This window comes from Electrophorus electricus, chromosome 17, assembly GCF_041902795.1.
Source record: "Electrophorus electricus isolate QZ-2024a chromosome 17, ASM4190279v1, whole genome shotgun sequence".
NCBI classification, from domain to species: Eukaryota; Metazoa; Chordata; class Actinopteri; order Gymnotiformes; family Gymnotidae; genus Electrophorus; species Electrophorus electricus.
In genome coordinates this window covers 20,768,960-20,911,993 of record NC_137513.1, presented here as the reverse complement: position 1 = coordinate 20,911,993, position 143,034 = coordinate 20,768,960, and the positions used below count along the sequence as shown (strand labels likewise).

Genomic DNA, 143,034 nt, shown 5'->3' with positions numbered 1-143,034 from the left:
CTTCCTGTGTTGTAGACTGGTCCAGAGGACAGCTCGTACTGGCCATCCCATCACCTTTTAGAGACATCGAGACCCCTTCAAATACAACATCCCCTGGATCTATCCAGCAGAGGAGGGGCCTCCTTAATTTAGGGGTCGGCTTTAATACCTACTCAGATGTTTTTGAGGACATAGCAAACCTACCTGTCATTCCAGATTGTGACTGCGACACTCACAGTGATGAAGAACAGATTATTTGAAAATGTATTTAGTACAATTATGTGGTTATATCAGATTATGAAGATTTGCATGCATAGAGTTTCTAATAAAGGTTAAATAAACATTTTACACTCTCTAGTTTGGAGTTAAAGGAAGATTACATGAGAGACTTTAAAAGGTTAATTGTGTTTGTCAAGGTTGTGTCAACATTTTCCACTAAATTCTCATCATGGCAGTTTTGGTCCGTTGGAGAAATCTGAGCAGATCAGATATTTTGATGTTCATTGCTGGTGGTCTAGTGCTATCTGCTGGCAGTGCTCTGAAAGTACATTTGGCGTCGAAAGAATTGTCACAGGATTCATCAAAAGTTATGCATTCTGCAAAACTATAGTTGTATATATGCTGAATGATTTGACTTATTTGCCATAAGCATGTGAGCTTTTCAGATAATGACCCATTTTTATAAAGTCATTATAGTACAAGTTAATTTTAATCTATAATCTTTAAAATATGTTTTCAGTGTCTAGAAGAGAATCTCCTGTTCATGACTTATTTCCTTTACATTTTAATAACTTTAGAACCAAAAATATGCCTAGGTGCTATATAGGCATAGAGTTTTTAGAAAATAAATCGTTAAGAATTTCCTGTAAATAAAATCTCTATATGACCTATTTTGGAGTTAAAATTATGAGAGACTTAAAAGGTGAATAGTATTGGTCAGATTGTGTGAAAATTTTCCTCAGGATTCTCATTATGCAAGTTTTTGTCATTTGGAGAAGTCTGAGCAGGTCAAAGATATTTTGATGCTCATTGCTGGTGGTGTAGTGCCATCTGCTGGCAGTGCTCTAAAAATATATGTGCCTTTGGAGGATGTTGAAATGCTGTTGTTTTATTTTTATTTTTAATCTTTTACAAATTGTACTATTTTTTAAAAATAGTTTGAACTGTCAAGGTAATATTGTACAGGAAGTAGCTGCTTGATACTCAGCCTTAATTTTTATATGGTGTAATTATGTAAAATGACCCTTACAATGTACAAAAAAAAACAACAACAAAAAAACATGCAGAGAAAAAAAAAATCTAACAATGTTAAATGCTTCATTCCCTCTACTGCTTCCCTGTAATGGTTCAGATTTAAAACACTGCTCACTTATAAAGCCATAACTGGACCAGCTGCCACATACCTAAAAGTACTAATGAATAGTTCTGCTCCACTCTGCCTTTGAGTCTCTAGTAGTGCAGCCATCATCCCTCAAAACTCAAAGAAGATGTACATCATGAGTCTTCTCTATCTTGGCCACCAGGTGGTGGAATTAACTTTTACTGGCTTTCCATACAGCTGAGTTACAGGCTGTGTTTAAATGAAGGCTGAAGATGTATCTGTTCACTGAGTCACTAAGCTTTTACAAACACCCCTTTACTGTCTTCCACTTTAGCCAGGGCGTTAATCTGTTAGTATTCTTAACATTGACCTATCTATTCTCAAAGGAGGAAATATATTTAACAGCAACTACAAAGCACTTCTGTAAGTTGATCTGGACAAGGGCATCGACTGACTGCTGTACGCGTATCAATTATCTTCAAAAGATGAATCTAAAAGTTGTAAACATTACAAAAATGTAAATGTATATATATGGTGAAAGGTTTGTTTTGCTTGCCAGAAAGATGTGACATTTTCAGATCATGACCCACTGGCCAATGGCCCAAGTTAATTCTAATGTTATTTGAATGTAATAATTATAAATATAGTTAATTGATAGTGTTTAAAAATGTGTTGTCTAAAAAATGATTTGTTCAGGACACATTTGATATAAGTTTTAATAACTTCAGAGCCAAAACGTTTGTCTAGATTAATAAAATATTTTCTGCAAATATCCAATAGAAAAACACTTAAAACACGAAGTATGAATTAGCAACAAAAGTAGCTTTCTTTATAGTTAGCTACTAATTTAAAAATAACTTTCTTTATAGTTAGTTACTAATTTAAAAGGAACTTGTACCCATTTCCAAACTTAGAATACCAATTTACTTACTTTTACACTTTTATGCCTCTTTACAATATAACATCAATGGTATTAAACAATAAGATTTTAACATGAAAAAAAAGAAATTAATATAGCACTCACATATATAGTTTGAAATAGCAAATTTAAAGATGTAAGATATAACTGATCATTTACTACAAATTATCCTGCTCCATCAATCAATCAAACAAAGAAACAAACAAAAAAACACATGAGAGAGACAGACAGAGAGAGGGATAAAGAGAGAGAGAGTGAGCACAGGAACAGATGAACAGTTAACAGATTTGCAGTATTGTCTGCAGGTCATGATTTTTTACAACACGTATGGCTTCAATAATAGTTAGGCCAAAATGTACAAATGTGTTGAAAACAAGCACTGGGACACTGGTATAGCCCTACTAAACATATACTTTCTATTTGTTCCTGTAGAAAGTACATATCATTTTTATGTTACTGTAGGGTTCAACATGGCTTCAGTCCTTAATATTAAAAATGATTGATCATTAATTTATATCACTTAAATACTGTTTATTAAATGAATATATCTCTCACACAATATAAAATAGCATGTACAAATTTACAGATTTACTATTCACATGTTACTGATCAGTGATTATGTGCCCTCAAACTATTAAACAAGCAACCAGAAAAACATGCTACTTTAAAACAATATTCCCTGTGTTTATGTAACAGGCCCATCTACTCACAGCTGTCTTTTCTTAATTTTTTTATTAGTGTGTCTTTAATATCTTTTGTCTTAAAGCAGTATATGAATGGATTGATAAGAGCAGGGAACAGACTGTATATCATTGTCATCATAATGCGGATGTCTGTTCCAAAATCAAAGCCGATAATATATGCCAAATATGTAAAGCTTCTAGGTAGATAGTACAGGCAAATTATGAACAACTGAGGAGTACATGTTAGAAAGACTTTGTGTCTTCCCTCTTTACTTGGGATTTTCATCACTGAAATAATAATTGCCACATATGAATACATAATAAAAAATAAGGGACCCCATAGTACTGTCATAGCAATTGAAGTAGAAATGGTTTTTATGGTTGTTGTGTCTGCACAAGCCAGTCTGATTATTGAGAAATGATCACAGTAGCACTGAGCTATGATGTTTGGTCCACAATAAATCACACTAAGGGCCTGGCCAACAATTACACTTAGCTGTATGAGGTTAGCTATCCAAACCAGTAAGCAAAGTATGGCAATAGTGGAGTTATTAATTAGTGCTGTGTATCTGAGTGGTTTGCATATAGCAATCAATCTGTCAAGGGCCATTAATGCCATAAAAAATGAACTGCAAGCTCCTAGATAATGGACAAAATACATTTGTGTAAAACAAACTTTAAATGGCATGATATTATTTGACAACCAGTACTTAGAAATAATTCTTGGAAGAATTGCAGTCCCAAATCCTAAGTCTACTGCTGCAAGATTACAGAAGATAATGTACGTTGCCTTTTGAAGACTTCTTTCACATGCTACAAATACAATAATGAAAACATTCCCAGCTGCCAGTATCAGATATGTAATGAAAAAACAAACTGCTACCAGTGAATAATACTGAGCAGAGAGTCCCGGAAAGCCTTGGAGGACAAACTCATGGATGTTGATTGTGCTGTTCATCTCACAAAAAAAGGAGCAACATGAATTTTACACTTCTACATATATTCTACACAGGATATCTTATTTTCGATAAATAGTGAATTAAATGAAATACTGTCCTCATTTACAGTACAATATAACCACGATTTGTGAGATATTGAAACATACCTTGGTTAAATTATGCTCTGTGCTCTGGTAGTGTTAGCCCTGCACCTACATGGTAGGGGGTAAGCCAGGCTGCAGCTTTAAAACATGTTTTTGGGAGGAACATTAAAACATTCTTTGACGTAGGCTTGCAAATAACTCTGTCATCCAAGCAATTCTTTAGAGAGTTCAGATGACACAAAGTAAACACTCTTGCTTTGTTTATGGATACCACAGTGGTTTTTCTTTTCATAGATATTGTTTTTGTAAACATTTGGGTGCTACCGCTCTTTCAATAGCTTGGCTGTGGTTTAGCAGCATTTAATACTTAGTGCAACTAAACTGTTTAACTTCCAGATGGGATGCTAAATCAACACAAGTGGGAGCTGAGCTAGACTTTATTATGCTGGATGCGTGTAGGCATAATTTCTCAGGCCCCTGCCAGAGTAAAAATCTAAATATAATTTCTGCCTTTATATATACATAAAGTACAGAGATGTTTTAAACGTACCCTCTTCAATGACAATGACAATATTAAATAATATTAATAACAGTAAACTTTATAATAATAATAATAATAATAACACACGATATGAAATCAATACGGAATTTAACTGGTAGCCATTGCAGAGCAGAGAGAATGGGAGCAAAGTGCTCAAATGTTTTGGTTTGATCGAGAACTCTGGATGCTGCATTCTGGACCAACCGGAGCTTATTTAGTGATTTACTGGAACAGTCATCTAGAAGAGCACTGCGGTAGTCCATCCGAGAGGTTATGAAAGCATGGATGAGTATCTTTAAGGGATAATATCATTCATCGTCTGGCAATATCGCGTAGGTGGAAAAAACTTCTGATGACATTACATATGTGTGCATCAAATGAGATATTGGAATCAAAGATTTTTACTTGCCATTTCTTGCCATCCAACATTTAACTCCCTTTACACATTCTTCTATTTTGTTAAGATTGGAAGGGTCATTTGGTTTATCTGATAATAAAGCTGGATATCATCAACATAGAAATGAAAGCTGATGCCATACTTGCAGATTATGGCACCGAGCGATAGCATGTAGAGGAAGACAATGGAAGGCCACGCACTAACCTTTGTGGGACACCATATTTAACCTTAGTAAGATTGGATGATTCCTTATTCAGAAAGATAAATTGAGAGGTTAATGCCTGCAATGTTATCATAGGCACAATACTTTCTCATAGGCCCCAGTTGTAGGCTGCTCCCGTGTGCCTTCTTTTTTGCATTTCCTCACCAGCATGTAATGTAATTACAATAATGGGGATTGGGAACTTTTGGTATTCAAGATGGCCATGGAGGAATGGAGACAATGTCTGCAAGGAGTCAAACACCAAATCCACTTTTCCATTTCAGTGGAGATTGAAACTGCCATCTGGAATGCACACCAGGCATGTAGTTTGTGTGCATGGGCTACCCATAGACAAGGTGTCAGTCTGAGGTTTGTCAACCAGTTTTGTGTGGCCTTTTACTGGCTGCTGGAGGCATCAAATCAGTGAAATGACTAGACAGAGAGGGTCCACTAACACCTCAATTGGACCCTACAATGTGTGGCCTTGAGGTTTGTGCGACCAGGCGGAGGCAAAATCACATCCACAAATTCATATTGCAAGTTGGCAATCTGTGCTTTCTGGGACAGAGATTAGGATTAAGGAACCAGAGTAGGATTAAAGTTTTCTTTTAGGAATCTCTGATCCAATTTATCTCTCCCAGGAACCACCATTGCCAGAGCAACAAGGATCATCTCCCTCCATGGTTTCAGGAGGATGATGTGGTCAATTTGGATACATTTTTCCTGATGTATCTGGATGCCCTGTAGTAGCCTGCTTGTCTCATTGATAATCTTCCTGTTTTATGATTTTGCTCACTATTTTGTAGTTAACCTGCTTTATCAATAACATGCTAAATAAATAAAATTTTATTTTGCCCGTGTCCTGCCTCATTTGTAAGAGTGGCACCAATATAATGAAGGTCAGTTAAAAATTTATGATGAAGTTGGTTATATGTGGCTAATTTGCTACTGTCATTGATAACATTAATGGCTGTACAACTCTGTTGTAATTACATTGTTGTAATTGTTTTCTATAACAAAATGAATAATATGTAATATGCAATTGTAACCCACCTAAGTTTCTCATGCTAGGGAAGAGTTACATTCAGTGATCGTGTCCCCACTGTTCAGTGAGCAAAGGTTTTGCTCACCATGTAGTCTTTTTTTTCCTCACACACACGCACACACACACATATGCAAGGGAGACTGTAGTTAAAAGGGACTGAATTTAAAACGTGCACGGAAGAAAGAATACGACTACCCGGGTAGCAACTTTTATTCCCTTTTTTGGACTGAATTGTATTTGTACAGTTACTGTTGTTGTCGCAATGCATTTATTAAATGCAGAATTACGCCTTCATTGTTTAAACACTCAACTGAACCTAGGAAAGGCCCAGTGAGATTTAGTCATCTTGGTTGATGTAACTTCCATCAGCACCACACTATGGTTACACAATGTAGATAGGTGGGTAGGTAGGTAGGTCGGTAGGTAGGTAGATAGATAGATAGATAGATAGATAGATAGATAGATAGATAGATAGATAGATAGATAGATAGATAGATAGATAGATAGATAGATAGATAGATAGATAGATAGAGACACTTGAATATTGTGTACTGTATATATGCAAGCAGTGAAGATAAATGCTGTCAACACACAGCATAAAAGTAAACCAAGGCAACTGTGAACTTTTGGCTCCAGTGAGAAACTATTCAGAAGAGAATGTCATTTGGTGGTTCTACAACTACAATCTGAAATATTTTAATTGAGGAGAATTATGTTGTTTGAAGAATGTTAAAAAAGAAAAATATAAACATATAGAAATTAAAGAGCTACAGCATAGTAAATCAAAACGTATTTGTTTCACAGTTCAGTAAATAATCCATACTCTTGAAATATTAAAGCACAACTTGTAAAACATTGCTTATGGAATAAATATTGGTAAATTGACAATATTAGTCTGTTTACATAAAATAAAGTCAGGGGGAAAGAACATGTACATACTGTATCAACTGAGCAGTGCGCTGAGCTTCAGGGAGCTTTCAGTTGATCATTGTGAATTTTTCTCAGCTTCATCATGACAGATTCTCGAATTTCCTTAGTTCGAAAGCAGAATATCATTGGATTAACAAGAGGGGGAAACAGACTATACCACATAATCACCATAATGCGATTAGCAAAGTTCATTTGAACCTTTACATCAGTAATATAGACAGCACATCGTGGCAGATAGTAAAGGCATATGATAAGAAGCTGAGGACTACACGTGGAGAATGTTTTGTACTTTGCTTGAACATTGGATATTTTTAAGACAGTTAAGATGATTGCTATGTAGGAGAATATAATGAAAGCAAGGGGTCCCAAAAGCACAATCATAGCTATACTAAAAGAAAAAAATGTAATACTCTTTAAATCACCACAGGCCAGTCTAGTTATTGAAGCTAGGTCACAAAAGCATTGTGTTATTATATTGGAGTCACAATAGGGCACAGCTATGGTCTGATGAACTACCACAGGCAACCACACCACTGGAATTACCCAGAACACTGCACATGCAATTGCACTGGACTGATTTGTAATAATCGCAGGGTATCTGAGGGGGTTACATATACTAATAAATCGATCAGCAGCCATTAATAGCAAAGTGAGAGATGTCACAGTCCCAAGATAATGAATAAAAAACAAAGCAAGCATGGAATGACAGAGTTTCATCTTTTAACAGGTACTTTGCAATTATTTTAGGCATTGTGACTGTTCCAAAAATAAAGTCTACTGCAGCGAGATTACAAAAGATCAGGTAGCATGGTTTCTGAAGGCTCTTTTCATAAGACACAAATGCAATAATGAAAATGTTCCCCCCTGAAAGTGTGAGATAAATGAAGAGAAGAAGGGTTCCAACTGCTGCGTAATATTCTGGAAGAACTCCTGGAAATCCAAGGAGGAAGAATTCTGTAATTGTTGTGGAATTGGCATGTCGGTCCATGACTTTGACAGTGTTCCAAAACCACTTAATAAAACATTCACCAACTCACTGCAAGTTTAAAAAGGAAACAGTTAGGTCTAGGTTGTGTATTTTGATATAATAAACATACTGCTAAAAAAGCTGAATTTAAAAATGAGCTGTAACATGATTTAAGAATAATAATACAGTTGTAAGGATACAATAAGTTATATTTTCCAAAACATTTTGTAAATACCATTGCAATAACTATGTATTTAGTGCTAAAATGAATCAGTGTATAATTATGGTTTCTTGCCTCCATGTATGTTTAATAGTAGTTGCAGAAATGTATTCTGAAGAAAATTCTTAAGTCTACATTGACAGAACCCAACTGAAAAGAGGTCATCGCTGCATTACTTTATAAACATTTTTCCAAAACACTCGAGGCCTTTTTCTGCTTGAGGTAATAATATATGCTCTAGAGTCACATTGCCCTACTACACCAAACCAAATACCAAATCTTAGCATGCCTCAGGAGAACACTGGAGATCGGCCTCTTTGGAATATTGCTTACACCTGACTCTAATTATCCTCTTCATTTTTAAGTAAAGCTGTAACCATTCCTCAGTCTGAAGTAGTGCTATTTCATTATGCATACTTAGCATTATCTTTGGATTGCCTTTTTAGTGTTGTCTACCTGGACTGTTTTTGGATTAAGATTCTTTGGTTTTGCCCTGTCTACAGGTCGCATGTTTAGTGTTACTCTGGTTTTGACTCATGCCTGTACCTGACTTCAACTTGGAAAACCTTACCTGTTTGTGCAGCCTCTGCATCACCTCTGACTACTGCCTGTTTTTGGATCACATCTTGCCTCTTTTCCTAAGTAAATTGCTATTCAATATCCTAATCTGCGAGTGTCCTTATTATCTTCACCCGTTACTGAATACTTCGCCTAAAATGCAGAAGGCAGATTCAGACAATTTACAAGAGGCTTCACAAGGTCAGTTGTTGGTACTACACCAACTGCTACTGGAGGGTTTTACCCATTCCCTTACCTCTGCTTCCAGGAACCAAGTTGGCCAGTCAGTAAACAAGCCAAGACCGACGGTGACCCTGAGAGGTGCAGAGGTTTTTTGCACCAGTGTTCCCTTTATTTCAGGAACTGAACAGGCAGTGATGATCAAGCCAAAATAGCCTTTATGGTATCTCACCTCACTGACAAAGCATTGGAATGGGCGACAGCAGTGTGGTCACATATTCAGACATTCAGTTATGATTAGTTCACTGCAGAACGTGGTACAGTCTTTGACCATGCTCATGAGGGCAGAGCCTACAGGGAGCTATTACCCAACTTCTGTCAGGGTAATTGCTCTTTTTCAGAATATGCTAGAGAGTTTCAACCCATTGCAGCAGGTAGCAAATGCCCAACAAGTCCTTTAGGAACTACTTGTAATTCTGAGCTCATGCAATGTGAGTACTTTCATCTTCATCCTACAGATAAGGAACATAGATGACATTATGGGCTTTGTTTTGACTGTGGAAGGGCTGAATAGACAACATCTTACAGGAATGCTGGCTGTTTAACGGGTTATGCGCCAACCCCTAGAAAAATTGCGAAGGCGTGGTCTCTAGTTCTTTCCTTTTGAAGATTTGTTTATACAGTCACAGCAATGTCTCTCTGTTTCCGGCCCTGATCAAATCTGGAGTAGAGGGAAATTTCATCCACTCATCCACTTCATCCACTGGAGTACAAGAACTCCAGATTTGTGTTGAACCCTTAGATGTTCCTATAGGCATCGCAGCCTTTGACAGAGGTCCTATGGGGAATGGCCACATAAAATTCCACACACTACCAGTTAAACTTGTTGCCAGTGCTCTACACATGGGACAACTTGCCTTTTTGTGCTAGATAAATCTCAACACTCTATAGTCTTGGTGATGCCTTGGCTAGAAAAACATAACCCTGTTATTCCCTGGGCTGAGCAACAGCTGTTATCCTGGTCGCCTTTCTGTTTCCAGAACTGCTTACAAAGACCTACTGTTGCACTTTGTTCCACCTCCATTTAGAGTCCAGAGATCGATAATCCATTAAGGATACCTCCAGAATACGAAGGTCTGCAAGTGGTGTACAGTAAACAAAGGGCTTCTGAGCTTCCACCTCATTGTTCTTATGATTGTTCATTGTAGCTTTTGGTAAATGCTTCATATCAAAAGGCCAGGACCTATCCCCTTACCCAGGAGGAAGAAAAAGCCATGGAAACATATGTGCAAGAAGCCTTAAGCCAGGGTTTTATTCATCGTTCTACATCACCCTTAACTTCTGGTTAGTTTTCATCAAAAAGAAGGACGGGAGTCCTGCTGCATGTTTAGTGTTACTCTGGTTTTGACTCATGCCTGTACCTAACTTCGATTTGGAAAACCTTACCTGTTTGTTCAGCCTCTGTATCACCTTTGACTACTGCCTGTTTTCGCATCACGTCTTGCCTCTTTCCCTAAGTAAATTGCTATTCAACATCCCAATCCCCTCATTTCATGGCCAGAAAACCAGATCATCAGATTGTCCTTCTTCTATCGGGCCCATTTGCCTTAGACCTGTGGCCCTGGCTCTCTGGTCCACCTCTATTGAAAGCCACAATGTCAACTCTACCACATCTATTCCTGAACCCTATTGTGGTTTGGCTGATGTATGTATAGGTATGAAGGCCACGCAGCTTCCTCACTATTGCAGTGCAGATTGCTCCATCTGGCTCCTCGATAACAGGATGTCCTTGGAGGAAGGAGTGATGGAACAATACATTTAGGAGACCTTTGGTCCAAGGGCCACTCCACCATACCTCCCTCAGTCTGCATCTTCTTTTTGTCAAAAAACCACAATGGCTGAGGTCATGCATAAACTACGGAGGCCTTATTACCCTTCTAGTGAAATACCTGCACACTGTACCTCTGGGCCAAGCAACTTTAGAGCAGCTTAGAGATGTGCTGTACTACACAAAGTTAGATCTACGGAGTGCCTACAATCTGATTAGGATCAGAGAAGGTGACTGTGAGTACCTGGTTCTCATGTATGACATAGCCAAAGTGGCTTCCATATTTTTGTTTCAAGACAATTTTCTCAATGATTTGCTCAATGAACAGGATCTTTAACAGTCACCTCTAAATTTTTCGTTAAGAGAGGCTTTACAACTGCAGTTTTTAGTGAGTTAAGAAAAATGCCTGACAAGAGTGAAGTATTTACGATCTAAAATATTTCACCTGCAATTGTGTGAAACCGTCTCTAAGAAGCTGCTTGATTCAGTGGGCGATTTGTGGACGATTCGAGGAAACCCATTGTATCAATTGAAATAGTTAATAGCACCAAAACTGGGAGCTTTTAGTTATTTGCAGACAATATAGCTATACTGGGGGAAGGGCTGTTCCCAAACATGGACTTTCATGCAATATTCAGTGATCATTTTTAAATTGTTACCTACAAATCCTGAGGAATGTCCTTATTCAATAAATATTAATTGAAATTTTAAAAAAATATTACTCTACAATTTGAAAGATTGCTGTAGAAATGTAAATATATAATGAAATCATTAATAATCTTGTAGAAATAATAGTAGTATTTTAGAATAGTTGTAGGCATGCTCTATATAGCAGAATCTTTGTTTTAGGTGTAGTGAAAAAATCAGATGTCCAGAGAAAACATCCACTATAGAAAAAGAGAGACAGAGAACTCTCCAAACCAATGCAATCTTTAAATTGTCTTTATTGTATCAGCCAGTCATAACTACTTTTGAAAAATGCACATGTAGCACTTGCTTAGCACTTCTTCAGGGCATGTAGCCCTGATCTATATTCACATTAGTCATTTAATTTAAATCAGTTTAAATTACTGGAGAAAGCTGAGAAAACAAATATTTGTATGTAATGGGATTTTTAATTCATATATGTGAACATATAAATAAATGTAATAAAATAAATGCTATTCCTACGACTACTGACTAGGCATAAATAAATAATGGTTAGACAGATACTGTCATAAAAAGCACGTGTACATACTGTACTGACTGAGCAGTGCGCTGAGCCTCAGGGAGCTTTTAGTTGATCATTGTGAATTTTTCTCAGCTTCATCATGACAGATTCTTGAATTTCCTTAGTTCGAAAGCAGAATATCATTGGATTAACAAGAGGGGGAAACAAACTATACCACATAATCACCATAATGTGATTAGCAATGTTCATTTGAACCTTTACATCAGTAATATAGACAGCACATTGTGGCAGATAGTAAAGGCATATGATAAGAAGCTGAGGACTGTGGAGATTGTTAGTCTAGAAGGACACCCAGGGGTCTCCCTGTCAGTGCATATTTTCAGGTTTCCAGCTCTGTCTCTAGTCACCTGCATTGATGACACCCTGTCTCCAGTCTCTGGTTTTGAGCACAGTGTGGAAAACATTGCTCTGCCTAGAAGATGCTACTCTGCGTGGAAGAGGCTACCCCTGTGTCCTGTTTCTGGCAGTTCCTGTGCCTTTCTGCCTCCTAGAGGGCGCCATTGCTGTACCACAGTTCACAATGCCTTCCAACTTCTTTCATGATGTTTCTGACTGCAACGTGCCCTGATTTCATGGGGCGTTGCCTCTGTCCTGCTTGCCTGTCCTCTGCCAGGCTGGTCCCTTGGTTTGTTCCCCAGATCTTTTTTTTGTTGTTGTTTTTTTACATTTTTCAGTATCATTTATTTATGTGGATGCTAACTTGCGTTCTCAATTGCAAATACACAAAACAGTGCGTGAATGTTACATTTACACTGGCCTGCAAATGACAATAGGACAATGGAGCATGTAGCTAAAAAATACAAAAACTACTTACAATGATATGAAGCTTAACGATATTAAAAAAACATAAAGCACTTATTAGCTATCAGTCTAAATAGCTAGCTGACTATAATACTTTTTATTTGACTTTTTATGAGCCTTAACTCACGCGTCAAATCAAGAGTCAGTTAAGGAAAAGTCACCAGAGAGTTAAGCAAAACTGAGCTGAAGTGTGACTTGAGTTCAAGTCGCTGACTCAAGTTGACATCTCTGCCCTGCTGCAGATGCATTCTCCCAATTAAAACCTTCACATTAAGGAGGGTGGAAAACTCCTCATCTCAAAAGAGCTACAAGAGCTGTGGGGATAACAATGAATAATAATATAATATTTAAACTCTACTTAGTATTTTTTAATGAAATAATTTGCAGCATGTTATATCAGATGTCATGTATTTATTTATCATTCCCTCAAAATTATTTCAGTTATTTTGTGCAGCTTGAATGTTGGGGTAATCACGTGAGTTTGTCATATTTTGCAGTAAAATTGCCGTAAATATATTTCAGTGTCAACAGAAAGATATGTCTCCTCTTGTTTTCTAGTTCTTTAATGTCATCAGAATTTGTGTATATGATGGACAATACCCTAAATTCAGCAGCAATCTACAATTGCAAAGTGGGCACATTTCATTGCGGCATGGATACCACACTGTTCTTCACTCAATTGCAGTGATGCTTATATTGCTTTGTTTTGGTACAACACCACATAGTGGAAGACAAAGGTGGTTTGAGTTCTAGCGTTAATATAGAATTTTTCACCTTAAATAAAGTTTTTTGGTTTTTTTCTGTTATGTGATCAATTAACATTAAATCAAAGCAATGGACCTCAGAATCTCAATCTTAAATGCAATCTCATCTATACATTGTATTTAACTGTGTTGACTGTAATGACCTCATTTCAGTGAAGTATGAATGCCTGAAGTAGAAAGCAATATAGTTATGAAATGATTGCTTTTTAAGGCGGATTGCATTCAATTCTGACACAAATTCAGTATTTCATTTTGCAAAGCCCTACATATTGTTTTTCAATAAAGAGGTCATATGAAATGAAAACAATACATTAGAGGTTTTGCTCTTCAATCTGGCATGTATTCCACATGTTGTTACTGAAAAGTAACGTCATGTGTGTTTTGTATTTCTTAAGATTCCACTTAGCGTAGCAGTCTTAACTGCATTTTCATTTGGCAAAATTGAGTGTCAGACTGCAATATTCTTACTTTTGTGTATAGAGGGAAGACACTCAGGACATTCTATATACAGAGTAGTGTAAATATTCACATAAGCACCAGTTAAGAGACAATTTTGATGTTATTTTTGTTGTGAAGTTTAAGGTTGTCAGCATTTTTTGTGCTTTCTAGACATCTTAATGAATTATAATTATATTAACATGGGGCAAGCATTAACCCTAAGATAACCCTACCCCTACCCTACTCCCTATACATGACTCACCCACATGACACCTTCTAGAAAAAAAAGAAAAAATCAATATACAGATTGATTTGACATGCACGTTATGTAATCCTTTAATTTTTCACATAACTGCAATGGATGGAAACCCAACTTCATTTGTACTTTTGTTTTCTACTTTTCAAAATGCACATAACATTGACAAATCATCTGAAGGGTAATCCATACATTCAAGTGAGCTTTCAGTCCACCTCTTTTTGCTAATTTTATAAATCTGGATTCAAATATCTAAGTGGAAGGGTCAGAAATTAGAGGACATGTGAACTCTGAGGCCTTCAAACTGTTAACACAAAATGCTGTAATTTGTCTTCTAAGTTTTATTTTTTTAAAGTGGAGAGTGAGGTACTGAAAACATTACTGTTTTTTAAGTCTAAAGGTGCTCTTATTTGATCACTGGTCTGAAGATGCTTTCAGTACTGACTGGATAAAAATAATTATTTAATCAAGATTTTTATGAATTACTAAAAAATGAACACATAATATATGTACACAGCTAATCATGTCCCAAAAACATTTTTTAGCCTAAAGCTTTCAGTTGATCACTTTCTGAATTTCAAGTTTTCTTAATTTCATCACAACAGCTTCTCGAATTTCCTTAGTTCGAAAGCAGAATATCATTGGATTGACAAGAGGGGGAAACAGACTATACCACATGCTTACCAAAATGCGAGTACTAATGTTCATTTGGACCTTAAGGTCAGTAATATAAGCAGCACATCGGGGCAAATAATAAATGCATGTAACAAGAAGCTGAGGGCTACACGTGGAGAATGTTTTGTACTTTGCTTGAACACTGGATATTTTTAAGACAGTTAAGATGATTGCTATGTAGGAGAATATGATGAACATAAGGAGGCCCAACAGCACAATCATTGCCACACAAATGGAAAATAGCATTACCTGCCTATAATCACTACAGGCTATCTTACCTATAGAATTTTGATCACAGAAACACTGTGCTATAACGTTGGAGACACAATAGTGTTCGGCTATGGTTTTTACTACTATCACTGTCATCAGTGGGATTGAAAACACCCAAATAATTACACAGGCAACTGATGCAGTATGGTTTGTAACAAGTGCAGGGTATCTGAGCAGGTTACAAATAGCGATAAATCGATCAGCAGCCATTAAGAGCAAAAGGAAAGAAGTGACAGTCCCAAGATAATGAATAAAAAACATTTGTACAAAGCAAGCATGGAATGACAGTTTCATATTTAAGCAAATATTTTGCAATTATTTTAGGCATTGTGGTGGTTCCAAAAGCAAAGTCCACTGCAGCAAGATTACAGAAGATCAGGTAGCATGGTTTTTGAAGGCTCTTTTCATAAGACACAAATGCAATAATGAAAATGTTTCCCACTACAAGTGTGAGATAAATGAAGAGGAGAAGGGTTCCAACTGCTGCGTAATATTCTGGAAGGAGTCCTGGAAATCCAAGGAGGAAGAATTCTGTAATTGTTGTGGAATTGGCATGTTGGTCCATGATTTTTATCAGTGTTCAAAATCTACCTGGTAATACACTTTAGGAAACAAATAATACACTGAAGTGTCTACTCTCTGCAATTTTAAAAGGGAGACAGAATATTAGGTTGAACACTAAACATACGTGTACTGATGTAATTATTAATTTAAAAACTGTGATCACTATTTTATAATACATGTTTTCTTTTTCTAAGAACATATTAATAAAATCATTCTAAATCTCTTTTGAGATGAGTCCTGTAATATATATTTTGGATCATTTTGAAGCTAAGTGCCTTGCCTTTATGTATGTATGTAGACATACAAAATTTCCAATTCCACACTGACAATATCCAACAGAGATTGATTCACCCACTTTATATGTGCTTTTCAATACACTTGAGTCCAACTAGTTGATGCAAAAATAAAATATGCTAATGTAATAATACTTGATGTCACATGTCCTGATCATTGTTTTTGTTTTTGTTGCTTGTCCTCATGTACCACCAATTAAACAGTTCTTTCTCAAAGAAACCAAAGCACATTTAAAGCAGCAAAGGACTAAAAAGCCTTCCATTCATATTATGGTTTTCAAAAAGTCTGCAACGTTACTAATAGTGAAAATGAAATCTACAATCAGTGTAATAACCAGATAAGCCACTATGGCATCTTCTTTTTTGTATCTTGTAAACCTGATATATATATATATATATATCTATATATATATGATCTTTCTCCAATTGAGTGGCTTAACAGTAGGGTTCAGCCCTCCTAAAGATAGCAAATGACCTGCTTTGTGCTGTAGGTCATTGTACAGCTCATTTACTCTCGTTAGAGCTTAGTGATGTAATTGATCAGGGCATTTCTATTGATCCTCTTGAGCACTTGCTGGGTCTCATTGGGGTAGTACTAAACTGGTTCAGATTCTAACCTTCCCACAGAGCAGTTGTAGTTTATGTCGGGAATTACTTCTCTCCTGCTACTAGCATCATGCATGCAGGACTGCTGGGGTCTATACGATGGACAATATGCTTCTCCATATATGTGCTTCAACTGGCCAGTATCAATGGACACAACATTCTATTCCATTTTTATGCACATGACACCCAGGTTTTTCACCTACTGATTTGTGCTCATTTGGGAGTCTTGATGAAATCAATCTCTGAATGGCAAATAATTTTCATCAGTTAAACGAAAATAGATAGGAGGTTATTCTCATTAGTCCTCTCAAATTCACTGTCAGTCAAGGTAAAAACCTTGGTATACTGTCAAATCAGGTGAAACCTCTGGTTAAGGACCTCAGTGTTTGACTCTGACTTCAATTTTGACCATTAATTCTGTTGTCTTGAATAGTATCTTTCGCCTTCTGTCAATAACAAAATGTAAACTATTTCAAACCAATCAGGATTTCAAAAAGGTCATACACACCCTTCTCATTTTGCTTAGATGAATGTAGTGGCTTCTACATAGGTGTTGATTAGAGCTCTTTGGCTCGTCTTCAGTCAGTACAGGATGCAGTAGTAATATTCCTCAGAGACACAAAGAAAAAGGATCAAATTACTCTGGATTATTTTATTCTCTCTGCATTGGCTCCCTGTACTTTATATGGTTCAGTTCCAGTTTCTTTTATTTGTTTTTAAGGCCCTAAATGGAGCTGCTCTGTCTTACATTATAGAACGTCTTCACCCTAATCCATATCTTACGATCAGCAGCTCCGAGCTGTTCCATGGTCTCAGCGGAAAGGAGACGGTAAAAAATATTAAGTTACCAGTAGAGATCTGCTCCCTACTAATATATGTTAAGTTGTCATAATTTACAGCATTGTAATGCCAAACACTTCCACCTGCCATCAAGGTGAGACCTGGTGTTCACATTAGTATCAATAAAACAACAACTGGTGTTGCAGTATGCCTAACAATTTTGCCTGTTTCAGTGTTTACCTTTGTTTAGATAAAGAGCAAAGAATAAAATCTGTGAAGTAATTTACCTTCTATTTTTAAGATGACCATGATTACAACTTTTACACTGTACTGAATTGGCCTACTGAAAAACTTTTGTTTCAGTAAAAATGGTTTCAGTTGATCGCTCATCTGAATATGCTTTCAGTACTGCTGCAAACCTCTGAGAACTAAGATGAAGAGTATTTAATCAGTGAACTTTCAGAAAACTTTCATGTGTATATAATGTATCTTCATTGTTGTCATATCCCAATTTTTTATCAGCCTGAAGAAACTTTTAATTGATGATTTGTCATGACCTTTCTTAACTTCATCATGAAAACATCTCGGATTTGTTTAGTTTGAAAGGAGAATATCACTGGATTGACAAGAGGTGGAAACTGACTATATAACATACAAATCATAATGCGAGCACTAATGTTCATTTGGACCTTTTGGTCAGTAATATAAGCAGCACACCGGGGCACATAATAAATGCCTATAATAAGGAGCTGAAGGCTACATGTGGAGAATGCTTTGTGCATTGCTTGAGCATTGGATATTTTTAAGACAGTTATGATGATTGCTATATAGGACAATATGATGAAAAAAAGAGGGAACAACAGGACAGACATAAATGTACAAAAGGCCAATAGCTTTGCATGCCTAAAATCACCACAGGCTATCTTAACTATAGAATTATGGTCACAAAAACACTGCTCTATTACATTGGAGTCACAGTAGTGCTCAGCTATTGTCTTTAGAACTAAAGCTGTCAGAAGTGGGATTGGAAGCACCCAGGTGAGTAGACATGCAATTGCTGTGGAATGGTTTGTAACAAGTGCAGGGTATCTGAGGGGGTTACATATGGCAATAAATCGATCAGTGGCCATTAAAAACATAATGAAAGATGTAACAGTACCACAATAATGGACAAAAAACATTTGTATAAAGCAAGCATGAAATGGCATTGTTTCATCTTTAAGCAAATATTTTGCAATTGTTTTAGGCATTGTGGTGGTTCCATAAGCAATGTCCACCAGAGCAAGAGAGCAGAAGATCAGGTAGCATGGTTTGTGAAGGCTCTTTTCATAAGACACAAATGCAATAATGAAAATGTTCCCTCCTATAATTGTGAGATACAGGAGGAGGAGAAGGGATCCAACTGCTGTGTAATATTCACGATGAACATCTGGGAATCCAAGGAGGAAGAATTCTGTAATTGCTGTGGAATTAGTATGTTGGTCCATGACTTGTCAGTACTTTAAATCCACCTGATAGACACTTGAAACACTGGAGTATCTATTCCCTGCAAATTGAAAAGGGAAACACAAGTTTACATTGTGAAGAAAGAAAACTAAACATGTAAGAAAACTAAACATGCTTATACTGAATAAAGTATTAACCCAAACATACAAACTGTAATTACTTTTTATAATACATCAAAAAAATAAATAAATTCCTAAGTCCACATCATTGTAAATCCATTTATTCTAAAAGTATGTGTCAAAAAAATATAGAACTAGGATCATTCAGAATCTAAGTACTTTCTTGCCTGTATATTCAACAGTATTTGTTGTCTCTTAGAAGTCTTAGGCATACAAAATTCTCACATCCACACTGACAATAACCCACTGAGAATGATTCCCCTACATATCAGTTTATATATGCTTTTCCAATACACCTGAGTCCACCTAGTTGATGTACTTGATGTCATATGCTCTGATGTTTACATCCAACTAAACACTGTGGCAGTATTTCGTCCTCAAGGACACTAAGAAATGCTTAAAATAATGTCACCTCATGGAAGACATTTAACCCTTTAAATGTCTTCCATGAGGTGACAAACAGTAAAAATGAGAACTACATGGCCAACATTATAACTAGATATAAAACGCAATTGGATCTTAAGTGAGTAAATCAGGGAGCATGTTTTTAAACGTGCTTTAACATATTATCTGCAAAACATTGAGGATGAATTGAGGGCAAAAGAGAAACACAATATAAGGCAAGCAATCAATTTTTTTTTCCTCTTCATTCTAAATCTTTATCAGACCTTGGGTAAACAATTATCAGACCTCAGTTTAATCCATGAACTGAGTAGCAGTTCCTAGGCATTAATGGTAGACCTGATGGCAGTGGGATAGGAGAAAGCATATTTGTTGTGTGATGTATGTTTTTTTCCTCTGGTGATTTGTCTTGGCATTTGTCTATTCCAAAGTTGTACTGTATTTTGTCTTATTGAAACTCTTATCTTTTCTTTGCCTACCCCTTTTCCTTGTTTTGTTGTTTATGTTACAATCTGATAGTTTTTCTGTTACAGACAGCCCTTGCCTTTTAACTGTGGATCATGTTCTGGATTATGATTATAGATTTGCCCTGAATAAATCCTGCTCTACTCAGCGTTTACGTTCACCCCTCAATCACGGCTCATTACAGAATGACAAGCGTTCTAAGGAGGCAGTGAGAAAGTAAGCCTTTGGTATGTGATTGTTCCATTGTGTTGAAACTTTGGATGTTTCTAGGAAGTCTGGACACCAAGCCGGAGACAGCAAATCCTCTGGCGCTGTAGGTACAAGGGCATCTCATCATTCCCAGGCTTCCAAGGAAGTTCCCCCATTCTTTAGCTATGATGATGATGAGATCCCAGGTAAGTGGCTTGGGTCTACGCATCTTGGTTCAAGTTACAGGGGGGAGCAACCTGTAGCTCAAGGCAAGGATAGACAAAAGTAACAACCAGAAAACCCATTCCAGGAGGGTTCTGTTTCTGTTTGTTCCTCCAGATTGAAGATGCATCCAGCTCCCAGCATGAAAGACACTGCCTGGTCTCCTGAAGCTGTGGCCAGTGGTGAGCCTGTTCCCATGGCTGTATCCTGCCCCACAGCACCCCTGTGACTCTAATGCACACCTCTAAATCTGCCAGACCCGCCAGCAGCTGTGTGCTCCAGACCTGCCATGATGTCACCACCTCATGGTTCCCACCCATCCTGTCCCCATCTGTGTATCCTGCGGCCTCTCCGTCTGCCTTCCTGTGTCTCCTGTGACCACTCCTTCAATCTGTTGCCCATTCCCTTTTGTTTTCCATCTCCTGTGCCTGGGTTGGTTAAGCTTCCTTTTGTTGGATCTGTCTCAGTTCCTGTTGTTGTGCCTGCTCTTGTTTCTTCCTCTGCCTCTGTTTCTGTTCCTGTGCCTGTCAGTTTTTCTTTTCCATTGCCTTTGTCCATGTTTGTTTCTGTTCCAGTGTCTGTGGTTTGGATTTGGTTGTTTCTGTTCTCGTGTCTGTGGTTTGGCCTTGGTTGCACGTTTTGTTGCTTCATCCTGTTTTGCCCTCTGTCGTCCCTCATTCAGAGTTGAAGGACTTCTTCCCCCTGTCTCCTGCTCCTGCTCTATGTCTTGCCTCATTGTCCTTGGCCCCAACTCCTGTATTGGTTTCCTCTGTTTCTGTCTTGTCTCCAGTCTTCGGTGCCTGTCCCTGTCTACTCTGGTGTTCCTTTGCTACTTTTGTTTTTTGAGCTACAGGGCCATGCATTGGGGGGGAGGGACTGTCATGCCTCTCTTCTGCTAGCATCACAATGACCTTGGCATCCTTGTCTCATGCTCTGTTGTTCTGGTTCCAGGTTTTGTTCCTTGTTTCATTTCCTCCTCCCATTTTCCTCATTTCCCTCTCATCAGTCTGTGTATTTAAACCCTGTATTGTATCTTTTAATTTGCTGGTCATTTGTCTTTCAATTTGTCTCTTCATAAATTGTACGTTTTGATATTCAAACGTGTATCTTTTCTTTGTTTACCCTGTTAATTTTGTTTTGTTCCCTGTTTTTTTTCAATGTTAGTGTTTCTATGAACTATGCTCTGGATTATGATTATCGATTTGCCCTGATTAATCTCACTCTACTCTGCATTTGTGTCTGCACCTCAATTTCTCCATGTTACAGTAATCTGATTTTACAGATGTTGAGGATTTGGCTAAAGAGATTTAGTTGCAGTAATAATGAGTGTAAAAAAAATAGGTGTACTGTTTTTAATACTTTTGGTACATGATTTCGCATCTACTAGACATTAGAATATCACTCTCAACTCACAGACATAATATCCAAGGAATGTTTATTGAGTAAGCATAGGTAGGAAAAACATGCATAACAATCATTGACTAGAATACTATTAATCACCAGGAGTATAAATTTCTTTAGAATAACCACCCTACCAGTACAGCTCGGCTTGAAATACCTTGCTTCAGGCCTCATGGATGATGAGCATCGAGACTATTTTTCATCCAGGCTCCAAGATGGTGGAATGAACTCCCACTTGCTGTCTGGACAGCAGAGTCCCTTGCAGTCTTCAAATGCAGACTGAAGACCCATCTATTTGCAGAATATTTAAAGAACAACTGACCCTGCACCCATATTGACTGACTAAATTAATACTTATTGTAGGGTACTGTTTATGTTGTTTAATAAACTCTGGCACTTTTCTAAGTCGCTCTGAATAAGAGCATCTGCTAAATGCCCTAAATGTAAATATAAATGTAACAGGCAGCCAAGCAAAATTTAATGCAAATACTTTGAGGTGGATGTGATAGCTAATTAGGATAATAGAAAAAACAAAAAACAAAAGAGAAAGGAGCATCCTCTGGGAATGACCAACTGGGTAACCTTCTTATTGACCAAACAAAACCAACAAAACGAAATTATTAATCAAACAAAATTTGTGATGCAAGACTACTAGGCTAATTGTGGTGCTGAGGAGATTGTATAACAGACAAGAGGAAAGAGGTAACGAGCCTAATTTGATTAACAATTAATTAAGTTATTATTGATACCACCTGGTAATGTAGACGGGAAATGCAAGTTTTTGTGACTCGCTGACGTTCGACCCTATCGAATCGTCTGCTGAAGCATGAGTTCCATTGAAGCTGTCTGGAGAGAGAGAGAGTCCCAAATGAAGAATCAATTTCCTTGGAGTGATGGCTCTGAAGGAGAATTTGCCACCAGAGTAGCTCATGAGAGTCCGTTTCCATGAAATCTTCCCAATGGCAGTGCACGAGCTATGAAATCCGATGACTGTATAAGGACCAGGATTCTTTGGATGGGGGATTGGGTCTTCAGTGCTGGCTTGAATGAGATCCATATAGACCTTTCTGAAGCAGGAGTGGGTTTGTTACCAGCAGTGTATTGGAATTCCAGTCTTCACTAGATGACTGTGCTCAATATAAGCCATGATGGGCAAATTCTGACGAATACACAATAATGATAAGAAATTAGCAAGCTACAAACAAAAAGAAACAAAAAATATCAAAATTTACATCTGGTAAAATGAGATAACCTGGATTTGAGTATTTCTAACTGTAATGTGACAAGGGAGGCCAGATGCTCGTGGATGTAGATAGATAGGTTTATTATGTTCTAACTTCGTTATGGGTGAACAAGCCAGGGTTGAAACCAGGAAAGCCAATATAGGGGTAATCCAAATCATGCAGGTAAACAGTCCAAGTCCAATAACCAGTGAGCAAAAACTAATCAGGCAAACAATACAAAAGGTGTAGGCAAAAATCAGTAGTCCGGAGAGCAAAAAACACAATTGAAACACAGGAAAGCAATCAAGAAAATAATGGTATGCACAGTCAGAACTAGTGGAAATACTTCACAGTATCCTAATGTGTGAGACAGGCTTAAATAACCAAGTACACAAGTGAAGTCAATATTCTGGTGATGATGATCTGATGTGAAGTTCAGGATTGGTGGAGTGCTGGGTTGGGTGATAAACTGCCTGCTGGGTGTTGTAGTGAGATGAGGAATCAGGTGATATGACACTAACTGCTTAGTAAGAAGTTATTGACTTTAGCAAATTAAAAATTAGAGCCTTTGTCTCTGCCAAAGTTTCATGGCAAAGTTCATTTTTTTTGTTTTAGTAAGTTTTCGCAGCTCACACCTTGCAACAGATTGAAGAGGGGGTTGAATTTGTCAGGTATATCTTGGAGGAAAAAAGGTTTTCAAGATTAGGGGAAAATAATTTAAGAGATACAGGAATACATAGGATCCACCACGAATCAACTATAAAGGAAATAAAGAAATATAGGAATACAGAAAAAAAAGAAAATCATATATTACTATCCATTTCTGCCTCCTGAACTTAGAATGAAGTATTGTAAACAAACCCTGGGAGGGGCAGAGAAATTTAATAATCAATTTATTATTTTCATAATTTCTAGAAACTATTACATTTAGAAACTACTCAATTTAATATACTGTCTAATTGGTTCATGTAGGATTTCTGGTAAACACAACTAGGAGTGAGTAACAATTTGTTTACAGTATGCAATATTATGTAAATTAATGAGGAACAAGTAATGAAGAAGTAATGAACAGTAGCAAGCTTCAGATTTTGCAGCTTAATATTAAAATAACCATACATTACTGGTTGATTGTCATTTGACATCATGGTAGATTAAATGGCAAGTTTTTACTTTGTGAATGTGTGGGCTGAGAAAAGTTACTTGCCTTGGTTGGGATTTGAGTCTAATATAACCAGGCTAGAAAGCTTTTAACCTTCCATTAGTGTATGACCCCCTCTGGGTTGAGGGTCAGAATCCAGGCCATCTTGATAGCTAGGCCATTTAAGGCTTTGTTTCTTGACCTCACAGCACCAGTGGGTCCTATGTCTAGTCTTTGGCCCGGGAATGGGAGAGAGCTCTCCTCTTTGTGTTTTATGAAAAATTATATAAATCTCAGTTTAACATAATACAATTCTATGAAACATATAAATAATTTCATACACATAGTTTATACAGATTCTAAATCACTATGTGATACAAATAGGAACTGGCTGGTCCGGAGGCGTGGCTGCGGCAATCAGCGGCGGGTCTGGGAGTTCCGGGGGTGTGGCTACTGAAACAGACAGGCCAGGCTTTCACACAGGGCACAGAATCAGGCTGGGCAGCCGGGAACAGGATCAGGATCAGACTGGATGGCCTCCTCACGCTGGAAACTGGATCAGGATCAGACTGGAATGGTGACCCTCACGCCGGGAACTGTACAAGATCAGACTGGATGGTGTCCCTCACACCGGGAACAGGAACAGACTGGGTGGCTTGCGAGATAGCCCCAGGTGCAGGTTGGGTGACCCTGGAGGAACACACAGATACAGAACCCTCTCGGCAGTTCTCAAAGTAGACACAGGCTATGGGGAGCTCGCATTTGCGCTTGAGCACACATGGATTGTCTGTGCATTCACTCCGCCTACTCACGCCTTGCGCTGCAGGCCATTCCCTCCTGCAGTGTTGGTCAAGACAGGGAGACTCTTGGCGCTTACCTGGGATCTTGTTGCCATCAAAATACATGGGATCCTGTTTTTTCTGAGAATGACGAAATGCCCGTGTACCCACAGTGCCAGGGGATTTGCTGTCTCTGGTTTGGTGGTGCTGAGACGTAACGAACCCGGACTGTATAGAAACAGCCGGGATTTCGTCGCAGCGGAACAACCACCTCCCAGAGTCTCGCTCTCTTGCTTTGTCCTTGTTTAGATGTTCATTCTGTAATGGTGAGCAGTAAGGAGGCAGATGCATGTGTGGAGAAGAGCAAGATTTCTTAGGGGCAAATCCAAAGTCTTTAGAGTAGTCTGGAATCTTTAGGGTAGTCTGGAGTCATAGAGCCAACATAGAGATAGAGAATACAGGGCAAACCAAAAACATACGAAGGCAAACAGGGGAATCAGGGTATAACAGAGGCTAAGAAACGAGAAAGCTACAATAAACATACAGACTAGGAGACACAGACTACAAACCTACAGGCATACAGATACAGGCTTGCAAAAACATACATCCATACAACCAAACAGTCAAACAATGAACAGCCAAGACAAAGGGAACCAGACAGGGTTTAAATACATGAACTTAACAAGACTAAAAACAAAGAACAGGTGAAAGTAATGACGGGTGTGGAAAACCAAACGAGGGGTGGAGAAAACGAAACTAAGGAATGGTACCAAAATAATCCACTTACACTTACAGACTTGTAGTCTGGCTGGGCTCTGCAGGACTCCACAGAGCCCGACCCTGGACCATATTCAGGGCCCCTCCAAAATCGTACAGTGGCCTCCTCTCCTGTTGTGGGCGCGTGGAGTGATGCCAGGATGATGGAAGGTCTCTCTGCAGGGTAGTAGGACTCTACAGAGTCTGATTCTGAGTACTAGACATTATTGTACCAGTTCCAGTAGCCCGACGTGGGTCCATAGAACTCTGCAGAGTCCCCACCCCGACCACACTCCCCAAATTCCCCAGTGGCACTCTCCCCTGCTGTGGGAGTCAGGAGTGTTCCCAGGAATAAGGAGGGCTTCCCTGCAAGGGCTGCTGGAGGTGTTTATGTCCCTTCTTACCCTTCCTTTTTTCCCCATTCCCAGGCATCCTTCGTTGGTCTGTGTTTCTGTGACGAGGAGGTTAAGCAGGATGCAGGAACGAGTCGCAGAAATAAGAACATATGTTTATTTTAAAACATATAAAACACAACATAGCACGCAGGATATTGGATTTAAACACCGACAACACAGACACATAAACGATAGACATTTATACACATACCAATGACACAATGAGGAGCAGGTGTGAGACATAAGGAGGGCGTGGCCACGTTGATGAATACACACACGAGGAGACATTCGGGGGAAGGGGACTGGGACAAGTACAATTTGAGCACATTAATTTGTCAGGTGTGTGTGGATATGTGAAAATGCATCACAGAATTTACCTTACATTTGTCTGATGTTACTGATAATATTAAACTTAGTGATAATAGCAGCAAAATATTTATTTAATTACATTTTCATTATGTTGCTATGAGGACATTCAATAATAGTAAAAAAAAGCCTTCATCATTTAATGACTTAATAATTTAATGATATTTAGACTGAAGCATGTACTCAGTTTGTATTGAAGTATGTACTCAGCATGTACTCAGTTGTATCATAGACAATTTCAAAGTCCTGTCCCCAGACAAGAGAAGGAAGTCTGCATACATTATATTGTCACTCTGACTGGCTGGTGCTACATTTATATATTGACAGCACATCTAGCCACCAATTAACATAATCTTGATTTATATTTATGGCATGCAGCAGACACTTTTATCCAAAGCAAATTTACAATTGTGACTGAGTACAATTGCGGGTTAAAGGCCTTGCTCAGGAGCCCAACATTGGTAGTGTGGTGGTGAGGCTTGACCAAGGAACCTTCTGATTACTAGTCTAATTGTCATGGTATGGCCCTGCCCCCTCCCCAAACATCTTGGTGCGTGTGTGTTCGTCCATGTTGCCACGCCCTCTTGTGTCATCCACCTGTTTCGCATTTTGTGTAATCATCTTTAGTGTCTATATGTCTCCTGTGTCATAATGTGTTTGTTGGTTTTTGAAAGGTGTTTAGTAAGGTGTACAGAGTGTGAGTGTTGTGTTTTATGTATCATTCGTGTGTGTAACAAACGTATGTTCAATCGTGCCTCTTCCCCACATCCTGTGTACCTCGAGGCGTTACACTAATACATTAAGTGTTGAGCCTCTGTAGTAGTGTACATACTTTCAGTTGATCACTGGACTGAAGATGCGTTCAGTACTGACTGTGCAATGATCAGAGAACTCAGAAGGAAAGTATATAACCAAGATTTTTATGAAATGTCCCTTGTGCAAATAAAGTATGTCCACTGCACTCATGTCCGAATGACTTTTTTAACCTGAAAAAGATTTCAGTTAATAATTGGTTATGATCTTTCTTAATTTCATTATGAAAACCTCACGGATTTCTTTAGTTTGAAAGCAGAATATCACTGGATTGACAAGTGGGGGAAACAGGCTATACCACATACATATCATAATGCGAGCACTGATGTTCATTTGAACCTTTATGTCAGTAATATAAGCGGCACACCGGGGCACATAGTAAATGCATATAACAAGAAGCTGAAGGCTACATGTGGAGAATGTTTTGTACATTGCTTGAACACTGGTTATTTTTAAAACCGTTACGATGATTGCTATGTAGGAGAATATGATGAAAGCGAGGGGACCCATCAGCACTGTCATAGCCACAGTAAAATTAAGCAGAATTACATGTTTAACATCACCACAGGCTATCTTAATTATAGAATTATGGTCACAAAAACACTGTGCTATTACGTTAGAGTCACAGTAGTGCTCAGCTATTGTTTTTAGAACTACGGTTGTCAGCAGTGGGATTGGAACCACCCAGGTGAGTAGACATGCAATTGCTGTGGAATGGTTTGTAACAAGTGCAGGGTATCTGAGGGGGTTACATATAGCGATTAATCGGTCAACGGCCATTAATAGCAAAGTGAAAGATGTGACAGACCCCAGATAATGGACAAAAAACATTTGTATAAAGCAAGCATGGAATGGCATTGTTTCATCTTTAAGCAAATATTTTGCAATGATTTTAGGCATTGTGGTGGTTCCAAAAGCAAAGTCCACTGCAGCAAGATTGCAGAAGATCAGGTAGCATGGTTTTTGAAGGCTCTTTTCATAAGACACAAATGCAATAATGAAAATGTTTCCCCCTACAAGTGTGAGATAAATGAAGAGGAGAAGGGTTCCAACTGCTGTGTAATATTCTGGAAGGAGTCCTGGAAATCCAAGGAGGAAGAATTCTGTAATTGTCGTGGAATTGGCATGTTGATCCATAACTTTTGTCAGTGCTTCAAATCCACCTGATAATACACCTGATGAAACAATTGAAACACTGGGGTGTTTACTCTCTGCAATATAAAGAGAAATAATATAAAGAGAAATAATATCTTCCAAGAATATTGAACATACACATACAGATGAAATTGCTAATTCAAGCATAAGAGCTAATTTATAATTACTATACATACATTATTAAATTATTATTTACAATACACAACTTTTATTTTTCAAAGCACAAATTAATCCATAGTATATGCCCAGTAATATAGAACTAAGAGTAGTCAGAAGTAATCAGATGCTAAGTATTGTCTTGCCTTTGTTTGTTCAACAGTATTTGTCATCTTTTAGAAGTCTTAGACATACAAAATTCTCAAAGCCAACCTCACAATACTCAACAAAAGATGACTCACATAAGCATCAGTTTATATATGGTTTTCCATTACACCTGAGTCCAGCTAGTTGATGTAATCTTAATATATGCTAATGCAGCAATACTTGATGTCATATGAGCTGATGTTTTTTTTTTTTTGTTTTGATTTTGTGGCTTGCCCTCATTTAAAATCAAGCATAGCAATAGTTTTTTCTTAAAGGACACTAAAGCATACATATCCAGCTATCTCCATGTCTTGGGGTGTCTGAAGTCACACTTGTGAAGACATATTAATACATCTTTTGGCTTGTCTTAAAAAATGAGTACTTGTCATTAAGGCATGTCGATAGACACACCTCTTAAGATGTCTTGTTTATAATAACCTCCCAAGATGTCTCAAAATCAAGTATGCATATCATTTAAATATTTATATAATATTCCTTTAAAGCATATACAATATAGCATTGATCAGAACAAGTTCTTCATACTGAACTTGTGGGTGGCTTGTTGGCATTTACTGCCTAAAAACATCTCTTTTGTGATAGAACATGGAAAGTTACATTTTGTTGCTCAAATATATAGGTATTTATTTCACTTATACAGCATATTTCTCCATAAATAACATGATATGTGACTGAACTCTCCAAATACATACTGGAATTGAAGGGTGTTTGTTGCTTTTTAATTTCAGAAATGTTTTAGCTGTTTTCCTAAAAACTAAAATGATATACAGTTGATTCAACTTCGCAGGCAATTGTTTAATTTTTGATTGAGATTAAGTAGCTGTTTTAAAGCATGAAAATGGCCTATGATCTGAACAAATCCTGAACATTAATAATCTAATCTGATTTCCTGTAATCTAATTATGGTAATAAAATCACAGTGATATTCCAGTTCATTTCAGCGCAGCCTCTGCACTGAGCGCTTTTTATGGCCTTTGGACTTCTTCCACAGTATTCAAGCTTATAAAATGTAAGCATAGATTTTTTAACTCTACACTGTGATCTGATCATATCACAGAGCACTTTTTAACAGGATGCATCAATTTAACTGCAATGCATATTATATATAGGATGTTTCATGTTTTGGACAGAGGTCTTTCTTCAGCTGTCCACGCGAAGTGCTTCTGAATGAGATTCCTAACTACATTTTATATTAATGGATGCAGCATTCAATGACATATCTGTTTGCAAAAATTAGGAAACTCAAAGAAAAATAACTAACTGAAAGGTTCAGAACTTGTCCAGTATGAATATTATATTTTAAATATCTTTAAAAAAAACTGCTTTATCCTATAAATATAGAAATACTTTCTTTGCACAGCTGATAAAAGACATCTGTCTGAAGCATCCTGTTTCTCTGGAAACCTGTGTACGTCGCTGCAGTTTTGAATATCTACTCCCCTTACTACAGTACACAGCAGTTACTCACATGGAATTTTCACACACACACACACACACTATATATATATATATATATATATATATATATATATATATATATATATATATATATATATATATATTAAAGATTTGTATGTTCATGATTCTTTTGGAAATTTCTTAGCAAAATTCTTTAACTTTGTTGTTCTCAAACTATAAATTATAGGAATGAACATAGGAGGTAGGAGGCTATAATACATAAAAATATAATACATAAGTTTATGGAAAGATTTTTTTTTGTTGCAAACAAAAGAACAAATATTCCATTCTGCATATATTCAGTCAGCAGGTGACTTATGCCTCAGACCTTGCTCTGTAACTTTATGTGGTCTGCCATTTCATGGATGAGTTGCCCTGGTTCCCAAAATCTTCCACTTTTCAATAATACCACTTTCAGTTAATTTTGGAATATCTAAGAGGGAAGAAATTTTACCAACTGGCTTGTAACGGTAGCATCCTGTTACAGTACCACGGTCAAATTTTGTGAGCTCTTTAGATTGACCCATTCTTTCACAAATGTTTGTAAAGTCTACGTGGCTACATGTTTTATTTTATACTACTGTTGCAATGAGCTTGAATGAAAAACACCTGAATTTAATGATTAAGATACTTTTGTCCATACAGTATGTTTCTGAGTGCAGATAATATTACTGGGATTGTGACAGGTGTGGATTGAGCTAAGATACCTTTTAACAGGGTATTGTTTATTTTAGGCAATGACCTTGCTGGTGGAGAAATGTTTACACTGCCAGACATTGTAAATGAACACACTGAATATTCTGCTCCCAATGAAGAATTACTCTGTTTCCTGCTTGTAGAGGTTTCTCATTTTATAATTAGCTCAAGAACACTGATTATATAGCCAACTAGGGATTAGACAGACACTTCAGCATGTCTTAAAACACATAATTTTGGCCTTCCAATAAGTCTGATTAAGTCTGATTTGTGTTGCATGTGTCTGCTTGTTGGAAAGGCAAACTAGGTCATTCCTTCTGCTCCTCTTTGTCCCATAGTTGCAATAAGAGAACTGTTTGAATGTCTTTGTGTTCCCATAGGAACTAAGGGTACCTTGTCCAAAGCTGTACTATACTGTTACGAATGGCCACCCTCCTGACGTCCCTGTTTCCATGTTTCCTTGTGTCTGTTTTCCTTTGGTTCCATTTTCTCCGTCCCTCATTTGGTTTTCCACACCTGTCCCTCATTTTTGGTCTTGTTAAGTTAATGTATTTAAACCCTGTCTTGCTACCTGTGTGTTTGTGGTTCATTGCATGTGAATGAATGGATGTGAGCTTTGTACTCTTAGTCTTCATGGTATGCCTAGCCTTGGTGTTTGTTAGTCTCAGAGTTCTTCCTCATGTCTGTTATAGAGCCTGTTTTCCCTGTTTGTGTTCGTGTGTTTTTGTTGATCATGTATCCCCATGCTCTCCATGTTGGCTCTATGACCCTGGACTGTAATACCAACTCTGATTTTGGATTTGCACACAATAAATCTTGCTCTTCTCTGCACGTGTCCGCTTTCTTACCGCTCAACATTACAACAACATACAAAAGTAATAATAATGAATAGAAATGTACGTCTTGCTGGATGACACATGCACTGACATATACAAACATCTGGTTGGTGTAATTATTTCTGTCTTGTCAAAACTACCACTTTAGAAAAGCTAAATGCATACAGCATACACTTACATTGTCATATATAAAATGGATGCTTAGGTTCTGCCCTGAATTTGTGAGATGAGATATAAATATAATTACATTTACTCAGGAATGATGCAGTAAAATCTCAAATTTGCCACAGCAGTTAAAAGTGCCTTTAATATCATAAGGAAAGAAAAGGATATTTAACATTATAGAAACTTTCATAACTCAGAACATATAGTACTTACATGTACTTTTTGTTTCATATATTGAAGAAATGTTGATTTGGCAAAACTCCTGCTTAAGGTTTCTTTCACTTCTTTTGTTCGTATACAGTAAATAAGTGGATTAACTAAAGGAGGCAGCAGGCTGTACAAGAGAATAACTAGTATTTGCATGTCTGCACTGAAGCTGACTCCAATATATGGGACCAAATAATTAAAAAACCTGGGAAAAAAGAAAAGGACAATTATGATCAGCTGAGAGCTGCAGGTGGACAGAGTCTTCAGCCGCCCATGAGTGGATGAGATTCGAAGAACGGCCAAAATAATAGCACCATATGAGAACAAAATGAAAGGCAACGGGAAAAGCAACACAATCATAGCAAAAACAAATGCTGGAAAACCATAAGGGGTTCTGTCAGTGCATGCAAGTTTTGTGATAGATACATGATCACAGTAGCAATTGATAATTGTGTTAGCACTACAGTAAGGAAGAGGATATGCCCTAATTACCATCATTAAAACACAAGACTGTGCCAACAACCAGGCTGTGGCACATAAGATAAAGATGGTTGAGTCTTTCACAATATTCGTATACTGGAGGGGACTGCAGACTGCCACATATCTATCGAATGCCATTACTCCCAGCACAAGTCCATTAACTAAAGCAAAATAATGCACAAAATACATTTGAATAAAGCAACCTAAAAATGAGATGCTTCCATCATTAAACCAATACCTTGCAATAATCTTTGGTAAAGTAGTGGTACTAAATAATACATCACACACAGAAAGATTCATAATTATAAAATACATGGGTTTTTGAAGACTCTTTTCTCTTGCAAGCAAGATTAGAAATAATCCATTCCCTGCCAAGATGCACACATAAACAAGAAACATAACTGTAGCTACAAGGCCATAGTAGTTAGGGTGAAGTCCAGGAAAACCTGCAATGATAAAATTCTTCACAGAGGTAATATTTCCTTCAGGCATGATGGTCAAGAGGGAAGAACAGTTGTTGAAGCCTGATGCACAGAAAGAATTAATTTAAAATAAATTAGGGACTTGTATATATTTTATAAAAATGCATATTATTTCAATTTGACAACTTTTGCATTCATATAATATAGATCATAAAACTGATTCCAAAAAGAAGAAATAAATGTTTCTATTTCACACACACAAAAATGTATTTCAATAAGGAAAATACCTCTGAACAGGAATAGCTCAAATCTAGACTAAAAAGGACTGTCAAGAAACAGGAGTCTGCAAAGACTAGGCTTAATTTGTGTCCAGGAAACTAGGCCTACCATTTTATAAGCAAGGATTTTGATGGTAAAATGTACCTCATTCTAAATAAATAAATAAATAAAGTTTGTTAATTAGGCAAATCACTTGAAATTTGAAAACAAATCACATCACATACCTCTCCAATCTAGTTCCTAACTGCAATGAACATGCTACAACACAATTATTTCCAACAACAGAGCCATTGTCTATTGAGCTTCAAGTCTTCCTTTAGTGGTAGCATGCGGTCTATATAACACCTCTTTATACCTATCAATGACGTCCTCTGTTGAAATCGTAGCGTGATACATATTCATGCTTTTACTTCAGGGAGGAATAGAGGATTTTGGGCACAATCTAGAAGACTAATAAGATTGTACATACTGACTTTTTTACAGATTAAGTGATTTAATTAAGTACAATACTTGTGCAAACTACAAATTATAGGCTTTAAAGATGCCCTGTAAGGCATTTTTCAGCATTTTGAATTGTTCTCTGATGTCTACATAGAAGGTATGTGCTTTTGGTCAGGGCAAAAAAATGCACAGGTGTGATTTTACATGCCTATTTGCAACTCTGTGATTTGGTCCTAGAATAATACATGATATGTATTTAAAATTTCTTTGGTGGGCTCATGTATGATCGATAAGCCCTGCTCTGATTGGCTGGTTTACAGCAAGGCATCGTGATGACTCACACAGAATCAACAGATCAAAATCAATCGTTTGCTAACTGTGAAAAATGATCCATGGAAAGTTTAGACATTCAGCCATATGGTTGAGCCTCCTTCAGACAGTATTATATAGATAGACGAAAATATTCTATTGCATGTGTTGCTGGTGTCTGTCTCTTCAAGATAACTGTTTCCAGGTGAGGCAACCAGGCTGGCACTTAGAACAGTAATGCTGATGGTTTCTTATCTGTTGGCTTTGTGGGTCACTGTTCATGGGCAGTGTGAGTCAGGGGAGGTCATGGCATCAACTACCACCATCGGAGAATCATGCATGAGCTAACCCAGAACAGCTGGCCACTCTTCCAGGTGCTAAAACCAATGCATCAGTGCAATTTGCCTGCACCTTAGTTCCTCTCAAGGTTTCTTTCTCATGCTTTCAGGGAGTTTTCCCTTGCCACTGTTGCCTTGGCATTCTCATTAGGGCCTTGACCTGGATTCTACATAAATATATTTATCATTACAGACTGCTGAAGACATTACAACACAGCATGTCAGAAACAATTCCAGGATCATGGATATGTTTGGTCACTTCCTGTAATAACTGAAATCGATCCTATTATCTAGTCAGTAACCCTACCCCATCAAGCAGCAACACAGTGCTTTGCATCTAAGATTCTTTTAATCAAATGCATTACTAATTAGAAGAGGTAACCCTAGCACAGTGAAATCATTTACTCCACCAATTTTGTATTATTTAAACTGTGTTGTAGCAGTCTTTGATATTTATTTTAGCTGGGATTTGAATACTCATTTCATCCCAGTTCTAACTGGGTGTCACGATTAGTCTCTCCCAGGTTCCATGTTCCATGTTTTCCCTGTCGTGTGTATTTTAGTTCCATGCCATAGTTTAGTTTTCTGTCATTTGATTTTCCACACCTGTCTCTCGTTTAGTTCATGTATTTAAACCCTGCATTGTGGTCTTGGCTGTTCATTGTTTATTTGTTTACATAGGCGTGTCTTTGAATCCGCGTGTTTATGTTTATTCGAATGGTTGCGTTTCTGTGTTTGGTGAATGTTATTGAAAGCCCATATATGTATGTATTAAGTTTGTAAACCGTGCCTTTGTGTTTATCCTAGAATTTGCGTTTCCTAGCCTTTGTTATAGCCTGCTTCCCCTGTTTGCCTTCGTGTGTTTTGTTCATTTGATAATATATCCTCCAAATAGGCTCTGTGACCTTGGACCGTTATAACAACTCTGATTTTGGATTTGCCTACAATAAATCTCGCTCTTCTCCGCACATGCGTCTGCCTCCTCACCACTCACCATTACACTGGGCAGCTGTAAAAATTTCCAAGTCTTGAGAAGCAATTCCAGGCCAAGTCTAAGAAGGCTGATGTGTCTTATTGGATCAAAATTTGATTCAGTACACTTATTTTGATTAGAAGATATTTTTTAAATTTAAAACATTTTTTAAAATTTTCATCTACAGTAACATTGAAATATCGATATATTAGCATATTGACATATTAGCACATTTAATAATAGAAATATTGAAAATATTTATGTGTAATGGAAATGTACACAAATGAAAACATATTACATGATTACATTATATTCCATATTTACTGACTGGACAAAATCTTATATATTAACAGTCAGAACAATAATTGCATATTAAAAAAAGAAAAATTCTAAAAAAAAAATAAAATACCTGCAAGTATATATCTTATGTCCACTGCAGTGGTGAACTGAAAGCATTTTATTTTCATCTTAATGGTGCTTTCAGTTGACTGAGACTAATTTTTCTTATTTTCATTATTAAAGATTCTCTAATTTGTTTGGTTTGGAAACAGAATATTATTGGATTGACAAGAGGGGGAAACAGACTATACCACATGCTCACTATAATGCGAATATCGACATTCATTTGAACTGTTAAATCGGTAACATAAGCAGTACACCTGGGCAGATAGTAAAGACATATGATAATAAGCTGGGGGCTACACGTGGGCTCTTTTCATAAGACACAAATGCAATAATGAAAATGTTTCCCCCTACAAGTGTGAGATAAATGAAGAGGAGAAGGGTTCCAACTGCTGTGTAATATTCTGGAAGGAGTCCTGGAAATCCAAGGAGGAAGAATTCTGTAATTGTCGTGGAATTTGTAAAGTGGTCCATGACTTTCAAAATGTTCCAAAACCACCTGTTAAAACACTCACTGCAATTTTAAAAGGGAAACGGAAGATTGTATCATGTTTTGATAATATAACTAATTATTACATTATTATAAAACATAGATATTACATAACCAATTAAACACAACTAAAGATTAAGTCAAATCGAAAAGCAAGTTCATATAATGCATATAAATCATATAATGCAATTGCAGAATTAATAATCTATTAAGGTTTGACTTCATGTAAAAAGCAAACTAGCCAACTGATTATAGCAAAAATATTTTTATTTTTTCTTTGTAAATACCACTTAAAACCCATTACATGTATTCCCCCATAATTAACATAAATTAGAAGTTATAGAAAGCAATGCTTCCTTGCCTCAGTGTATGCTAGAGAGTAGCTGTAAGTATGAAAGCTGTGGCCACACTAGTGGTACCCATGTGAGAACAACTCTAAAGCGTCAGTTTATAAATGCACATCGAAGACAAGAAAGGCCAACTATGCTTGATGTATGATCTGACGTGTGTCTTTGTTCCCTGCCCTCCTGTTTAGTCAACTAAACAAAAAGTGGTGGTGTTCCCTCAGGGGCACTCAGGAAGCAAAAAGATCAAATCTGTTGGTTTTCTAATACTTCTCTCAATAGCGATGACAAATAGTGAAAATGAGCTCAATATGGGCAGAAAAACAGCCAGCTGTGGAAAGCACTGAAGTAACCCTCCTCTTGTTGAATTTATACCAAAATAAACTGAGGCTAATTGAGGCCAAAAGAGAATGTATCACGACATTAAAAAATAATGCCTTATGTTTTCTACAATGATTCTGTAAAATTAGTAAATAAAATTGATTGTTGGAAATTTTGCATGTGTTAACACTATACTATGACCAAAATACATTTTTTGAGGTTACAGTGTCGCTGAAGCAGCGACAATATTGTCAGCATCTTGTTTGTTCTGGGATACCTTTGAGTTTTGATATTTTTCTAACATAATAAATAATATAATAAACATTCTAAGTAATATAATAAACATTATATCATACCACCTGTAAAAATTGCGCTGTATATTTTTTTACACACACAAAAAATATTTTGTGTCAGATAATTGCACCACAGCCCAATTTCAACTTCATTATAGTACTTTCAGTGTCAAAACCAAAAATGCCGAATTCAACATACTAGGTATTGATTGACCCATTGCAACGTCTCTCTTTTGGTTGTGCTTATGTAATTATGGATTCCCTTCCTTTGTCTTGGCCTGGTTTGCATTTCTGTGTTCTTCATTTATTTAGGTAATGTCTATTTGTGTTTCATCTGTGTTCAAGCAAAAGCTCCCATTGTTACTAATGTTAATCTATTAGGCTCCTTCATTCTTTGTTTTACTTCCATTTATAGTCACACGTATGAAACCTTGTTAGTGTTTTCTTGTTTGGCCTCCTTGTTTAGTTGTTATCCTGCAAACCATTATTCTCTTCTCTTTTGTGTTTTGTGTTTCTTATTAAACTCACTCCTTTTTATTCATTTCCTACTGTCATTTAGTCATGGCTTCATGTCATATATCGGACTCTGACTTTCTATACTTTCTCATACGAGGCGATTGTTCGCACTCAAGCTAACCTACATTATACCCTTACATCAAACCTATGCAAACTAACAAAGAGAATGCTCAAGAATAGGCTGAACTATTTCCATAATGTAGGGGCTTCTGTCTCCATGTCAAAGCAGATTTAGAAGAGGTTGTACTTTGAATACTGCCCCATGCCTGTCTGGCCCAAGTCAATAAGGCAGCACTTGTACAGAATTGTTTTGATATTGAAAATGTTTATGATATGGAAAATAAGGATAACAAGTGAAAGGACATTTTATATGTTTATCTTATTTTTATTCATGCTATTTTCATTTACATTGATATATACCCCAAAAAACTATAAAATGCCACATCCTGAGTTTGTGAACTATGCATTTGTCATTACTGGTACAGCCAGCATAGCTAGGACCCAAATTGTGATATTTATTGGACAACAGATTTATTCATCATCAATCTTTGCGCCACTAAATATGTTTATATGAATCTGTCACATACGTCCACTGACGCCTGTCTCCAATGCTTCCACTGGCTTCTCATGCCAACTGATACAGAGAGTGTGACCTGCTTCACCCCTGCAGGGTGAGGTCAAAATAAATATATAACAAAGCCATCAGTAATTACTGACAATAAGAAATATTAGCCCTAATCTACTCATATTCACTTGCTGTTGATATATTTCATTAGTCCTGAAGTGTCCTGTGATACCAACTGTGAAGACACATATTATTAGCAGAACAATCATTTGTTAAAATTCAGGGTTTGACAAAAAAATCCTAAAATTTAGACATAAAATATAAAGAAATATATAATTGCTCACTGATGAAGCAAATTGTTAAATTTTCCTGGGCTCTCCACACAAAAACATTATTCATTTTGCCCATTATATTCAGGCTATAGAGACATTTTCAGTGACATACTGAATGCAAATAATGTGTTTTGATTCAAATGATATTGCGTTCCATTGTAAAGTGGAGACAGGCTGGGGAGTATGTGATGTGTAAACAGTTTCCTAGAATATTAATGTCTCTGAGTGTATTGGAAATCTGGCTTACCAGTGTGCGTCTTGCTCTTATACATGAAAACATCTTACAACTTCCAGAGTTCTTGCAATATGTTTACAGTTATGCATCCTTGAATCATCAGTGTATAGCAGATACATGCAGGTTTGGCTTTAGAAATTGAATTAACATTGTTCTGGCTAAATGTTTGGTTAAGGCTTTTTTCACTTCTTTGGTCCTTATACAGTAGATGAATGGATTGATCATGGGTGGCACCAGGCTGTATAGTAGAATAACTAGTATTTGTATGTCAGAACTGAACATTAGACCAGTGAAGGAGGCAAAATAATTAAAACACCTGGGTAGAAAGAAGAGGGCAGTTATGATGAGCTGGGAACTGCAGGTCGACAGAGTCTTTATCCACCCTTGATTGGTTGAGATTCGAAGGTCAACCTTAACAATAGAGCCATAGGAAAACAAAATAAAAACCAAAGGTACAAGCAACACAAACATAGATGAAATTAAAGCTGCAAGGCCATAGGGCGTCCTGTCAGTGCAAGCAAGCCTTGTGATGGATACATGATCACAGTAGCAATGGATGATTGTGTTAGTACTACAGTAAGGAAGAGGATATGCTCTGATTACCATCACTAAGATACATGGCACTGCCAGCAACCAAGCTATGATACATAAAATAAAAACAGTGGAGTCTTTGACAATAATAGCATACCTGAGTGGATTGCAGACTGCTATGTATCTATCAAAGGCCATTATTCCTAGCACAAATGCAATAACTGAACCTGTATAGTGCACAAAATGCATCTGAATAAAGTAACCTAAGAATGAGATGCTGCCATCATTGAACCAATACTTTGTTATAATCTTTGGTATGGTGGTAGTGCTAAATAGTACATCACACACAGAAAGATTTATGATGATATAATACATGGGTTTTTGAAGACTTTTTTCCCATGCAAATAATGTAAGAAATGTTCCATTCCCTACCAAGATGCACATATAAACAATGAACATGACAGCAGATACAAGGCCGTAGTAGTTATGGTGAAGTCCAGGAAAACCTACAATTGTAAAATTCTTCAGAGTGGTGATGTTTCCTTCAGGCATGGTCAGGTGGAGGCACTGATTTGCTGAGAACTGATGCAAAATATTAATAATAATAATAATAATAATAACTTAAACAAGCAATAATGTTTGTGAGAAGAAGAACATAGACTTATTGAAGTTTGGACATTTTATAAAGGAGATCTTAGATATTGCAAAGATTGCAAGATATTGTTGGATATCGCAAATAGACAGTAGGTGTGTGTATTTTACAATTTAAATAAAAATATTGTATGAGGGGAAAAAAAAACCATTCCAAATAAACATTTGACAGGTGATTTTAAAATGTACACCCATTCAATTATAATCTTTGTCAGTAAAGCATATAACTTGGAGCTCTACCTTGCTTGTATAGTTTTCAGAAACATGCTGCATATTAAAACTTTAAAGGAACAAAAGGTGCCATTTGTTGGGTAGTTTCAACTCATCTTTTAGGTGCAGTCTACCCTCTTCTGGAAGACACTGTCGGCAAAAGTGAAATCATCAGTTATACCTACTCTGGACCTCCCCTATTATCATGTGACACATTACTGTTTGTGAGAGTTTTCAAAGCTCAGCTTAGGGCTTTAATGTCATAATCACTCATACCCTGACCAGCTCAAGGACCGGATACAGGTTAGTAAGTGCTGCAGGCATCACCCTTCATTGAGCAGCCCAGTATATTAATCAGTGATTGTTTGGACAGGACAGGGTTATTCCTAGCACACAGTCTGGCAGGATATACAAGGATGTTTGTTCCTGCCAGATCAAAGTAAAATACCCAGGAAGGTGTATTTTTTTTTTTTTTTTACTGACTACCAAGATAACCAGAATAATACTGAGGAAACACTAATTATAAGTAGCAGAGGTAATGAGTCCTTATATTCCACAGGTGAGCATAATTAGAATCTATGGCATTCAGTCTGTATTCTGTGGAGGATGACCTCTGGTTGTGAGAGACAAAAGAGTCTCAGCTGTTGGCATACTTGACAGAGAAGAGGCAGTTGGAGGCCTGGTGCAAGTAAAAAAAAAATCTATCTCTGAATGTCAGTAAGACAAAAGTGATGACTGTAGACATTAGCAGGACATTAGAAGTGCTTCACATCTCCCTGCACATAAGCAGTACTTACACACAGTCTCTCAAGATTCTTCAACATTTCCTTCTTAGTAAAAAAAGCTCAAAAGCATAATTAAGAGCATTCTGGCTTGTAGCATTACTGCTATGGCAACTGGTTCCTCTCAGACAAGAAACCACTGCATTGAATCATAAAGAATACTCCAGTGTTTGATTTGGTTGTCTTGCCATCAACATACTGAGCATCCAAATGCAAGTCCACTAGACTCATGAATACTTTCTTCCCACAGGCAGTAAGACTCCTGAACAGATCTGCCAAAAAGGCATTTGCAATTTTCAAACTCCTACCTCAGATCTACTCTTTTTCCACTCATAAATTTGCACCTAGTCCCTTTACATCTAAGATGGATCTTTGCTCATTTTAATCTGTACACATTGCCTGTGCCTCTGACAATGGTTAATCTGTTAAATGATTAAATTATACCAACTATCAGCACTCACTGTATAATACATAAAAAATAGCAATGCACCATCCCACTACCTATTGCCTTTTGAAGAACCCTTCTGAGATAGAGAAGTTGATCCAAGCCCAGGTTATTCATTAAGTTTATTTAGCAGACATTTACCAAGGAGACATCAACTAGTAGTGAATCTCACACTACCTGGTTGCCAACAATGAGAAAAGTTCTCATCTTTCATCTGGTGATATTAACCTACATTAATGTCACTATAATCACCAGTGTTAAACCAATTATAACAATACAATTATAACTACACATACATAAAATTTTATTAAATTGTATAACTACCAATGTGATTTGATTACCACACTCAACAAATCTTGCTGGTATGCCGGTATTACAACCCTGGCATCAGAGTACGAATTGTGGCAGAGGTCTTGTCAGGATTGCCTGGTGGAAGGTCTATCCATGAGTTGACTGTAGAGCATCACATTTGGTTTAAATATACTTAAATACATATGTTTCTTACACCATATTCTGATCAAAAATAGTGCCCTGTTATTCCACAGTGGATATACAGTAGACTGCAAATGGTGGACCTGTGATGATGGGCCACAAATGCTATTTACCCAGACCTTTGTTTGTATGAACCCATGGAGATAGCTGGCTATAATTACAATTTTAAAACCTAAAACAAATAGTTTTTCTGTTCTACCAATTGTTTTGATTTTAATTCTGTGATAAGTCAATTGTTTTTGACGTTAAATAGTAATTCACCATTCAGAATTCAGTGTGAAATGTCTAAGTGAAGAAGAGTGTAAAGAGTGTATAAGTCAAAGATGTTTTTTTCTGTGGATGCTAAATGAAAGCATCCTAAACGTTCATATCACTGAAAAGCTTTCCTAATATTTCAGCACTACTTCTTGTGGTGATGTAAATGCAAAGTATACACAGAACAAAAAATGCCCAAACATGCATATAAAAACTTATCAATGCATCAAATACTGAATGAAAGATTACAGCAATCTTCATGAAATCAATCAAATATATTAATCTATAAAAATCCTAATTTTATGGAATGGCCCTGAAACTCCTTTGTCTTAGCTAACCTTCTCATATGTTTATCACTAAATGCTTCTCTTTTCTTTTATTGTTTTAGTACCGCTTGTGCTAAATGTGTGTTCACTTTGTTTAAACTTAATACAGAAGTCAACACTAAACACCTGACCAGATGCTCTTCTCTGGCACCCAGCAGTGTCTTCCTGATGCATCTATTTGCTGCCTCCACTGGCTGAGCTATGCAGTGTGGCAGCAGACTCCCCACTGTCTACCCCAGGACTCTGGGTACCCCTCTACTGTCTACCCCAGCACTCTGGGTACCCCTCTACTGTCTACCCCAGCACTCTGGGTACCCCTCTACTGTCTACCCCAGGACTCTGGGTACCCCGCTACTGTCTACCCCAGAACTCAGACCCTTCAGCAGACATTTATGGTCTCCACAGCCCCATGTCCCAGAACTTGACTCACCTTGCCATCCCATTGTAGCATGGTGTCTTTGTACCTATTATACCTCTAAATCACATCTTCAGTCCATCTCAAACTGGACCAGAGTCAGCCTTAAAAACCAAGGTAAGGGAATCCCCTTCTCTACCTCTGAGGTAAATACCATCTGATGCATTGCTTAGGGCCACATGCCACAAGCAGCCCAGCCTGCCTGCTAGTTGCCATAGGTACATAATCCCAGCTCTTTACTCTCCCCCTTTATGGGTTGGTCTGTTCCCTGTTTACTCAACATATGCAACATTTCTATTATTTAAGCGCCTCATGTTTCTAAGACTGTTAAAGTTTGATCTGTTGTCCTTCATTGTCACAGATTGCTCTAAACGTGCATGCCCTTGGTATACTGCTTCTCCTGAGTACTACTATCTAGCACATGTTACAGCACTCGACTCCAACAACTCCAAGGCCTCACATCTGCTGTTGACACCTTGGGCCAAATTCATAATACATACTGCTAGATTTAACATGGTGTTAATGGCAAGTATGGCTGCAGTAATCCTACTATTGCAACTGCAATAGTAGGATTACACAGAAGAAGATGACTTGTTTGAGCAGAATCTCAGAATGCCACACAGTCAGAGACACTGTCATTAAATCAGTTTATAATGTTCTTTGTCCTTCCTATGAGTCACTTACTATAGTGGAACGTCAAAAACATGCCTTGTCTGACTAGCTGCACAGTAGAATGAATATATGACAAATTATGTATGCAAAAGAAAATGCAAAAAGGTGTTTTCTAGATGATTTAAAGGGTGAACTGGCAAAAATTAAAAGGATTTTTAGTCATCTTATTTATCCAAGTTCTTAAACAATCTTTTTCTGTACCCACTAAAGTTAGGTTCACCCTAAATAATTGAAAGAATGAACTTGGACCTCTGTATGTTCTAATTACAGACATTCACTCAACTGATCTATAGTGTGTCTACCTGTATAATAGTACATTAACAAATCATGGCATGGCCAAGTGTCACAGAACACTCCCCCCCCACGAGTCACGTGGTATGGCCTGCGGCGTGCAGGGGGTTTCACCATTGTTTGTAGCCACACCCTCCGTGATGGCACACACCTGTGCAGGGGTTGTTTGTCTGTCTATTTAAACCCCCACCTGTATGTGCCTCTTGGTTGGTCATTGTTACTGTTTCTGCTTCTGTTATTGTATATGTGTAGGCATTGTTACTGTTAGATGTCATTGTTCCTGGCAACACTGTTCGTCGTTATGTGTCAGTGCCACAAGTGTCATCAATGTTTTGTCTTATTAAACGTCTCACTAAATCAAGGAAGTCTGTGTGTCCTGTTCTGCGCCCTGTGGCACTCGGGCCGACGTTACACCAAGTCCCATGAATTCTGCAGTAAATGAACAACACAGTCTTATTTTACCATGGAATTGATTAGTCTGTCCATGATTGGCACTAAATAAAATGAAAAAAATTAATATAGGCCATCAGTGGAATTCTGACCCCCTCCACTGAACACAACAACTGAAGCATTGAAAGAGTTCAGTTGTTCTGTCTGTGGGCTAACTGGCTGACAAGGTTACAAATAATAAAATAATTGATAATTTTCTTCTTACAGTATAGGTGTTATCAAGAATCAATTGCATATAGTAGATATATGCACCTTTTGTTTAACAAATTGAAACAAAAATGAACTGGCTAAATTCTTGCTTAAGATTTTTTTCACTTCTTTGGTCCTTATACAGTAGATGAGTGGATTGATCATGGGTGGCAGCAGGCTGTATAACAGAATAACTAGTATTTGTATGTCAGGACTGAAGGTGATACCAATGTAAGGAGATAAATAATTAAAACACCTGGGTAGAAAGAAGAGGGCAATTATGATCAGCTGAGAGCTGCAGGTGGACAGAGTCTTCAGCCGTCCATGAGGAGTTGAGATTCGAAGGATGGCCAAAATAATAGCGCTATAGGAAAACAAAATAAAAGCCAAAGGGCAAAGCAACACAACCATCGCAAAAACAAATGCTGGAAAACCATAGGGGGTTCGGTCAGTGCATGCAAGTTTTGTGATAGATACATGATCACAGTAACAATTGATAATTGTGTTAGCACTACAGTAAGGAAGAGGGTATGTCCTAATTACCATCATTAAGACACATGGCTCAGCCAACAGCCAGGCTATTATACATAAAATAAAGATAGTGGAGTCTTTGACAATACTAGTATACCTGAGTGGATTGCAGACTGCTACATATCTATCAAATGCCATTATGCCTAGTACAAATGAGTTAACTGAACTTAAATAATGCACAAAATACATCTGAATAAAGCAGCCTAAAAACGAGATGCCTCCATCATTGAACCAATACCTAGCAATAATCTTTGGTAATGTGGTAGTGCTGAATAGTACATCACATACAACTAGATTTAAGATGATATAATACATTGGTTTTCTAAGACATTTTTCACTGGAAAATAATTTAAGAAATATTCCATTTCCTATCAAGATGCACATATAAACAAGGAACATAATGGCAGATACAATGCCGTAATAGTTGGTGTGAAGTCCAGGAAAACCTACAATTATAAAGTTCTTCACAGTGGTGATGTTTCCTTCAGACATGATGGTCAGATGACAGAAAGATTGACCTTGTACACAGAAAAAAACAAGCTCATGTTTATTCAAACTATACATTTTTATGAAGCAAACATTCTTTATGTATACTCAATATATAATGTAATTTTCTTATACTTAATTTTGGAAACTACAAAGTAATTTGTAAAATTTGAATGCTGAAAAACCTCATGAAATCTTACCTCTTTAGTTTTGTTCACAATGTAAGCAAACATGTTACTGCTGACAACATTCAGCAAACCATTTCTACTCTATATCTTTTGGATAGCTTCAGCAGTTTTTTATAGAGGCTGTAGTCTGTTTCCTTCCTTCTGACACTAACAGCCAAACTAAAATCATCCCTTTATAATCACTGTGGACTTTCCCTATTGACATTACCATGTGATACATATTCATGTTTGTAAACTTTAAATAAGTATTTCATGATAATTAAAGAAGGCATAAAGAAACAACACAGCCATGTAGAAAAGATGGGAATTTCCATAATTCCTAATAATGGGATATTACACATGGGAAACTTAGTGAGTGGTTTTAGGTGTGTTCCTTCTCCCAAACTTTATTTTTTCTTCAAAGAATTATCTATGGTAAGTAGCTGTTAATCAGGGAACTGAACATTAAAATGGATGAGAAACTCATTGGGCTCACTGGCTAAAGTCTGTGGTGACTCTTCTGTTACTCTTGCCAGCACAGCTGTGTCCAGATCTAGACCCCTGGCTCCAGACCGGGTCCAGGTTGCCAGATCTCATGGTCTGGAGGTGTTGTAAAGGAGCGTGCCTACACAATGGTGAATCAAGACCACTTGAAATGGGTGGGAGGGAGCAGGCTGGGGCCAGTGGCTATGTAAGAGGGGCCATGTGCTTGCAAGAGTGAGGAAACTCAGTCCCCATTTAGGAGGGCTGTGGAGGGGGTGGGCAAGGTTGTTGTCAAGGATGTTGCCCCCCCCACCGCCCCCACCCCGAACTACCATTTTGCTTAATTGACATCCCCAATGAGAAGCCTGAGAAGTAATGCCGTCTAAGGTGATTTATGACATGTACTGTTAATTGGAGGAGGAAGGTTAGCTAGGCCTTTATGTAATACTCGCTGTCTTAGGCCATGTGAGGAATGTCTTAACATGGATAATTGTATTATTTGAAAATCTTTGCATGGTGCCTGGTCAACATTATTCAATGGCCACTATACTGTGATTAGGCCCAATGAAATCATGAGTTTATTTTTTTCCCCATTTAGTTATGTATGTGCAAATCATTATGAACCTCTTGTCCCTCTTGCATTCAGTGCAGTCAATGGGCAATATTAGCATGGACAAATTCCCAGTCTCTTTCACCAGTGTGATTATCACCCCATTGGGATTGTGAGTGATTTTCTTCATTATTCCCCTTAGGTCAACTCTGATATTAATAAAAAAATATTCTAATCCCCAGTGCTCTGAATTAGGAATGTGTTTTCACTAAATAGCATACCCTTGTCACACATGCTATTAGGCTGGGAAAAACAGTGGAATTTTAATTATATACTGTTGCGATGGAATTCCAAATTCATAATTATCACTACAATGAGAGAAAAAAGTTTCAGTCTGAACTTTCAGTACAGCAAATTGGCAGTTCTCTGAATCCCTCTGGAAATATGATTTGCTTTGTGACTTTATGCCTCTCTGCTTGGTGTGAGACAGGGGACCAAACTAGAAATTTTAGCATGTAGGTTTCACTCTGTCAGTATCACAAACAGGTCCTAATTAGTCTGGTTCCCTGGAGTCCTCATTAGTACATGTTTATCTGTCATTATGATTCAATGCCTTTGAAACTACCTGGTACACAAAGAGACCTCTATACCTTCTCTTAGGAGAGAGCATAACATAACAAAACTCTCACAACACCCACAGACACACAAACACAAGCATAAACGCATGCAAGCGCACACACACACACACACACACACACACACACACACACACACACACACACACACACACACACACACACACACACACACACACACACACACAGAGTAATTCTGAAACAAATGTAAGATGAAACTTTTGTATTATAATAAGGTGTATTTGAAACGTGATCCTTCAAAATCAACTGACAGATTATTGATCAGGATTAATAAAAAGGCTAACAATGACAACAACAACAACAAAACCCCTAGAAAACAAGCAAACAAACTGAAAACTAGGTGTAGCTGCGGATTGTTTGTCTGGATTTTATAAGAGATGACACAAATAATAAACCATAAAAAATTATAAACTATTTTAGCTATCTCAGCAATCCTGCAACATTTAGAATAAAAAGACCAAGCTAATGTAAAACCTGAGGAACTGCTATGGTTAGTATTTGATTTGGTACGCTAAGGCCTACAACCACGCTGATCCCACCACTCTCCTGACCTTGATTGACTCAGAGTTAGTGAAGCATGCATCAATTAAAGAGGTTAATTCTGAACAATAATGTGTTTGCACATGTTGCACATTTCAGTCTCATCACTGCTCCCAAAGTGACCATTTATTCCACAGTTTGTGTACCAGCTCTAGACTCAATACTGACATGAGTCAGAAAAGGCTTTCATAACAATTACTATAGGAGATCAAAACCTGTTTACAAAAACTATTTGAAATGAAACCAACCACACACTGAATAAATATTTTCATGAGGACTAGTGCTGGGTTATTTCTCTAACACCAGGATAGTCTTTTTGCAGACTTACTGCTCTAACATGTTGTAGCTGTCATTGAAGGAAACCCTATGCAACTCTAAACAGTGTGAAAATTGCTAATAAAGGTACTACACTGAAAGTGCAGTTCAAATATTTCCACTACTCCTGGACTATTTTCTGTGACCCCAGAACAAGAATGACACATCATTAAGCATCCATTCCTCTGCTGCCTATTGGATGGAGGTGGCTGGCATAAGATGAGTAGAAGAATGTGAATGTAACTCTTCTCCCTTGATTCCTCATGTTTTCTTCTCCTGGTGTTGTGAAGTTTTATCAGGGTCAAGCTTTTTTCTTTTTTGTTGTTGTTAAAACATACACAAGTGATAAACCAATGAGCACATTCATAGATACATACTGCTCCCTATATAAACCCAACAGTTGTACTTTTTGGCAGATTTTGAGACCTGGGACTTTGGGGATGTGACAAACCAGAGCAAATTTGCAAATTTGTTTTAAAGAAATGCATACATTTCTTTTATTGCTTTCAATATTGGATGAATTGAAAGACATGGGCACTTTTTAGATTTTTTTGTGCATTACACTGCACTGGATCACATTATAGAGAGTAGAGAAGGGTAATTACATAGAAGTTGTAATTGTTATAGGGAAAAGAAACACAATGTCATTTCAAAATATTTCTACAGGAAGCATTACTGAATTTGTAATTGGAGGATTTGACACCGTGCAAAGACCTTTAGCTGTTGGTGTTGTGCTGCTGATAATGTACATTCTTGTTATGACTGCAAACTTTGCAAACATATATTTCATTATATTAGATAAACGTCTGCACCAGCCAATGTACCTTTTTATCTGCAATTTAGCATTTGTAGATATGCTTTACTGTACAAGTTCATGTCCAACTATGATAGGTGTTCTTGTAGTTGGCTGTAAAACCATATCCTATGTGCCTTGCATTTTTCAGATGTTTGTTTTCCATTTGTGTGGCATCATGGAGACGTTTGCTATTGCTGTTATGGCTTTTGATCGTTTTATTGCAATAGGAAGCCCTTTACGATATAGGTCTATACTAACCAATTTTCGTTGTGTTTTAATCACTGTTTTACTGTGGATGGTGGCTTGTGCTGTTTTGAGTATAATTCCTGTCACTATTCTTCCTTTACCATTATGTCAGTCAACTCTGAAATATGTCTTTTGTGACTATCCGGCTATTGTTAGGGCAAGTTGTGTGGATCCTAATCCATATTTCAACACAATATCTGTCATATCCTTCTTTATCATTTTTGTAACCTTTGGGTTCATCTGCTTTTCCTATCTAAAGATAGTTATTGTTGTTGTAAAAATGTCCTCAATGAGTGACAAGAAAAAAGTGTTCAATACTTGCTTTAGTCATTTGATAGTTATAGTCTGCTACTATGCTCCTAGATTTATACTTATTGTCTTGACCAGAATTGGTGTAGTTTTATCACTGGAAGAACGGCATGGGTTGGTGGTTGGGGCCATTCTTGGACCTTCTTTAGTAAATCCTTTTATATATTGTCTTAGGACCAAGGAGATCAGAAACAAAGTGTTGAGAATTCTTTCAAAAGTTGAACCAGCATTTTGAAGAAAGCAAACATATAAGATGTAGATTAAAGTGGTTTGTTTCTTCCTATATGTTTTAAGCTTATCAGCAAAACTTGGCTTCAAGCTTTGAGCAGCGAGGATCCTTGTTTGATACAATTAATTTGTTATAATTGGAATAAAATACATTTACTAACATAATTCATCAAACTAGTCAAACTTGCTTTCTCCAGGTGAAACAATTAATTTTATAGGACTGTGGGGCACAGGTTATTTGCATGGAAGTGTTATAAGGGTGTAAGAGGTGACTTTAAAATCAGTATGTTGATGTCTGTTTATATAGGAAAATTCATTGATGAAAATAATGATTACAATTATTGACAAGATTTCTGATCATGTCATCTGATTACAACATAAAACAATTATACAGGGACAGAATAATAATCAAAATGTATTTAGCATTTAAAACTATCCAAATGTTTTCAGCATTTATGTTGTATAATTTATGTTGAAACTTAATTGTGTCAAATCTAAAATGCTACATGTATGTAAAATATATGTGGTTTGGACATTTATGTGATGCAATACATCTAAACTTGTTTGTGAATAATAGGAGCAATTATGCTAGTGGTAGGAGTAGAAATGAAAACTCAAATAAATCAGCTGATTTTCTTCCTTTGAACGTTTTATATACTTAACCCTTAGTTACAAGACTACATGTAGAGAAAATTATTTGCTAATTAGATTAATAAGACACAGTCACTTTATGCTTAGTATAAAAATTATTTGTATAAACATTTATACATACAGGCACATATTAAAGGGAAAAAAACCCAAATAACAACACAAAGTCTCTTTTTAAGGTGTTAGGCAACCTTAAGTGTCCCGAATGGCTTAATTGTATCTTGACGTGGTTTTGGAAAGTTCTAAATAACACATTAGTCCAAAACCTCCCATGTGTTGAGATCTAGTGATACCAAAAGCTATAGCATATGAATTAAATATTTTTATAGCGATCAAAGCATTTAGTAACCCCCCTTGGCCTGTGAATGGTGATAGTCATCTTGGAAGAAATCAGTCCAATCAGGACCAAAGGTGTCCAGCACAGGGCAAAGCTTATCAGTCTAAATAACTGTGTATTGATATGCATTGATTTCCCTTGTCTAAGTTTTAAGGGAACTAGTTAATCCAAATAATTCCAGCAAATACACTGCCCATCCCCCAACAAGTACCTGTACTAAGAACATGGTGATTGATGACTCATCTGGTCATGCCATATCATATTTTTCCCACACATTTGTAGATTAGTGGCAATGTTACCACTGAGCTCCCAAAAGTGCATTCATTTCACAGACACTGTTATCAAATGTGAATTACATTTATGATATAATCCACCATGAACAAATGATGATAAAGGACCTTGCCCAGGGGCCCAACAGTGAGAACTCAGCAGTGATGGGGATTGAACTGGCCATCCTACAATTACAAGTCAATACCTTAACCACTAGGCTACCACTGCAACCCAGACACAAGCTCCTTACCTGTGCAGTTTTCAACAGTCTGCTTGTGCTGTCAAGGTCTGATCATGTGCTGTATTGACATTCTCAGTCACCTGAAGAAGTTACTCTTTTGTTTTATGTTACATATCACACAAATACATGAACACCTTATTTCTAATGTATTTGTCATAGATCTATATGCAAATATCTCTATATCTCTTTAGTTTGTTTCTATGTCAACACTAGTCATATGAGTAGTCCTTATGACTGAAGAATGAACCCTCTTTCAAAGTCACTTGAATCATTTGCGATACCTTCCTTGATTCTGATGCATGCCAATATATAAACTGTATGGTGCAGCACACCTTTCTGGAAACAAATGCACTCTTTGCCAACTTATTTATTCAAGTGTTTCTTTAAATTTTTCATGTGACTATATATTAAAATCACAATAACTGAAAGATACTTTAAAATGAGGACACTTATGAAAGAGGCAAATTCACAGCATTAAGCGCTTCCATGATCCATAAATATGAATATACAACAGTTAGTCCCAACCTTACAATCTGATTGGTTGAGAAGTGTTCTAACCATACTGATATGTATGATAACAGCACAGGTTTTTCACACCATCTTTTCTTTATTTTGTAGAATTGTTGTATAAAAGAAATATGATCTATAGCACTCAATATAGGCTCATGCCCAAACCAAATAACAGCTGTGAAGTTTTTCATGACAACACACGTCCTCCTGTGTTCTGTTGTTTAAATATTACAATTATGTAAAGGTATGGCAGAAAAAGGTATAATTTATTTGAAAGAAAGTGACAGTGTGTAATGGTTTGTTAGCTATTTTAGTCATTAGTTATGGGAAATAATATGAATAAAATGTAACTGAATTTAAATTTTGTAAATATATTTTATTCTTATGGCCAAGACTAAATCAAAAATGGGTGGCAAACCTAACAAAAAATCAAAAGAGTCATTTTTTAGTATAAATGTTAAATGTAATTGCATTAATTTGTATGTCATGGGAACACATACAATGTAGGGGCATTGTAAAAGTCACATGTCTGATTAACCAATGAGCTTCTTCATTAAACATTGCTGATCTGTATAAAGATGGACTCAACAGCTTTCTTCCAAATTAGATAAAGCATTAGGTCTACTGAAAGATAGATAGATTAAACACTGCACAGACACTTGTTCAGTAATTATTGCTTATTTGACATTAGAGTTTTATTGACTTTTAGAAAAGCATGTATTAATTTATTCAATTTTAATTACTAGAACATTGCTAGTGAAGGTAAAACATCATGTCATTTCAAAATATTTCTAGAAAAGCAATCACCGAATTTGTCTTTGGTGGGTTTGACACTGTGCAAAGTCCAGTGGCTGTTGGTGTTATTTTGCTCATACTGTATATTCTTGTTATAACTGCTAACATTGCAACAATTTGCTTAATTATTACAGATAAAAAAATGCACCAGCCAATGTACCTTTTCATCTGCAATTTGGCAATTGTAGACATGCTCTACTGTACAAGTTCATGTCCAACTATGATTTGTATTCTTGTCATTGGTTATAAAACCATATCTTATGTACCATGCATTATTCAGTCGTATATTTTCCATGTGAGCAGTACGATGGAGATGTTTGGTATTTCAGCCATGGCATTTGATCGTTATATTGCTATTGGAAGACCTTTACAATACCATTCTGTTCTAACAATTTGCCGTGGTTTTCTCATAACTGTCATACTGTGGACGGGGGCTTGTGCATTTATGGCACTGTTACCTGTTACTATTGTCCCTCTACCATTTTGTTACTCAGCTGTGAAGTACATGTTTTGTGACTTTGCAACTGTTGTCAGTGCAAGTTGTGCAGATCCCGAACCATATTTTAACAATGCATCCATTTTAATAACCACTCTCATTTTTGTAACATTTAGTTTCATTTGCTTGTCTTATCTAAAGATTTTTGTTGTTGTTATAAGAATGCCTTTAAAGAGGGACAAGAAAAAAGCATTAAATACTTGTATTAGTCATTTGATAGTCATAGTCTGTTATTATGCTCCCACGTATAGTTTTGACCAGGACTGGTGTAGTATTAACAATGGAACAGCGAATTGGATTGATGGTTGGGTCAATTACTGGACCTTCTTTAGTAAATCCTTTCATTTACTGTTTTAGAACCAAGGAGATCAGAAATAAAGTATTGAGAGTTCTCTCAAAAGTTGAAGCAGCTTTATAAAGAAACATAAGAACAACTGCATTTCAAGACCTTGAAAACACAGATGCAAAAAAGGTTTATGCTCCTCCAAGCTTTTCAACAAAACCTAACATCCAACAATGAGCAGCTAGGACCCTCATAGTCAATCCAGGCTGTGTGTCATATATTGAAATTAATGTAAAAACTTTTATTTCAGGGGAGTTGATCTTCAACACTTAAAAATGCAGTGTCAAATGTCAAATGTTATGCTCACTTATGGAGCAGATGTAAAATTTGTTTGTGTGTGTGAATATTTTAATTTCACAAAGACTTTAATAAATGTGAGCATTTTAAATTTACGAACCAAGAAACAAATGTAAATTTGAAGGAGCAGATGTAAATTTGTTTGTGTTTATGAACATTTTGTTTACACACACTTTAATGAATGAGAGCATTTTATGTTTACGAACACTTTCATGAACACTTTAATGAATGTGAGCATTTTATGTTTACAAACACTTTAATGAACACTTTAGTGAACACTTTAATAAATGTGAGCATGGAGAAATAGTTTATGAACAATGTACATGCAAATTCATTCTGCTCATGTTTCATGAATGAGAGCCATTCTTTGATTGTGCTACCATATGGTTATTGCTATAGCAATGGATATATTATTATATATATTATATATTATTATATACATTATTAATCACATTAATTACTGTGTACTTAGGTTTTTGTACATTATATTTCATTATACTGATTATTATCTGAACCTTTATGTTTCATGAGCTCATGTCTTTCAGGATCAATAGTGAGTGCAGTGTCAGATGAGGGAAAGAATGGACAATTAAAATTTTAATTGCATGGACAGTATGTCCACCTCTTCACCATCAGCCTTGACACAGGAACTGTGTACACTAGGGAGGCCCTTAGAAGAACAAGTGACATCACAGTCAATGTTCGTGTGCAAGATGGGGGAGCCTTCCCCAAAACAGACACCACCACCTTGACAGTGCGATTTCAGAATGCTTCAAACTTCCCCAGTGTTACAATGCATGTACATAAGTATTCACTCTATGAGGATACACAGCCTGGGACTCTGGTTGCTGTAGCTTCAGCAGAGACATACAGAACCAGACCTGTGTTTTTCTATCTGGCATCTGAAGACACTGGAGAAGTATTTGAGCTGCATCCAAGGACTGGTGACATGAATGTGAAAGGATCTTTGGATTTTGAGACCAACACAGAGTTCCATATTGTAGTTGAGGCTAGAGACTCAGGTCTCCCACCTTTTTCCAATTATGTGGAAATTTATTTGAATATCAGTGAAGTGAATGATAACCCACCTGTATTCACTCAAGAGGAGTATAGGTGCGAGGTGTCTGAGAACATTCCTGCAAGCTGGGTCTGTGACGTGTTAGATACAGATGCTGACTCTGCATTATACGGACAAGTACAATACATCATTTTGTCTGGGAACATTGATGGTACATTTATAACTGACAAAACTCATGGCACTCTTACAACAACAAAGAGCTTAGACAGAGAGGACATACCAGAGTACAGGCTTACTATTAAAGCCACAGATACAGATGACAGTGGCCATACTTCCACCGCAGTGGTCAGTGTAATTGTTTTGGACACAAATGACCATGTACCACACTTCTCACAGATTTTCTTCACAAGAATTCCAGAGGATGCACCTGTTGGCTTTTCGGTCCTTCAGATTACTGCTTTGGATGAAGACATTGGTAATAATGCGATCATTTCATATAACATTCTGCACCAAAATGAGTCGATTCCTTTTAATATTGATATTCCTTTGAATATTGATAAAAATAGTGGATATATAATATTGATGGGTGCATTGGATAGAGAGCAGCAAGAACATTATATTATCAGCGTAAATGCTAATGGTTCATCTTGGAGCATCAGCACAGATGTCACCATAGACATTACAGATATCAATGACAACAGACCAGTTTTTTCTCAGACAACATACTCTGTGATCAGCCCAGAGACAAAAGTTCAGGAAATTTTCCTCTTACAAGTTCAAGCCATGGACAGGGATCTTGGACAAAATGCACAAATCCTCTACTTCATAGACCCATCAAGTGAGAAGTTCATTGTAAATGCATCAACTGGAGACATTTCAACAAAACAGCCAATCACTCTCTATGAGTCTGAAACTCAGATCTTTAATATCACTGTTGTAGCAGTTGACTGTGGCACTCCCCCTTTCAACAGCTCAGTCAATGTCATAGTGATGTTTGTTCTGTACAATCATTTTCCACCCACTTTTTTACCCTTCAGGACTCTTTTGTCAGTCCCTTTTACCTTGCCTGTAGGAATAGAGCTTCTCACATTAACAGCAGTAGATGAAGATTTTCCAGCAAAGACTAACAATGTTGAATACTTCATCAGTGGAGGAAATGCATCACGTTACTTTGGGATAGAAACCCACAGTGGGAGGGTGTGGTTAAACAGAACTTTGAGGCAAAGTTTCAACAGTAGCTTAAGTCTTATAGTTACAGCAAAAGACAAAGGCATACCTCCTCTTTCATCCCAGACTGACATTTATTTTGAAGTAACACTGGAAAATTGATTTACCCCACATTTTTCAGAAAATCATGTTACATTCTCAGTCCCTGAAGATCTACCGCTGGGCTCAGTCATTGGGAAAGTTCAAGCCAGAGATGAAGACGATGGTGTAAATGGATTAGTTTCATACTCTTTTGAAAATGGAAATGGGAATGGATTGTTTTCCATAGGGCTTTTGTCAGGATTAATCAAGATAGTCAATCCCCTTGACTTCGAGAAGGTTGCAAATGATCAATTTCTTATCATTGCTAAGGATGGAGGTTGGTATTCTAAAACTGGGAAAATCATAGTCACAATAAACATTACAGATGTCAATGATAACCCACCAGTCTTTACATCCACTGAATACCTGGGCTTTATTTTTGAAAACTCTGTGATTGGATCAACAGTAATTCAGATAAGAGCCACTGATGAGGACTCTGGAAGTCATGCTCAGATAACATATCAGCTACTGTCTGGACATACAGAGTCCTTCTCTTTGGATTCCAGAAATGGCACCATTACCACTCTGGAAATATTTGATTTTGAGCAACAGCAGAGTTTTGAATTTACTGTCAAGGCCTCTAATCCAGATAATCAGTATTTATATGACATAGCACATGTTCACATTCAAGTTACAGATGTCAACGAATACATACCTTCTTTTCAGAGACATCTTTATAACTTTTCTGTGCTTGAGACTGTACCTCTACAAACTGAGATTGGACAGGTTGTGGCTATAGACCATGATCTTGGGTGTAATGGCCAGATTCTTTACTTAATTTTTGGTCAAGGTAAAAAGGCAGGCTTTGTAGTTGATGAAAGCAGTGGGAAAATATATACTTCCAAGGATTTGAAAAATCAGGGGCAGAATCATGCAGTGCTCCACATTCTTGCCACAAACAGAGGAAGCATTACTGGCTTCAATGCTGATGAAGCTCTTGTTCACATACATGTAATCGATAAAAATGATCCTCCAGAATTTGGATCTGTTTTCTACACAGCAGCTGTACGCGAAGATACCTCAGTTGGGACCTCTGTATTCAAAGTGAGTGCTTTGGACCAGGATGTAGTATTAAAATGGAGCAGGTTCTCCTATGACATTGAAGGTGGAAATGAAAATGAGTCATTCACTATTGATCCTATCAGTGGGACTATTAGAGTAAACCATCAGCTGGACAGAGAGCTATGGTCTCTTTATAACCTCACAGTCACTGCCACTGATGAAGGCTCTCCTCCTGTAACAGGCAGTACCATTATAGCTATTACCATCATTGACATAAATGATAATGCCCCTAAGCTTACATCCACAGAGGGCTATGTTAGGGAAAACCAGCCTCATGGCACATTAGTGGCCACACTGACAGCCACAGATGATGATCTCCCTCCAAACCAAGGCCCATTCACCTACTGGCTAATGAGGCCTGCCACGGGAAACAGTTTTACCCTCACATCTGATGGGGTTCTCTTCACTTCAAGACCACTTGATCGTGAACGCAACCCTCTTTTCTATGTACATGTGGTAATCCAAGATGCTGGTGAGCCTCCCTTGTCCTCCACAACTGTGTTTCATGTTAAAGTTTTAGATGAAAATGACAATCCACCAGTACAAAGAAACATCAATATTTTGGTCAAGTATTATGGCAATTCCTTCAATGGAGGGCTGATTGGTAATGTGAGACCAGACGATCTGGATGAATCGAATGTGTTCAATTGCAGTCTCATAAGCGGATCTGTGAGAATGTTTAGTTTTTCCTTTGGTATGTGTGACCTGTGGTCCTATCCATTTCAAGGCGAGGCAACATACAATATCACTGTAGAAACAAGTGACCAATTCCATCCACCAGTAAACAACAGCATCTATGTGAATTACAAAGGCTTCACTAATTTGTCATTGGACAACTGTGTCTTGTTCTATGTGCCTGTGTCAACTCCTGAGGACTTTTTGTCATTGAAGTATCTGAAGTTTGTCAAAGCACTTGATATCCTCTTTAATCTACAAGCATCTAAAACTCACGTATTTGGAATGAGGTTACAAGGAGATGAAATGCTTCTTCTAGCAGCAGTGAAAAGTTACAATGGACTATACCTGACTGGAGAAATGGCGAGTGTCATCTCGAGCATGCATAAGAAATTACTTGAAGCACAGAGCAATGTTAGCATCTCTCACATCACCAGTGACCCTTGCTCACTCAAACCCTGCAAAAATGGTGCTACTTGCAGCAAAAACATCCACATCAATCAGGATGTCACTGTGTTGGAGAGCTCGCGTCTTATATTCGTCTCCCCGCATTATGCTGAAGTGTATAACTGTACCTGCCTGATCGGATTCACTGGAACTAAGTGTGAGTCTGACATAGATGAATGTACAGAGAACCCTTGTGAAAATGGGGGAACCTGCTATAACAGCCCTGGAGGATTTTTCTGCCATTGTACGGAGGGTTTCTCAGGGCTTCGTTGCTCCACTGTTGATAACGAGTGTCAGACAGTAGTGTGTTCCAATGGTGGGACATGCTGGAACATTCAAGGAGGATTCTTCTGTGACTGCAGACCTGGTTATGAAGGTAAGTCAGTCTGTGTCTGGCTTTTTTTAGTCAAAAGTTGTTGTTTTTTAAAGCATAAAGGCGTCACAGGTTATTTAATTGTCTCTTTGAATTTTTTAGGAAGATTTTGTGACTTCATCATAGATCATTGTGCGTCATCTCCTTGTCATGTAGGCAACTGCTCAAACTTCTTAACTGGATACACTTGTCATTGTCCATTTGGTAAGATATACCAATGTAGTTTTACATAGACAATTCACAGACAATTCATAGACGATTAATTTTCATATCTGGCACTGTTGCAGCCAAGCAGTTACACTGACCATGCACTGAACACCCTGTTCTTCCTCAGGTGTTACAGGAGTTAACTGTGAAGAGCATAGCTATGGCTTTGAGGAGTTGTCCTATATGGAGTTTCCCCCTTTAGATGCAAGATACAACTTAATCTCTCTGGAGTTTGCAACTGTGATGCAGAATTCTTTGCTTTTATACAACCCGGGAGACCCATCAACTTCAGAGTTCCTTGCACTTGAGATTGTGGATGGAAGACTTCGCCTCTCCTATGACCTTGGGTCAGGGGTAACAAGGCTTGAGACAGGAAAACCAGTGGCTGATGGGAGCTTTCATAATATTACCATTAGGAGAACTGGAAATGTAGGTCATTCATCCTCATGCCAAATATTTATTGCATTTATTTCTGTCATTAAAGTCTGCACCATTTAACTAGACGTCTCCAACCTTATCTTTATAAGGGCTTGCGTCTGACCAAGCATTACTTGTTCCCAAACCGTAACAAAGTCAGAGACTTCTGGTCTATGCCATAGATAATTTTGCTCCTCTTAAGTGTTTGCATGTTTTGCAGATTGCTGCTCTAGAGGTAGACAGCTGCTCAGCTGATGAGACCAAAAACTTTTGTTTGGCACACAATGAAGGCATAGGAAGCCAGAGGTGGGATCACATATTACACCCAAGATCAAATATCATTTAAAATTTACTTGGTATTAGTTGTTTATGATGCTTATATAGTCTTAATTCATTCATTTTCCTAACAATTTTCTGTCTCACTGTTCAACCTAATACAACTGACTAAACCTATGAAACTTTGACATTTTTGCATGTAGGACTCTGGATGTTAGGACTAATAACCTTACACTGGGAGGCGTGAAGTCTATGGATGTAGTTTTACTGAGGCCATCTCAAGTCATGACTCATGACTTTGTTGGATGTGTGAGAAATATGAAAGTAAACGATGTCCAGCTTGATGCTTCAAAAGCCCTGGCATCTAGCAATATACTTGACAGGTAGGATTTGATTATAATGAATGACCTGAATTAAAAGTGTATGTTAAAGCCCTGTTAAAAATTTCAGACAGTAAAATAAAGTAAAGTGACAGACTGCAGTGCCTTTTAGAAAATTTAGAAGCCAGCTGAAGACTGTAAGAAATTTGGCAATGCAGAGTAAGGAGACTGTTGATTCTCAGATTCTAAATATTAATTTGGAGAATCTTCAGATCATTTTTTTCCATTAAGAGATGAAAGATGAGGCTGCTTGTCTAATACAGTCAGTGTAACAACATGGGAGTGTGATGAAGCTTACGAAGTAGGGGAGAGAGGAGGAGGAGAAAAAAGAGGGATAGATCGAGAGGGATGGATAGGGAGTGCATTTGATTAGATTCCGAAAGCCTCAGCTCAAAGAATCTGGTCACCTCCTGACCCTGGTGCCTGTTACCGCCCACTGGCCCACTGAGACACCAAGGCACAGAGATGTCCCGAAAATGTGAATTATGGAAGCACTTAATGTACACTTCAGATGTACATCTGTCAGACATAATGTAAATCAAAATCAGACACCACCAAAAATGAAGCAAGTATATTAGATATATATTAAAAAAATTGGCCTTAGTCTTATTATTTTTATGTGATACCCCTTTTCTGCATTTTATAGATGTCCATGGGTAGATGCTGCTCCTTGTAGAACCAATAAATGTCTGAATGGAGGGGTTTGGCAAGATCTCTGGTCCTATCACTATTGCCAGTGTGCCAAGAATTTCAGAGGAACCAAATGTGCTAGTTGTAATGCCAACTGTTTTTTCTCCTCTGTTTATTTTAATATAGTATAAAAAGATGTTCCAATCATTTCTTTGTATAAAAAAAATAAACCCCTTAACATGTTTTGTGTGTTAATTTAATATGATGTGAACATATAATCAACTGTAACATGCAATCCTTGTATGTGAATTAACAGATATGTGTCTGTGTATCTAATAGATATCGCTGAGGATCATGCATTATTTCTTAGTGAAGGGGCCTATGTTGAGTTTTTTGTCAAGGAAAGCTATATCAGAAACCAGCTGCTTCAGTTCTTTCTGGATGGAAAAAATGGAGTCATTTAAGGGTTTGTCAGTTTTGAAGTCAAATTCAGGACAATAAAAAAAACCTGTGTTTTCATTTTTTGTTGGGGCAGGACACTACAACTAAAACTTAAGGTAAGCAAATTGCCTTGGCTATAGTTGTACTTCTAGGGCAAATAAACTTTTTAAAAAAAATTTCGGTAGGACTGTAACATGTAAAGCTCTGAACATGATTTTACTTTGAATGCTGTTTGGGGTTTTCCCTTCTCAGATATCTGATGGGCAACCTCGCTATGTGTTCATGAATGTCACATCTGGGAAGCAGTGGGAACTTGCTGTGGATAAAGCGTGTCAGACGGTCGGTGGCATATCCTCCTTCTGCGCAGACACAGACAAGGTGCCAGTGTGCTTCTGGATGAGCTCCCCTTTGTGAACATCACTCACGCCATCATCAGCCAGGCTGTCTTCACAGTAGAGATGATCACATTGGGATCTGCCTTACTTTGTGGATTCTGAGAATATCCAGTTGGCCAGTTGGTGGGGTTAGGTTTGTAATTGCAAGCCTGTTTATAACCATGCCTTCTGCATGCATCTTTGTTTTTCAGGATTTGTAGGGTGTGTGGAGCACATCAAACTTAATGGACATGTCTTACATGTCTGACACAGTGAGATGGTGGACGCGAAGCCCAGTGCTTCTCTTTTCAAAAATGAATGTCAGACTGCAGACCACTGTGTCCTAACCCCTTGCGTTAAGGAAACCTGCCTTGCTCCATCTTGTATAGGTGGCGGTGACTGTATTTTGACACCTTCTGAAGACAGCTGGTGCATTTGTGTCAATAACGTCTCTGCTGCATCGTGTGGAGAATGCTCGCCTGCCACTGAGCACCGAGATGCTTGTGTTCAAACTTCAAAAAGTTCGCCCCTGTGGATCGTTGCTCTTGTACTTCCTGTAACCTTCATCGTGCTAATCTTGATTCTTTGCTTTGTCCTGAAGAGACAAGGGAAACACGGAAGCCACGCCTGCCGTACACCACCCACCAAACAGCTTGGCACGGACAATGTGGTTTTCAGTCTGGACCATGGTGACCGTAGTCATCAGGACATTAGCAGTGAGAGCAGCAAGCAGCCAGATCTGATAGTGGCAGGGGAACTGTTGCGAAGAGTTGAGAATTATAATCATAGCCATCGAACAGGGTTTAGAAGAAGCGAGCTGGAGTACTATGAGATTGATAGTACATACACAACCTGCTGCTCTAACATAGAGCTCCTGCAAAAAGACATAGATGGTCATTGCAATAACTCTAATAATTTACCATCATGGGGGAAAGGAAAAGCTTCACAAAAGGTGAACACTACTGGCCTTGAATCCTCTGATGTAAGACATTATAAATCTCATCTTAAGAGAAGTGTTGGTTGTAATGTGGACCGTCGGTGCAGGGACCATCGACTCCATCTCCTCTACAAGAAAAAACTTCCTGAGCTAGCCGAGGACCCTCGTTTTCTCTCGGAAGATGAGGTTAAGAGGCTGAGCAGCCTGCTAGATCAGGCCTCCTGTCCTTCCCAGGCATGCACTGGACTGCCCACTAATTTACCCAGAGCCTTCAGCTCTGCCAGGATGGCGGAGAACTCATCAGAGAGTCACAGCTCTTTCACATGCTCTGAGTATGAGTGCGAGAATGAACTCCACTTGATCAGTGCACAGGACAACAGGCGTGGCCCTGAGACTGAAGGTAGGGTGACTTTCACGTGTTATAATGTGAAAAAGATGAGCACTGTAAGAAGGGGGATCGATACTTATGGAAAAATATATCAGTCCCATTAATGTTTAGATTAGCTTTTTTGTCTTTGTTAATTAATTGTGTAATATTGTTAGCCAACAGGCTTTACCTATCAATATCAACTCAGCAGCTCATAAAGAAAGGCTACAGTTCAGTCTCTGAATTTGATCTGATCTTTGATCCAGTGCACCTCACCTCTCCTCACTTGCTTCCTGTGTTGTAGACTGGTCCAGAGGACAGCTCGTACTGGCCATCCCATCACCTTTTAGAGACATCGAGACCCCTTCAAATACAACATCCCCTGGATCTATCCAGCAGGGGAGGGGCCTCCTTAATTTAGGGGTCGGCTTTAATACCTACTCAGATGTTTTTGAGGACATAGCAAACCTAACTGTCATTCCAGATTGTGACTGCAACACTCACAGTGATGAAGAACAGATTATTTGAAAATGTATTTAGTACAATTATGTGGTTATATCAGATTATGAAGATTTGCATGCATAGAGTTTCTAATAAAGGTTAAACAAACATTTTACACTCTCTAATTTGGAGTTAAAGGAAGATTACATGAGAGACTCTAAAAGGTTAATTGTGTTTGTCAAGGTTGTGTCAACATTTTCCACTAAATTCTCATCATGGCAGTTTTGGTCCTTTGGAGAAATCTGAGCAGATCACATATTTTGATGTTCATTGCTGGTGGTGTAGTGCTATCTGCTGGCAGTGCTCTGAAAGTACGTTTGGCGTCGAAAGAATTGTCACAGGATTCATCAAAAGTTATGCATTCTGCAAAACTATAGTTGTATATATGCTGAATGATTTGACTTATTTGCCATAAGCATGTGAGCTTTTCAGATAATGACCCATTTTTATAAAGTCATTATAGTACAAGTTAATTTTAATCTATAATCTTTAAAATATGTTTTCAGTGTCTAGAAGAGAATCTCCTGTTCATGACTTATTTCCTTTACATTTTAATAACTTTAGAGCCAAAAATATGCCTAGGTGCTATATAGGCATAGAGTTTTTAGAAAATAAATCGTTAAGAATTTCCTGTAAATAAAATCTCTATATGACCTATTTTGGAGTTAAAATTATGAGAGACTTAAAAGGTGAATAGTATTGGTCAGATTGTGTGAAAATTTTCTTCAGGATTCTCATTGTGCAAGTTCTTGTCATTTGGAGAAGTCTGAGCAGGTCAAAGATATTTTGATGCTCATTACTGGTGGTGTAGTGCCATCTGCTGGCAGTGCTCTAAAAACATATGTGCCTTTGGAGGATGTTGAAATGCTGTTGTTTTATATTTATTTTTAATCTTTTACAAATTTTATTATTTTTTTTAAATAGTTTGAACTGTCAAGGTAATATTGTACAGGAAGTAGCTGCTTGATGCTCAGCCTTAATTTTTATATGGTGTAATTATGTAAAATGACCCTTACAATGTACAAAAAAAACCCCCAAAAAACCATACAGAGAAAAAAAAAATCTAACAATGTTAAATGCTTCATTCCCTCTACTGCTTCCCTGTAATGGTTCAGATTTAAAACACTGCTCACTTATAAAGCCATAACTGGACCAGCTGCCACATACCTAAAAGTACTAATGAATAGTTCTGCTCCACTCTGCCTTTGAGTCTCTAGTAGTGCAGCCATCATCCCTCAAAACTCAAAGAAGATGTACATCATGAGTCTTCTCTATCTTGGCCACCAGGTGGTGGAATTAACTTTTACTGGCTTTCCATACAGCTGAGTTACAGGCTGTGTTCCAATGGTGGGACATGCTGGAACATTCAAGGAGGATTCTTCTGTGACTGCAGACCTGGTTATGAAGGTAAGTCAGTCTGTGTCTGGCTTTTTTTAGTCAAAAGTTGTTGTTTTTTAAAGCATAAAGGCGTCACAGGTTATTTAATTGTCTCTTTGAATTTTTTAGGAAGATTTTGTGACTTCATCATAGATCATTGTGCGTCATCTCCTTGTCATGTAGGCAACTGCTCAAACTTCTTAACTGGATACACTTGTCATTGTCCATTTGGTAAGATATACCAATGTAGTTTTACATAGACAATTCACAGACAATTCATAGACGATTAATTTTCATATCTGGCACTGTTGCAGCCAAGCAGTTACACTGACCATGCACTGAACACCCTGTTCTTCCTCAGGTGTTACAGGAGTTAACTGTGAAGAGCATAGCTATGGCTTTGAGGAGTTGTCCTATATGGAGTTTCCCCCTTTAGATGCAAGATACAACTTAATCTCTCTGGAGTTTGCAACTGTGATGCAGAATTCTTTGCTTTTATACAAAAAAAACCCCCAAAAAACCATACAGAGAAAAAAAAAATCTAACAATGTTAAATGCTTCATTCCCTCTACTGCTTCCCTGTAATGGTTCAGATTTAAAACACTGCTCACTTATAAAGCCATAACTGGACCAGCTGCCACATACCTAAAAGTACTAATGAATAGTTCTGCTCCACTCTGCCTTTGAGTCTCTAGTAGTGCAGCCATCATCCCTCAAAACTCAAAGAAGATGTACATCATGAGTCTTCTCTATCTTGGCCACCAGGTGGTGGAATTAACTTTTACTGGCTTTCCATACAGCTGAGTTACAGGCTGTGTTTAAATGAAGGCTGAAGATGTATCTGTTCACTGAGTCACTAAGCTTTTACAAACACCCCTTTACTGTCTTCCACTTTAGCCAGGGCGTTAATCTGTTAGTATTCTTAACATTGACCTATCTATCCTCAAAGGAGGAAATATATTTAACAGCAACTACAAAGCACTTCTGTAAGTTGATCTGGACAAGGGCATCGACTGACTGCTGTACGCGTATCAATTATCTTCAAAAGATGAATCTAAAAGTTGTAAACATTACAAAAATGTAAATGTATATATATGGTGAAAGGTTTGTTTTGCTTGCCAGAAAGATGTGACATTTTCAGATCATGACCCACTGGCCAATGGCCCAAGTTAATTCTAATGTTATTTGAATGTAATAATTAAAAATATAGTTAAGTGATAGTGTTTAAAAATGTGTTGTCTAAAAAATGATTTGTTCAGGACACATTTGACATAAGTTTTAATAACTTCAGAGCCAAAACGTTTGTCTAGATTAATAAAATATTTTCTGCAAATATCCAATAGAAAAACACTTAAAACACGAAGTATGAATTAGCAACAAAAGTAGCTTTCTTTATAGTTAGCTACTAATTTAAAAATAACTTTCTTTATAGTTAGTTACTAATTTAAAAGGAACTTGCACCCATTTCCAAACTTAGAATACCAATTTACTTACTTTTACACTTTTATGCCTCTTTACAATATGACATCAATGGTATTAAACAATAAGATTTTAACGTGAAAAAAAAGAAATTAATATAGCACTCACATATATAGTTTGAAATAGCAAATTTAAAGATGTAAGATATAACTGATCATTTACTACAAATTATCCTGCTCCATCAATCAATCAATCAATCAAACAAACAAAAAAACACATGAGAGAGACAGACAGAGAGAGGGATAAAGAGAGAGAGAGAGTGAGCACAGGAACAGATGAACAGTTAACAGATTTGCAGTATTGTCTGCAGGTCATGATTTTTTACAACACGTATGGCTTCAATAATAGTTAGGCCAAAATGTACAAATGTGTTGAAAACAAGCACTGGGACACTGGTATAGCCCTACTAAACATATACTTTCTATTTGTTCCTGTAGAAAGTACATATCATTTTTATGTTACTGTAGGGTTCAACATGGCTTCAGTCCTTAATATTAAAAATGATTGATCATTAATTTATATCACTCAAATACTGTTTATTAAATGAATATATCTCTCACCCAATATAAAATAGCATGTACAAATTTACAGATTTACTATTCACATGTTACTGATCAGTGATTATGTGCCCTCAAACTATTAAACAAGCAACCAGAAAAACATGCTACTTTAAGACAATATTCCCTGTGTTTATGTAACAGGCCCATCTACTCACAGCTGTCTTTTCTTAATTTTTTTATTAGTGTGTCTTTAATATCTTTTGTCTTAAAGCAGTATATGAATGGATTGATAAGAGCAGGGAACAGACTGTATATCATTGTCATCATACTGCGGATGTCTGTTCCAAAATCAAAGCCGATAATATATGCCAAATATGCAAAGCTTCTAGGTAGATAGTACAGGCAAATTATGAACAACTGAGGAGTACATGTTAGAAAGACTTTGTGTCTTCCCTCTTTACTTGGGATTTTCATCACTGAAATAATAATTGCCACATATGAATACATAATAAAAAATAAAGGACCCCATAGTACTGTCATAGCAACTGAAGTAGAAATGGTTTTTATGGTTGTTGTGTCTGCACAAGCCAGTCTGATTATTGAGAAATGATCACAGTAGCACTGAGCTATAATGTTTGGTCCACAATAAATCACACTAAGGGCCTGGCCAACAATTACACTTAGCTGAATGAGGTTAGCTATCCAAACCAGTAAGCAAAGTATGGCAATAGTGGAGTTATTAATTAGTGCTGTGTATCTGAGTGGTTTGCATATAGCAATCAATCTGTCAAGGGCCATTAATGCCATAAAAAATGAACTGCAAGCTCCTAGATAATGGACTAAATACATTTGTGTAAAACAAACTTTAAATGGCGTGATATTATTTGACAACCAGTACTTAGAAATAATTCTTGGAAGAATTGTAGTCCCAAATCCTAAATCTACTGCTGCAAGATTACAGAAGATAATGTACGTTGCCTTTTGAAGACTTCTTTCACATGCTACAAATACAATAATGAAAACATTCCCAGCTGCCAGTATCAGATATGTAATGAAAAAACAAACTGCTACCAGTGAATAATACTGAACAGAGAGTCCTGGAAAGCCTTGGAGGACAAACTCATGGATGTTGATTGTGCTGTTCATCTCACAAAAAAAGGAGCAACATGCATTTTACACATCTACATAGAATATACACAAAATATCTTATTTTCGATAAATAGTGAATTAAGTGAAATACTGTCCTCATTTACAGTACAATATAACCACGATTTGTGAGATACTGAAACATACCTTGTTTAAATTATGCTCTGTGCTCTGGTAGTGTTAGCCCTGCACCTACATGGTAGGGGGTAAGCCAGGCTGCAGCTTTAAAACATGTTTTTTGGAGGAACATTAAAAGATTTGATATTAGATATTGTTTTTGTAAACATTTGGGTGCTACCGCTCTTTCAATAGCTTGGCTGTGGTTTAGCAGCATTTAATACTTAGTGCAACTAAACTGTTTAACTTCCAGATGGGATGCTAAATCAACACAAGTGGGAGCTGAGCTAGACTTTATTATGCTGGATGCGTGTAGGCCTAATTTCTCAGGACACTGCCAGAGTAAAAATCTAAATATAATTTCTGCCTTTATATATACATGTTACATAGCACCACACATGACTTTAAATGGACTATTACAAATAGAGATGTTTTAAACGTACCCTCTTCAATGGCAATGAAAATATTAAATAATATTAATAACAGTAAACTTTATAATAATAATAATAATAATAACACACGATATGAAATCAATACGGAATTTAACTGGTAGCCATTGCAGAGCAGAGAGAATGGGAGCAAAGTGCTCAAATGTTTTGGTTTGATCGAGAACTCTGGATGCTGCATTCTGGACCAACCGGAGCTTATTTAGTGATTTACTGGAACAGTCATCTAGAAGAGCACTGCGGTAGTCCAGCCGAGAGGTTATGAAAGCATGGATGAGTATCTTTAAGGGATAATATCATTCATCGTCTGGCAATATCGCGTAGGTGGAAAAAACTTCTGATGACATTACATATGTGTGCATCAAATGAGATATTGGAATCAAAGATTTTTACTTGCCATTTCTTGCCATCCAACATTTAACTCCCTTTACACATTCTTCTATTTTGTTAAGATTGGAAGGGTCATTTGGTTTATCTGATAATAAAGCTGGATATCATCAACATAGGAATGAAAGCTGATGCCATACTTGCAGATTATGGTACCGAGCGATAGTATGTAGAGGAAGACAATGGAAGGCCAAGCACTAACCTTTGTGGGACACCATATTTAACCTTAGTAAGATTGGATGATTCCTTATTCAGAAAGATAAATTGAGAGGTTAATGCCTGCAATGTTATCATAGGCACAATACTTTCTCATAGGCCCCAGTTGTAGGCTGCTCCCGTGTGCCTTCTTTTTTGCATTTCCTCACCAGCATGTAATGTAATTACAATAATGGGGATTGGGAACTTTTGGTATTCAAGATGGCCATGGAGGAATGGAGACAATGTCTGCAAGGAGTCAAACACCAAATCCACTTTTCCATTTCAGTGGAGATTGAAACTGCCATCTGGAATGCACACCAGGCATGTAGTTTGTGTGCATGGGCTACCCATGGACAAGGTGTCAGTCTGAGGTTTGTCAACCAGTTTTGTGTGGCCTTTTACTGGCTGCTGGAGGCATCAAATCAGTGAAATGACTAGACAGAGAGGGTCCACTAACACCTCAATTGGACCCTACAATGTGTGGCCTTGAGGTTTGTGCGACCAGGCGGAGGCAAAATCACATCCACAAATTCATATTGCAAGTTGGCAATCTGTGCTTTCTGGGACAGAGATTAGGATTAAGGAACCAGAGTAGGATTAAAGTTTTCTTTTAGGAATCTCTGATCCAATTTATCTCTCCCAGGAACCACCATTGCCAGAGCAACAAGGATCATCTCCCTCCATGGTTTCAGGAGGATGATGTGGTCAATTTGGATACATTTTTCCTGATGTATCTGGATGCCCTGTAGTAGCCTGCTTGTCTCATTGATAATCTTCCTGTTTTATGATTTTGCTCACTATTTTGTAGTTAACCTGCTTTATCAATAACATGCTAAATAAATAAAATTTTATTTTGCCCGTGTCCTGCCTCATTTGTAAGAGTGGCACCAATATAATGAAGGTCAGTTAAAAATTTATGATGAAGTTGGTTATATGTGGCTAATTTGCTACTGTCATTGGTAACATTAATGTCTGTACAACTCTGTTGTAATTACATTGTTGTAATTGTTTTCTATAACAAAATGAATAATATGTAATATGCAATTGTAACCCACCTAAGTTTCTCATGCTAGGGAAGAGTTACATTCAGTGATCGTGTCCCCACTGTTCAGTGAGCAAAGGTTTTGCTCACCATGTAGTCTTTTTTTTCCTCACACACACGCACACACACACATATGCAAGGGAGACTGTAGTTAAAAGGGACTGAATTTAAAACGTGCACGGAAGAAAGAATACGACCAGAGATAGATAGATAGAGACTGTATATATGCAAGCAGTGAAGATAAATGCTGTCAACACACAGCATAAAAGTAAACCAAGGCAACTGTGAACTTTTGGCTCCAGTGAGAAACTATTCAGAAGAGAATGTCATTTGGTGGTTCTACAACTACAATCTGAAATATTTTAATTGAGGAGAATTATGTTGTTTGAAGAATGTTAAAAAAGAAAAATATAAACATATAGAAATTAAAGAGCTACAGCATAGTAAATCAAAACGTATTTGTTTCACAGTTCAGTAAATAATCCATACTCTTGAAATATTAAAGCACAACTTGTAAAACATTGCTTATGGAATAAATATTGGTAAATTGAAAATATTAGTCTGTTTACATAAAATAAAGTCAGGGGGAAAGAACATGTACATACTGTATCAACTGAGCAGTGCGCTGAGCTTCAGGGAGCTTTCAGTTGATCATTGTGAATTTTTCTCAGCTTCATCATGACAGATTCTCGAATTTCCCTAGTTCGAAAGCAGAATATCATTGGATTAACAAGAGGGGGAAACAGACTATACCACATAATCACCATAATGCGATTAGCAAAGTTCATTTGAACCTTTACATCAGTAATATAGACAGCACATCGTGGCAGATAGTAAAGGCATATGATAAGAAGCTGAGGACTACACGTGGAGAATGTTTTGTACTTTGCTTGAACATTGGATATTTTTAAGACAGTTAAGATGATTGCTATGTAGGAGAATATAATGAAAGCAAGGGGTCCCAAAAGCACAATCATAGCTATACTAAAAGAAAAAAATGTAATACTCTTTAAATCACCACAGGCCAGTCTAGTTATTGAAGCTAGGTCACAAAAGCATTGTGTTATTATATTGGAGTCACAATAGGGCACAGCTATGGTCTGATGAACTACCACAGGCAACCACACCACTGGAATTACCCAGAACACTGCACATGCAATTGCACTGGACTGATTTGTAATAATCGCAGGGTATCTGAGGGGGTTACATATACTAATAAATCGATCAGCAGCCATTAATAGCAAAGTGAGAGATGTCACAGTCCCAAGATAATGAATAAAAAACATTTGTACAAAGCAAGCATGGAATGACAGAGTTTCATCTTTTAACAGGTACTTTGCAATTATTTTAGGCATTGTGACTGTTCCAAAAATAAAGTCTACTGCAGCGAGATTACAAAAGATCAGGTAGCATGGTTTCTGAAGGCTCTTTTCATAAGACACAAATGCAATAATGAAAATGTTCCCCCCTGAAAGTGTGAGATAAATGAAGAGAAGAAGGGTTCCAACTGCTGCGTAATATTCTGGAAGAACTCCTGGAAATCCAAGGAGGAAGAATTCTGTAATTGTTGTGGAATTGGCATGTCGGTCCATGACTTTGACAGTGTTCCAAAACCACTTAATAAAACATTCACCAACTCACTGCAAGTTTAAAAAGGAAACAGTTAGGTCTAGGTTGTGTATTTTGATATAATAAACATACTGCTAAAAAAGCTGAATTTAAAAATAAGCTGTAACATGATTTAAGAATAATAATACAGTTGTAAGGATACAATAAGTTATATTTTCCAAAACATTTTGTAAATACCATTGCAATAACTATGTATTTAGTGCTAAAATGAATCAGTGTATAATTATGGTTTCTTGCCTCCATGTATGTTTAATAGTAGTTGCAGAAATGTATTCTGAAGAAAATTCTGAAGTCTACATTGACAGAACCCAACTGAAAAGAGGTCATCGCTGCATTACTTTATAAACATTTTTCCAAAACACTCGAGGCCTTTTGCTGCTTGAGGTAATAATATATGCTCTAGAGTCACATTGCCCTACTACACCAAACCAAATACCAAATCTCAGCATGCCTCAGGAGAACACTGGAGATCGGCCTCTTTGGAATATTGCTTACACCTGACTCTAATTATCCTCTTAATTTTTAAGTAAAGCTGTAACCATTCCTCAGTGTGAAGTAGTGTTATTTTATTATGCATGCTTAGCATTATCTTTGGATTGCCTTTTTAGTGTCGTCTACCTGGACTGTTTTTGGATTAAGATTCTTTGGTTTTGCCCTGTCTACAGGTCGCATGTTTAGTGTTACTCTGGTTTTGACTCATGCCTGTACCTGACTTCGACTTGGAAAACCTTACCTGTTTGTGCAGCCTCTGCATCACCTCTGACTACTGCCTGTTTTTGGATCACATCTTGCCTCTTTTCCTAAGTAAATTGCTATTCAATATCCTAATCTGCGAGTGTCCTTATTATCTTCACCCGTTACTGAATACTTCGCCTAAAATGCAGAAGGCAGATTCAGACAATTTACAAGAGGCTTCACAAGGTCAGTTGTTGGTACTACACCAACTGCTACTGGAGGGTTTTACCCATTCCCTTACCTCTGCTTCCAGGAACCAAGTTGGCCAGTCAGTAAACAAGCCAAGACCGACGGTGACCCCGAGAGGTGCAGAGGTTTTTTGCACCAGTGTTCCCTTTATTTCAGGAACTGAACAGGCAGTGATGATCAAGCCAAAATAGCCTTTATGGTATCTCACCTCACTGACAAAGCATTGGAATTGGTGACAGCAGTGTGGTCACATATTCAGACATTCAGTTATGATTAGTTCACTGCAGAACGTGGTACAGTCTTTGACCATGCTCATGAGGGCAGAGCCTACAGGGAGCTATTACCCAACTTCTGTCAGGGGAATTGCTCTTTTTCAGAATATGCTAGAGAGTTTCAACCCATTGCAGCAGGTAGCAAATGCCCAACAAGTCCTTTAGGAACTACTTGTAATTCTGAGCTCATGCAATGTGAGTCATTTCATCTTCATCCTACAGATAAGGAACATAGATGACATTATGGGCTTTGTTTTGACTGTGGAAGGGCTGAATAGACAACATCTTACAGGAATGCTGGCTGTATAATGGGTTATGCGCCAACCCCTAGAAAAATTGCGAAGGCATGGTCTCTAGTTCTTTCCTTTTGAAGATTTGTTTATACAGTCACAGCAATGTCTCTCTGTTTCCGGCCCTGATCAATTCTGGAGTAGAGGGAAATTTCATCCACTCATCCACTTCATCCACTGGAGTACAAGTACTCCAGATTTGTGTTGAACCCTTAGATGTTCCTATAGGCATCGCAGCCTTCGACAGAGGTCCGATGGGGAATGGCCACATAAAATTCCACACACTACCAGTTAAACTTGTTGCCAGTGCTCTACACATGGGACAACTTGCCTTTTTGTGCTAGATAAATCTCAACACTCTATAGTCTTGGGGATGCCTTGGCTAGAAAAACATAACCCTGTTATTCCCTGTGCTGAGCAACAGCTGTTATCCTGGTCGCCTTTCTGTTTCCAGAACTGCTTACAAAGACCTACTGTTGCACTTTGTTCCACCTCCATTTAGAGTCCAGAGATCGATAATCCATTAAGGATACCTCCAGAATACGAAGGTCTGCAAGTGGTGTACAGTAAACAAAGGGCTTCTGAGCTTCCACCTCATTGTTCTTATGATTGTTCATTGTAGCTTTTGGTAAATGCTTCATATCAAAAGGCCAGGACCTATCCCCTTACCCAGGAGGAAGAAAAAGCCATGGAAACATATGTGCAAGAAGCCTTAAGCCAGGGTTTTATTCATCGTTCTACATCACCCTTAACTTCTGGTTAGTTTTCATCAAAAAGAAGGACGGGAGTCCTGCTGCATGTTTAGTGTTACTCTGGTTTTGACTCATGCCTATACCTAACTTCGATTTGGAAAACCTTACCTGTTTGTTCAGCCTCTGTATCACCTTTGACTACTGCCTGTTTTCGCATCATGTCTTGCCTCTTTCCCTAAGTAAATTGCTATTCAACATCCCAATCCCCTCATTTCATGGCCAGAAAACCAGATCATCAGATTGTCCTTCTTCTATCGGGCCCATTTGCCTTAGACCTGTGGCCCTGGCTCTCTGGTCCACCACAATGTCAACTCTACCACATCTATTCCTGAACCCTATTGTGATTTGGCTGATGTATGTATAGGTATGAAGGCCACGCAGCTTCCTCGCTATTGCAGTGCAGATTGCTCCATCTGGCTCCTCGATAACAGGATGTCCTTGGAGGAAGGAGTGATGGAACAATACATTTAGGAGACCTTTGGTCCAAGGGCCACTCCACCATACCTCCCTCAGTCTGCATCTTCTTTTAGTCAAAAAACCACAGTGGCTGAGGTTATGCCTTATTACCCTTCTAGTGAAATACCTGCACACTGTACCTCTGGGCCAAGCAACTTTAGAGCAGCTTAGAGATGTGCTGTACTACACAAAGTTAGATCTACGGAGTGCCTACAATCTGATTAGGATCAGAGAAGGTGACTGTGAGTACCTGGTTCTCATGTATGGCATAGCCACAGTGGCTTCCATATTTTTGTTTCAAGACAATTTTCTCAATGATTTGCTCAATGAACAGGATCTTTAACAGTCACCTCTAAATTTTTCGTTAAGAGAGGCTTTACAACTGCAGTTTTTAGTGAGTTAAGAAAAATGCCTGACAAGAGTGAAGTATTTACTATCTAAAATATTTCACCTGCAATTGTGTGAAACCGTCTCTAAGAAGCTGCTTGATTCAGTGGGCGATTTGTGGACGATTCGAGGAAACCCATTGTATCAATTGAAATAGTTAATAGCACCAAAACTGGGAGCTTTTAGTTATTTGCAGACAATATAGCTATACTGGGGGAAGGGCTGTTCCCAAACATGGACTTTCATGCAATATTCAGTGATCATTTTTAAATTGTTACATACAAATCCTGAGGAATGTCCTTGTTCAATAAATATTAATTGAAATTTAAAAAAAATATTACTCTACAATTTGAAAGATTGCTGTAGAAATGTAAATATATAATGAAATCATTAATAATCTTGTAGAAATAATAGTAGTATTTTAGAATAGTTGTAGGCATGCTCTATATAGCAGAATCCTTGTTTTAGGTGTAGTGAAAAAATCAGATGTCCAGAGAAAACATCCACTATAGAAAAAGAGAGACAGAGAACTCTCCAAACCAATGCAATCTTTAAATTGTCTTTATTGTATCAGCCAGTCATAACTACTTTTGAAAAATGCACATGTAGCACTTGCTTAGCACTTCTTCAGGGCATGTGGCCCTGATCTATATTCACATTAGTCATTTAATTTAAATCAGTTTAAATTACTGGAGAAAGCTGAGAAAACAAATATTTGTATGTAATGGGATTTTTAATTCATATATGTGAACATATAAATAAATGTAATAAAATAAATGCTATTCCTATGACTACTGACTAGACAAAAATAGATAATGGATAGACAGAGACTGTTATAAAAAGCATGTGTACATACTGTACTGACTGAGCAGTGCGCTGAGCCTCAGGGAGCTTTTAGTTGATCATTATGAATTTTTCTCAGCTTCATCATGACAGATTCTCGAATTTCCTTAGTTCGAAAGCAGAATATCATTGGATTAACAAGAGGGGGAAACAAACTATACCACATAATCACCATAATGCGATTAGCAATGTTCATTTGAACCTTTACATCAGTAATATAGACAGCACATCGTGGCAGATAGTAAAGGCATATGATAAGAAGCTGAGGGCTACACGTGGAGAATGTTTTGTACATTGCTTGAACATTGGATATTTTTAAGACAGTTAAGATGATTGCTATGTAGGAGAATATGATGAAAGCAAGGGGGCCCAACAGCACAGTCAAAGCCACAATCAAGGAAAAAAATGTAAGACTCCTTAAATCACCACAGGCCAATCTAGTTATTGAAACTAGGTCACAAAAGCATTGTGTTATTATATTGGAGTCACAATAAGATGCGGCTGTGGTCTGGTGAACTATCACTGTCAGAAATGAGATTGGAAAAACCCAAAAGAAAACACAAGCGATTGCCATGGAATGGTTTGTAACAAGAGCTGGGTATCTGAGCGGGTTACATATGGCAATAAATCGATCAATTGCCATCAATAGTAAAAGGAAAGAAGTGACAGTGCCAAAATAATGGACAAAAAACATTTGTGCAATGCAACTATGAAATGTCAAAGTTTCATCTTTTAACAGGTACTTTGCAATTATTTTAGGCATTGTGGTGCTTCCAAAAGCAAAGTCAACAACAGCAAGATTACAGAAGACAAGGTAGCATGGCTTTTGAAGACTCTTTTCATAAGACACAAATGCAATAATGAAAATGTTTCCCCCTACAAGTGTGAGATAAATGAAGAGGAGAAGGGTTCCAACTGCTGCGTAATATTCTGGAAGGACTCCTGGAAATCCAAGGAGGAAGAATTCTGTCATTGTTGTGGAATTGTCATGTTGGTCCATGACTTTCTTGTTGTTCCAAAATCACCTAATAAAACACCAGTCTACTCACTGCATGTTTAAAAAAGGCAACAGAAGGTTAGATTCTGATATGATTAAACATTCTGCTAAAATCATTAAGCCAAATTTAAAACATATCTGTTACATGATTAAAAATGTAGAAATACAGTTTAATGAGGATTTTCTCCTAATAATTATAGGAAACAATTACAGGTGAAATACTTCTATCACATTTTATAAATACCACACTATGTATTAAATAATATAGACTTACTATCAGCAGCTATCCAAATATTGCTCTCTTGCCTCTGCCAAATGAGTTAAACTGTAAATGTAAATGCCTCCCTTATGTAAAATAGTAGCTATAGAAATGTTGGAACTGATAAAACCCAACTGAAATAAGTCACTAAAGTACCACCTTATAAACATTTTTTTTCAGACACTGGAGGCATGCTACTACCTGATGTAATAATAATGCATGTTGTGATGTTTGTGTTTACTCTGTGCTCATGAGGTCAGCAGAGAATAGTGTGGAACTTCAAATAAACTGCTGTTCTTCAGTCAAAATGACTGCCACTTCTGTTTTTCTTCAATCTGAGAAACACATCACGACACAAACATATCTCTGGGAATGAAAATAAACACTGATCATACATAGTTGGGGGTACATTCTGTGGTTTCCTGAACTGACAACAAGACAGTAAATTAAAACTGGATTTATATTATTTAGCCATTCTATGACTGGTTTGGTGCAATAGCATGTTTATAAACAATTTTAAAGCTAACCCTTAATGTTAATTATTATTGTTATTAAAAATAAAATAATAATAATAATAATAATAATAATAATAATAATAATATTGCATTTTATTTACAATGCACCTTTTATTTAGGTGAAGATCTCAATGTGCTACAAAGATAAATTGAATACCATGGTAAAACTATTATATAAAAGAAACAAGATTAAAACATTTTAATAATACTAAACAACAAATCACTATAATATTTAATATAAATGAAATACATCAACCTCAGACTTTCAGTAAGACAGTAAAGCATTTAAAATCAGACCTACCCAGCCTGCATTTGGCTGTGGAAAGTACCAGAGAAAACATGTGTCATGGTTTCCCACTAAGGTGTTGTGGTTCCTATGGCACTGAGAACCATGTACTTTTGTTTTGTTTGTTTAAGGCTATTTGCCCCTAAATCCGAATCTTCTGTGGTCATCTAGTGCTCATCTGGCATGGGGGAGATTGTTAGTCTAGAAGGACACCCAGGGGTCTCCCTCTCAGTGCATATTTTCAGGTGTCCAGCTCTGTCTCTAGTCACCTGCATTGATGACACCCTGTCTCCAGTCTCTGGTTTTGAGCACAGTGTGGAAAACATTGCTCTGCCTAGAAGATGCTACTCTGCGTGGAAGAGGCTACCCCTGTGTCCTGTTTCTGGCAGTTCCTGTGCCTTTCTGCCTCCTAGAGGGCGCCATTGCTGTACCACAGTTCACAACGCCTTCCAGCTTCTTTCATGATGTTTCTGACTGCAGCGTGCCCTGATTTCATGGGGCGTTGCCTCTGTCCTGCTTGCCTGTCCTCTGCCAGGCTGGTCCCTTGGTTTGTTCCCCAGATTTTTTTTTTGTTGTTGTTTTTTTACATTTTTCAGTATCATTTATTTATGTGGATGCTAACTTGCGTTCTCAATTGCAAATACACCAAACAGTGCGTGAATGTTACATTTACACTGGCCTGCAAATGACAATAGGACAATGGAGCATGTAGCTAAAAAATACAAAAACTACTTACAATGATATGAAGCTTAACGATATTAAAAAAACATAAAGCACTTATTAGCTATCAGTCTAAATAGCTAGCTGACTAGAATACTTTTTATTTGACTTTTTATGAGGCTTAACTCACGAGTCAAATCAAGAGTCAGTTAAGGAAAAGTCACCAGAGAGTTAAGCAAAACTGAGCTGAAGTCTGACTTGAGTTCAAGTCGCTGACTCAAGTTGACATCTCTGCCCTGCTGCAGATGCATTCTCCCAATTAAAACCTTCACATTAAGGAGGGTGGAAAACTCCTCATCTCAAAAGAGCTACAAGAGCTGTGGGGATAGCAATGAATAATAATATAATATTTAAACTCTACTTAGTATTTTTTAATGAAATAATTTGCAGCATGTTATATCAGATGTCATGTATTTATTTATCATTCCCTCAAAATTATTTCAGTTATTTTGTGCAGCTTGAATGTTGGGGTAATCACGTGAGTTTGTCATATTTTGCAGGAAAATTGCAGTAAATATATTTCAGTGTCAACAGAAAGATATGTCTCCTCTTGTTTTCTAGTTCTTTAATGTTATCAGAATTTGTGTATATGATGAACAATACCCTAAATTCAGCAGCAATCTACAATTGCAAAGTGGGCACATTTCATTGCGGCATGGATACCACACTGTTCTTCACTCAATTGCAGTGATGCTTATATTGCTTTGTTTTGGTACAACACCACACAGTGGAAGACAAAGGTGGTTTGAGTTCTAGCATTAATATAGAATTTTTCACCTTAAATAAAGTTTTTTGGTTTTTTTCTGTTATGTGATCAAATAACATTAAATCAAAGCAATGGACCTCAGAATCTCAATCTTAAATGCAATCTCATCTATACATTGTATTTAACTGTGTTGACTGTAATGACCTCATTTCAGTGAAGTATGAATGCCTGAAGTAGAAAGAAATATAGTTATGACATGATTGCTTTTTAAGGCGGATTGCATTCAATTCTGACACAAATTCAGTATTTCATTTTGCAAAGCCCTACATATTGTTTTTCAATAAAGAGGTCATATGAAATGAAAACAATACATTAGAGGTTTTGCTTTTCAATCTGGCATGTATTCCACATGTTGTTACGTCATGTGTGTTTTGTATTTCTTGAGATTCCACTTAGCGTAGCAGTCTTAACTGCATTTTCATTTGGCAAAATTGAGTGTCAGACTGCAATATTCTTACTTTTGTGTATAGAGGGAAGACACTCAGGACATTCTATATACAGAGTAGTGTAAATATTCACATAAGCACCAGTTAAGAGACAATTTTGACTTGAAGTTATTTTTGTTGTGAAGTTTAAGGTTGTCAGCATTTTTTTGTGCTTTCTAGACAGCTTAATGAATTATAATTATATTAACATGGGGCAAGCATTAACCCCAAGCTAACCCTACCCCTACCCTACTCCCTATACATGACTCACCCACATGACACCTTCTAGAAAAAAAAGAAAAAATCAATATACAGATTGATTTGACATACACGTTATGTAATCCTTTAATTTTTCACATAACTGCAATGGATGGAAACCCAACTTCATTTGTACTTTTGTTTTCTACTTTTCAAAATGCACATAACATTGACAAATCATCTGAAGGGTAATCCATACATTCAAGTGAACTTTCAGTCCACCTCTTTTTGCTAATTTTATAAATCTGGATTCAAATATCTAAGTGGAAGGGTCAGAAATTAGAGGACATGTGAACTCTGAGGCCTTCAAACTGTTAACACAAAATGCTGTAATTTGTCTTCTAAGTTTTATTTTTTTAAAGTGGAGAGTGAGGTACTGAAAACATTACTGTTTTTTAAGTCTAAAGGTGCTCTTATTTGATCACTGGTCTGAAGATGCTTTCAGTACTGACTGGATAAAAGAATTATTTAATCAAGATTTTTATGAATTACTAAAAAATGAACACATAATATATGTACACAGCTAATCATGTCCCAAAAACATTTTTTAGCCTAAAGCTTTCAGTTGATCACTTTCTGAATTTCAAGTTTTCTTAATTTCATCACAACAGCTTCTCGAATTTCCTTAGTTCGAAAGCAGAATATCATTGGATTGACAAGAGGGGGAAACAGACTATACCACATGCTTACCAAAATGCGAGGACTAATGTTCATTTGGACCTTAAGGTCAGTAATATAAGCAGCACATCGGGGCAAATAATAAATGCATGTAACAAGAAGCTGAGGGCTACACGTGGAGAATGTTTTGTACTTTGCTTGAACACTGGATATTTTTAAGACAGTTAAGATGATTGCTATGTAGGAGAATATGATGAACATAAAGAGGCCCAACAGCACAATCATTGCCACACAAATGGAAAATAGCATTACCTGCCTATAATCACTACAGGCTAGCTTACCTATAGAATTTTGATCACAGAAACACTGTGCTATAACGTTGGAGACACAATAGTGTTCGGCTATGGTTTTTACTACTATCACTGTCATCAGTGGGATTGAAAACACCCAAATAATTACACAGGCAACTGATGCAGTATGGTTTGTAACAAGTGCAGGGTATCTGAGCGGGTTACAAATAGCGATAAATCGATCAGCAGCCATTAAGAGCAAAAGGAAAGAAGTGACAGTCCCAAGATAATGAATAAAAAACATTTGTACAAAGCAAGCATGGAATGACAGAGTTTCATATTTAAGCAAATATTTTGCAATTACTTTAGGCATTGTGGTGGTTCCAAAAGCAAAGTCCACTGCAGCAAGATTACAGAAGATCAGGTAGCATGGTTTTTGAAGGCTCTTTTCATAAGACACAAATGCAATAATGAAAATGTTTCCCACTACAAGTGTGAGATAAATGAAGAGGAGAAGGGTTCCAACTGCTGTGTAATATTCTGGAAGGACTCCTGGAAATCCAAGGAGGAAGAATTCTGTAATTGTTGTGGAATTGGCATGTTGGTCCATGATTTTTATCAGTGTTCAAAATCTACCTGGTAATACACTTTAGGAAACAAATAATACACTGAAGTGTCTACTCCCTGCAATTTTAAAAGGGAGACAGAATATTAGGTTGAACACTAAACATACGTGTACTGATGTAATTATTAATTTAAGAACTGTGATCACTATTTTATAATACATGTTTTCTTTTTCTAAGAACATATTAATAAAATCATTCTAAATCTCTTTTGAGATGAGTCCTGTAATATATATTTTGGATCATTTTGAAGCTAAGTGCCTTGCCTTTATGTATGTATGTAGACATACAAAATTTCCAATTCCACACTGACAATATCCAACAGAGATTGATTCACCCACTTTATATGTGCTTTTCAATACACTTGAGTCCAACTAGTTGATGCAAAAATAAAATATGCTAATGTAATAATACTTGATGTCACATGTCCTGATCATTGTTTTTGTTTTTGTTGCTTGTCCTCATGTACCACCAATTAAACAGTTCTTTCTCAAAGAAACCAAAGCACATTTAAAGCAGCAAAGGACTAAAAAGCCTTCCATTCATATTATGGTTTTCAAAAAGTCTGCAACTTTACTAATAGTGAAAATGAAATCTACAATCAGTGTAATAACCAGATAAGCCACTATGGCATCTTCTTTTTTGTATCTTGTAAACCTGATATATATATATATATATATATATATATATATATATATATATATATATATATATATATATATATATATATATATATATATGATCTTTCTCCAATTGAGTGGCTTAACAGTAGGGTTCAGCCCTCCTAAAGATAGCTAATGACCTGCTTTGTGCTGTAGGTCATTGTACAGCTCATTTACTCTCGTTAGAGCTTAGTGATGTAATTGATCAGGGCATTTCTATTGATCCTCTTGAGCACTTGCTGGGTCTCATTGGGGTACTAAACTGGTTCAGATTTTAACCTTCCCACAGAGCAGTTGTAGTTTATGTCGGGAATTACTTCTCTCCTGCTACTAGCATCATGCATGCAGGACTGCTGGGGTCTATACGATGGACAATACGCTTCTCCATATATGTGCTTCAACTGGCCAGTATCAATGGACACAACATTCTATTCCATTTTTATGCACATGACACCCAGGTTTTTCACCTACTGATTTGTGCTCATTTGGGAGTCTTGATGAAATCAATCTCTGAATGGCAAATAATTTTCATCAATTAAACGAAAATAGATAGGAGGTTATTGTCATTAGTCCTCTCAAATTCACTGTCAGTCAAGGTAAAAACCTTGGTATACTGTCAAATCAGGTGAAACCTCTGGTTAAGGACCTCAGTGTTTGACTCTGACTTCAATTTTGACCATTAATTCTGTTGTCTTGAATAGTATCTTTCACCTTCTGTCAATAACAAAATGTAAACTTTTTCAAACCAATCAGGATTTCAAAAAGGTCATACACACCCTTCTCATTTTGCCTAGATGAATGTAGTGGCTTTTACATAGGTGTTGATTACAGCTCTTTGGCTCGTCTTCAGTCAGTACAGGATGCAGTAGTAATATTCCTCAGAGACACAAAGAAAAAGGATCAAATTACTCTGGATTATTTTATTCTCTCTGCATTGGCTCCCTGTACTTTATATGGTTCAGTTCCAGTTTCTTTTATTTGTTTTTAAGGCCCTAAATGGAGCTGCTCTGTCTTACATTATAGAACGTCTTCACCCTAATCCATATCTTACGATCAGCAGCTCCGAGCTGTTCCATGGTCTCAGCGGAAAGGAGACGGTAAAAAATATTAAGTTACCAGTAGAGATCTGCTCCCTACTAATATATGTTAAGTTGTCATAATTTACAGCATTGTAATGCCAAACACTTCCACCTGACATCAAGGAGAGACCTGGTGTTCACATTAGTATCAATAAAACAATAACTGGTGTTTCCGGCTAACAATTTTGCTTATTTTCAGTATTTACCTTTGTTTAGATAAACAGCAAAGAGTTGGTAATTTAAGCTTGCATTATTATTTAAATCATGTGGCAATTTGGTTTTAAAGGTGTTATATGAATAAATACTTACTAGAAACAATCAACAAAAATATAAATGATGCTGCAGTGAATTGCAATCAGCATACCTAACAAATCTGCCTGTTTTCAATGAAGACATTGTTTGCATTGTTAGTTCAGTTTTATTTTAAAAGTACAATAAGTTTTCAAACTTACTTGGATATTTGATATAGACATTTGTGTCATGTTATCTTATATTGATGATGAAATGATATTCACCTTTAATACTACAAGTCCTTGCACTTAATTTTGTCTAATTAAGTCTAATTAAAGTTTGTGAAGTAACTCACCTTCTAATTTTAAGATGACCATGATTATAACTTTACATTGTACTGAATTGGCCTACTGAGAAACCTTTGTTTCAGTAAAGGTGGTTTCAGTTGATCGCTCATCTGAATATGCTTTCAGTACTGCTGCAAACATCTGAGAACTAAGATGAAGAGTATTTCATCAGCCTGAAGAAGCTTTTTGTTAATAATTTGACATGACCTTTCTTAATTTCATCATGAAAACATCTCGGATTTGTTTAGTTTGAAAGGAGAATATCACTGGATTGACAAGAGGGGGAAACTGACTATATAACATACAAATCATAATGCGAGCACTAATGTTCATTTGGACCTTTTGGTCAGTAATATAAGCGGCACACCGGGGCACATAATAAATGCCTATAATAAGGAGCTGAAGGCTACATGTGGAGAATGCTTTCTGCATTGCTTGAGCATTGGATATTTTTAAGACAGTTATGATGATTGCTATATAGGACAACACGATGAAAGCAAGAGGGCACAACAGAACAGTCATAAATATACAAAAGGTCAATAGCTTTACATGCCTAAAATCACTACAGGCTATTTTACCTAGAGAATTATGGTCACAAAAACACTGCTCTATTACATTGGAGTCACAGTAGTGCTCAGCTATTGTCTTTAGAACTACAGCTGTCATCAGTGGGATTGGAAGCACCCAGGTCAGTAGACATGCAATTGCTGTGGAATGGTTTGTAACAAGTGCAGGGTATCTGAGGGGGTTACATATGGCAATAAATCGATCAGCAGCCATTAATAGCAAAATGAAAGATGTAACATTTCCACAATAATGGACAAAAAACATTTGTATAAAGCAAGCATGAAATGGTATTGTTTCATCTTTAAGCAAATATTTTGCAATTGTTTTAGGCATTGTGATGGTTCCAAAAGCAATGTCCACCACAGCAAGATTGCAGAAGATCAGGTAGCATGGTTTTTGAAGGCTCTTTTCATAGGACACAAATGCAATAATGAAAATGTTCCCTCCTATAATTGTGAGATACAGGAGGAGGAGAAGGGATCCAACTGCTGTGTAATATTCACGATGAACATCTGGAAATCCAAGGAGGAAGAATTCTGTAATTGCTGTGGAATTAGCATGTTGGTCCATGACTTGTCAGTACTTTATATCCACCTGATAGACACTTGAAACACTGGAGTATCTACTCCCTGCCAATTGAAAAGGGAAACACAAGTTTACATTGTAAAGAAAGAAAACTAAACATGTAAGAAAACTAAACATGCTTATACTGAATAAAGTATTAACCCAAACATACAAACTGTAATGACTTTTCATAATACATCAAAAAAATAAATAAATTCCTAAGTCCACATCATTGTAAATCCATTTATTCTAAAAGTATGTGTCAAAAAAATATAGAACTAGGATCACTCAGAATCTAAGTACTTTCTTGCCTGTATATTCAACAGTATTTGTTGTCTCTTAGAAGTCTTAGGCATACAAAATTCTCACATCCACACTGACAATAACCAACTGAGAATGATTCCCTTACATATCAATTTATATATGCTTTTCCAATACACCTGAGTCCACCTAGTTGATGTACTTGATGTCATATGCTCTGATGTTTACATCCAACTAAACACTGTGGCAGTATTTCGTCCTCAAGGACACTAAGAAATGCTTAAAATAATGTCACCTCATGGAAGACATTTAACCCTTTAAATGTCTTCCATGAGGTGACAAACAGTAAAAATGAGAACTACATGGCCAACATTATAACTAGATATAAAACGCAATTGGATCTTAAGTGAGTAAATCAGGGAGCATGTTTTTAAATGTGCTTTAACATATTATCTGCAAAACATTGAGGATGAATTGAGGGCAAAAGAGAAACACAATATAAGGCAAGCAATCAATTTTTTTTCCCCTTCATTCTAAATCTTTATCAGACCTTGGGTAAACAATTATCAGACCTCAGTTTAATCCATGAACTGAGTAGCAGTTCCTAGGCATTAATGGTAGACCTGATGGCAGTGGGATAGGAGAAAGCATATTTGTTGTGTGATGTATGTTTTTTTCCTCTGGTGATTTGTCTTGGCATTTGTCTATTCCAAAGTTGTACTGTATTTTGTCTTATTGAAACTCTTATCTTTTCTTTGCCTACCCCTTTTCCTTGTTTTGTTGTTTATGTTACAATCTGATAGTTTTTCTGTTACAGACAGCCCTTGCCTTTTAACTGTGGATCATGTTCTGGATTATGATTATAGATTTGCCCTGAATAAATCCTGCTCTACTCAGCATTTACATTCACCCCTCAATCATGGCTCATTACAGAATGACAAGCCTTCTAAGGAGGCAGTGAGAAAGTAAGCCTCTGGTATGTGCTTGTTCCATTGTGATGAAACTCTGGATGTTTCTAGGAAGTCTGGACACCAAGCCGGAGACGGCAAATCCTCTGGCGTTGTAGGTACAAGGGCATCTCATCATTCCCAGACTTCCAAGGAAGTTCCCCCATTCTTGAGCTATGATGATGATGATGAGATCCCAGGTAAGTGGCTTGGGTCTACGCATCTTGGTCCAAGTTACAGGGGGGAGCAACCTGTAGCTCAACGCAAGGGTAGACAAAAGTAACAACCAGAAAACCCATTCCAGGAGGGTTCTGTTTCTGTTTGTTCCTCCAGATTGAAGATGCATCCAGCTCCCAGCATGAAAGACACTGCCTGGTCTCCTGAAGCTGTGGCCAGTGGTGAGCCTGTTCCCATGGCTGTATCCTGCCCCACAGCACCCCTGTGACTCTAATGCACACCTCTAAATCTGCCAGACCCGCCAGCAGCTGTGTGCTCCAGACCTGCCATGATGTCACCACCTCATGGTTCCCACCCATCCTGTCCCCATCTGTGTATCCTGCGGCCTCTCCGTCTGCCTTCCTGTGTCTCCTGTGACCACTCCTTCAATCTGTTGCCCATTCCCTTTTGTTTTCCATCTCCTGTGCCTGGGTTGGTTAAGCTTCCTTTTGTTGGATCTGTCTCAGTTCCTGTTGTTGTGCCTGCTCTTGTTTCTTCCTCTGCCTCTGTTTCTGTTCCTGTGCCTGTCAGTTTTTCTTTTCCATTGCCTTTGTCCATGTTTGTTTCTGTTCCGGTGTCTGTGGTTTGGATTTGGTTGTTTCTGTTCTCGTGTCTGTGGTTTGGCCTTGGTTGCACGTTTTGTTGCTTCATCCTGTTTTGCCCTCTGTCGTCCCTCATTCAGAGTTGAAGGACTTCTTCCCCCTGTCTCCTGCTCCTGCTCCATGTCTTGCCTCATTGTCCTTGGCCCCAACTCCTGTATTGGTTTCCTCTGTTTCTGTCTTGTCTCCTGTCTTTGCACAGTCTTCGGTGCCTGTCCCTGTCTACTCTGGTGTTCCTTTGCTACTTTTGTTTTTTGCGCTACAGGGCCATGCATTGGGGGGGGAGGGACTATCATGCCTCTCTTCTGCTAGCATCACAATGACCTTGGCATCCTTGTCTCATGCTCTGTTGTTCTGGTTCCAGGTTTTGTTCCTTGTTTCATTTCCTCCTCCCATTTTCCTCATTTCCCTCTCATCAGTCTGTGTATTTAAACCCTGTATTGTATCTTTTAATTTGCTGGTCATTTGTCTTTCAATTTGTCTCTTCATAAATTGTACGTTTTGATATTCAAACGTGTATCTTTTCTTTGTTTACCCTGTTAATTTTGTTTTGTTCCCTGTTTTTTTTCAATGTTAGTGTTTCTATGAACTATGCTCTGGATTATGATTATCGATTTGCCCTGATTAATCTCACTCTACTCTGCATTTGTGTCTGCACCTCAATTTCTCCATATTACAGTAATCTGATTTTACAGATGTTGAGGATTTGGCTAAAGAGATTTAGTTGCAGTAATAATGAGTGTAAAAAAAATAGGTATAGTGTTTTTAGTACTTTTGGTACATGATTTCGCATCTACTAGACATTAGAATATCTCTCTCAACTCACAGACATAATATCCAAGGAATGTTTATTGAGTAAGCATAGGTAGGAAAAACATGCATAACAATCATTGACTAGAATACTATTAATCACCAGGAGTATAAATTTCTTTAGAATAACCACCCTACCAGTACAGCTCGGCTTGAAATACCTTGCTTCAGGTCTCATGGACGACAGGCATCGAGACTATTTTTCATCCAGGCTCCAAGATGGTGGAATGAACTCCCACTTGCTGTCTGGACAGCAGAGTCCCTTGCAGTCTTCAAATGCAGACTGAAGACCCATCTATTTGCAGAATATTTAAAGAACAACTGACCCTGCACCCATATTGACTGACTAAATTAATACTTATTGTAGGGTACTGTTTATGTTGTTTAATAAACTCTGGCACTTTTCTAAGTCACTCTGAATAAGAGCATCTGCTAAATGCCCTAAATGTAAATATAAATGTAACAGGCAGCCAAGCAAAATTTAATGCAAATACTTTGAGGTGGATGTGATAGCTAATTAGGATAATAGAAAACACAAAAAACAAAAGAGAAAGGAGCATCCTCTGGGAATGACCAACTGGGTAACCTTCTTATTGACCAAACAAAACCAACAAAACGAAATTATTAATCAAACAAAATTTGTGATGCAAGACTACTAGGCTAATTGTGGTGCTGAGGAGATTGTATAACAGACAAGAGGAAAGAGGTAACGAGCCTAATTTGATTAACAATTAATTATTATTGATACCACCTGGTAATGTAGACGGGAAATGCAAGTTTTTGTGACTCGCTGACGTTCGACCCTATCGAATCGTCTGCTGAAGCATGAGTTCCATTGAAGCTGTCTGGAGAGAGAGAGAGTCCCAAATGAAGAATCAATTTCCTTGGAGTGATGGCTCTGAAGGAGAATTTGTCACCAGAGTAGCTCATGAGAGTCCGTTTCCATGAAATCTTCCCAATGGCAGTGCACGAGCTATGAAATCCGATGACTGTATAAGGACCAGGATTCTTTGGATGGGGGATTGGGTCTTCAGTGCTGGCTTGAATGAGATCCATATAGACCTTTCTGAAGCAGGAGTGGGTTTGTTACCAGCAGTGTATTGGAATTCCAGTCTTCACTAGATGACTGTGCTCAATATAAGCCATGATGGGCAAATTCTGACGAATACACAATAATGATAAGAAATTAGCAAGCTACAAACAAAAAGAAACAAAAAATATCAAAATTTACATCTGGTAAAATGAGATAACCTGGATTTGAGTATTTCTAACTGTAACGTGACAAGGGAGGCCAGATGCTCGTGGATGTAGATAGATAGGTTTATTATGTTCTAACTTCGTTATGGGTGAACAAGCCAGGGTTGAAACCAGGAAAGCCAATATAGGGGTAATCCAAATCATGCAGGTAAACAGTCCAAGTCCAATAACCAGCGAGCAAAAACTAATCAGGCAAACAATACAAAAGGTGTAGGCAAAAATCAGTAGTCCGGAGAGCAAAAAACGCAATTGAAACACAGGAAAGCAATCAAGAAAATAATGGTATGCACAGTCAGAACTAGTGGAAATACTTCACAGTATCCTAATGTGTGAGACAGGCTTAAATAACCAACTACACAGGTGAAGTCAATATTCTGGTGATGATGATCTGATGTGAAGTTCAGGATTGGTGGAGTGCTGGGTTGGGTGATAAACTGCCTGCTGGGTGTTGTAGTGAGATGAGGAATCAGGTGATATGACACTAACTGCTTAGTAAGAAGTTATTGACTTTAGCAAATTAAAAATTAGAGCCTTTGTCTCTGCCAAAGTTTCATGGCAAAGTTCATTTTTTTTGTTTTAGTAAGTTTTCGCAGCTCACACCTTGCAACAGATTGAAGAGGGGGTTGAATTTGTCAGGTATATCTTGGAGGAAAAAAAGTTTTCAAGATTAGGGGAAAATAATTTAAGAGATACAGGAATACATAGGATCCACCACGAATCAACTATAAAGGAAATAAAGAAATATAGGAATACAGAAAAATAAAGAAAATCATATATTACTATCCATTTCTGCCTCCTGAACTTAGAATGAAGTATTGTAAACAAACCCTGGGAGGGGTAGAGAAATTTAATAATCAATTTATTATTTTCATAATTTCTAGAAACTATTACATTTAGAAACTACTCAATTTAATATACTGTCTAATTGGTTCATGTAGGATTTCTGGTAAACACAACTAGGAGTGAGTAACAATTTGTTTACAGTATGCAATATTATGTAAATTAATGAGGAACAAGTAATGAAGAAGTAATGAACAGTAGCAAGCTTCAGATTTTGCAGCTTAATATTAAAATAACCATACATTACTGGTTGATTGTCATTTGACATCATGGTAGATTAAATGGCAAGTTTTTACTTTGTGAATGTGTGGGCTGAGAAAAGTTACTTGCCTTGGTTGGGATTTGAGTCTAATATAACCAGGCTAGAAAGCTTTTAACCTTCCATGAGTGTATGACCCCCTCTGGGTTGAGGGTCAGAATCCAGGCCATCTTGATAGCTCGGCAATTTAAGGCTTTGTTTCTTGACCTCACAGCACCAGTGGGTCCTATGTCTAGTCTTTGGCCTGGGAATGGGAGAGAGCTCTCCTCTTTGTGTTTTATGAAAAAATTATATAAATCTCAGTTTAACATAATACAATTCTATGAAACATATAAATAATTTCATACACATAGTTTATACAGATTCTAAATCACTATGTGATACAAATATTCATAAACCAAAATGAAAGAAACACTATAATTCACAAAGAAAGTGAAATATCTTGGTGGTGATATACTTAATATATAAGGTTATATATTTTTTCATATTAAATCCGATAACCCAGTAAAAGCCCTTTACAGGCCTATATGTACTATATGAAAATTGGCCAAGCAAACTTTTGACTACATTGCACTGGTTGCATTATTATATGGAAACTGATCCTTGATCCTGTTATCCCTGAAGTAAAAAAAAAAATGGTTTCATGAGAGTACTTTGAATCTAGTGAATAGGATGGTAGTATTCTTTCTTAAGATTTCTGTAAGCCAATAGACACAGATGAATATTTCAATTTTCTTCTATTTGACTACTGCATATTGTCCTGCCTACTGTCACAACAAACAGAAATGATCCCACATCCAATTACACTGTACCAAAATTCCTTGCGAACCCCATCACAGAAATCATTTTTCCACTTGTTGATTATGTGGTCACCCCTGGACTCATATCATTTGCCATGCTCCTGCGTGGTGAGAAAGATTTGTGGTGCACGTGGACTTGTGGGTAATTAATGTGTTGCATTCAACTGTTTTTCTTGTCATACTGGGTTTTGTTATTTTTACAGTCTGTGGTAATGCCATGACTGTAAGGGATACAAAACACTGCACCTGGTACCACCCCTATATAAGGTATAAACCTTCTCACTAGTCCAACACATCATGTTGGCTCACTCGTGGCTTCACTATGCCTTTTCACCCTCTTTATTCCCAGTATTTCCTCCTCCATGTGTTGATATCTTGTTCATGACGCCACGCGATGGTTCATTCCTTCATTTTTCTAGCTACTAGTTGGGCTTCATTTTTTAAAGACTGTAAAACAAAGGAGATGGACATTTTTCTCTATAACATTGTCTTTTTATCTTTTACTGGCTCTGAGGTCTTTTTGATTGCTGCTGAATGTGCCAAACCATGGTGTTTTTTGCATTAAAATGAGAGTTGAGTTTCTTGATTTCCTTACTGGGTGCTTTTCATTGAAAAATGTGTTATGCCTGAGTGCTTTGTGCTTGTTAAGTCTAATCAGTATATCTTTTCTTTATTTATTTTCCAGTGTGTGTGACCAGTTAGATGTCAGAGTCAGGGTTTGGATAGGGTTAGGGTTCATAATTTCGTGTACTGGTTATGTACATGGCGGTGTTGGGGTGTTGTGCAGTGTCTGTTGGGCAAATAATGTTATTCAAAATAATATGTTGCAGAAACAGTAAAGAATATACAGCACAAGTCAAACAATTGGACATAACTTACAGAATGTGTTTTTCATAGTCTTAAAGGCATTAAAATGTAATAGTTTATTTCCAATATAAATAGTGAACATTGAGTTCCTATATAAGAAATTATTTCCAAAATAATAATTACATTTAAATGAATTTGAATTGCCCCCTGAACAAATTCAGAAATTTAGTCCTTCAAGTGCTCAGAATATATGAGAATGTCTTTAAGACATCATAGGCTGCCTCATGAATCTGATTAAAAGAAAACAAAGAGCATGTAAAGCTGTCATCAAAGTAAAGGTGGCTTAATAGAACTTTAAAGAATATAACATCTAAGAAAGTTAATATTTGTTTAACACAGTATAATCATGTATTACTTCATCATTTTGATACCTTCGCTGTTTTCTAAAATGTAAAAAATATTTTAAAAATGTAACGGTGAGGGTAAGTGGTAAGGAGGAGGACGCATTTGCAGAGAAGAGTGATATTTATTAGGGGCAAATCCAAAATCAGAGTCGATAAACATACAGACTAGGAGGCAGGAGAAACAGTCGGGAACCCAGGGGTGGAGGCAACAGGAGACACAGACCAGGGTGGGACAGGCAGGGAACATGAAGCCTCGAGCCAGGAGGCAGGTCAGAGAACTGTCAAAATGGTAGTGGCAGCCTTTTGGGGAGAGCTTCGAGGAGAGCTTCAAGGAGAGACCACTGGTCCAGGCCTGGCACGAGGACATCTGGAGTGTCTTCTACCACTCCAGGAACAGGTACCAGCTGTAAGGCGTCCTCTGCCCCAGGAACAGGAACTGGCTGGTCCGGAGGCATGGCTGCGGCAATCAGCGGCGGGTCTGGGAGTTCCGGGGGTGCGGCTACTGAAACAGACAGGCCGGGCTTTCACACAGGGAACAGAATCAGGCTGGGCAGCCGGGAACAGGATCAGGATCAGACTGGATGGCGTCCCTCACGCTGGAAACTGGATCAGGATCAGACTGGAATGGTGACCCTCACGCCGGGAACTGTACAAGATCAGACTGGATGGTGTCCCTCACACCGGGAACAGGAACAGACTGGGTGGCTTGCGAGATAGCCCCAGGTGCAGGTTGGGTGACCCTGGAGGAACACACAGATACAGAACCCTCTCGGCAGTTCTCAAAGTAGACACAGGCTATGGGGAGCTCGCATTTGCGCTTGAGCACACATGGATTGTCTGTGCATTCACTCCGCCTACTCACGCCTTGCGCTGCAGGCCATTCCCCCCTGCAGCGTTGGTCAAGACAGGGAGACTCTTGGCGCTTACCTGGGATCTTGTTGCCATCAAAATACATGGGATTCTGTTTTTTCTGAGAATGACGAAATGCCCGTGTACCCACAGTGCCAGGGGATTTGCTGTCTCTGGTTTGGTGGTGCTGAGACGTAACGAACCCGGACTGTATAGAAACAGCCGGGATTTCGTCCCAGCGGAACAACCACCTCCCAGAGTCTCGCTCTCTTGCTTTGTCCTTGTTTAGATGTTCATTCTGTAATGGTGAGCAGTAAGGAGGCAGACGCATGTGTGGAGAAGAGCAAGACTTCTTAGGGGCAAATCCAAAGTCTTGAGTAGTCTGGAATCTTTAGCGTAGTCTGGAGTCATAGAGCCAACATAGAGATAGAGAATACAGGGCAAACCAAAAACATACGAAGGCAAATAGGGGAATCAGGGTATAACAGAGGCTAAGAAACGAGAAAGCTACAATAAACATACAGACTAGGAGACACAGAGTACAAACTTACAGGCATACAGATACAGGCTTGCAAAAACATACATCCATACAGCCAAACAATGAACAGCCAAGACAAAGGGAACCAGACAGGGTTTAAATACATGAACTTAACAAGACTAAAAACAAAGAACAGGTGAAAGTAATGACGGGTGTGGAAAACCAAACGAGGGGTGGAGAAAACGAAACTAAAGAATAGTACCAAAATAATCCACTTACACTTACAGACTTGTAGTCTGGCTGGGCTCTGCAGGACTCCACAGAGTCCGACCCTGGACCATATTCAGGGCCCCTCCAAAATCGTCCAGTGGCCTCCTCCCCTGTTGTGGGAGCGTGGAGTGATGCCAGGATGATGGAAGGTCTCTCTGCAGGGTAGTAGGACTCTACAGAGTCCGATTCTGAGTACTAGACATTATTGTACCAGTTCCAGTAGCCTGACGTGGGTCCATAGAACTCTGCAGAGTCCCCACCCCGACCACACTCCCCAAATTCCCCTGTCGGAGTCAGGAGTGTTCCCAGGAATAAGGAGGGCTTCCCTGCAAGGGCTGCTGGAGGTGTTTATGTCCCTTCTTACCCTTCCTTTTTTCCCCAATCCCAGGCATCCTTCGTTGGTCTGTGTTTCTGTGACGAGGAGGTTAAGCAGGATGCAGGAACGAGTCGCAGAAACAAGAACATACGTTTATTTTAAAACATATAAAACACAACATAGCATGCAGGATATTGGATTTAAACACCGACAACACAGACACATAAACGATAGACATTTATACACATACTAATGACACAATGAGGAGCAGGTGTGAGACATAAGGAGGGCGTGGCCACGTTGATGAATACACACACGAGGAGACATTCGGGGGAAGGGGACTGGGACAAGTACAATTTGAGCACATTAATTTGTCAGGTGTGTGTGGATATGTGAAAATGCATCACAGAATTTACCTTACATTTGTCTGATGTTACTGATAATATTAAACTTAGTGATAATAGCAGCAAAATATTTATTTAATTACATTTTCATTATGTTGCTATGAGGACATTCAATAATAGTAAAAAAAAGCCTTCATCATTTAATTACTTAATAATTTAATGATATTTAGACTGAAGCATGTACTCAGTTTGTATTGAAGTATGTACTCAGCGTGTACTCAGTTGTATCATAGACAATTTCAAAGTCCTGTCCCCAGACAAGAGAAGGAAGTCTGCATACATTATATTGTCACTCTGATTGGCTGGTGCTATATTTATATATTGACAGCACATCTAACCACCAATTAACATAATCTTGATTTATATTTATGGCATGCAGCAGACACTTTTATCCAAAGCAAATTTACAATTGCGGGTTAAAGGCCTTGCTCAGGAGCCCAACATTGGTAGTGTGGTGGTGAGGCTTGACCAAGGAACCTTCTGATTACTAGGCTAATTGTCATGGTATGGCCCTGCCCCCTCCCCAAACATCTTGGGGCGTGTGTGTTCGTCCATGTTGCCACGCCCTCTTGTGTCATCCACCTGTTTCGCATTTTGTGTAATCATCTTTAGTGTCTATATGTCTCCTGTGTCATAATGTGTTTGTTGGTTTTTGAAAGGTGTTTAGTAAGGTGTACAGAGTGTGAGTGTTGTGTTTTATGTATCATTCGTGTGTGTAACAAACGTATGTTCAATCGTGCCTCTTCCCCACATCCTGTGTACCTCGAGGCGTTACACTAATACATTAAGTGTTGAGCCTCTGTAGTAGTGTACATACTTTCAGTTGATCACTGGACTGAAGATGCGTTCAGTACTGACTGTGCAATGATCAGAGAACTCAGAAGGAAAGTATATAACCAAGATTTTTATGAAATGTCCCTTGTGCAAATAAAGTATGTCCACTGCACTCATGTCCGAATGACTTTTTTAACCTGAAAAAGATTTCAGTTAATAATTGGTTATGATCTTTCTTAATTTCATTATGAAAACCTCACGGATTTCTTTAGTTTGAAAGCAGAATATCACTGGATTGACAAGTGGGGGAAACAGGCTATACCACATACATATCATAATGCGAGCACTGATGTTCATTTGAACCTTTATGTCAGTAATATAAGCGGCACACCGGGGCACATAGTAAATGCATATAACAAGAAGCTGAAGGCTACATGTGGAGAATGTTTTGTACATTGCTTGAACACTGGTTATTTTTAAAACCGTTACGATGATTGCTATGTAGGAGAATATGATGAAAGCGAGGGGACCCATCAGCACTGTCATAGCCACAGTAAAATTAAGCAGAATTACATGTTTAACATCACCACAGGCTATCTTAATTATAGAATTATGGTCACAAAAACACTGTGCTATTACGTTAGAGTCACAGTAGTGCTCAGCTATTGTCTTTAGAACTATAGCTGTCAGCAGTGGGATTGGAAGCACCCAGGTCAGTAGACATGCAATTGCTGTGGAATGGTTTGTAACAAGTGCAGGGTATTTAAAGGGTTTACATATAGCAATCAATCGATCAGCGGCCATTAGCAGCAAAGTGAAAGATGTGACAGACCCCAGATAATGGACAAAAAACATTTGTATAAAGCAAGCATGGAATGGTATTGTTTCATCTTTAAGCAAATATTTTGCAATGATTTTAGGCATTGTTGTGGTTCCAAAAGCAAAGTCCACTGCAGCAAGATTGCAGAAGATCAGGTAGCATGGTTTTTGAAGGCTCTTTTCATAAGACACAAATGCAATAATGAAAATGTTTCCCACTACAAGTGTGAGATAAATGAAGAGAAGAAGGGTTCCAACTGCTGCATAATATTCTGGAAGGAGTCCTGGAAATCCAAGGAGGAAGAATTCTGTAATTGATGTAGAATTGGCACGTTGATCCATAACTTTTGTCAGTGCTTCAAATCCACCTGATAATACACCTGATGAAACAAATGAAACACTGGGGTGTTTACTCTCTGCAATATAAAGTGAGAAACAGAATGATAAATTATATCTTCGAAGAACATTGAACATACACATACAGATGAAATTGCTAATTCAAGTGTAAGAGCTCATCTATAATTACTGTACATACATTACTATTTACTATTTAATACACAACTTTTATTTTTCAAAGCACAAATTAATAGTCATTATAAAGCCATAGTATATGCCCAGTAATATAGAACTAAGAGTAGTCAGAAGTAATCAGATGCTAAGTATTGTCTTGCCTTTGTTTGTTCAGCAGTATTTGTCATCTTTTAGAAGTCTTAGACATACAAAATTCTCAAAGCCACCCTCACAATACCCAACAAAAGATGAATCACATAAGCATCAGTTTATATATGGTTTTCCATTACACCTGAGTCCAGCTAGTTGATGTAATCTTAATATATGCTAATGCAGCAATACTTGATGTCATATGATCTGATGTTTTTTGTTTTGTTTTTGTGGCTTGCCCTCATTTAAAATCAAGCATAGCGGTAGTTTTCCCTAAAGGACACTAAAGCATACATATCCAGCTATCTCCATGTCTTGGGGTGTCTGAAGACACACTTGTGAAGACATATTAATACATCTTGTGGCTTATCTTAAGAAAGTTTTAATTAAGTATGCATATCATTTAAATATTTATATAATATTCCTTTAAATAATATACAATATAGCAAGAACTCTAGTAAATAATTATATTCTAAATTTTATGTTATTATAACTACGGGTTTTAATAAAATGTTTAGTGTATTACATTACAAACATTACATATATGCATAAGACATAATGCACTGATAAAAAAAAAATCAGAAGTAATATAACATCTGTAATAATAATAATAATAATAATAAAAATCATCATTATCATCACCACCAGAAGAAGAAGAAGAAGAAGAAGAGGAAGAAGAAGAGGAAGAAGAGGTCCAGGTTTATATCCTTTGCACTCTTGTTGTTGTCAGTTATTGTTTGTCATCCTGTTCATGGAGTATTCATGTTAAGTTTCTCATGTCTCACTTTATTGAGTTCATGTCTTTGGTTTTGGTTTGTTTTCTTTCAGTTTGTTTTCCCTGTATGTCTGTTGTTACTGTTTTCTTTTGTTTGAATAAAATGTCCACATGGATTCTGCCTCACACCTCGCCTTCACTGTAACACAATAACCGACCCAAATAAAAGGATGCAGCAAGTAGACCTGGCTGTGATAGTTGAAGAGGCTTCCACATGGATTATCAGGCCTGCCAATACAGAGGATGAGTGCTTAGCCCAACTTCAGTCGTCAAGGTTGTTTATTGACTAAATGAATGGGTGCCTGAGAAAGAATACATCTGGTCTAGGTGAAAGGTTTGCATGTATTCAAGCGGATTTGACCAACCTTGCTCTAGCCTGACTGAAATTTCTTGATCCTGAGGACATCACCCCTCCTCCTTGGCAACCATTAGTGCACCATTAGACAACTTTTGTTACGTAAATGTGTGAGTGAGAGGCATCGAGGCTGCAGCTGTATCAATCTCTCTCTAGTACTTTATTGTTGTTAGTATAATTTCTTCATAAATACAAAGTTGTGTGTGTGTGTGTGTGTGTGTGTGTGTGTGTGTGTGTGTGTGTGTGTGTGTGTGTGTGTGAAATAATATTACAGCAGCAGTTTTTTTTATCAGGGTTATTAGTAGAAATCGTGCATGCACAAATTATAACTTGAAGCACTTAATGTTTTCTGCACAGTGTGTAATAATATGCGAGTCATGCAAAAATAAATATATAAGTGTAAGTGTTTAATAAAACATGGTTGTACAATACATATTTATTTTATAATAAGAGCAAAGAATGTTTCGTACTGTGCGGGATTCCAACCAAAGATTTAATATCCACCAAAATGATGCAGCAAATTTGCATATAAAACATTGCATATGAAACATGATAAACAGATTATCTTGCCTTGCAGCCATCACATTGGTTATTTTTGGTAATGTATGAGTTTTGTGTTCATGTGAGGGTTGGTGCTTTCAACAAAATATGTGTCATCAGCAAGACAATAGACACTAATTTCTTCACACCGGGGCAGTGGGCTAATAGGTTGGTTTGCCTTAGGAAAATTGTATTACCTTTAGACATTCTAGTGCTAGAGGAGCTAATTAGGGCTAGGTAATCCTCACTTTAATTTTTGCTGAAGCAGACTCTACTGATTAGTCACAGATAATATCTCAAAAACAGTTTGAACAGGTCACAGGGCAGGAGATAGTTAAGGGTCAATTATAGAATAGATAACAGTGATTTGGTATTCAAAATACCTTAGGGTGTGTTCAGACTTGGTAGGCAATCACAAACGCCCTGTTGGTACGCTCCGTTCAAATATACTAGATAAACTTACCATGACCCTATGAGCAAGACATTTTTAGTTTGTTTACAGACAGACTCTGGTGCGATCACAAAAATGACTGCAACCATCAAACCACCAAAGTGCTCTCTAACCACCAAAGTAGGAAAATAATTTTTAATGTTTGGTGAAATGCCCAGAATTCTATACTGATGTAAATAAGACTCAGGCTTCTTCTTGTCTGTATATAGAGGGAATGAGTCACCCCACCCTGTATGGATGCCAACATTGTGCAAATTAATGGTATAAATGAAACATTGTCTAAGAAAGCCAGATCCCCTCTGTTTTTGGCATCGATCAGAACAAGTTCTTCATACTGAACCTATGGGCAGTTTGTTGGCATTTACTGCGTAAAAACATCTCTTTTGCGATAGAACATGGAAAGTTACATTTTGTTGCTCAAATATATAGGTAATTATTTCGCTTATACATCATATTTGTCCATAAATAAACATGATATGTGACTGAGCTCTCCAAATACATACTGGAATTGAAGGGTGTTTGTTCCTTTTTAATTTCAGAAATGTTTTAGCTGTTTGCCTGAAGGATACAATTATATACAGTTGACTCAACTTGGCAGGTAATTGTTTAGTTTTTGATTGAGAATAACTAGCTGTTTTAAATCATGAAAATGAGCTGAAGAAATCCTGTGTGAACATTAATCCTCTCGTCTGATCCTCTGTAATCTAATTATGGTAATAGAATTACAATGATATTCCAGCTCATATCAGACCAACCTCTGAACTGAGCTCTCTTTTATTGTCTTTGGAGGTCCTCCACGGTATTCAAACTTATGAACCGTAAGTGTAAACTTTTTTCCACACCTGATCAGATCATGATGTTTCATGTTGGGACAAAGTACAAGCAAATGAGTTTCCTAACTTCATTTTATATTGATGGACATTGCCTCAATGGCATTTCTGTTTGCAAATGAAGTTAGGAAACCCAAAGAAAAAGAACTGATCTACACTTTTGGAACTGTAAAATACCATTGAATGAATGCCAGATTTTAAGCATATACTTTTTTTTCCTAATATAAACTGGTTTCTGCTCCTAGATTTCAGAAGCACTTTGCTTGCATAGCTGATGAAGGACGTCAATTCGAAATGTGCTGTTTGTCAGGAAACCTCGTGTACTTCACTACAATTTTGAATATCTCTACATCTTTTACTACTGTTCAAATGTCTTTAGGCCACCTTTAGATTTTTGTATAAGCAATGGTATAATTTCAGTCTCTTTATTAGAATGCAAGTACAGGAAAGTACAAGAAGTGTATATTAAATTTAATTAAAAAAAACATCTTAAAAACAGCTTCTGTAGGCTACAGTGGTAAGTATTTAGTGTGACCTCCTACTGCACTTGAGCAACAGCAGGAACCTGGGTCTTTTAAATCTGAATGCATTGGAACCCTAATCATTGTAATAGACCTATTAGATCTATTGCACCAGGTTTATGCAAGACATGCTTCAGCATTACATACATGTTATTTGAGTTTAATGAATTGGAAGCTTAGTAAATAAGTATATATAAGTATTTAAGTATATACAAGACCAAATTTTGTGTACATATTTCCGGTATTTTCTGTTTGTAATATGTGATAAATAATTATATATGGTCATTATACCACTGATAAAACAACAAATCTAATAATGGCCTAAGATGTTTTCACAGTACTGTATACATATACAGCTGTTTATATATTTAAAGATTTGTATGTACATGACTCTTTTTTTTCTTATCAAAATTTTCTTTACCTCTATTGATCTCAAAGTATAAATTAGAGGGTTGAACATCAGAGGTAGGAGGCTATACAACATGACAATTTTAGCATTAAAACTGATAGCAACATTGGCAGACAAATAATTCAAACACCTAGGAATGAAGAAGAATAAATAAATTGCTTTTAAAATACATTTTTGAAATTGTACTTTTCAAAGTTGTTCTATACGATGAGAAAGTCCAGCAGTGCTTATCTTTGTCCTCAAGTTTGGGAAGGTTGTCAAACTGCCCACACATCGAAAGTAAGGCCTAACTTTAACTTGCACTGAAGCAGACCATATGTACTGATTGGTCCCAGTCAATATCTCAAAAACATTTCCAACAGACCACAGGGCAAGAGATAGGTATGGGTCAATTATAGGTACCAGTTGGTCAACTGTCGGTTTTCCACCCCCACTTCTGTTCTTCCACCAGTCATGGACGGTAGGGTCATGTAAAGTTTTGGTAGTTTTAAAATGAACCCTTGTGTGATTGGCCTGTTGGTATGCTCCATTCAAATATACTAAATAAACATACCATGACCCTTTGGGCAGGTCAGTTTCAGTCTGATTACAAACTCTTGTGCCAACACAGGAATGACTGTAACCATCAAACCACCAAAGCGCTCTCTAACGACCTACGTGGGGAAATAATTGCTAATGTTTGGCTGCCAACATTACAATTGTGAAAATTAGTGGTATAAATGAGACCGCGTCTAATAAAACCACTTACCTGCTAGATAACCTATACTATATCATTGACAAGGCCCTTTCATGCAGAATGACCAATCCCTCCACAAGTGTAAACATCCCAAACACATGTAGTTAGTTTTGGCAATGATCAGAACAAGTTCTTCATTCTGAAACTGTGAGTGGTTTTATTGGGATATTCTGCCTAAGTACATCTCTTTGATGACAGCACATTAAAGTGCTTATATTTTTTAAATACATTTTATTGCTCAAACGTGTAGGTATCTGTTCATCGTATATAACATACTTCCATCATAGATAAACATGATATATGTCTGAACTCTTAAAATGCATACTGGAATTGAAGGGAGTTTGTTGCTTTTTCTTTTCAGCAATTTCAGCTGTTTTCCTGCATGATAAAATGATATACAGCTGATGCAACTTGACAGGCAATTCTTTAGTTCTTGATTGAGATAACAAGCTGTGTTAAAGCATGAAAATGTCCTAGGATCTGAAAACATCCTGTGTGAAGATCCATCATCTAATCTGATCCTCTGTAATCTGATCATGGCAACAAATCCTCAGTGATATTTCTGTTAATTCAGAGCAGCCTCTGCACTAAGATCTCTTTTATGGTTTTTGGATTTCCTCAACAGTATTCTGACTTATGAACTCTAAGTATATATTTTTTTCAACACTACGCTGAGATCTGATCACATCACAGTGCACTTTTTAACAGGATGCATTAATTTAACTGCCAGGCATATAATATATAGGATGTTTCATGTTTCAGACTCAGGTCTAATAGACGTAGCATTCAGTGACATATCTGCTTGCAAATGAAGTTAGGAAGCTCGAAGAAAATAACTAATCTAAAGTTTCAGAAGTTGTGTAGAATGAATATTATGTGTTAAACATCTGTTTTTTTTCCTCTAAAATAAACTGCTTTCTCCTAGAAATATCGAAGTACTTTCTTTGCACAGCTGATAAAAGACATGTGTTGGAAGCATCCTTTTTCTCTGGAAACCTGTGTACTTCCCTGCAATTATGAATATCTTACTAAAGTACACATAAATTACTCACCAGGAATCTTCATCACACACACACACACACACACACACACACACACACACACACACACACACACACTCACACACTATATATATATATATATATATATATATATATATATATATATATATATATATATATATATATATTTTATTTTTTATTTATTTTTTTTTTTTTTATTATTTTTTTTTTTTTAAACATTTGTATGTTCATGATTCTTTTGGAAATTTCTTATCAAAATTTTCTTTATCTCTGTTGTTTTCAAACTATAAATTAAAGGGTTTAACATCGGAGGTAGGAGGCTATACAACATGACAATGCATATTTGCAAATCAGCATTAAAACTGATACCAATATTGGCAGACAAATAAGTAAAACACCTAGGAATGAAGAAGAGGGTGATTATGATGAGCTGAGAACTACAGGTGGAGAGAGTCTTCAGCCGACCCCGAGTGCTTGAGATTTGCAGAACTGCAACAATAATGCAGCCATAAGAAAACACAATGATGCCGAGAGATCCCAGCAGTATTACCATGGCAAAAACAAATGCTGGAAAACTATATGGAGCCCTGTCAATGCATGCAAGTCTCGTAACAGATATATGATCACAGTAGCAGTGTAAAATAGTGTTGGCTCCACAGTAAGGGAGGGGGAAAGCTTGAATAGCCATCCTTAGAATGCTAGTATGAGCCACTATCCAAGCCACTAGGCTCAGAATTAATACATTTCTGTTTGTCATAATACTGTGGTACCGAAGTGGGTAACAAACCGCTACATATCGATCTATAGCCATTAGTGCCAGTATGTATGAATCGACTGTGCTGAAATAATGCACTAAATACATTTGAACAAAACAACCTACAAATGAAATATTCCCAGCTTGAAACCAATACTTGGCAATTATCTTTGGTAATGTGGTTGTACTGAACAGAACATCAGATATAACAAGATTTACAAAAATATAATACATAGGTTTATGGAGAGTTTTTTCTGTTGAAAACAAAACAACAAATATTCCATTCCCTATCAAGGTGCACATATAAACAAAGAACATAACTACAGAAACAAAGCCATAGTAGTTAGGGTGAAGTCCAGGAAAACCAACAATTAAAAAATCCTTCACAAAAGTCATGTTTTCCTCCAACATAATGGTTTGATGTCTTTAAAGTAAAAAATGCAACTTCAGGTCTACAGGATCAAAAGTAGAGCAACACAATGGAATTTAATGCATACTGTATTAAAACATTGCCTGTTGTTACTTAGAGTTCATTATGTTACTTTCTTAATTCAAAATAGATCATAATAATTACAAATTACATACCATTGACATAAAAATGTTCAGACAGTATATACTCCCTCTTTACCTAGATCACTCCTTAGCAATGGTGGAATGAACTGGCATAGCTTTTTAGCAACTATTGGATTTACGCTGTCTCACAGTTCATTTATATTGGTCACATTATCTCACATGACCAAGAAGGGAAAATAAAAACAATTTTGCACAACATCTCCAGAGACGTATATAAGAAGCAACATTTAATGGTTAAAATCTCTGGCTGAGAAATGTCACTTTGCGTTTTTAGAAATATTATCCATTTCCTTATAGATCAGCCACACTATTTTTTAACATAGCAGCTAACTGAACACTAAAACTGAGAGTTCTTGCACTTTCAGTGCCAAGTTGTCAACTCCCAAATATGTTCCTTGAAAGATAAGCTTTTTTTTTTTTTTTTACCAAACACCATAATTCTTCTTCTGCTCTACCATAAAATACCATAAAATATAGGAATGTGTAACAATTAATCTTCCTCTTCTAGTTATCACACAAACACTTTGCAAGTTGTTTTAAACAAGCTTTCAACAAACCTCCAACAATTATATTTGGAATTCATTTTAGTTTTTGATTCGCCATATCATATTCCATACCTGCTGAGTCAATAGCACACTGAAATCTACAAGCAACACACTGGATCAATAAAAGGCCCTAGTGTATGGTAATGTTAGATGCTCATTCAGTTATTACATAGTGTATTTACTTGCTAAACGGCTTTTCTAAAATTTCTAGATTTGCATTTGCTAAATGCAAATCTAGACATATTGAATTCTCATGAGTTCTGCAGTGACATACTGAGACACTGGAATGTTCTTGACTCAGTTTAATGCTTTGTGTGCACTCTTTTCTAATGGTATTTTACATCTGATTTTTTCAATCTTATCTACAGTCGAGTTTGTTTTTAAGACTTGTTCTCAGTGAGATAAACCTTTCTGTAGTTTATCTCGGATAGTCTGCAGCCATTCTCCAGTGACTTCTATTGCAGCAGTGACATTTTGGTGCAGGGAATTGAACTTGATGCACTCAGAGTTCATTTACCCAGTGCATGCTATATGACCAAAATACATTACACCTACACCTTGTGACATCGCATTCAAAATCCATATGCATTAATATGGAGTTTGTCTCCCTTTTGCATCTATAACAGGTTCCATTCTTCTGAAAAAGTTTTCCACAAGATTTAGGACTCTATGCCTGTAAAAATTTTTGTCCATTCATCCAGAAGAGCATTTGTGAGGTTACACACCAATGTTGATTGAGATGTCCTTGCTCACAGTCTCCATTCTTGTTCATCCCAAACATGTTTGATGTGGTCGATGTCAGGGTTCTGTGTGCGCCAGTCAAGTTATTCCACACTAAACTCACCCGACCATGACTTTATGGACCTTGCTTTGTGCACTGGGGCAAAGTCATGCTAGAACTGAAAAGGGCCTTCCCCATATAATTCCTACAAAGTTGGAAGCATACAGTTATCCAAAATGTCTTGGTATGCTGAAGCATCAAGGTTTCCCTTCACTGGAACTAAGGTGCCTTTGCCAACTTTTGAAAAACATCCCTATAGCATTATTCCTCCTCCACCAAACTTTACAGTTGGCACAATGCAATCAGGCAGGTAACATTCTCATGGCATTCACCAAACCCAGATTCATTCATCAAACTACCAGATAGAGAATCATGATTCATCACTCCACACAATACAGTTCTTCTGCTCCAGAGTTAAGTGGCCAAATGCTTTATACAACTCCATCTGATGCTTGGCATTGTACTAGTGATGTAAGGCTTGCATTCAGCTTTTCATGGAAACCTATACCATGAAGCTCCTGTTCTTCTGCTGATGTTAATACCAGAGGAGGTTTGGAACTCTGCATATATTGAGTCAGTGGAATGTTGGTGACTTGTGCCTCAGACCTTGCTCTGTAACTTTATGTGGCCTGCATTTCATGGCTGAGTTGCCCAGGTTCCAAAAAGCTGCAAAATTTTAAATAATACAACTTTCAGTTGATTATGGAATATCTAAGAGGGAAGAAATTTCACAAAGTGGCTTGTAACGGTAGCATCCTGTTACAGTACCATGGTCAAATTTAGTGAGCTCTTCAGATTGACCCATTCTTTCACAAATGTTTGTAAAGACTACGTGGCTAGCTGTTTTATTTTATACTACTGTTGCAATGAGCTTGAATGAAACACCTGACTTTAATGATACAGTGTATTTCTGAGTTCAGATAATATTACTTGGATTGTGACAGGTGTGGATTGAGCTAAGATACCTATTAGCAGGGTATTGTTTATTTTAGGCAATGACCTTGCTGGTGGAGAGATATTTACACTGCCAGACATTGTAAATGAACACACTGAATTCTGCTTATGCTCCCATTGAAGAATTACTCTGTTTCCTGTTTGTAGAGGTCTCACATTTATCATTAGCTCAAGAACACTGATTATATAGCCAACTGGGGATTAGAAAGACACTTCAGCATGTCTTAAAAATTGTGGCCTTCCATTAAGTCTGATTTGTGTTGCACCTGTCAGCTTGTTGGAAAGGCAAACTAGGTCATTCCTTCTGCTCCTCTTTGTTCCATAGTTGCAATAAGAGAACTGTTTGAAAATCTTTGTGTTCCCATAGGAACTAAGGATACCTTGTCCAAAGCTGTACTATACTGACTCTTATGTGATCTGCCCCAAGGCTTCCTGAAGCCACTCAAATTCCTTGAAATCAAAATCAGCAACTAAGCCTCTCATCAAATTTTGTACTCTGTTTGGGCTGACCAAACAAATTCAGTCTAATTCAGTCTGATCCAGGTTCGAATTTTATGTACAGACTTTTCTCTCAACACATCAGCTCTGTGTTGGCATACAATGACTTTGCAATTTGCACTGAGAAAGATCCAGGAAAGAACAGTAGGAAGCTTCACAGGAGAAGAATATTCCTTGAGAACCTGGGAAAATATCTTGATATCCCCTATACATAGAGGAGACAGAACCTTCCCTATCCTTTGCGACCATTGTGAGCGCATTTGAGATGGAAGAATCTAGGCCTACTCTGCTGAGGGCACAGCAAAGGGAAACAAATGAAAGAGGTGGCAAACCTGCCCTTATAAGAAAGACACTAAGACTATTACAAACTAACTACAAATGTTTCATATATATATATATATATATATATATATATATATATCAAATGTAAAAATGTAGTGTAAAAAGTCCCAAAGACAGACCTAGACAGACCCCAGCATGTTAACTGCAATTTTATAAGGATCTGAAAAGTTATGGTATTATATTTCTACATCCAAATTAACCCATATAATTCTCTAAAATGAGTGTTTTAATGAAGAAGTATGTCCAATGTTAAGGTAAACAAGATCATTATTAATCAGTTTACTAATCAGCTTGACACTCTTATGAGTCAACTCCACATCAGTGGAAACCCACTCATTCTCCATGGTGACTCCAACATTACACCAGACAAACCAGTCATCAGACAAACCAGTCATCTTGCTTCCTTCATATTATTCTTATTTGACCTCACCTGCAACCAGTTTCCACCGACTTACGTAATAGGCAACATTCTGGACATTCAGCTGGACCACTCCAGTACTGGACATCACAGTCACCCTCCCCCACCTCTCAAAACATCACTTTCATCTGTCTCTCCTGACTCTCCATGTTGACACCTCTACTACTTGTTCTTCCTCCTTCTGCTGCAACCTGTGCTCCATTCCTCCCTCTACCCTTTTGCTTCTACTGTCTTGATTACCCTTCCTCATGCTGGATCTTTTTCTTCTCTCTCCCTGGATACAGCTACTAAAACTTTCCTCTCCCCACTCTCCTCATCAGTTAACATGCTGTGCCCTCTCTCAGAAGTAATGCACTGTAACAGGGGAGAACTGTAAACTGCTGAGCAATGGTAGGGGAAAATTCTCACCTAGATTCAGACCTCCACTCATACCAATCCTTCCAACTTCTCACTGGAAGTAATATCTGCAAAATCATTCTTCTGCAGAGCTCTTCACTATTTCGCTATTTTCTCATTTCTCCTCAAACCGCCCCCTTCCCCTTCTCCCTCCTCTCTTACTTCAGAGGATTTCATCAACTTCTTTGAAGAGAAGGTTACAAGTCTTCTTTGGGTATGTTTGCTGTACACATGAAAAAGGGGGCTTTCACACATGAAAATAGTTTTCCTTTTAAGAACAGTTTAATGCTGCTTGTTATGTCAGCAATCCAGGAACCTGGTGCTGGACACTAGCAATGAGGGATTCTGTCAAGTAGATGAAGTTTGCTTTCCAGGCCTGGCTAGGCTTGGATAACTCCTGATTCAGCTGAAGGGTACTGGACAGCAAAGGTTTGTTGCTTTTGGATGCTTGGAAATTTAGAGAGGCCATGGAGAATGACTTTTTGGTGGCTTCAAAGAGGTTCTAGAAAACACTTTGACAACTTAGAAGGAGAAGGAGGGACATCATCCAAGCCATGCTCAACAATGGTGAAGCTCTGAATTTGACAGAGAATATTGTTGGGCATTATAAGGAACACTCTGAGAAATTTCTTAAGAAACATGCATCCTATGCAGGAGTTAGAACAAGAGGCTACTGTGAGAGAGGAGTCATATTCCATTTCCCTGACACTAAGATAATAGGAAAGCTCTACAGTGGCAAAGCAGCAGGGGCAGATGACCTTGGCCTGAAATTGATGAAAGTCCTGGATATTGGGAGACTGTCTTGTATGACATGCACTTCCAATATCTCATTGACCTCAGAAACTGCATGGTGATCCCAGTTTTGAAGAATGTAGTCCATAAAATCTGTGCAAACTATAGAGATATCACATTTCTCTCTCGAATAGTCTGTGAAAGGACATTTCATCTGATTTATTAGCCTCAGATTCATGAGAAAAAATGCAGATTCTATCCTGACTGTGGAACAGTGGCCAGCTCTTTATCCTCTCCCAAGTAGTTTAGGATGCATGAGAGTTTGTTACTCCAGTATACACGTTTTGTGGATCCTGGAACATCTGGGGATTCCACAGGAGCTGCTGTAGGAGGTGGCTGAGGACTGAGACACTTGGGATTCTTTGATTATCTTGCAGCCACTGCAGCCATGAAATGGACTGAATAAGAAGAATAAGAACTGAATAATAATAATAAGATGATGATGATTATGATGATAGACTAAGGGCCTAGTGATCATTTCCTTGTGCATTTAAAGAAATAAACATCGAAAACATAATGTTAGTAGTTTGCAATCTGAATAAACAAGCAAAACCTTTATTTTTCATTTTATTTGACATTAGCTTGCTACAGTGACGTTCAGTAACGGTAGAAAAACTGTTGACCATTAAATGACTTCAGAAAGGGGCATGTTTTCAGCTGGTATCACGGTCAATTTCTGAACCCTGAGCCTCAAGATGAGAAAAGATGAGAGAAGGAAGATTGCACACATTGTAGTGTCACTCTGACTGGCTGGTGCTAATTTTACATTTAATACTACTAGCCAACAATGAAGATAATGTTGAGCACTTTTACTTACCATAATAGGTGAAACCTATTATATTTTCTGTAATAGCAACAAAACGTAACCACTGGTATATTTTATTATACTCAGCATGCCTAACAAGCTTTCTAGTTTAAAGATAAGATAACTAACAATAGAAACAACACTTTTTAAGTTGTATTTTCAACATTTTATAGTACAATATTTTGACATTCTTTCTTGGGTATTGTATATGCAACTTTGAGTAATAATAAGGCAATTATATTCAATTTTTATATGTAGAAGTTCCTTGAGACTGCAACTTAATCTTGCTTTCCTATCTGAGATTCAATACTAACTGTGTTCTTTTGAAACCCTAAAAACTGGGAATAAACTTATTATTTTAAGCTGTATTTGCTTTTAATTGTTAGAGTGTACAAAAACAGTGTACAGAAAACATTTTGTTTTTACACTTTTTACAGAAACATTTTCTTTTCTGTTTGAAGGTTCTTTCAGTATTGACAGTGCAAAAATCACAATACTAAGAGGAAGAGAATTTAACCAAGATTTTGATGTCAGATGTTAGAAAATTTCCACACGCACAAAATTTATGTTCATTGCAATTGTGTCCCAAAACCTTTTTTTTTAGTATAAAGGTTTCAGTTGATGATTGGTCCTAATCTTTCTTAATTTCATCATGAAAATATCTCGTATTAGCTTGGTTTGAAAGCAGAATATCACTGGATTGACAAGAGGAGGGAACAGACTATACCACATACATATCATAATGCGAGCACTAATGTTCATTTGAACCTTTATGTCAGTAATATAAGAGGTACACCGGGGAACATAGTAAATGCATATAGTAAGAAGCTGAAGGCTACATGTGGAGAATGTTTTGTATATTGTTTGTACATTGGATATTTTTAAAACAGTTATGATGATTGCTGTGTAGGAAAATATGATGAAAGCGAGGGGACCCATCAGCACTGTCATAGCCACACAAAAGAAAAGCAGCTTTGCATTCTTAGCATCAGTACAGGCTAGCTTACTCATGGAATTATGATCACAAAAACACTGTGCAATTACATTGGAGTCACAGTAGTGCTCAGCTATGGTTTGTATAACTATAGCTGTCAGCAGTGGGATTGGAAGCACCCAGGTCACTAGACATGCAATTGCTGTGGAATGGTTTGTAACAAGTGCAGGGTATCTGAGGGGGTTACATATGGCAATAAATCGATCAACAGTCATTAATAACAAAGTGAAAGTCGTGACAATCCCAAGATAATGGACAAAAAACATTTGTACAAAGCAAGCATGGAATGCAAGGGTTTCCTCTTTAAGCAAATATTTTGCAATGATTTTAGGCATTGTTGTGGTTCCAAAAGCAAAGTCCACCGCAGCAAGATTGCAGAAGATCAGGTAGCATGGTTTTTGAAGGCTCTTTTCATAAGACACAAATGCAATAATGAAAATATTTCCCCCTGCAAGTGTGAGATAAATGAAGAGAAGAAGGGTTCCAACTGCTGCATAATATTCTGGAAGGAGTCCTGGAAATCCAAGGAGGAAGAATTCTGTAATTCGTGTAGAATTGGCACGTTGATCCATAACTTTTGTCAGTGCTTCAAATCCACCTGATAATACACCTGATGAAACAAATGAAACACTGGGGTGTTTACTCTCTGCAATATAAAGTGAGAAACAGAATGATAAATTATATCTTCCAAGAACATTGAACAAACACATACAGATGAAATTGCTAATTCAAGTGTAAGAGCTCATCTATAATTACTGTACATACATTACTATTTACTATTTAATACACAACTTTTATTTTTCAAAGCACAAATTAATAGTCATTATAAAGCCATAATATATGCCCAGTAATATAGAACTAAGAGTAGTCAGAAGTAATCAGATGCTAAGTATTGTCTTGCCTTTGTTTGTTCAGCAGTATTTGTCGTCTTTTAGAAGTCTTAGACAGACAAAATTCTCAAAGCCACCCTCACAATACCCAACAAAAGATGAATCACATAAGCATCAGTTTATATATGGTTTTCCATTACACCTGAGTCCAGCTAGTTGATGTAATCTTAATATATGCTAATGCAGCAATACTTGATGTCATATGATCTGATGTTTTTTGTTTTGTTTTTGTGGCTTGCCCTCATTTAAAATCAAGCATAGCGGTAGTTTTCCCTAAAGGACACTAAAGCATACATATCCAGCTATCTCCATGTCTTGGGGTGTCTGAAGACACATTTGTGAAGACATATTAATACATCTTGTGGCTTATCTTAAGAAAGTTTTAATTAAGTATGCATATCATTTAAATATTTATATAATATTCCTTTAAATAATATACAATATAGCAAGAACTCTAGTAAATAATTATATTCTATAACCACGGGTTTTAATAAAATGTTTAGTGTATTACATTACAAACATTACATATATGCATAAGACATAATGCACTGATAAAAAAATAAATCAGAAGTAATATAACATCTGTAATAATAATAATAATCATCATCATCATCATCATAATCATCATCATCATCATCAGAAGAAGAAGAAGAAGAAGAAGAAGAAGAAGAAGAAGATGAAGAAGAAAAGAAGAGGAAGAAGAGGTCCAGGTTTATATCCTGTGCACTTTTGTTGTTGTCAGTGATTGTTTGTCATCCTGTTCATGGAGTATTCATGTTAAGTTTCTCATGTCTCACTTTATTGAGTTTATGTCTTTGGTTTTGGTTTGTTTTCTTTCAGTTTGTTTTCCCTGCATGTCTGCTGTTACTGTTATCTTTTGTTTGAATAAAATGTCCACATGGATCCTGCCTCACACCTCGCCTTCACTGTAACACAATAACCGACCCAAATAAAAGGATGCAGCAAGTAGACCTGGCTGTGATAGTTGAAGAGGCTTCCACATGGATTATCAGGCCTGCCAATACAGAGGATGAGTGCTTAGCCCAACTTCAGTCGGCAAGGTTGTTTATTGACAAAATGAATGGGTGCCTGAGAAAGAATATATCCGGTCTAGGTGAAAGGTTTGCATGTGTTCAAGCGGATTTGACCAACCTTGCTCTAGCCTGACTGAAATTTCTTGATCCTGAGGACATCACCCCTCCTCCTTGGCAACCATTAGTGCACCATTAGACAACTTTTGTTACGTAAATGTGTGAGTGAGAGGCATCGAGGCTGCAGCTGTATCAATCTCTCTCTATAGTACTTTATTGTTGTTAGTATTATTTCTTCATAAATACAAAGTTGTGCGTGTGCGTGTGTGTGTGTGTGTGTGTGTGTGTGTGTGAAATAATATTACAGCAGCAGTTTTGTTATCAGAGTTATTAGTAGAAATTATAACTTGAAGCACTTAATGTTTTCTGCACAGTGTGTAATAATATGCGAGTCATGCAAAAATAAATATATAAGTGTAAGTGTTTAATAAAACATGGTTGTACAATACATATTTATTTTATAATAAGAGCAAAGAATGTTTCGTACTGTGCGGGATTCCAACCAAAGATTTAATATCCACCAAAATGATGCAGCAAATTTGCATATAAAACATTGCATATGAAACATGATAAACAGATTATCTTGCCTTGCAGCCATCACATTGGTTATTTTCGGTAATGTATGAGTTTTGTGTTCATGTGAGGGTTGGTGCTTTCAACAAAATATGTGTCATCAGCAAGACAATAGACACTAATTTCTTCACACCGGGGGAGTGGGCTAATAGATGGTTGGTTTGCCTTAGGAAAATTGTATTACCTTTAGACATTCTAGTGCTAGAGGAGCTAATTAGGGCTAGGTAATCCTCACTTTAATTTTTGCTGAAGCAGACTCTACTGATTAGTCACAGTTAACATCTCAAAAACAGTTTGAACAGGTCACAGGGCAGGAGATAGTTAAGGGTCAATTATAGAATAGATAACAGTGATTTGGTATTCAAAATACCTTAGGGTGTGTTCAGACTTGGTAAGCAATCACAAACGCCCTGTTGGTATGCTCCATTCAAATATATTAGATAAACTTACCATGACCCTATGAGCAAGACATTTTTAGTTTGTTTACAGACAGACTCTGGTGCGATCACAAAAATGACTGCAACCATCAAACCACCAAAGTGCTCTCTAACCACCAAAGTAGGAAAATAATTTTTAATGTTTGGTGAAATGCCCAGAATTCTATACTGATGTAAATAAGACTCAGGCTTCCTCTTGTCTGTATATGGGAGAATGAGTCCTGCCACCCTGTATGGCTGCCAACATTACAAATGTGAAAATTAGTGGTATAAATGAGACCACGTCTAATAAAACCACTTACCTGCTAGATAACATATACTATATCATTGACAAGGCCCTTTCATGCAGAATGACCAATCCCTCCACAAGTGTAAACATCCCAAACACATGTAGTTAGTTTTGGCAATGATCAGAACAAGTTCTTCATTCTGAAACTGTGAGTGGTTTTATTGGGATATTCTGCCTAAGTACATCTCTTTGATGACAGCACATTAAAGTGCTTATATTTTTAAAATACATTTTATTGCTCAAACGTGTAGGTATCTGTTCATCTTATATAACATACTTCCATCATAGATAAACATGATATATGTCTGAACTCTTAAAATGCATACTGGAATTGAAGGGAGTTTGTTGCTTTTTCTGTTCAGCAATTTCAGCTGTTTTCCTGCAGGATAAAATGATATACAGTTGATGCAACTTGAGAGGCAATTCTTTAGTTCTTGATTGAGATAACAAGCTGTGTTAAAGCATGAAAATGTCCTAGGATCTGAACACATCCTATGTGAAGATCCATCATCTAATCTGATCCTCTGTAATCTGATCATGGCAACAAATCCTCAGTGATATTTCTGTTAATTCAGATTAGCCTCTGCACTAAGATCTTTTTTTATGGTTTTTGGATTTCCTCAACAGTATTCTGACTTATGAACTCTAAGTATAGATTTTTTTCAACACTAAGCTGAGATCTGATCACATCACAGTGCACTTTTTAACAGGATGCGTTAATTTAACTGCCAGGCATATAATATATAGGATGTTTCATGTTTCAGACTTAGGTCTAAGAGATGTAGCATTCAGTGACATATCTGCTTGCAAATAAAGTTAGGAAACTCAAAGAAAATAACTAATCTAAAGGTTCAGAACTTGTGTAGAAGGAATATTATGTTTTAAACATCTGTTTTTTTCCTCTAAAATAAACTGCTTTCTCCTAGAAATATCGAAGTACTTTCTTTGCACAGCTGATAAAAGACATGTGTTGGAAGCATCCTTTTTCTCTGGAAACCTGTGTACTTCCCTGCAATTTTGAATATCTTACTAAAGTACACATACATTACTCACCAGGAATCTTCTTCACACACACACACACACACACACACACACACACACACACACACACACACACACACACACACACATATATATATATATATATATATATATATATATATATATATATATATATATATATTTAAAAATTTGTATGTTCATGATTCTTTTGGAAATTTCTTATCAAAATTTTCTTTACCTCTGTTGTTTTCAAACTATAAATTAGAGGGTTGAACATTGGAGGTAGGAGGCTATACAACATGATAATGGATATTTGCAAATCAGTATTAAAACTGATACCAATATTGGCAGACAAATAAGTAAAACACCTAGGAATGAAGAAGAGGGAGATTATGATGAGCTGAGAGCTACAGGTGGAGAGAGTCTTCAGCCGACCCCGAGTGCTTGAGATTTGCAGAACTGCAACAATAATGCAGCCATAAGAAAACACAATGATGCCGAGAGATCCTAGCAGTATTACCATGGCAGAAGCAAATGCTGGAAAACTATATGGAGCCCTGTCAATGCATGCAAGTCTTGTAACAGATATATGATCACAGTAGCAGTGTAAAATAGTGTTGGCTCCACAGTAAGGGAGGGGGAAAGCTCGAATAGCCATCATTAGAACAAAACTATGAGCCACTAACCAAGCCACTAGGCTCAGAATTAATACATTTCTGTTTGTCATAATACTGTGGTACCGAAGTGGGTAACAAACCACTACATATCGATCTATAGCCATTAATGCCAGTATGTATGAATCGACTGTGCTGAAATAATGCACTAAATACATTTGAATAAAACAACCTACAAATGAAATAGTCCCAGCTTGAAACCAGTACTTGGCAATTATCTTTGGTAATGTGGTTGTACTGAACAGAACATCAGATATAACAAGATTTACAAAAATATAATACATAGGTTTATGGAGGGTTTTTTCTGTTGCAAAAAATAGAACAAATATTCCATTCCCCATCAAGGTGCACATATAAACAAAGAACATAACTACAGAAACAAGGCCATAGTAGTTAGGCTGAAGTCCAGGAAAACCAACAATTAAAAAATCCTTCACAAAAGTCACGTTTTCCTCCCACATCATGGGTTGACGTCCTTAAAGTGAAAAATATAATTTCAGGTCTAATGGAGAAAAAGTAGAGCAACACAATGTAATGTAATGCACACTGTGTATTAAAACATTGCCTGTTGTTAATTACTGTTCATTTTGTTACACTTTCTTAATTCAAAATACATCATAATAATTACAAATTACTTGTCATTGACATAAAAATGTTCAGACAGTATATGCTCCCTCTTTACCTAGATCACTCCTTAGCAATGGTGGAATGAACTGGTGGGTTTATGGTGTCTCACAATTCATTTATATTTGTCATGTAATCTCACATGACCAGGAAGTGAAAATGAAAACAATTTTGCACAACATCTCCAGAAACGTATATAAGAAGCAACATTTAATGGTTAAAATATCTGGGTGAGAAATGTCACTTTGTGTTTTTACAAATATTATCCATTTCTTTATTCAAGTTTCAAGTTTGGTTTATTCATCACATACATAGTCATACACAATATAACTCGCAGTGAAATGGTGGAGAGTGCTCTGTCCAAACTGAGGAAAAGAAAACAGGGGTGCATAGAGAAATATATATATTCTCTATATGTGAAATATATATATGCAAGATAAATATATATATATTTTATGTATGTACAAAATATATTAACAATGTATGTACAATATATGTATATTATGATTATATACACAACATACAATGTATATGGTTGTGTATATATGTACACAATCTACAGAATGTACAGATCCATTTCGTATAATAACATATCTACAGTTGTTGTGTAACAAGGTAATTGAATATAAATATATATACAGATATACAGTTATGTTACATGGTGGTGGTGGTCCCCACAGTTTATCAGTTTCCCTGATTCAGGGCCCGAATGGCCTGTGGGAAGAAGCTCCTCTTCAGCCTCTCTGTCTTGGTCTTCAGGGAGCGAAAGCGCTTCCCTGACCTCAACAGAGAGAAGAGTCTATTGTTGGGATGGGTGGGGTCCTTCACAATTCTCCTGGCCTTGGTCTGGCACCGCTTGTAGTAGATGGTTTGCAGGTCAGGAACTTCCGTGTGAGTGATGCGCTCTGCTGAACGCACTACCCTTTGGAGTGCTTGTCTGTCCTGCTTGGTGCTATTCCCAAACCAGACTGTGATGTTCCCCATGAGGATGCTCTCGATAGTGCAGGTGTAGAAGTTCCGCAGTACTTTGGAGGGCAGTCTGAAGTCTCTTAGGCGTCTGAGGTGGTAAAGACGCTGACGAGCCTTCTTTGCCAGGGAGTTGGTATGGCAGGACCAGGACAGGTCCTGCGAGATGTGAACACCAAGGTACCTGAAACTATCTACTCTCTCCACCGTGGTTCCACTGATCCTCACAGGTTGGTAGTGCCGCTCCTGCTTCTTGCTGCAATCCACGATCAGCTCCTTTGTCTTACTGATGCTTAGGAGGAGATTATTTTCCTGGCACCAGTTTTCCAGGTGTTTAATCTCCTCCAGGTAGGCCCTCTCGTCATTGTCCGAGATCAGACCCATGACAACGGTGTCGTCAGCAAACTTGACAATGATGGTGGAGCTGGAAGTGGCTGTGCAGTCGTAGGTGTACAGTGAGTAGAGCAGGGGGCTTAGGACACAACCCTGAGGAGCTCCAGTGCTGAGGGTGAGGGTGGATGAGGCGCAGTTGCCCACCCGTACTGATTGTGGTCTGTCTGTTAGGAAGTTGGAGATCCAGTCACACAGGGATGTATGCAGTCCTAGATCCCCCAACTTAGTAGTGAGTAGGGAGGGGATGATAGTGTTAAATGCTGAACTGTAGTCGACAAATAACATTTTAATATAATTTCCCCTCCCTTCGTCCAGGTGAGTCAGTGTAGTGTGGAACAGATGTGCAATTGCATCGTCAGTGGAGCAGTTGTGGCGGTATGCAAACTGCAGTGGGTCCATGGAGGCTGGCAGTGAAGATGTGATGAAGTCTCTGACTAGCTTTTCAAAGCACTTCATCACGACTGATGTGAGGGCGACAGGACGGTAGTCATTGAGGTCGGAGGGTCGAGGTTTCTTCGGGACGGGGACGATGGTGGACCGCTTGAAGCTGGACGGGACGATTTATAGATCAACCACACAATATTTTTTAACTTATCTGCTAACTGAATACTAAAACTCAGTATTTCTGCCCTCTCAAAGCCTAGTTGTCAGCGCCCATATATGTTGCTTGTGAGATAAGCTTTGCTGACAATCGCAATAGCTCTCCTTCTGCTCTACCATAAAGTACCATAAAATATAAGAATGTGTCATGATGGCCATGCCTGTCCTAAAGCTAACACAGTTTTAAACACACAGCAAGTTGTTTTAAACAAGCTTTCATCCACAAAGAACACAAAAAACTCCAGCCAAAACCAACAAACACCCAAAAAGAAAGGAGGATGAGCCCCCAAAATCTGTTAGGACACCATCTAGGTAGTGTGGTCCCAACAGAGGTGATAGAGGTAGGAGGTGTATGAGGTATTGAAGTGTGCTCAGAGTACTGCCATGCCCTGCTCCCAAGAGGGTGCAACTACGCCTGCCACCCTGTCGCCTGACTTGCTGGCTGCTCTGTGCTCTACACTGCTGGCTGCCACATTTCCTGCTCTGTCTATTCTCTGGTTTACTGCTCACTTTCCCCCCCACCTCTTCCCTAGTTCCCTGCCTGTCCATCTGTACATGTTTGCTTGCCATGCTTGTTCCTGCCACCTCCTTTGTTTTTGTCTACCCCTGAACCTATCCATTCTTCCATTACTGGTTTTGTATTTAACCCAATCACAGTGTCAGTATCTGTTTCCATTGTTCTAACCCCCTTTGTCCCTGTGTTTGCCTTTGGTTCCGTCTCGATACCTGTGAGAATTTCTATTCCTGTCTCCAAGACTGTCACAGTCCCTGTTTCCATTTCCATGCCCCTACAGATACCTGTTCAGTTTCCTATACAGCCTTTTGTTCAACATGCTGTCCACTCTCCTCTTCAGTCTTGGGTCTCCGGTCCAGTGTGAAATCCCCTCTTCTGCATCCCTTCCCAGAACTGGTATCTTCTCTGGTATGCATCCCAGCTCTTGGTCATGCTCTCGTCCCTGCTTCTGCAGGATTTGTTTCAGTTTGTTTTACCTTTGTTGACACTTTGTTTTTTCATTATAATAAAAATGTTTATGTGGAATTGTGTCTGGTCTCATGCCTTGCCTTCATTGTGACAGTGTGCTCCCTGATGTGTAAAAAAAATACAAGATTCCAATAAAAAAATTAATAACCCAGCCTCATCAAGTAAGAGATAAACAGTTCTTTAAAAACACCTACAGACAAAAGCATGTAGAAACATGCACCATTTACTAAGTTAGATTTACTTAAATTGCTTTTTAATATAAATTTTTACAATTGTACTTTTCAAAGTTGTTCTATATGATGAGAAAGTCCAGCAGTGCTTATCTTTGTCTTCAAGTTTGGGAAAGTGTTCAAACAGCCCACACATCGAAAGTAAGTCCTCACTTTAACTTGCACTGAAGCAGACCATATGTACTGATTGGTCCCAGTCAATATCTCAAAAACATTTCCAACAGACCACAGGGCAAGAGATAGGTATGGGCCAATTATAGGTACCAGTTGGTCAACTGTCAGTTTTCCACCCCCACTTCTGTTCTTCCACCAGTCATGGACGGTAGGGTCATGTAAAGTTTTGGTAGTTTTAAAACTAACCCTTGTGTGAATGGCCTGTTGGTATGCTCCATTCAAATATACTAAATAAACATACCATGACCCTTTGAGCAGGTCAGTTTCAGTCTGATTACAAACTCTTGTGCCAACACAGGAATGACGGTAACCATCAAACCACCAAAGTGCTCTCTAACGACCTACGTGGGAAAATAATTGCTAATGTTTGGTGAAATGCCCAGAAATCTAAACCGATGTAAATAGGACTCAGGCTTCCTCTTGTCTGTATATGGGAGAATGAGTCATGCCACCATGTATGGCTGCCAACATTACAATTGTGAAAATTAGTGGTATAAATGAGACCGCGTCTAATAAAACCACTTACCTGCTAGGTAACCTATACTATATCATTGACAAGGCCCTTTCATGCAGAATGACCAATCCCTCCACAAGTGTAAACATCCCAAACACATGTAGTTAGTTTTGGCAATGATCAGAACAAGTTCTTCATTCTGAAACTGTGAGTGGTTTTATTGGGATATTCTGCCTAAGTACATCTCTTTGATGACAGCACATTAAAGTGCTTATATTATTTAAATACATTTTATTGCTCAAACGTGTAGGTATCTGTTCATCTTATATAACATACTTCCATCATAGATAAACATGATATATGTCTGAACTCTTAAAATGCATACTGGAATTGAAGGGAGTTTGTTGCTTTTTCTTTTCAGCAATTTCAGCTGTTTTCCTGCATGATAAAATTATATACAGTTGATGCAACTTGAGAGGCAATTCTTTAGTTCTTGATTGAGATAACAAGCTGTGTTAAAGCATGAAAATGTCCTAGGATCTGAAAACATCCTGTGTGAAAATCCATCATCTAATCTGATCCTCTGTAATCTGATCATGGCAACAAATCCTCAGTGATATTTCTGTTAATTCAGAGCAGCCTCTGCACTAAGATCTCTTTTATGGTGTTTGGATTTCCTCAACAGTATTCTGACTTATGAACTCTAAGTATAGATTTTTTTCAACACTACGCAGAGATCTGATCACATCACAGTGCACTTTTTAACAGGATGCATTCATTTAACTGCCAGGCATATAATATATAGGATGTTTCATGTTTCAGACTCAGGTCTAAGAGACGTAGCATTCAGTGACATATCTGCTTGCAAATAAAGTTAGGAAACTCGAAGAAAATAACTAATCTAAAGGTTCAGAACTTGTGTAGAATGAATATTATGTTTTAAATATCTGTTTTTTTTTTTCTAAAATAAACTGCTTTCTCCTAGAAATATCGAAGTACTTTCTTTGCACAGCTGATAAAAGACATGTGTTGGAAGCATCCTTTTTCTCTGGAAACCTGTGTACTTCCCTGCAATTTTGAATATCTTACTAAAGTACACATACATTACTCACCAGGAATCTTCTTCACACACACACACACACACACACACACACACACACACACACACACACACACACACACACACACACACAGTATATATATATATATATATATATATATATATATATATTTAAAAATTTGTATGTTCATGATTCTTTTGGAAATTTCTTATCAAAATTTTCTTTACCTCTGTTGTTTTCAAACTATAAATTAGAGGGTTGAACATTGGAGGTAGGAGGCTATACAACATGATAATGGATATTTGCAAATCAGCATAAAAACTGATACCAATATTGGCAGACAAATAAGTAAAACACCTAGGAATGAAGAAGAGGGAGATTATGATGAGCTGAGAGCTACAGGTGGAGAGAGTCTTCAGCCGACCCCGAGTGCTTCAGATTTGCAGAACTGTAACAATAATGCAGCCATAAGAAAACACAATGATGGCAAGAGATCCCAGCAGTATTACCATGGCAAAAACAAATGCTGGAAAACTATATGGAGCCCTGTCAGTGCATGCGAGTCTCGTAACAGATATATGATCACAGTAGCAGTGTAAAATAGTGTTGGATCCACAGTAAGGGAGGGGGAAAGCTCGAATAACCATCCTTAGAATGCTAGTATGAGCCACTATCCAAGCCACTATCCAAGCCACTAGGCTCAGAATTAATACATTTCTGTTTGTCATAATACTGTGGTACCGAAGTGGGTAACAAACCACTACATATCGCTCTATAGCCATTAGTGCCAGTATGTATGAATCGAATATTCCCAGCTTGAAACCAATACTTGGCAATTATCTTTGGTAATGTGGTTGTACTGAATAGAACATCAGATATAACAAGATTTACAAAAATATAATACATAGGTTTATGGAGAGTTTTTTCTGTTGAAAACAAAATAACAAATATTCCATTCCCTATCAAGGTGCACATATAAACAAAGAACATAACTACAGAAACAAGGCCATAGTAGTTAGGGTGAAGTCCAGGAAAACCAACAATTAAAAAATCCTTCACAAAAGTCATGTTTTCCTCCAACATCATGGGTTGATGTCTTTAAAGTAAAAAATGCAACTTCAGGTCTACAGGATCAAAAGTAGAGCAACACAATGGAATTTAGTGCATACTGTATTAAAACATGGCCTGTTGTTACTTAGAGTTCATTATGTTACTTTCTTAATTCAAAATAGATCATAGTAATGACAAATTACTTGTCATTGACATAAAAATGTTCAGACAGTATATGCTCCCTCTTTACCTAGATCACTCCTTAGCAATGGTGGAATGAACTGGCATAGTGGAATGGTGGAATGAACTGCTGGGTTTATGGTGTCTCACAGTTCATTTAAATTGGTCACATTATCTCATATGACCAAGAAGGGAAAATAAAAACAATTTTGCACAACATCTCCAGAAACGTATATAAGAAGCAACATTTATTTGTTAAAATCTCTGGCTGAGAAATGTCACTTTGTGTTTTTACAAATATTATCCATATCCTTATAGATCAGCCACACTATTTTTTAACATAGCAGCTAACTGAACACTAAAACTGAGAGTTCTTGCACTTTCAGTGCCAAGTTGTCAACTCCCAAATATGTTGCTTGAAAGATAAGCTTTTTTTTTTTTTTACCCAAACACCATAGTTCTTCTTCTTCTCTACCATAAAATACCATAAAATATAGGAATGTGTAACAATTAATCTTCCTCTTTTAGTTATCATACAAAGACTTTGCAAGTTGTTTTAAACAAGCTTTCAACAAACTTCCAACAATCTTTTATATTTGGAATTAATTTTAGTTTTGATTCGCCATATCATATTCCATACCTGCTGAGTCAATAGCACACTGAAATCTACAAGCAACACACTGGATCAATAAAAGGCCCTAGTGCATGGTAATGTTAGATGCTCATTCAGTTATTACATAGTGTATTTACTTGCTAAACGGCTTTTCTAAAATTTCTAGATTTGCATTTGCTAAATGCAAATTTAGACATATTGAATTCTCATGAGTTCTGCAGTGACATATACTGAGACACTGGAATGTTCTTGACTCAGTTTAATGCTTTGTGTGGACTCCTTTCTAAAGATATTTTAAATCTGATTTTTTCAATTTATCTACAGTTGAGTTTGTTTTTAAGACTTGTTCTCAGTGAGATAAACCTTTCTGTAGTTTATCTCAGATAGTCTGCAGCCATTCTCCAGTGACTTCTATTGCAGCAGTGACATTTTGGTGCAGGGAATTGAACTTGATGCACTCAGAGTTCATTTACCCAGTGCATGCTATATGACCAAAATACATTACACCTACACCTTGTGACATCGCATTCAAAATCCATATGCATTAATATGGAGTTTGTCTCACTTTTGCATCTATAACAGGTTCCATTCTTCTGAAAAAGTTTTCCACAAGATTTAGGACTCTAAATCGACTCATAAATTGCCATGTCACAATTTTTGTCCATTCATCCAGAAGAGCATTTGTGAGGTTACACACCAATGTTGATTGAGATGTCCTTGCTCACAGTCTCCATTCTTGTTCATCCCAAACATGTTTGATGTGGTCGATGTCAGGGTTCTGTGTGGGCCAGTCAAGTTATTCCACACTAAACTCACCCGACCATGCCTTTATGGACCTTGCTTTGTGCACTGGGGCAAAGTCATTCTAGAACTGAAAAGGGCCTTCCCCATATAATTCCTACAAAGTTGGAAGCATACAGTTATCCAAAATGTCTTGGTATGCTGAAGCATCAAGGTTTCCCTTCACTGGAACTAAGGTGCCTTGGCCAACTTTTGAAAAACATCCCTATAGCTTTATTCCTCCTCCACCAAACTTTACAGTTGGCACAATGCAATCAGGCAGGTAACATTCTCATGGCATTCGCTAAACCCGGACTCATCCATCAAACTACCAGATAGAGAATCATGATTCATCACTCCACAGAATACAGTTCTTCTGCTCCAGAGTTCAGTGGCCAAATGCTTTATACAACTCCATCTGATGCTTGGCATTGTACTAGTGATGTAAGGCTTGCATTCAGCTTTTCATGGAAACCTATACCATGAAGCTCCTGTTCTTCTGCTGATGTTAATACCAGAGGAGGTTTGGAACTCTGCATATATTGAGTCAGTGGAATGTTGGTGACTTGTGCCTCAGACCTTGCTCTGTAACTTTATGTGGCCTGCATTTCATGGCTGAGTTGCCCAGGTTCCAAAAAGCTGCAAAATTTTAAATAATACAACTTTCAGTTGATTATGGAATATCTAAGAGGGAAGAAATTTCACAAAGTGGCTTGTAACGGTAGTATCCTGTTACAGTACCATGGTCAAATTTAGTGAGCTCTTTAGATTGACCCATTCTTTCACAAATGTTTGTAAAGACTACGTGGCTAGCTGTTTTATTTTATACTACTGTTGCAATGAGCTTGAATGAAACACCTGACTTTAATGATACAGTGTATTTCTGAGTTCAGATAATATTACTTGGATTGTGACAGGTGTGGATTGAGCTAAGATACCTATTAGCAGGGTATTGTTTATTTTAGGCAATGACCTTGCTGGTGGAGAGATATTTACACTGCCAGACATTGTAAATGAACACACTGAATTCTGCTTATGCTCCCATTGAAGAATTACTCTGTTTCCTGTTTGTAGAGGTCTCACATTTATCATTAGCTCAAGAACACTGATTATATAGCCAACTGGGGATTAGAAAGACACTTCAGCATGTCTTAAAAATTGTGGCCTTCCATTAAGTCTGATTTGTGTTGCACCTGTCAGCTTGTTGGAAAGGCAAACTAGGTCATTCCTTCTGCTCCTCTTTGTTCCATAGTTGCAATAAGAGAACTGTTTGAAAATCTTTGTGTTCCCATAGGAACTAAGGATACCTTGTCCAAAGCTGTACTATACTGACTCTTATGTGATCTGCCCCAAGGCTTCCTGAAGCCACTCAAATTCCTTGAAATCAAAATCAGCAACTAAGCCTCTCATCAAATTTTGTACTCTGTTTGGGCTGACCAAACAAATTCAGTCTAATTCAGTCTGATCCAGGTTCGAATTTTATGTACAGACTTTTCTCTCAACACATCAGCTCTGTGTTGGCATACAATGACTTTGCAATTTGCACTGAGAAAGATCCAGGAAAGAACAGTAGGAAGCTTCACAGGAGAAGAATATTCCTTGAGAACCTGGGAAAATATCTTGATATCCCCTATACATAGAGGAGACAGAACCTTCCCTATCCTTTGCGACCGTTGTGAGCGCATTTGAGATGGAAGAATCTAGGCCTACTCTGCTGAGGGCACAGCAAAGGGAAACAAATGAAAGAGGTGGCAAACCTGCCCTTATAAGAAAGACACTAAGACTATTACAAACTAACTACAAATGTTTCATATATATATATATATATATATATATATATATATATATATATATATATATATCAAATGTAAAAATGTAGTGTAAAAAGTCCCAAAGACAGACCTAGACAGACCCCAGCATGTTAACTGCAATTTTATAAGGATCTGAAAAGTTATGGTATTATATTTCTACATCCAAATTAACCCATATAATTCTCTAAAATGAGTGTTTTAATGAAGAAGTATGTCCAATGTTAAGGTAAACAAGATCATTATTAATCAGTTTACTAGTCAGCTTGACACTCTTATGAGTCAACTCCACATCAGTGGAAACCCACTCATTCTCCATGGTGACTCCAACATTACACCAGACAAACCAGTCATCAGACAAACCAGTCATCTTGCTTCCTTCATATTATTCTTATTTGACCTCACCTGCAACCAGTTTCCACCGACTTACGTAATAGGCAACATTCTGGACATTCAGCTGGACCACTCCAGTACTGGACATCACAGTCACCCTCCCCCACCTCTCAAAACATCACTTTCATCTGTCTCTCCTGACTCTCCATGTTGACACCTCTACTACTTGTTCTTCCTCCTTCTGCTGCAACCTGTGCTCCATTCCTCCCTCTACCCTTTTGCTTCTACTGTCTTGATTACCCTTCCTCATGCTGGATCTTTTTCTTCTCTCTCCCTGGATACAGCTACTAAAACTTTCCTCTCCCCACTCTCCTCATCAGTTAACATGCTGTGCCCTCTCTCAGAAGTAATGCACTGTAACAGGGGAGAACTGTAAACTGCTGAGCAATGGTAGGGGAAAATTCTCACCTAGATTCAGACCTCCACTCATACCAATCCTTCCAACTTCTCACTGGAAGTAATATCTGCAAAATCATTCTTCTGCAGAGCTCTTCACTATTTCGCTATTTTCTCATTTCTCCTCAAACCGCCCCCTTCCCCTTCTCCCTCCTCTCTTACTTCAGAGGATTTCATCAACTTCTTTGAAGAGAAGGTTACAAGTCTTCTTTGGGTATGTTTGCTGTACACATGAAAAAGGGGGCTTTCACACATGAAAATAGTTTTCCTTTTAAGAACAGTTTAATGCTGCTTGTTATGTCAGCAATCCAGGAACCTGGTGCTGGACACTAGCAATGAGGGATTCTGTCAAGTAGATGAAGTTTGCTTTCCAGGCCTGGCTAGGCTTGGATAACTCCTGATTCAGCTGAAGGGTACTGGACAGCAAAGGTTTGTTGCTTTTGGATGCTTGGAAATTTAGAGAGGCCATGGAGAATGACTTTTTGGTGGCTTCAAAGAGGTTCTAGAAAACACTTTGACAACTTAGAAGGAGAAGGAGGGACATCATCCAAGCCATGCTCAACAATGGTGAAGCTCTGAATTTGACAGAGAATATTGTTGGGCATTATAAGGAACACTCTGAGAAATTTCTTAAGAAACATGCATCCTATGCAGGAGTTAGAACAAGAGGCTACTGTGAGAGAGGAGTCATATTCCATTTCCCTGACACTAAGATAATAGGAAAGCTCTACAGTGGCAAAGCAGCAGGGGCAGATGACCTTGGCCTGAAATTGATGAAAGTCCTGGATATTGGGAGACTGTCTTGTATGACATGCACTTCCAATATCTCATTGACCTCAGAAACTGCATGGTGATCCCAGTTTTGAAGAATGTAGTCCATAAAATCTGTGCAAACTATAGAGATATCACATTTCTCTCTCGAATAGTCTGTGAAAGGACATTTCATCTGATTTATTAGCCTCAGATTCATGAGAAAAAATGCAGATTCTATCCTGACTGTGGAACAGTGGCCAGCTCTTTATCCTATCCCAAGTAGTTTAGGATGCATGAGAGTTTGTTACTCCAGTATACACGTTTTGTGGATCCTGGAACATCTGGGGATTCCACAGGAGCTGCTGTAGGAGGTGGCTGAGGACTGAGACACTTGGGATTCTTTGATTATCTTGCAGCCACTGCAGCCATGAAATGGACTGAATAAGAAGAATAAGAACTGAATAATAATAATAAGATGATGATGATTATGATGATAGACTAAGGGCCTAGTGATCATTTCCTTGTGCATTTAAAGAAATAAACATCGAAAACATAATGTTAGTAGTTTGCAATCTGAATAAACAAGCAAAACCTTTATTTTTCATTTTATTTGACATTAGCTTGCTACAGTGACGTTCAGTAATGAAAACTGTTGACCATTAAATGACTTCAGAAAGGGGCATGTTTTCAGCTGGTATCACGATCAATTTCTGAACCCTGAGCCTCAAGATGAGAAAAGATGAGAGAAGGAAGATTGCACACATTGTAGTGTCACTCTGACTGGCTGGTGCTAATTTTACATTTAATACTACTAGCCAACAATGAAGATAATGTTGAGCACTTTTACTTACCATAATAGGTGAAACCTATTATATTTTCTGTAATAGCAACAAAACGTAACCACTGGTATATTTTATTATACTCAGCATGCCTAACAAGCTTTCTAGTTTAAAGATAAGATAACTAACAATAGAAACAACACTTTTTAAGTTGTATTTTCAACATTTTATAGTACAATATTTTGACAATTTCTCTTGGGTATTGTATATGCAACTTTGAGTAATAATAAGGCAATTACATTCAATTTTTATATGTAGAAGTTCCTTGAGACTGCAACTTAATCTTGTTTGCCTATCTGAGATTCAATACTAACTGTGTTCCTTTGAAACCCTAAAAACTGGGAATAAACTTATTATTTTGAGTTGTATTTGCTTTTAATTGTTAGAGTGTACAGAAACAGTGTACAGAAAACATTTTGTTTTTACACTTTTTACAGAAACATTTTCTTTTCTGTTTGAAGGTTCTTTCAGTATTGACCATGCAAAAATCACAATACTAAGAGGAAGAGAACTTAACCAAGATTTTGATGTCAGATGTTAGAAAATTTCCACACGCACAAAATTTATGTTCATTGCAATTGTGTCCCAAAACCTTTTTTTTTAGTATAAAGGTTTCAGTTGATGATTGGTCCTAATCTTTCTTAATTTCATCATGAAAATATCTCGTATTAGCTTGGTTTGAAAGCAGAATATCACTGGATTGACAAGAGGAGGGAACAGACTATACCACATACATATCATAATGCGAGCACTAATGTTCATTTGAACCTTTATGTCAGTAATATAAGAGGTACACCGGGGCACATAGTAAATGCATATAGTAAGAAGCTGAAGGCTACATGTGGAGAATGTTTTGTATATTGTTTGTACATTGGATATTTTTAAAACAGTTATGATGATTGCTGTGTAGGAAAATATGATGAAAGTGAGGGGACCCATCAGCACTGTGATAGCCACACAAAAGAAAAGCAGCTTTGCATGCTTAGCATCGGTACAGGCTAGCTTACTCATGGAATTATGATCACAAAAACACTGTGCAATTACATTGGAGTCACAGTAGTGCTCAGCTATGGTTTGTATAACTATAGCTGCTAAGTATTGTCTTGCCTTTGTTTGTTCAACAGTATTTGTCGTCTTTTAGAAGTCTTAGACATACAAAATTCTCAAAGCCAACCTCACAATACCCAACAAAAGATGAATCACATAAGCATCAGTTTATATATGGTTTTCCATTACACCTGAGTCCAGCTAGTTGATGTAATCTTAATATATGCTAATACAGCAATACTTGATGTCATATGATCTGATGTTTTTTTTGTTTGTTTTGATTTTGTGGCTTGCCCTCATTTAAAATCAAGCATAGCAATAGTTTTTTTTCTTAAAGGACACTAAAGCATACATATCCAGCTATCTCCATGTTTTGGGGTGTCTGAAGTCACACTTGTGAAGACATATTAATACATCTTTTGGCTTGTCTTAAAAAATGAATACTTGTCATTAAGGCATGTCGATAGACACACCTCTTAAGATGTCTTGTTTATAATAACCTCCCAAGATGTCTCAAAATCAAGTATGCATATCATTTAAATATTTATATAATATTCCTTCAAAGCATATACAATATAGCATTGATCAGAACAAGTTCTTCATACTGAACCTGTGGGTGGCTTGTTGGCATTTACTGCCTAAAAACATCTCTTTTGTGATAGAACATGGAAAGTTACATTTTGTTGCTCAAATATATAGCATATTTCTCCATAAATAAACATGATATGTGACTGAACTCTCCAAATACATACTGGAATTGAAGGTTATTTGTTGCTTTTTAATTTCAGAAATATTTTTAGCTGTTTTCCTGAAGGATAAAATGATATACAGTTGATTCAACTTCGCAGGCAATTGTTTAATTTTTGATTGAGATTAAATAGCTGTTTTAAAGCATGAAAATGTCCTATGATCTGAACAAATCCTGAACATAAATAGTCTAATCTGATTCCCTGTAATCTAATTATGGTAATAAAATCACAGTGATATTCCAGTTCATTTCAGCACAGCCTCTGCACTGAGCGCTCTTTTATGGCCTTTGGACTTCTTCCACAGTACTCAAGCTTATGAAATGTAAGCATAGATTTTTTAACTCTACACTGTGATCTGATCATATCACAGAGCACTTTTTAACAGGATGCATCAATTTAACTGCAATGCATATTATATATAGGATGTTTCATGTTTTTGACAGAGGTCTTTCTTCAGCTGTCCACGCGAAGTGCTTCTAAATGAGATTCCTAACTACATTTTATATTAATGGATGCATCATTCAATGACATATCTGTTTGCAAAAATTAGGAAACTCAAAGAAAAATAACTAACTGAAAGGTTCAGAACTTGTCCAGTATGAATATTATATTTTAAATATCTTTAAAAAAAACTGCTTTATCCTAGAAATATAGAAATACTTTCTTTGCACAGCTGATAAAAGACATCTGTCTGAAGCATCCTGTTTCTCTGGAAACCTGTGTACGTCGCTGCAGTTTTTAATATCTACTCCCCTTACTACAGTACACAGCAGTTACTCACATGGAATTTTCACACACACACACACACACACACACACACACACACACACACACAATATATATATATATATATATATATATATATATATATATATATATATATATATATATATATATATATTTAAAGATTTGTATGTTCATGATTCTTTTGGAAATTTCTTAGCAAAATTCTTTAACTCTGTTGTTCTCAAACTATAAATTATAGGATTGAACATAGGAGGTAGGAGGCTTACAAAAATATAATACATAAGTTTATGGAAGGTTTTTTTCTGTTGCAAACAAAAGAACAAATATTCCATTCTGCATATTTTCAGTCAGCAGAATGCTGGTGACTTGTGCCTCAGACCTTGCTCTGTAACTTTATGTGTTCTGCCATTTCATGGATGAGTTCCCTGGTTCCCAAAAGCTTCCACTTTTCAATAATACCACTTTCAGTTAATTTTGGAATATCTAAGAGGGAAGAAATTTTACCAACTGGCTTGTAACGGTAGCATCTTGTTACAGTACCACGGTCAAATTTTGTGAGCTCTTTAGATTGACCCATTCTTTCAGAAATGTTTGTAAAGACTACGTGGCTAGGTGTTTTATTTTATACTACTGTTGCAATGAGCTTGAATGAAAAACACCTGAATTTAATGATTAAGATACTTTTGTCCATACAGTATGTTTCTGAGTGCAGATAATATTACTTGGATTGTGACAGGTGTGGATTGAGCTAAGATACCTTTTAACAGGGTATTGTTTATTTTAGGCAATGACCTTGCTGGTGGAGAAATGTTTACACTGCCAGACATTGTAAATGAACACACTGAATATTCTGCTCCCAATGAAGAATTACTCTGTTTCCTGCTTGTAGAGGTTTCTCATTTTATAATTAGCTCAAGAACACTGATTATATAGCCAACTAGGGATTAGACAGACACTTCAGCATGTCTTAAAACACATATTTTTGGCCTTCCAATAAGTCTGATTAAGTCTGATTTGTGTTGCATGTGTCTGCTTGTTGGAAAGGCAAACTAGGTCATTCCTTCTGCTCCTCTTTGTCCCATAGTTGCAATAAGAGAACTGTTTGAATGTCTTTGTGTTCCCATAGGAACTAAGGGTACCTTGTCCAAAGCTGTACTATACTGTTACGAATGGCCACCCTCCTGACGTCCCTGTTTCCATGTTTCCTTGTGTCTGTTTTCCTTTGGTTCCATTTTCTCCGTCCCTCTTTTGGTTTTCCACACCTGTCCCTCATTTTTGGTCTTGTTAAGTTAATGTATTTAAACCCTGTCTTGCTATCTGTGTGTTTGTGGTTCATTGCATGTGAATGAATGGATGTGAGTTTTGTACTCTTAGTCTTCATGGTATGCCTAGCCTTGGTGTTTGTTAGTCTCAGAGTTCTTCCTCATGTCTGTTATAGAGCCTGTTTTCCCTGTTTGTGTTCGTGTGTTTTTGTTGATCATGTATCCCCGTGCTCTCCATGTTGGCTCTATGACCCTGGACTGTAATACCAACTCTGATTTTGGATTTGCCCACAATAAATCTTGCTCTTCTCTGCACGTGTCCGCTTTCTTACCGCTCAACATTACAACAACATACAAAAGTAATAATAATGAATAGAAATGTACATCTTGCTGGATGACACATGCACTGACATATACAAACATCTGGTTGGTGTAATTATTTCTGTCTTGTCAAAACTACCACTTTAGAAAAGCTAAATGCATACAGCATACACTTACATTGTCATATATAAAATGGATGCTTAGGTTCTGCCCTGAATTTGTTAGATGAGATATAAATATAATTACATTTACTCAGGAATGATGCAGTAAAATCTCAAATTTGCCACAGCAGTTAAAAATGCCTTTAATATCATAAGGAAAGAAAAGGATATTTAACATTATAGAAACTTTCATAACTCAGAACATATAGTACTTACATGTACTTTTTGTTTCATATATTGAAGAAATGTTGATTTGGCAAAACTCCTGCTTAAGGTTTCTTTCACTTCTTTTGTCCGTATACAGTAAATAAGTGGATTAACTAAAGGAGGCAGCAGGCTGTACAAGAGAATAACTAGTATTTGCATGTCTGCACTGAAGCTGACTCCAATATATGGGACCAAATAATTAAAAAACCTGGGAAAAAAGAAAAGGACAATTATGATCAGCTGAGAGCTGCAGGTGGACAGAGTCTTCAGCCGCCCATGAGTGGATGAGATTCGAAGAACGGCCAAAATAATAGCACCATATGAGAACAAAATGAAAGGCAATGAGAAAAGCAACACAATCATAGCAAAAACAAATGCTGGAAAACCATAGGGGGTTCTGTCAGTGCATGCAAGTTTTGTGATAGATACATGATCACAGTAGCAATTGATAATTGTGTTAGCACTACAGTAAGGAAGAGGATATGCCCTAATTACCATCATTAAAACACAAGACCGTGCCAACAACCAGGCTGTGGCACATAAGATAAAGATGGTTGAGTCTTTCACAATATTCGTATACTGGAGGGGACTGCAGACTGCCACATATCTATCGAATGCCATTACTCCCAGCACAAGTCCATTAACTAAAGCAAAATAATGCACAAAATGCATTTGAATAAAGCAACCTAAAAATGAGATGCTTCCATCATTAAACCAATACCTTGCAATAATCTTTGGTAAAGTAGTGGTACTAAATAATACATCACACACAGAAAGATTCATAATTATAAAATACATGGGTTTTTGAAGACTCTTTTCTCTTGCAAGCAAGATTAGAAATAATCCATTCCCTGCCAAGATGCACACATAAACAAGAAACATAACTGCAGCTACAAGGCCATAGTAGTTAGAGTGAAGTCCAGGAAAACCTGCAATGATAAAATTCTTCACAGAGGTAATATTTCCTTCAGGCATGATGGTCAAGAGGGAAGAACAGTTGTTGAAGCCTGATGCACAGAAATAATTAATTTAAAATAAATTAGGGACTTGTATATATTTTATAAAAATGCATATTATTTCAATTTGACAACTTTTGCATTCATATAATATAGTTCATAAAACTGATTCCAAAAAGAAGAAATAAATGTTTCTATTTCACACACACAAAAATGTATTTCAATAAGGAAAATACCTCTGAACAGGAATAGCTCAAATCTAGACTAAAAAGGACTGTCATGAAACAGGAGTTTGCAAAGACTAGGCTTAATTTGTGTCCAGGAAACTAGGCCATTTTGTAAGCAAGGATTTTGATGGTAAAATGTACCTCACTCTAAATAAATAAATAAATAAACTTTGTTAATTAGGCAAATCACTTGAAATTTGAAAACAAATCACATCACATACCTCTCCAATCTAGTTCCTAACTGCAATGAACATGCTACAACACAAGTATTTCCAACAACAGAGCCATTGTCTATTGAGCTTCAAGTCTTCCTTTAGTGGTAGCGTGCGGTCTATATAACACCTCTTTATACCTATCAATGACGTACTCTGTTGAAATCGTAGCGTGATACATATTCATGCTTTTACTTCAGGGAGGAATAGAGGATTTTGGGCACAATGTAGAAGACTAATAAGATTGTACATACTGACTTTATTACAGATTAAGTGATTTAATTAAGTACAATACTTGTGCAAACTACAAATTATAGGCTTTAAAGATGCCCTGTAAGGCATTTTTCAGCATTTTGAATTGTTCTCTGATGTCTACATAGAAAGTATGTGCTTTTGGTCAGGGCAAAAAAATGCACAGATGTGATTTTACATGCCTATTTGCAACTCTGTGATTTGGATCTAGAATAATACATAATATGTATTTAAAATTTCTTAGGTGGGCTCATGTATGATAGATAAGCCCTGCTCTGATTGGCTGGTTTACAGCAAGGCATCGTGATGGCTCACACAGAATCAACAGATCAAAATCAATCGTTTGCTAACTGTGAAAAATGATCCATGGAAAGTTTAGACATTCAGCCATATGGTTGAGCCTCCTTCAGACAATATTATATAGATAGAAGAAAATATTCTATTGCATGTGTTGCTGGTGTCTGTCTCTTCAAGATAACTGTTTCCAGGTGAGGCAACCAGGCTGGCACTTAGAACAGTAATGCTGATGGTTTCTTATCTGTTGGCTTTGTGGGTCACTGTTCATGGGCAGTGTGAGTCAGGGGAGGTCATGGCATCAACTACCACCATCTGAGAATCATGCATGAGCTAACCCAGAACAGCTGGCCACTCTTCCAGGTGCTAAAACCAATGCATCAGTGCAATTTGCCTGCACCTTAGTTCCTCTCAAGGTTTCTTTCTCATACTTTCAGGGAGTTTTCCCTTGCCACTGTTGCCTTGGCATTCTCATTAGGGCCTTGACCTGGATTCTACATAAATATATCTATCATTACAGACTGCTGAAGACATTACAATATGTTTGGTCACTTCCTGTAATAACTGAAATCGATCCTATTATCTAGTCAGTAACCCTACCCCATCAAGCAGCAACACAGTGCTTTGCATCTAAGATTCTTTTAATCAAATGCATTACTAATTAGAAGAGGTAACCCTAGCACAGTGAAGTCATTTACTCCACCAATTTTGTATTATTTAAACTGTGTTGTAGCAGTCTTTGGTATTTATTTTAGCTGGGATTTTGAATGCTCATTTCATCCCAGTTCTAACTGGGTGTCACGATTAGTCTCTCCCAGGTTCCATGTTCCATGTTTTCCCTTTCGTGTGTATTTTAGTTCCATGCCATAGTTTAGTTTTCTGTCATTTGATTTTCCACACCTGTCCCTCGTTTAGTTCATGTATTTAAACCCTGCGTTGTGGTCTTGGCTGTTCATTGTTTATTTGTTTACATAGGCGTGTCTTTGAATCCGCGTGTTTATGTTTATTCGAATGGTTGCGTTTCTGTGTTTAGTGAATGTTATTGAAAGCCCGTATATGTATGTATTAAGTTTGTAATCCATGCCTTTGTGTTTATCCTAGCATTTGCGTTTCCTAGCCTTTGTTATAGCCTACTTCCCCTGTTTGCCTTCGTGTGTTTTGTTCATTTGATAATATATCCTCCAAATAGGCTCTGTGACCCTGGATCGTTATAACAACTCTGATTTTGGATTTGCCTACAATAAATCTCGCTCTTCTCCGCACATGCGTCTGCCTCCTCACCACTCACCATTACACTGGGCAGCTGTAAAAATTTCCAAGTCTTGAGAAGCAATTCCAGGCCAGGTCTAAGAAGGCTGATGTGTCTTATTGGATGAAAATTTGATTCAGTGCACTTATTTTGATTAGAAGATATTTTTTAAACTTAAAACATTTTTTTTTATTTTCATCTACAGTAACATTGAAATATTGATATATTAGCATATTGACATATTAGCACATTTAATAATCGAAATATTGAAAATATTTATGTGTAATGGAAATGTACACAAATGAAAACATATTACATGATTACATTATATTTACTGACTGGACAAAATCTTATATATTAACAGTCAGAACAATAATTGCATATTAAAAAAATAAAAATTCTAAAAAAAAATAAAAATACCTGCAAGTATATATCTTATGTCCACTGCAGTGGTGAACTGAAAGCATTTTATTTTCATCTTAATGGTGCTTTCAGTTGACTGAGCCTAATTTTTCTTATTTTCATTATTAAAGATTCTCTAATTTGTTTGGTTCGGAAACAGAATATTATTGGATTGACAAGAGGGGGAAACAGACTATACCACATGCTCACTATAATGCGAATATCGACATTCATTTGAACTGTTAAATCGGTAACATAAGCAGCACACCTGGGCAGATAGTAAAGGCATATGATAATAAGCTGGGGGCTACATGTGGAGAATGTTTTGTACATTGCTTGAACACTGGATATTTTTAAGACCGTTATGATGATTGCTGTGTAGGAGAATATGATGAATGTAAGGGGGCCCAACAGCACAATCATAGCCACCACAGTGGAAATTAATCTTATATTCCGAAAGTCAGTACAAGCTAGTCTGCTTATTGAATTTTGGTCACAGAAACACTGTGCTATAACATTTGAGGCACAGTAAGGCACTCCTATTGTCTGGAGAGTGATCATTGTCATCATTGGAATTGGAAATGCCCACATCACTCCACATGCGAGTCCTGCTGAATAGTTTGTAATAAGAGCAGGGTATCTGAGGGGGTTACATACAGCGATTAATCGATCAGTGGCCATTAACAGCAAAAGGAAAGAAGTGACCGTTCCAAGATAATGAATAAAAAACATTTGTACAAAGCAAGCTTGGAATGACAATTTTTCATCTCTAAGTAGGTATTTTGCAGTGATTTTAGGCATTGTGGTGGTTCCAAAAGCAAAGTCCACTGCAGCAAGATTACAGAAGATCAGGTAGCATGGTTTTTGAAGGCTCTTTTCATAAGACACAAATGCAATAATGAAAATGTTTCCCCCTACAAGTGTGAGATAAATGAAGAGGAGAAGGGTTCCAACTGCTGTGTAATATTCTGGAAGGAGTCCTGGAAACCCAAGGAGGAAGAATTCTGCAATAGTTGTGGAATTTGTAAAGTGGTCCATGACTTTCAAAATGTTCCAAAACCACCTGATAAAACACTCACTGCAATTTTAAAAGGGAAACGGAAGATTGTATCATGTTTTGATAATATAACTAATTATTACATTATTATAAAACATAGATATTACATAACCAATTAAACACAACTAAAGATTAAGTCAAATCGAAAAGCAAGTTCATATAATGCATATAAATCATATAATGCAATAGCAGAATTAATAATCTATTAAGGTTTGACTTCATGTAAAAAGCTAACTAGCCAACTGATTATAGCTAAAATATTTTTATTTTTTCTTTGTAAATACCACTTAAAACCCATTACATGTATTCCCCCATAATTAACATAAATTAGAAGTTATAGAAAGCAATGCTTCCTTGCCTCAGTGTATGCTAGAGAGTAGCTGTAAGTATGAAAGCTGTGGCCACACTAGTGGTACCCATATGAGAACAACTCTAAAGCGTCAGTTTATAAATGCACATCGAAGACAAGAAAGGCCAACTATGCTTGATGTACGATCTGACGTGTGTCTTTGTTCCCTGCCCTCCTGTTTAGTCAACTAAACAAAAAGTGGTGGTGTTCCCTCAGGGGCACTCAGGAAGCAAAAATATCAAATCTGTTCGTTTTCTAATACTTCTCTCAATAGCGATGACAAATAGTGAAAATGAGCTCAATATGGGCAGAAAAACAGCCAGCTGTGGAAAGCACTGAAGTAACCCTCCTCTTGTTGAATTTATACCAAAATAAACTGAGGCTAATTGAGGCCAAAAGAGAATGTATCACGACATTAAAGAATAATGCCTTATGTTTTCTACAATGATTCTGTAAAATTAGTAAATAAAATTGATTGTTGGAAATTTTGCATGTGTTAACACTATACTATGACCAAAATACATTTTTTGAGGTTACAGTGTCGCTGAAGCAGCGACAATATTGTCAGCATCTTGTTTGTTCTGGGATACCTTTGAATTTTGATATTTTTCTAACATAATAAATAATATACTAAACATTCTAAGTAATATAATAAACATTATATCATAACACCTGTACAAATTGCACTGTATATTTTTTTACACACACAAAAAATATTTTGTGTCAGATAATTGCACCACAGCCCAATTTCAACTTCATTATAGTACTTTCAGTGTCAAAACCAAAAATGCCGAATTCAACATACTAGGTATTGATTGATCCATTGCAACGTCTCTCTTTTGGTTGTGCTTATGTAATTATGGATTCCCTTCCTTTGTCTTGGCCTGGTTTGCATTTCTGTGTTCTTCATTTATTTAGATAATGTCTATTTGTGTTTCATCTGTGTTCAAGCAAAAGCTCCCATTGTTACTAATGTTAATCTATTAGTCTCCTTCATTCTTTGTTTTACTTCCATTTATTGTCACACGTATGAAACCTTGTTAGTGTTTTCTTGTTTGGCCTCCTTGTTTAGCTGTTATCCTGCAAACCATTATTCTCTTCTCTTTTGTGTTTTCTGTTTCTTATTAAACTCACTCCTTTTTATTCATTTCCTACTGTCATTTAGTCATGGCTTCATGTCATATATCGGACTCTGACTTTCTATACTTTCTCATATGAGGCGATTGATCGCACTCAAGCTAACCTACATTATACCCTTACATCAAACCTATGCAAACTAACGAAGAGAATGCTCAAGAATAGGCTGAACTATTTCCATAATGTAGGGGCTTCTGTCTCCATGTCAAAGCAGATTTAGAAGAGGTTGTACTTTGAATACTGCCCCATGCCTGTCTGGCCCAAGTCAATAAGGCAGCACTTGTACAGAATTGTTTTGATATTGAAAATGTTTATGATATGGAAAATAAGGATAACAAGTGAAAGGACATTTTATATGTTTATCTTATTCTTATTCATGCTATTTTCATTTACATTGATATATACCCCAAAAAACTATAAAATGCCACATCCTGAGTTTGTGAACTATGCATTTGTCATTACTGGTACAGCCAGCATAGCTAGGACCCAAATTGTGATATTTATTGGACAACAGATTTATTCATCATCAATCTTTGCGCCACTAAATATGTTTATATGAATCTGCCACATACGTCCACTGACGCCTGTCTCCAATGCTTCCACTGGCTTCTCATGCCAACTGATACAGAGAGTGTGACCTGCTTCACCCCTGCAGGGTGAGGTCAAAATAAATATATAACAAAGCCATCAGTAATTACTGACAATAAGAAATATTAGCCCTAATCTACTCATATTCACTTGCTGTTGATATATTTCATTAGTCCTGAAGTGTCCTGTGATACCAACTGTGAAGACACATATTATTAGCAGAACAATCATTTGTTAAAATTCAGGGTTTGACAAAAAAATCCTAAAATTTAGACATAAAATATAAAGAAATATATAATTGCTCACTGATGAAGCAAATTGTTAAATTTTCCTGGGCTCTCCACACAAAAACATTATTCATTTTGCCCATTATATTCAGGCTATAGAGACATTTTCAGTGACATACTGAATGCAAATAATGTGTTTTGATTCAAATGATATTGCGTTCCATTGTAAAGTGGAGACAGGCTGGGGAGTATGTGATGTGTAAACAGTTTCCTAGAATATTAATGTCTCTGAGTGTATTGGAAATCTGGCTTACCAGTGTGCGTCTTGCTCTTATACATGAAAACATCTTACAACTTCCAGAGTTCTTGCAATATGTTTACAGTTATGCATCCTTGAATCATCAGTGTATAGCAGATACATGCAGGTTTGGCTTTAGAAATTGAATTAACATTGTTCTGGCTAAATGTTTGGTTAAGGCTTTTTTCACTTCTTTGGTCCTTATACAGTAGATGAATGGATTGATCATGGGTGGCACCAGGCTGTATAGTAGAATAACTAGTATTTGTATGTCAGAACTGAACATTAGACCAGTGAAGGAGGCAAAATAATTAAAACACCTGGGTAGAAAGAAGAGGGCAGTTATGATGAGCTGGGAACTGCAGGTCGACAGAGTCTTTATCCGCCCTTGATTGGTTGAGATTAGAAGGTCAACCTTAACAATAGAGCCATAGGAAAACAAAATAAAAAACAAAGGTACAAGCAACACAAACATAGATGAAATTAAAGCTGCAAGGCCATAGGGCGTCCTGTCAGTGCAAGCAAGCCTTGTGATGGATACATGATCACAGTAGCAATGGATGATTGTGTTAGTACTACAGTAAGGAAGAGAATATGCTCTGATTACCATCACTAAGATACATGGCACTGCCAGCAACCAAGCTATGATACATAAAATAAAAACAGTGGAGTCTTTGACAATAATAGCATACCTGAGTGGATTGCAGACTGCTATGTATCTATCAAAGGCCATTATTCCTAGCACAAATGCAATAACTGAACCTGTATAGTGCACAAAATACATCTGAATAAAGTAACCTAAGAATGAGATGCTGCCATCATTGAACCAATACTTTGTTATAATCTTTGGTATGGTGGTAGTGCTAAATAGTACATCACACACAGAAAGATTTATGATGATATAATACATGGGTTTTTGAAGACTTTTTTCCCATGCAAATAATGTAAGAAATGTTCCATTCCCTACCAAGATGCACATATAAACAATGAACATGACAGCAGATACAAGGCCGTAGTAGTTATGGTGAAGTCCAGGAAAACCTACAATTGTAAAATTCTTCAGAGTGGTGATGTTTCCTTCAGGCATGGTCAGGTGGAGGCACTGATTTGCTGAGAACTGATGCAAAATATTAATAATAATAATAATAATAATAATAATAATAACTTAAACAAGCAATAATGTTTGTGAGAAGAAGAACATAGACTTATTGAAGTTTGGACATTTTATAAAGGAGATCTTAGATATTGCAAAGATTGCAATATATTGTTGGATATCGCAAATAGACAGTAGGTGTGTGTATTTTACAATTTAAATAAAAATATTGTATGAGGGGAAAAAAAAACCATTCCAAATAAACATTTGACAGGTGATTTTAAAATGTACACCCATTCAATTATAATCTTTGTCAGTAAAGCATATAACTTGGAGCTCTACCTTGCTTGTATAGTTCCAAGTTTTCAGAAACATGCTGCATATTAAAACTTTAAAGGAACAAAAGGTGCCATTTGTTGGGTAGTTTCAACTCATCTTTTAGGTGCAGTCTACCTTCTTCTGGAAGACACTGTCGGTAAAAGTGAAATCATCAGTTATACCTACTCTGGACCTCCCCTATTATCATGTGACACATTACTGTTTGTGAGAGTTTTCAAAGCTCAGCTTAGGGCTTTAATGTCATAATCACTCATACCCTGACCAGCTCAAGGACTGGATACAGGTTAGTAAGTGCTGCAGACATCACCCTTCATTGACCAGCCCAGTATATTAATCAGTGATTGTTTGGACAGGACAGGGTTATTCCTAGCACACAGTCTGGCAGGATATACAAGGATGTTTGTTCCTGCCAGATCAAAGTAAAATACCCAGGAAGGTGTATTTTTTTTTTTTTTTTTACTGACTACCAAGATAACCAGAATAATACTGAGGAAACACTAATTATAAGTAGCAGAGGTAATGAGTCCTTATATTCCACAGGTGAGCATAATTAGAATCTATGGCATTCAGTCTGTATTCTGTGGAGGATGACCTCTGGTTGTGAGAGACAAAAGAGTCTCAGCTGTTGGCATACTTGACAGAGAAGAGGCAGTTGGAGGCCTGGTGCAAGTAAAAAAAAAATCTATCTCTGAATGTCAGTAAGACAAAAGTGATGACTGTAGACATTAGCAGGACATTAGAAGTGCTTCACATCTCCCTGCACATAAGCAGTACTTACACACAGTCTCTCAAGATTCTTCAACATTTCCTTCTTAGTAAAAAAAGCTCAAAAGCATAATTAAGAGCATTCTGGCTTGTAGCATTACTGCTATGGCAACTGGTTCCTCTCAGACAAGAAACCACTGCATTGAATCATAAAGAATACTCCAGTGTTTGATTTGGTTGTCTTGCCATCAACATACTGAGCATCCAAGTGCAAGTCCACTAGACTCATGAATACTTTCTTCCCACAGGCAGTAAGACTCCTGAACAGATCTGCCAAAAAGGCATTTGCAATTTTCAAACTCCTACCTCAGATCTACTCTTTTTCCACTCATAAATTTGCACCTAGTCCCTTTACATCTAAGATGGATCTTTGCTCATTTTAATCTGTACACATTGCCTGTGCCTCTGACAATGGTTAATCTGTTAAATGATTAAATTATACCAACTATCAGCACTCACTGTATAATACATAAAAAATAGCAATGCACCATCCCACTACCTATTGCCTTTTGAAGAACCCTTCTGAGATAGAGAAGTTGATCCAAGCCCAGGTTATTCATTAAGTTTATTTAGCAGACATTTACCAAGGAGACATCAACTAGTAGTGAATCTCACACTACCTGGTTGCCAACAATGAGAAAAGTTCTCATCTTTCATCTGGTGATATTAACCTACATTAATGTCACTATAATCACCAGTGTTAAACCAATTATAACAATACAATTCTAACTACACATACATGAAATTTTATTAAATTGTATAACTACCAATGTGATTTGATTACCACACTCAACAAATCTTGCTGGTATGCCGGTATTACAACCCTGGCATCAGAGTACGAATTGTGGCAGAGGTCTTGTCAGGATTGCCTGGTGGAAGGTCTATCCATGAGTTGACTGTAAAGCATCACATTTGGTTTAAATATACTTAAATACATATGTTTCTTACACCATATTCTGATCAAAAATAGTGCCCTGTTATTCCACAGTGGATATACAGTAGACTGCAAATGGTGGACCTGTGATGATGGGCCACAAATGCTATTTACCCAGACCTTTGTTTGTATGAACCCATGGAGATAGCTGGCTATAATTACAATTTTAAAACCTAAAACAAATAGTTTTTCTGTTCTACCAATTGTTTTGATTTTAATTCTGTGATAAGTCAAATTGTTTTTGACGTTAAATAGTAATTCACCATTCAGAATTCAGTGTGAAATGTCTAAGTGAAGAAGAGTGTAAAGAGTGTATAAGTCAAAGTTGTTTTTTCTGTGGATGCTAAATGAAAGCATCCTAAACGTTCATATCACTGAAAAGCTTTCCTAATATTTCAGCACTACTTCTTGTGGTGATGTAAATGCAAAGTATACACAGAACAAAAAATGCCCAAACATGCATATAAAAACTTATCAATGCATCAAATACTGAATGAAAGATTACAGCAATCTTCATGAAATCAATCAAATATATTAATCTATAAAAATCCTAATTTTATGGAATGGCCCTGAAACTCCTTTGTCTTAGCTAACCTTCTCATATGTTTATCACTAAATGCTTCTCTTTTCTTTTATTGTTTTAGTACCGCTTGTGCTAAATGGGTGTTCACTTTGTTTAAACTTAATACAGAAGTCAACACTAAACACCTGACCAGATGCTCTTCTCTGGCACCCAGCAGTGTCTTCCTGATGCATCTATTTGCTGCCTCCACTGGCTGAGCTATGCAGTGTGGCAGCAGACTCCCCACTGTCTACCCCAGGACTCTGGGTACCCCTCTACTGTCTACCCCAGCACTCTGGGTACCCCTCTACTGTCTACCCCAGCACTCTGGGTACCCCTCTACTGTCTACCCCAGCACTCTGGGTACCCCTCTACTGTCTACCCCAGGACTCTGGGTACCCCGCTACTGTCTACCCCAGAACTCAG

At 37.3% G+C, this 143,034-nt stretch overlaps 22 protein-coding genes, 1 long non-coding RNA gene and 4 pseudogenes across 26 annotated transcripts in view; 6 read left to right on the top strand and 21 right to left on the bottom strand.

The window, feature by feature from the left end:
- Positions 1 to 336, top strand: part of LOC113589269 (protocadherin Fat 4) — a 16,921-nt gene extending 16,585 nt beyond the window's left edge. For all 4 annotated transcript variants that reach the window (XM_081700003.1, XM_081700002.1, XM_035534098.2 and 1 more), the window contains one exon: positions 16 to 336. In XM_081700003.1, the coding sequence (XP_081556129.1) occupies positions 16 to 239 (224 nt within the window). In that variant the 3' untranslated portion in view covers positions 240 to 336. The remainder of the gene's footprint in view (positions 1 to 15) is intronic.
- Positions 337 to 475: 139 nt separating this feature from the next.
- LOC145651816 (olfactory receptor 2AT4-like) lies at positions 476 to 4,037 on the bottom strand. The gene is made up of 2 exons (XM_081700013.1): positions 4,008 to 4,037; positions 476 to 3,860 (listed from the first exon to the last, which is right to left on the bottom strand). The coding sequence occupies exon 2, from the start codon at positions 3,858 to 3,860 to the stop codon at positions 2,922 to 2,924; it is 939 nt and encodes a 312-aa protein (XP_081556139.1). The 5' UTR covers positions 4,008 to 4,037; the 3' UTR covers positions 476 to 2,921.
- A 3,058-nt stretch (positions 4,038 to 7,095) lies between these two features.
- Positions 7,096 to 8,047, bottom strand: LOC145651855 (olfactory receptor 52K1-like; annotated as a pseudogene).
- Positions 8,048 to 14,857: 6,810 nt separating this feature from the next.
- On the bottom strand, positions 14,858 to 15,812 carry LOC145651800 (olfactory receptor 2AT4-like; annotated as a pseudogene).
- A 1,648-nt stretch (positions 15,813 to 17,460) lies between these two features.
- Positions 17,461 to 19,011, bottom strand: LOC145651854 (olfactory receptor 2AT4-like). Its single transcript, XM_081700382.1, has one exon. It carries the CDS (start codon positions 18,975 to 18,977, stop codon positions 18,009 to 18,011), a length of 969 nt encoding a protein of 322 aa, XP_081556508.1. The 5' UTR covers positions 18,978 to 19,011; the 3' UTR covers positions 17,461 to 18,008.
- An 8,010-nt stretch (positions 19,012 to 27,021) lies between these two features.
- Positions 27,022 to 28,401, bottom strand: LOC118242553 (olfactory receptor 2AT4-like). Its single transcript, XM_035534328.2, has one exon. It carries the CDS (start codon positions 28,399 to 28,401, stop codon positions 27,454 to 27,456), a length of 948 nt encoding a protein of 315 aa, XP_035390221.1. The 3' UTR covers positions 27,022 to 27,453.
- Positions 28,402 to 32,028: 3,627 nt separating this feature from the next.
- On the bottom strand, positions 32,029 to 33,592 carry LOC113569300 (olfactory receptor 2AT4-like). Its single transcript, XM_026997345.3, has 2 exons — positions 33,508 to 33,592; positions 32,029 to 33,106 (listed from the first exon to the last, which is right to left on the bottom strand). Exon 2 carries the CDS (start codon positions 33,072 to 33,074, stop codon positions 32,082 to 32,084), a length of 993 nt encoding a protein of 330 aa, XP_026853146.2. The 5' UTR covers positions 33,075 to 33,106; positions 33,508 to 33,592; the 3' UTR covers positions 32,029 to 32,081.
- A 5,349-nt stretch (positions 33,593 to 38,941) lies between these two features.
- On the bottom strand, positions 38,942 to 39,925 carry LOC118242554 (olfactory receptor 2AT4-like). The gene has a single exon (XM_035534330.2). The coding sequence runs from the start codon at positions 39,923 to 39,925 to the stop codon at positions 38,942 to 38,944; it is 984 nt and encodes a 327-aa protein (XP_035390223.2).
- A 4,662-nt stretch (positions 39,926 to 44,587) lies between these two features.
- Positions 44,588 to 45,885, bottom strand: LOC113568981 (olfactory receptor 2AT4-like). Its single transcript, XM_035534099.2, has 2 exons — positions 45,769 to 45,885; positions 44,588 to 45,600 (listed from the first exon to the last, which is right to left on the bottom strand). Exon 2 carries the CDS (start codon positions 45,572 to 45,574, stop codon positions 44,588 to 44,590), a length of 987 nt encoding a protein of 328 aa, XP_035389992.1. The 5' UTR covers positions 45,575 to 45,600; positions 45,769 to 45,885.
- Positions 45,886 to 48,729: 2,844 nt separating this feature from the next.
- LOC113568875 (olfactory receptor 6N2-like) lies at positions 48,730 to 50,404 on the top strand. Its single transcript, XM_081700434.1, has one exon. It carries the CDS (start codon positions 48,921 to 48,923, stop codon positions 49,863 to 49,865), a length of 945 nt encoding a protein of 314 aa, XP_081556560.1. The 5' UTR covers positions 48,730 to 48,920; the 3' UTR covers positions 49,866 to 50,404.
- Positions 50,405 to 52,620: 2,216 nt separating this feature from the next.
- On the top strand, positions 52,621 to 53,824 carry LOC113567721 (olfactory receptor 6N1-like; annotated as a pseudogene).
- A 2,323-nt stretch (positions 53,825 to 56,147) lies between these two features.
- Positions 56,148 to 61,377, top strand: LOC145651781 (protocadherin Fat 4-like). The gene is made up of 7 exons (XM_081699564.1): positions 56,148 to 58,681; positions 58,835 to 58,882; positions 59,013 to 59,314; positions 59,523 to 59,608; positions 59,782 to 59,961; positions 60,928 to 61,145; positions 61,282 to 61,377. Exons 1-6 carry the CDS (start codon positions 57,535 to 57,537, stop codon positions 60,935 to 60,937), a joined length of 1,773 nt encoding a protein of 590 aa, XP_081555690.1. The 5' UTR covers positions 56,148 to 57,534; the 3' UTR covers positions 60,938 to 61,145; positions 61,282 to 61,377.
- Positions 61,378 to 61,675: 298 nt separating this feature from the next.
- Positions 61,676 to 63,235, top strand: LOC118242555 (uncharacterized). The gene is made up of 2 exons (XM_035534331.2): positions 61,676 to 62,740; positions 63,012 to 63,235. Exons 1-2 carry the CDS (start codon positions 61,681 to 61,683, stop codon positions 63,233 to 63,235), a joined length of 1,284 nt encoding a protein of 427 aa, XP_035390224.1. The 5' UTR covers positions 61,676 to 61,680.
- Positions 63,236 to 64,546: 1,311 nt separating this feature from the next.
- Positions 64,547 to 65,085, top strand: LOC145651788 (uncharacterized). Its single transcript, XR_014117762.1, has 3 exons — positions 64,547 to 64,615; positions 64,715 to 64,816; positions 64,947 to 65,085. It is a non-coding gene; the product is annotated as an uncharacterized LOC145651788 (long non-coding RNA).
- A 1,686-nt stretch (positions 65,086 to 66,771) lies between these two features.
- LOC118242556 (olfactory receptor 2AT4-like) lies at positions 66,772 to 67,710 on the bottom strand. Its single transcript, XM_035534332.1, has one exon. The coding sequence runs from the start codon at positions 67,708 to 67,710 to the stop codon at positions 66,772 to 66,774; it is 939 nt and encodes a 312-aa protein (XP_035390225.1).
- A 2,417-nt stretch (positions 67,711 to 70,127) lies between these two features.
- Positions 70,128 to 71,495, bottom strand: LOC113568942 (olfactory receptor 2AT4-like). Its single transcript, XM_026997085.3, has one exon. It carries the CDS (start codon positions 71,490 to 71,492, stop codon positions 70,533 to 70,535), a length of 960 nt encoding a protein of 319 aa, XP_026852886.2. The 5' UTR covers positions 71,493 to 71,495; the 3' UTR covers positions 70,128 to 70,532.
- A 3,681-nt stretch (positions 71,496 to 75,176) lies between these two features.
- Positions 75,177 to 76,495, bottom strand: LOC113569115 (olfactory receptor 1E16-like). The gene has a single exon (XM_026997221.3). The coding sequence runs from the start codon at positions 76,451 to 76,453 to the stop codon at positions 75,494 to 75,496; it is 960 nt and encodes a 319-aa protein (XP_026853022.2). The 5' UTR covers positions 76,454 to 76,495; the 3' UTR covers positions 75,177 to 75,493.
- A 3,422-nt stretch (positions 76,496 to 79,917) lies between these two features.
- Positions 79,918 to 81,197, bottom strand: LOC113568968 (olfactory receptor 2AT4-like). The gene has a single exon (XM_026997104.3). The coding sequence runs from the start codon at positions 81,195 to 81,197 to the stop codon at positions 80,241 to 80,243; it is 957 nt and encodes a 318-aa protein (XP_026852905.2). The 3' UTR covers positions 79,918 to 80,240.
- A 2,236-nt stretch (positions 81,198 to 83,433) lies between these two features.
- LOC113569447 (olfactory receptor 2AT4-like) lies at positions 83,434 to 84,746 on the bottom strand. Its single transcript, XM_026997455.3, has one exon. The coding sequence runs from the start codon at positions 84,664 to 84,666 to the stop codon at positions 83,719 to 83,721; it is 948 nt and encodes a 315-aa protein (XP_026853256.2). The 5' UTR covers positions 84,667 to 84,746; the 3' UTR covers positions 83,434 to 83,718.
- Positions 84,747 to 94,562: 9,816 nt separating this feature from the next.
- Positions 94,563 to 96,112, bottom strand: LOC145643297 (olfactory receptor 52K1-like). The gene has a single exon (XM_081700400.1). The coding sequence runs from the start codon at positions 96,110 to 96,112 to the stop codon at positions 95,165 to 95,167; it is 948 nt and encodes a 315-aa protein (XP_081556526.1). The 3' UTR covers positions 94,563 to 95,164.
- Positions 96,113 to 100,703: 4,591 nt separating this feature from the next.
- Positions 100,704 to 103,234, bottom strand: LOC118242559 (olfactory receptor 52E8-like). The gene is made up of 2 exons (XM_035534334.1): positions 102,309 to 103,234; positions 100,704 to 100,755 (listed from the first exon to the last, which is right to left on the bottom strand). Exons 1-2 carry the CDS (start codon positions 103,232 to 103,234, stop codon positions 100,704 to 100,706), a joined length of 978 nt encoding a protein of 325 aa, XP_035390227.1.
- A 6,067-nt stretch (positions 103,235 to 109,301) lies between these two features.
- Positions 109,302 to 110,493, bottom strand: LOC113568787 (olfactory receptor 2AT4-like). The gene has a single exon (XM_026996945.3). It carries the CDS (start codon positions 110,491 to 110,493, stop codon positions 109,528 to 109,530), a length of 966 nt encoding a protein of 321 aa, XP_026852746.2. The 3' UTR covers positions 109,302 to 109,527.
- A 3,891-nt stretch (positions 110,494 to 114,384) lies between these two features.
- On the bottom strand, positions 114,385 to 115,564 carry LOC118242560 (olfactory receptor 52E8-like). Its single transcript, XM_035534336.2, has one exon. It carries the CDS (start codon positions 115,339 to 115,341, stop codon positions 114,385 to 114,387), a length of 957 nt encoding a protein of 318 aa, XP_035390229.1. The 5' UTR covers positions 115,342 to 115,564.
- A 4,967-nt stretch (positions 115,565 to 120,531) lies between these two features.
- LOC113569254 (olfactory receptor 52B2-like) lies at positions 120,532 to 121,447 on the bottom strand (annotated as a pseudogene).
- A 10,160-nt stretch (positions 121,448 to 131,607) lies between these two features.
- LOC118242561 (olfactory receptor 2AT4-like) lies at positions 131,608 to 132,642 on the bottom strand. The gene has a single exon (XM_035534337.2). The coding sequence runs from the start codon at positions 132,640 to 132,642 to the stop codon at positions 131,650 to 131,652; it is 993 nt and encodes a 330-aa protein (XP_035390230.1). The 3' UTR covers positions 131,608 to 131,649.
- A 2,425-nt stretch (positions 132,643 to 135,067) lies between these two features.
- Positions 135,068 to 136,297, bottom strand: LOC113568786 (olfactory receptor 1500-like). The gene has a single exon (XM_026996943.3). It carries the CDS (start codon positions 136,295 to 136,297, stop codon positions 135,332 to 135,334), a length of 966 nt encoding a protein of 321 aa, XP_026852744.2. The 3' UTR covers positions 135,068 to 135,331.
- Positions 136,298 to 138,357: 2,060 nt separating this feature from the next.
- On the bottom strand, positions 138,358 to 140,002 carry LOC118242562 (olfactory receptor 2AT4-like). Its single transcript, XM_035534338.2, has one exon. The coding sequence runs from the start codon at positions 140,000 to 140,002 to the stop codon at positions 139,019 to 139,021; it is 984 nt and encodes a 327-aa protein (XP_035390231.1). The 3' UTR covers positions 138,358 to 139,018.
- Between the last annotated feature and the right edge of the window lie 3,032 nt (positions 140,003 to 143,034).

What these genes read in the sequence shown, in the direction of transcription:
- LOC145651854 (XM_081700382.1), bottom strand. Translation starts at nt 18,977, where the DNA reads ATGGACCAACATACTAATTCCACAGCAATTACAGAATTCTTCCTCCTT.
- LOC118242560 (XM_035534336.2), bottom strand. Translation starts at nt 115,341, where the DNA reads ATGATGTGGGAGGAAAACGTGACTTTTGTGAAGGATTTTTTAATTGTT.
- LOC118242556 (XM_035534332.1), bottom strand. Translation starts at nt 67,710, where the DNA reads ATGAACAGCACAATCAACATCCATGAGTTTGTCCTCCAAGGCTTTCCA.
- LOC145651816 (XM_081700013.1), bottom strand. Translation starts at nt 3,860, where the DNA reads ATGAACAGCACAATCAACATCCATGAGTTTGTCCTCCAAGGCTTTCCG.
- LOC145651781 (XM_081699564.1), top strand. Translation starts at nt 57,535, where the DNA reads ATGAGGCCTGCCACGGGAAACAGTTTTACCCTCACATCTGATGGGGTT. An exon ending in CTGCAGACCTGGTTATGAAG is followed by an intron (nt 58,682 to 58,834) that starts GTAAGTCAGTCT and finishes CTTGTCATGTAG; the next exon opens with GCAACTGCTCAAACTTCTTA. An exon ending in GAAGGCATAGGAAGCCAGAG is followed by an intron (nt 59,609 to 59,781) that starts GTGGGATCACAT and finishes TTTTGCATGTAG; the next exon opens with GACTCTGGATGTTAGGACTA.
- LOC113569115 (XM_026997221.3), bottom strand. Translation starts at nt 76,453, where the DNA reads ATGGACCAACATGACAATTCCACAACAATGACAGAATTCTTCCTCCTT.
- LOC118242554 (XM_035534330.2), bottom strand. Translation starts at nt 39,925, where the DNA reads ATGCCTGAAGGAAACATCACCACTCTGAAGAATTTTACAATTGTAGGT.
- LOC113568875 (XM_081700434.1), top strand. Translation starts at nt 48,921, where the DNA reads ATGTCATTTCAAAATATTTCTACAGGAAGCATTACTGAATTTGTAATT.
- LOC113569447 (XM_026997455.3), bottom strand. Translation starts at nt 84,666, where the DNA reads ATGGACCAACATGCTAATTCCACAGCAATTACAGAATTCTTCCTCCTT.
- LOC118242562 (XM_035534338.2), bottom strand. Translation starts at nt 140,002, where the DNA reads ATGCCTGAAGGAAACATCACCACTCTGAAGAATTTTACAATTGTAGGT.
- LOC113569300 (XM_026997345.3), bottom strand. Translation starts at nt 33,074, where the DNA reads ATGCCTGAAGGAAATATTACCTCTGTGAAGAATTTTATCATTGCAGGT.
- LOC145643297 (XM_081700400.1), bottom strand. Translation starts at nt 96,112, where the DNA reads ATGGATCAACGTGCCAATTCTACATCAATTACAGAATTCTTCCTCCTT.
- LOC113568787 (XM_026996945.3), bottom strand. Translation starts at nt 110,493, where the DNA reads ATGGATCAACGTGCCAATTCTACACGAATTACAGAATTCTTCCTCCTT.
- LOC118242561 (XM_035534337.2), bottom strand. Translation starts at nt 132,642, where the DNA reads ATGCCTGAAGGAAATATTACCTCTGTGAAGAATTTTATCATTGCAGGT.
- LOC113568981 (XM_035534099.2), bottom strand. Translation starts at nt 45,574, where the DNA reads ATGTCTGAAGGAAACATCACCACTGTGAAGAACTTTATAATTGTAGGT.
- LOC118242559 (XM_035534334.1), bottom strand. Translation starts at nt 103,234, where the DNA reads ATGTTGGAGGAAAACATGACTTTTGTGAAGGATTTTTTAATTGTTGGT. An exon ending in ATTTTGATAAGAAATTTCCA is followed by an intron (nt 100,756 to 102,308) that starts AAAGAATCATGA and finishes CATGACTGGTGG; the next exon opens with AAGAACAGAAGTGGGGGTGG.
- LOC113568968 (XM_026997104.3), bottom strand. Translation starts at nt 81,197, where the DNA reads ATGGACCAACATGCCAATTCCACAACAATTACAGAATTCTTCCTCCTT.
- LOC118242555 (XM_035534331.2), top strand. Translation starts at nt 61,681, where the DNA reads ATGGTGGACGCGAAGCCCAGTGCTTCTCTTTTCAAAAATGAATGTCAG. An exon ending in GCGTGGCCCTGAGACTGAAG is followed by an intron (nt 62,741 to 63,011) that starts GTAGGGTGACTT and finishes CCTGTGTTGTAG; the next exon opens with ACTGGTCCAGAGGACAGCTC.
- LOC113568942 (XM_026997085.3), bottom strand. Translation starts at nt 71,492, where the DNA reads ATGGACCGACATGCCAATTCCACAACAATTACAGAATTCTTCCTCCTT.
- LOC118242553 (XM_035534328.2), bottom strand. Translation starts at nt 28,401, where the DNA reads ATGGATCAACATGCCAATTCCACGACAATTACAGAATTCTTCCTCCTT.
- LOC113568786 (XM_026996943.3), bottom strand. Translation starts at nt 136,297, where the DNA reads ATGGACCACTTTACAAATTCCACAACTATTGCAGAATTCTTCCTCCTT.